This window comes from Eleutherodactylus coqui, chromosome 6 (assembly GCF_035609145.1).
Source record: "Eleutherodactylus coqui strain aEleCoq1 chromosome 6, aEleCoq1.hap1, whole genome shotgun sequence".
NCBI classification, from domain to species: domain Eukaryota; kingdom Metazoa; phylum Chordata; class Amphibia; order Anura; family Eleutherodactylidae; genus Eleutherodactylus; species Eleutherodactylus coqui.
In genome coordinates this window covers 65,743,122-65,866,049 of record NC_089842.1, presented here as the reverse complement: position 1 = coordinate 65,866,049, position 122,928 = coordinate 65,743,122, and the positions used below count along the sequence as shown (strand labels likewise).

General features: G+C 44.4%; 1 protein-coding gene across 1 annotated transcript; it reads right to left on the bottom strand.

The window, feature by feature from the left end:
• Window positions 1–31,405: 31,405 nt before the first annotated feature.
• TMPRSS5 (transmembrane serine protease 5) lies at window positions 31,406–116,571 on the bottom strand. The gene is made up of 11 exons (XM_066609350.1): window positions 116,533–116,571; window positions 114,485–114,581; window positions 58,930–58,988; window positions 53,757–53,896; window positions 51,419–51,462; window positions 49,576–49,738; window positions 38,741–38,925; window positions 35,155–35,253; window positions 33,348–33,490; window positions 31,599–31,751; window positions 31,406–31,515 (listed from the first exon to the last, which is right to left on the bottom strand). The coding sequence occupies exons 1-11, from the start codon at window positions 116,569–116,571 to the stop codon at window positions 31,507–31,509; spliced, it is 1,131 nt and encodes a 376-aa protein (XP_066465447.1). The 3' UTR covers window positions 31,406–31,506.
• Window positions 116,572–122,928: the final 6,357 nt, after the last annotated feature.

The window sequence follows — 122,928 nt, the reverse complement described above, 5'->3', positions numbered from 1 at the left end:
CAGAGGATACATTTTGTCGTAGTTAGTGTGTTCATCGCACACTGATTTACGACCATTCACACAAAATTTTCTTGTTTTTCGGCGTTTTCTGATAGTTTGTTGATAGCAAACGTGGCAAGAACCCACCACAACTTTTCGACCAGTTTGATCTTACTGTGACAGAGTTGTCTAAGGTAGTGAAACCTTGGAAATCGATCGACCAAGAACGCTCTCAACTGCCATTTTGGTTTCATAATTTCTGATAACTTGCTGATTTTCAGAACGATCTTCAATTATTGGTCCTGCAAGCTCTTCACTCAAGAAAAGCCGTCTTTGGTTAGTTTTCTTTGGAATAATTTTATTATTTTCGTAATTAAAGGGGTGGTCTCGCGAAAGCAAGTGGGTCTATACACTTCTGTATGGCCATATTAATGCACTTTGTAATGTACATCGTGCATTAAATATGAGCCATACAGAAGTTATTCACTTACCTGCTCCGTTGCTAGCGTCCCCGTCGCCATGGTTCCGTCTAATTTCGGTGTCTTCTTGCCTTTTTAGACGCGCTTGCGCAGATCCGTCTTCTCCCTTCTCCCTTCGGCTCCGCTCGGCAGCATCGGCATTTTGGCTCCGCCCCCTTGTACGCATCATCGCGTAGCTCCGCCCCATGACGTGTGCCGGTTCCAGCCTCCTGATTGGCTGGAATCGGCACATGACGGGGGCGGAGCTACGCGATGACGCGAAAAAGGGGGCGGAGCCAAAACGCCGATGCTTCCAAGACCAGCCGAAGGGAGAAGATGCATCTGCGCAAGCGCGTCTAAAAAAGCAAGAAGACACCGAAGTTAGACGGAACCATGGCAACGGGGACGCTAGCAACGGAGCAGGTAAGTGAATAACTTCTGTATGGCTCATATTTAATGCACGATGTATATTACAAAGTGCATTAATATGGCCATACAGAAGTGTATAGACCCACTTGCTTTCGCGAGACCACCCCTTTAATGTACGCGGCTAAACTCGCAATGTCGACAATGTTGGGAAAAAAAGGCTAATGGCCATTTATTTGTACGCCGATGCGTGCTATATCTGCCTAACGTTTGGTCCATAGTGGCGACACCAGCTTTATATTCATTATAATCTAAAATGATCTCCGTTTTTTTTTTCTTTGCATAGTCAAACTACTAATCAGAGTGCGCGGTAGAAAGTAAAATTACAGCCTTATTCTTTTTTTGGTACATAAGAACACAAAGTTGTTTTTTCATGGAATCCAAACAATGTTGAAAATTCTACTTTTGTTTTTGAGAGTGCCATCTCTTTGGAAATATACGGTATATTCTTCAATGTTCCAACAATAGTTAAATGCAATGAGAGCAAGAGAGAATTCGGGGGTTACGCATACAATCTGTTTACATGGTCTAGAGCAGCTGTAACGTTGCGTGGGTACTAGGCTACAAAACAATGCTAAGTCCTGGTGCGTACATAAGGGTTTATTAAAGTTTACCCCCAGACTGGAGGTTGCAACCTCTTCTTAGCCTTAAAGGCAAGCGCCATTCACGACGTCCATGGCTGCTTCCTTATGTACTTGACAGCCTTTCAGTATATGTACACAGAGGTGAGGTAGATTCTCCTCAGTATATACAGATAGACGTGAGGTAGATTCTCAGTATATACGCATAGACGTGAGGTAGATTCTCAGTATACAAATCATTTCCCTAAGCTTTGTGGTTTCTGAGAAAGGAACTATCATGGATCACGGATTTGCGCACAGTTTTTCATGCATAGAATTGAATATTGATGTTGTGACCCCTTTACTTTTCCTATTTAGTACATTAAGAATGGTCATAGCTAGAGATGAGCGAGCGTACTCGCTAAGGCAAACTACTCAAGCGAGTAGTGCCTTATGCAAGTACCTGCCCGCTCGTCTCAAAAGATTCGGGTGCCGGCGGGGGAGCGCGGTGAGTGAGCAGGGGGAGCGTATCCCCCCCCTTTCCCCCCCCCCCCCCCCCCCCGTTCCTCCCCGCCCTCCCCTGACTCTCCCCGCTGGCACCCCAATCTTTTGAGAAGAGTGGGAAGGTACTCGCATAAGGCACTACTCGCTCGAGTAGTTTGCCTTAGCGGGTACGCTCGCTCATCTCTAGTCGTAGCCAATTTCACATTTGTGTGGTACAGATGTGTTATTAGTTACATTACATAGAAGGTCACTTACTTCCGAGCATAGAATTGAATAATCAAGTTGTGACCACTTTACTTTTCCTATTTAGGACCTAAAGAGTGGTTGTGCTAAAGTTTCAAGTTTGTATGACACCGGGAAGTTAGAGAATTAGTGGTGATTCAGTGAGGGCTTTTATAAATAATATATATAAATGTATGTGTATTACGGTAAATGCACACGGGCAGAAATTTAGCGGCGGGATCCGACTCGCCCATCTGCATGAGGCCTTAGTCTTGAAAAAACACTTAAGACTTTTACACAGGTTTTTTTGTTGGTGACGTTTTAAAAACTCTGAAACCACCCTCAGGAGGGTGAAAGTATGCCCAGCCTCCCATGGAGAACACAGCATTCGGTCTATTGGGAGATACTTAAAATCCACCGTACAGCTGCAAAAAAGAAAAAGTTCACCTTAAAATCATCATTCAGATGAAAAGTGCACGATGGCAGTGTTTACACAATACGATTATTGCTCATTTTCGGTTGTTTGAATGAATTTTGAGTGATAAATGTTACGTGTAAATGGGCCTTAAGATATACCAACTAATCACAGCTCGGTTTTTATTTTACCTCGCCTGTGTAAGAAATGGTTTCATTTTGATTGTATTTCCTAACCATTTTTTGGTCATCTTTTAATATGCCACACAAGTCAGAGCTAGCGTGAAGCTCTAGCAGATCTCAAGCTGTGAAAATTACTAGAACCCAAAACTCTATCAACAAGCTGCTCTTAGAGCAGTAGAGACCCCTGGAGCAGTCTTAGGCTCGTTGGACTTTAGATTTTGAGTGTCATGTGTCTCTTAGGGCTACAGAGACATTGGAGCAATCTCTGGTCCGCCAAACCCCAGATGCTGACTGTCACGTGTCTCTCAGAGCTAGTGGTATATTGGAGCAATGTCAGCTCCGCAAAACTTTAGATGCTGACTGTCGTGCATCTTTTAGAGCTGGCAAGACATTGGAGCAATCTATCGATTTACATGCCCCTGATGACCGATTAACCGGTGTGGCTGATACACATAAATATTATGACTAGAGATGAGCGAACGTGTTCTTCCGAGCTTGATATTCGTGCGAATATTAGGGTGTTCGGGATGTTCGTTATTCATAACGAACACCATGCGGTGTTCTGGTTACTTTCACTTCCTTCCCTGAGACGTTAGCGCGCTTTTCTGGCCAATTGAAAGACAGGGAAGGCATTACAACTTCCCCCTGTGACGTTCAAGCCCTATACCACCCCCCTGCTGTGAGTGGCTGGGAAGATCAGGTGTCACCCGAACATAAAAGTCGGCCCCTCCCGCGGTTCGGCTCAGATGCGGTGTGAGTTAGATGAGGGACAGTGCTGTTTGTACCGGAGCTGCTGTAGGGAAAGAATTGGTAGTTAGTGTAGGCTTCAAGACCCCCCAAAGGTCCTTATTAGGGCCACTAATAGCTGTGTGTTGGCTGCTGTTAGCAGTGGCAATTTTTTTTTTCTCAAAATCGCCTCTGCAGACCGTTGCACCCGGCATTAGGGACAGAAGTGCTGCATAGGCAGGGAGAGTGTTAGGAGTGAGTGTAGCCTTCAAGAACCTCAACGGTCCTTTCTAGGGCCATATTTAACCGTGTGCAGTACTGTCCAGGCTGCTGTTAGCTGTGCTGCATTTTTTTTTTGCTTCTCAAAATCGCTTCTGCAGAGCATTGCACCCTCCATTGATACTGCAGGGAAAGAATTGTATAGGCAGGGCCACAACACAGTTATTATTCATTGAATATACGCAGTGCTGCCTTTTGCTTGTAAAACAAGTGAAAATAATTCTATTTGTCCGGCCTCTGTCCGTCCTAAGGGCGGTGGACACGTGTCGGCTGCGTGTGACACCTTTAAAAATCAGACGCACCCAGCTACGTTTTACTCCTGGCTTCGCCATTTGCTTTCCTTAATTGGGAAAAAAAATACCTGCTCTGCCACAGTTAATAACTCTGCTACCCTCACGTTCTGTGACACATTAGCAGGGACACAGCACAGTTATTAAACTTCTCATGTTCATAGAATATACGCAGTGCTGCCTTTTGGTGCCAAAAAACGGAAAATAATTCTATTTGTCCGGCCTCTGTCCGTCCTAAGGGCGGTGGACACGTGTCGGCTGCGTCTGCAACCTGTAAAAATCATACGCACCCAGCTACGTTTTACTCCTGGCTTCGCCATTTGCTTTCCTTAATTGGGAAAAAAAATACCTGCTCTGCCACAGTTAATAACTCTGCTACCCTCACGTTCTGTGACACATTAGCAGGAAAACAGCACAGTTATTAAACTTAGATTATTCATTCACTAGAGGCAGTGGGGCCTTTCGTTTTCAAAAAAGGGAAAAAATTATATTTGGCCTGCAGTCTTGCGCCAATTTATTTCCTGCCTGTGAAATCAAATCACTGGTAATACAGCATGCTGAGGGGTAGGGGTAGGCCTAGAGGACGTGGACGCGGCCGAGGACGCGGAGGGCCAAGTCAGGGTGTGGGCACAGGCCGAGCTCCTGATCCAGGTGTGTCGCAGCCGACTGCTGCGCGATTAGGAGAGAGGCACGTTTCTGGCGTCCCCACATTCATCGCCCAATTAATGGGTCCACGCGGGAGACTGTTATTAGAAAATGAGCAGTGTGAGCAGGTCCTGTCCTGGATGGCAGAAAGTGCTTCGAGCAACCTATCGTCTACCCGCAGTTCTGCGCCGTCCACTGCTGCCAATCCGAATCCTCTGTCTGCTGCTCCTCCTTCCTCCCAGCCTCCTCACTCCACTACAATAACACCTGCTCAGGAGCGGGAACACTCCCAGGAACTGTTCTCGGGCCCCTGCTTAGATTGGGCAGCAGCGGTTCCTCTCCCACCAGAGGAGTTTATTGTCACTGATGCCCAACCATTCGAAAGTTCCCGGGGTCCGGGGGAAGAGGCTGGGGACTTCCGCCAACTGTCTCAACAACTTTCTGTGGGTGAGGAGGACGATGACGATCAGACACAGTTGTCTTGCAGTGAGGTAGTAGTAAGGGCAGTAAGTCCGAGGGAGCAGCGCACAGAGGATTCGGAGGAAGAGCAGCAGGACGATGAGGTGACTGACCCCACCTGGTGTGCAACGCTTACTCAGGAGGACAGGTCTTCAGAGGGGGAGTCAAGGGCATCAGCAGGGCAGGTTGCAAGAGGCAGTGCGGTGGCCAGGGGTAGAGGCAGGGCCAGACCGAATAATCCACCAAGTGTTTCCCAAAGGGCCCCCTCGCGCTATGCCACCCTGCAGAGGCCGAGGTGCTCTAAGGTCTGGCAGTTTTTCACAGAGACGCCTGACGACCGACGAACAGTGGTGTGCAACCTTTGTCGCGCAAAGCTCAGCCGGGGAGCCAACACCAACAGCCTCACCACCACCACCATGCGCAGACATATGATGGCCAAGCACCCCGCAAGGTGGGACGAAGGCCGTTCAGCGCCTCCGGTTTGCACCCTTGCCTCTCCCCCTGTGCCCCAACCTGCCACTGAGATGCAACCCCCCTCTCAGGACACAGGCACTACCGTCTCCTGGCCTGCACCCACACCCTCACCTCCGCTGTCTTCGGCCCCATCCAGCAGTGTAGCTCAGCGCACCGTCCAGCCGTCGCTTGCGCAACTGTTGGAGCGCAAGCGCAAGTACGCCGCCACGCACCCGCACGCTCAAACGTTAACCGTCCGCATAGCAAAATTCATCAGCCTTGAGATGCTGCCGTATAGGGTTGTGGAAACGGAGTCCTTCAAAAGTATCATGGAGGCGGCGGCCCCGCGCTACTCAGTTCCCAGTCGCCACTACTTTTCCCGATGTGCCGTCCCAGCCCTGCACGACCACGTCTCCCGCAACATTGTACGCGCCCTCACCAACGCGGTTACTGCCACGGTCCACTTAACTACGGACACGTGGACAAGCACAGGCGGGCAGGGCCACTACATCTCCCTGATGGCACATTGGGTGAATTTAGTGGAGGCTGGGACAGAGTCAGAGCCCGGGACCGCTCACGTCCTACCCACCCCCAGAATTGCGGGCCCCAGCTCTGTGGTGGTATCTGCGGAGGTGTATGCTTCCTCCACTAAAGCACCCTCCTCCTCCTCCTCCTCCTCCTCCTCCTCCTCCTCCTCTGTCTCGCAATCAAGATGTGTTAGCAGCAGCATGTCGCCAGCAGTCGGTGTCGCGCGGTGTGGCAGCACAGCGGTGGGCAAGCGTCAGCAGGCCGTGCTGAAACTACTCAGCTTAGGCGATAAGAGGCACACGGCCCACGAACTGCTGCAGGGTCTGACACAGCAGACCGACCGCTGGCTTGCGCCGCTGAGCCTCCAACCGGGCATGGTCGTGTGTGACAACGGCCGTAACCTGGTGGCGGCTCTGCAGCTCGGCAGCCTCACGCACGTGCCATGCCTGGCCCACGTCTTTAATTTGGTGGTTCAGCGCTTTCTGAAAAGCTACCCACGCTTGTCAGACCTGCTCATAAAGGCGCGCCGGCTCTGCGCACATTTTCGCAAGTCCCACACGGACGCTGCCACCCTGCGCACCCTGCAACATCACTTTAAGCTGCCAGTGCACCGACTGCTGTGCGACGTGCCCACACGGTGGAACTCTACGCTCCACATGTTGGCCAGGCTCTATGAACAACGTAGAGCTATAGTGGAATACCAACTCCAACATGGGCGGCGCAGTGGGAGTCAGCCTCCTCAATTCCTTTCAGAAGAGTGGGCCTGGTTGGCAGACATCTGCCATGTCCTTGGTAATTTTGAGGAGTCTACCCAGGTGGTGAGCGGCGATGCTACAATCATTAGCGTCACCATTCCTCTGCTATGCATCTTGAGAAATTCCCTGCAAACCATAAAGGCAGCTGCTTTGCGCTCGGAAACGGGGGCGGGGGAAGACAGTATGCCGCTGGATAGTCAGGGCACCCTCCTGTCTATTTCTCAGCGCGTACAGGAGGAGGAGGAGGAGCATGAGGAGGATGAGGAGGAGGGGGAAGAGACAGCTTGGCCCGCTGCTGACGGTACACCGGCTGATTGCCTGTCATCCTTTCAGCGTGTATGGCCTGTGGAGGAGGAGGAGGAGGAGGAGGAGGATCCTGAAAGTGATCTTCCTAGTGAAGACAGCCATGTGTTGCGTACAGGTACCCTGGCACACATGGCTGACTTCATGTTAGGATGCCTTTCTCGTGACCCTCGCGTTGCACGCATTCTGGCCACGACGGATTACTGGGTGTACACACTGCTCGATCCACGGTATAAGGAGAACCTGCCCACTCTGATTCCCGAAGAGGAAAGGGGTTCGAGAGTGTTGCTATACCACAGGACCCTTGCGGACAAGCTGATGGTAAAATTCCCAGCCGACAGCGCTAGTGGCAGAAGGCGCAGTACCGAGGGCAAGGTAGCAGGGGATGTGCGTAGATCGAGCAGCATGTACATCCCAGGCAGTGCAACAGTCTTTAAGGGCCTGGCCAGCTTTATGGCTCCCCACCAAGACTGTGTCACCGCTCCCCAGTCACGGCTGAGTCGGCGGGAGCACTGTAAAAGGATGGTGAGGGAGTACGTAGCGGATCGCACGACCATCCTTGGTGACGCCTCTGCCCCCTACAACTACTGGGTGTCGAAGCTGGACACGTGGCCTGAACTAGCGCTGTATGCCCTGGAGGTGCTTGCTTGTCCTGCGGCTAGCGTCTTGTCGGAGAGGGTGTTTAGTGCGGCTGGGGGAATCATCACAGATAAGCGTAGCCGCTTGTCAACCGACAGTGCCGACAGGCTAACACTCATCAAGATGAACAAAGGCTGGATTTCCCCAGACTTCTGTTCTCCACCAGCGGACAGCAGCAATACGTAAGCAATACGTAGGCTGCACCCGCGGATGGAAACTACGTTCTCTCTCACCATCCAAAACGGGGACATTTCTGCTTCATCAATCTGTGTCTAATATTCCTCCTCCTCCTCCTCCTCCTGAAACCTCACGTAATCACGCTGAACGGGCAATTTTTCTTAGGGCCACAAGGCTCACTCAAATAATTTTTCTGAACAATTTTTATAAGTTTCAATGCGCTTAAAAGCGTTGGAACTTTAACTTGAACCTATTTTTCGTTACACTGGGCTGCCTCCAGGCCTAGTTACCACTTAAGCCACATTAACCAAAGCGATTAATGGGTTTCACCTGCCCTCTTGGCTGGCCATGGCCAATTTTTGGGATGTACATTAGTACTGTTGATACAGCAATTTTTGTGGGCCCTCGCCTACAGTATAATCAAATTAATTTTTAGCCCACCTGCATTCCAGCTGACGTTACCTCAGCTGTGTTGGGCAATGCAATGGGATATTTTTGTGTACCGCCGGTGGGTTCCAGGGAGCCACCCATGCTGTAGGTGCACAGGGAGTTTAACCTACATGTGTCCACTTCTAAAGAACCCCAGTCTGACTGGGGCATGCAGTGTGGGCCGAAGCCCACCTGCATTACGCACGACATTACTACCTCAGCTGTGTTGGGCAATGCAATGGGATATTTTTGTGTACCGCCGGTGGGTTCCAGGGAGCCACCCATGCTGTAGGTGCACACGGAGTTTAACCTACATGTGTCCACTTCTAAAGAACCCCAGTCTGACTGGGGCATGCAGTGTGGGCCGAAGCCCACCTGCATTACGCACGACATTACTACCTCAGCTGTGTTGGGCAATGCAATGGGATATTTCTATGTACCGCCGGTGGCTTTCTGGCACCCACCCAGGCAGTGGGTCCACAGGGAGTGTAACCTACATGTGTCCACTTGTAAAGAACCCCGGTCAGACTGGGGCATGCAGTGTGGGCCGAAGCCCACCTGTATTACGCACGACATTACTACCTCAGCTGTGTTGGGCAATGCAATGGGATATTTCTATGTACCGCCGGTGGCTTCCTGGCACCCACCCATGCTGTCGGTCCACAGGGACTTCACAATAGGGAGTTGTACCTGCCTGTGTCTATGAATTAAAAAGCCCGGTCTAACTGGGGCATGCAGACACCTTGACAGAATGAATAGTGTGTGGCACATAGGTTCCCCATTGCTATGCCTACGTGTGCAGCTCCTGATGGCGGTGGCACAGGATTCTATTTCTCATTGCTTCTGTACAGCATTGTGGGCTATCGCCCCGCCCCTTTTAAAGAGGGTCGCTGCCTAGCCGTGCCAACCCTCTGCAGTGTGTGCCTGCAGTTCCTCCTCATGGCAGACGCACTTCTAAATAGACATGAGTGTGGCGTGGCATGAGGGCAGCTGAAGGCTGCGCAGGGACACTTTGGTGTGCGCTGTGGGGGGGAGGGCGGTTGGTCAGCATGTAACCCAGGAGAAGTGGCAGCGGAGTGTCATCCAGGCAGTGATTGTGCTTTGTTGTAGCTAGTGTGGTGCTTAGCAAAGGTATGCCATGCTAATGAGGGCTTTTCAGAAGTAAAAGTTGTTGGGAGGGGGGGGGGCCCCACTCTTGCCGGTATTGTGGCTTAATAGTGGGACCTGTGAACTTGAGATGCAGCCCAACATGTAGCCCCTCGCCTGCCCTATCCGTTTCTGTGTCATTCCCATCACTTTCTTGAATTGCCCAGATTTTCACACATGAAAACTTTAGCGAGCATCGGCGAAATACAAAAATGCTCTGGTCGCCCATTGACTTCAATGGGGTTCGTTGTTCGAAACGAACCCTCGAGCATCGCGGGAAGTTCGTTCCGAATAACGAACACCCGAACATTTTGGTGTTCGCTCATCTCTAATTATGACTCATTACCATATCCACTTATTTTTTGTAAGGGTCAGGAAGGGTATCACTTTGCCAAGTAAAGGCCTGTTGATTTGCGGTATTTCAAACGAAAAGGTATACCATATGTATTTTTATGCCTACAACATGATGATTCAAGAAAACCATTTGAATATGATACTATGATGTAGACAACTGGCCAATCAGCTTTATGTTGATATGTACATTAAAGTACAAAAATGATATGGCAGATGATATATTGCAATGATTGCAAGAACATAATGAAGAGGTTACATACAATGATTTAATTTACAACAAAACACTAACAAACTTATCACCGAAAGGACCACAAAACCTAAAACTTAACTTTTACTAATTTTAAATAATAAAAAGGCGTACTTATATTTTCCAATATGTGTCAAAAGACACACAGCAATTAAAATCAATGGGACTCGAGTGAATTCTTATACATCTACCACTTTCACACTTCCCAGTGTTTTTCTGATCCAATAGTGGTTGGAAGTCTGATGTCAGTGACTAATGCCACCAACGTTTATTCAAAGGTGGTGGGGCTTTTATTGTCAGTGACTATGGGTCAACAATTATTCCTGATGGTTCTATATTCAATGTTATACAACAGTGTCACAAACGTATTTCGGCACCTCTTATTTTTTATCTTAAGATACATCTGGTATTCCCGGTTGTTCTTGATCTCAAGTTAGTCATAATACAATGATATTGATTTTTTAAGGGTCAATAGCCCATTGTCTTTAACATTGTATTTGACACACTCATTTATTTTATTGCCACCTCAAAGTTAACTCAAGTAGTGTGTATTCTTTTTGTGACAAGGTGACTAATTTTGGATAATCATCACCCCAATATATCACCATTAGATGCCTTGACAGAATATCACCTCGATATATCACCTTTAGATGCTAGTTCTGAAGTGTATTCTCTCAAACCTCACGTTCTCTTTATGATGATACTAAGGTGACTGATTCCAAACAGCCATCACCTCAATATATCACCATTAGATGCTGGGTCTGAAGTGTATTCTCTCAAACCTCTTTTTGTGGCAATATTAAGGTGACTAGTTTCTTGACAGAATATCACCTCAATATATCACCTATGGATGCTAGGTCTGAAGTGTATCCTTTCAAACCTCAATATATCAAGCTTATTTCTGCTTGTTGTTCTATGACACTTCCTTATTTTTGTATGACCCGTCGCCACAACTCTTCATTTCCTATAGTTCGTATAGTTAGGAGATGAATGCGGCCGACTAAGACCGTTAGTGGCTAACAGAAATCAGGGTAAGTTGTTCCAAGTACTGGTGTCCCTCCAATATGTTCTCTCTCCTACTTAAACGTAGGCAATATGCGGGAGAGATGTCACTCTCACTTATATAAATGATTATTATAGAGAGAGCATATATAAGCTAGAAAGGAAATAGTGGCTGTGTTTAATAAAGTGGCACACTATTCCTTTTATAAGCTGCTCTTCCCTCACAAGTTAAACAACTGGAATGAAATGTATATGAATATTTTGGTGGTAGCCTGGAACTGATTATAGGCCATCACCAAATGTACAATAGTAGTTTGGTAGTAGCCTCAAACAGATTAGAGGCTATCACTCATATCAATGCCCCATAAGATAAGAGTCTCTGTCTCTGTATACGCGGCCTGTTGTGATAAACTGACAGTTGCCGGCTAGGATGATACTGATAGTCTCTGTTTTCAGTTTTTCTAAATATAAGTAGGTTGTATTATGATGAGCACACAACCGTTATATAGATTGTTTTTTTAACGGAGAGAATCGGCCCATGGAACCTATCCCCCCCCCCCCCATCTCCATCAACGCGTTTCCACAACCTTGGAGACTGTTGTTTCCTCAGGATGGAGCTAACCACCTAGCATGACCAGCCTCTCTGGCTGTCAGAGTATAAAATGAGTATAGGAAATGAAGAGTTGTGGCGACGGGTCATACAAAAATAAGGAAGTGTCATAGAACAACAAGCAGAAATAAGCTTGATATATTGAGGTTTGAAAGGATACATTTCAGACCTAGCATCCATAGGTGATATATTGAGGTGATATTCTGTCAAGAAACTAGTCACCTTAATATTGCCACAAAAAGAGGTCTGAGAGAATACACTTCAGACCCAGCATCTAATGGTGATATATTGAGGTGATGGCTGTTTGGAATCAGTCACCTTAGTATCATCATAAAGAGAACGTGAGGTTTGAGAGAATACACTTCAGAACTAGCATCTAAAGGTGATATATCGAGGTGATATTCTGTCAAGGCATCTAATGGTGATATATTGGGGTGATGATTATCCAAAATTAGTCACCTTGTCACAAAAAGAATACACACTACTTGAGTTAACTTTGAGGTGGCAATAAAATAAATGAGTGTGTCAAATACAATGTTAAAGACAATGGGCTATTGACCCTTAAAAAATCAATATCATTGTATTATGACTAACTTGAGATCAAGAACAACCGGGAATACCAGATGTATCTTAAGATAAAAAATAAGAGGTGCCGAAATACGTTTGTGACACTGTTGTATAACATTGAATGTAGAACCATCAGGAATAATTGTTGACCCATAGTCACTGACAATAAAAGCCCCACCACCTTTGAATAAACGTTGGTGGCATTAGTCACTGACATCAGACTTCCAACCACTATTGGATCAGAAAAACACTGGGAAGTGTGAAAGTGGTAGATGTATAAGAATTCACTCGAGTCCCATTGATTTTAATTGCTGTGTGTCTTTTGACACATATTGGAAAATATAAGTACGCCTTTTTATTATTTAAAATTAGTAAAAGTTAAGTTTTAGGTTTTGTGGTCCTTTCGGTGATAAGTTTCAAAAAATTTAAAAGGATTTTTCTGCTACGGTGATAAAACACTAACAAAGGTGTAAGACCAGCTGATAACGATAACTGGAAACAATATATCAGACTTTGGAATGAGTAGACCATAAAAAACTGGGGCAGTTAGTAGTAATTTTAATACGAGAACTAGATTAGGATACCGCTTCATTGCAACAGTAACTAAAGGCCCATTTACATGCAACGATTATCCCTCAAAATTCGTTCAAACGATGACTTATGAGCGATAATCGTTGCAAATAAACGCTGTAATCGTTCACTCTTTGGCTGAACAATGATTTTAAGGTAAGGTTAAAATCCATTGTTCAGCCAGAGACAGATAACAGGGACCGAACGCTGTGTTCAGCATGGGAGTCGGAGATTACATTGTATTCTGCCGACGTCCTGTGCAAGAACAATAGAGCTGTGTACAGAGTTCAGACCACATGCTGTGCTCTGCAAACAGCTCCCGTAGGCCCTTTTACATGTAGATAAAGTGGCCATTAACCCTTTATGCAAAACAATCGCTAAAACTGTCAATCTTTCAATCATTTGAAAGATTGTCTTAGCGGGTAAATGGGCCTTTACGCAGTATGTTTCATGTTTGAACGCAGAACAAAAAAATGTTTTTGATAATGTTGTGCAACACATTGAAAATTGGGAAGATGCTTTGTTATTTTTGGATGCCCCCGGAGGTACTGCTAAAACTTTCTTTTTTAAATCTGCTCTTATCCCAAATTGGGAAAGATGAAGGAGTTGCTGTTGCAGTAGCCTGCTCTGGAATAGCCGCCACGTTACTTGATGATGGCCGAACAGCGCATTCATTACTTAAGCTGCCAGGGAACTTTGCTCATGAGGAAACACTGTTTGGGACGAATGTACAAATTGAGCAGTTTACATTGCTGCATCATTCGTCCCCCCTCGCTATTTTACTGATGTTGCAATGTCCCAAAAAAGAGCAATCGAAGCACTAAATTGGACCATGAAAGATATTAATGGCAACAAAAGAATTGTGAGAGGGATGGTGGTTTTGATGGCTGGCGATTTTAGACAGACTGTGTCTCTACTTATTACAAGTTCACCGGCAGATAAAAAATAAATGCATGTTTAACCCCTTAATGACACGGCCCTTTTTTCTTTTCCATTTTCATTTTTTCCTCACCCCTTAAAAAAATCATAACTCCTTTATTTATCCATCGACTTCACTGTATGAGGGCTTGTTTTTGGTGCTATTTAATGTACCATATAATGTACTGAAAAACTTTGAAAAATTTTAAGTGGAGTAAAATGAAAAAAAAGACATTCCGCCATCTTTAAGTGTGTCTTGTTTCTACGGCGCACAAACTGCAACAAAAACGACATGATAACTTTATTCTATGGGTCAGTACGATTGCTACGATACCAAATTTGTATAGTTTTTTTTTTTTTCTTACTATACTATTATTTTTTTTTCCAAAGACATTTAATTTTTTTCAATTATTTGCTGTGGCCATTTTGTGCGCGCAATAGCTTTTTATTTTTCCGTCGACGTAGTTCAGCGATGGCCCATTTTTTGTGGGATGTCCTGTAGTTTCCGTTTGTACTAAGTCAGAATACATACGACTTTTTGATCGCTTTTTATTGCGTTTTTTTCTGGGAGACAGGGTGACTAAAAAAGTGCATTTCTGGCTTTCTATTTTTTCTGGACAACGTTCACCATGCGGGGTAAATACTGTGCTACTTTGATAGATCGGACTTTTACGGACACAGCGATACCAAATATGTATTTTTATTTTATTTAGGCTTTTTTAAAATATAGATATGGCAAAAGGGGGGTTATTTAAACTTTTATTACCTTTTTTTTTTTAACAATTAAAAAATTTTTATTGCTCTTTTTTACTTTTAAGCCCCTCTGGAGGACTACAACATGCGATACTTTGATCGCTCCTGCAGTATGGCGTAATGCTATAGCATTACGTCATACTGCATTCTGACAGGCAGCCTATCAAGCCACCCCACGGGGATGCACGGCTTCCCCGATCTCACCGCGGGTGGCCGTACGGGACCCCCAAACAGCGTTCAGGGGCTTTAAATGCCGCTGTCAGAATTGACAGCGGCATTTAAAGGGTTAATAACCGCGATCGTCTGAACGGCCGATCGCGGCTATTGCCCACGGGTGTCAGCTGTAGTAAACCGCTGACGCCCGCGCTGTATGCAGAGAGGCTGCCCTGCGACCCCCCCCCCCCCCCCCTCCTGCATACATACCCTGACGCTCCAGGACGTTATTGTACGTCCTGGAGCGGGAAGAGGTTAAAGGCATCTACGTTATGCAGTAAGTGGAAAATTTTAGCCTAACTACAAATATGTGAGACGAAGATCGTATTGCAACAGATACTAGCGGTATGATATTAAATCGTGAATTCTGTAATGTTCATAGTAGAGAGGTACTGATAACCAAGGTTGGTTCTCAACTGCAACCAACTAATGAAACTGTAGGACAAGGGAATGAATGAAAAAATTATTTCACAAGTTGAAGGAGAAATTTTAGAGCATCTGTCGATAATGTTATGGGCACTGAACAAGTCTCATCATACCCTGCAGAGTTCCTTAAGTTTTTGGAATTGTCAGGAGTACCTTCCCATAAACTGAGGTTAAAAGTTAGTGTTCCGGTCCTATTAATGTGTAATCTTGATGCGCCAAGACTGCAACGGCACATGATTACAAATTACACACCTGGGGCGAAATATTGTAAGAGTCAATATTCTGACTGGAATAGCAAAAGGAAAGTGTTTTAATTCCATGCATTCTGATAATACCGATGGATTTGCGTTTTCAATTCAAAAGGCTACAATTCCCTCCATCAGTAGCACCTGCGATGACGATCAATAAGGGTCAATGGCAAACACTTAAGGTAGCAGGTGTACATTTAGAAAAACATGTTTTTCTCATGGCAACTGTGTCTGGGGTGCTCACATGTGTATATAGCCCACAGAACCTTTATATCCTAGCAAAAGATAAGACCAAAAACGTAGTGTACAGCACTGTGCTATCTTGTAGATATACCTTTTAATGGCTAACAAAAATACATGATGTTATAGCAAGCTTCTATCGATCCTTCATCAGGCTAAAATGAAACTAGTTTGGATGGGACACATATATAATATACAAATGCAGAGAAGACACCCCTTTTGATTGAAATACAAATGTTCACACACAGAAATTTGAGACTGTTTTGCACTTAAAACAGACAAACTGAGCTGAGTCATAAATAATTAATCACTCCACTGAGCTCAGGAATGTGACAGTTTTAGTATGTCTTATCTCTCCTTCAACCTGCACATGGAAGGAGATGCAGCACCACCTATTGGATGGCAACATTATTACAAGTCAAGTTCTAAATTTTTATGAAGTTTAAAAAGAAAAAAAGACAATTATTGGAAAGAGGACATCCCTCTTGCCCTCCTTCAGACCTTTCATATTCTCCACTTGTGCAAGAATTCCGGGCTGAGGTTAATTCCGTTCTTGAGTAAATCAAACATGGCCATAAATTTGTACTCCAAAATTCTTTTGTGATGCTGCGACTTGAGATGGATTGTGGAAAAGACCTAGTTGTTCAAGTGCAGCCAACCCAATGGTGAACAAGGCTTTACGCCGATACGCGTTCTTGTACTTGTAAAACCATGTACCTGTGAAACCATGTACTTGACTATGCAAGCCTGATGTGAAATAAAGCAAAGGAAAAATTTTATCCATGTGTCTGGATTCCCACACCTTTTTTTGCCAACCCAATGATAGTCACACTGGCCGGAGAGATTATTCTGATGGATTAGTGAAGAAAACAATTGATGGGTGGTTGCATCTGACCGAAATATAAAGGGCAGTACAATACAGGAAGTAAGCTCAGCTTCTCACTTTTATTTTAAACCAGCATAATAAGACTTGTTTCAGGGCAATGCCCCTTCCTCAGTTATAATCTGGGGTATACAGCTTGTGTTAGCTGTTAGCAAGTGTATGGTGTACCAGGCAGAGACTCTTCTTTTCATGCTGCTTTAAAATAAAACGGAGAAGCTGAGCTTACTTCCTGTATTGTACTGAACTTTATATTTCGGTCAGTTGCGCCTACACCCATCACATTTTTTTTCTTCACTAACGAATTCTGTTGTATCTCTCGCATGGTGCTGTCGTTGAGGAGGTGAAAGCTATTTACTAGTAAGTTTCACAACAGTTATTCCTTCTTTTTTTTTGCATGAAAAGTAATGACCTTTTTTTCAATCCTTGTCTGTTGGTGTTCATTGGCTGAATATACTCATTGTCAAAAAAAACAAAACCAGCATCTAGAAAGAGTTGTCTGAATCAGGTGTTCTGTTCTTACAATCACTTATGTCAATGTTCCAGTCACACACAGGAAGGATAACTTATTAAGGAAAACTGAACACTTGAAGGGAGGCCACGGCGTATCGGTACACATTTGCTTTAACTGATCCTCTAGATCATGCAAACGCATTCACTAGTCCTAATAGTCTGGTCAGCATAGCCCATCGTCAATATGACCATCCAACATCTCACATTTTAATAAAGTGCCCCCTCTTAACGGTAAAATCTCTTCAATTGCAGAGTAAAGGACTGTTTAGTAGTCAAGAGGCTTTACACATGTGGAAAAAAAGGCACTACACACAAGAATGGAAACACTTTAGGGCCTCTGGGGGCAAGACTGTTCATCTAATCACATCACAACTCTAACATTTGCATGTCTGCCTGAGATGTAACTGCAGCCTGAGTTTTGCAAGATAATGACACCTCCTTCTAGGTGCTTGAATTTAAATTTTTTTTTTAGAAAAAGTGTATTATGTTATGCTTATTATTATACAAAGGTCCTTACGCCGCGGGAAACCTGCAGTGATAAACAAAAAAGTCCGCGCTGGAGACGCCGCAAAAAAAAGTGGTAAATTGAACATGCCGCGATTTTTTTCCCATGGTGTAAATTCGTGGCAGAATCTTGCATGTGAGGACTGAGCTATTAGGTCCAATAGAACCTAATAGCTGCGTTATTTCGCCACAGAATTACGCCACGGGAAACGCCGCATAAATCCTGCTGTGGGCATCAGCCCTTACTTGGGTCTTGCTAATTCAGTGGGGGTGGGAAGAAGTTTTCAATTTATCCAGGTTTCCTGTCCCTAGGTGGCAGGATTCCTCTCTCACAGTGTTGTCATAGAGTCAAATAAGTCAAATTTCCAGTACATATCATTTTTTCTTGGACAATAATGGTGCTGGAACTGGTTGTCTGCTGTAATAACCCATACCTGCTACACGTTAGCTCGAGCACCAGCCTATTTGGCTGAAGTTTGCTTGACTGTGCACTGCCTGATCGGACAATTCTTGAGATCCTCCTCCGACCCCTTTTGTTGATAAGATGTTAGCATCTCCAGGATTCCATTTTGCTGGATGTTTTGCCTTGATCACACCATTCTCAGTATGCTTTTTCACTGCACGAGAAACCCCCACAAGGTTGGTGGTGAAATCCTGGTGCCTACCCGTTCCCCTACTGTCAGCTCTCAAGGCTAGCTCTGAATGCATCCGGTGGACTACATGTGCACGCGCACAGAGTGAGAGGACTAACTCTCTCATTCTAGGTATGTGCACAAATAGTCCACGCAATACATTCCGTGGCGGCTTAGACAGCGGACAGCAAGGGAAAGCTTAACCGAAATATATCTATGGACTCGGCGTGCCAGCCCAGAAGTTTAGCTTATGCAACTCAAAATGGGTCAATTCTTGTAGAAAAATCGCACCAAAATAGCACATACTGTGTTTTTTCTTTTTAATTAGAAAAAAAAGGTTAACTCAGATCAACAATGTATGTGAATATCTAGATTTAACCCCTTCCCGCTCCAGGATGTAAGGGTACATCATGGCAGGGTGGTACTTTCCGCAACTGGACGTACCCTTACGTCATGTGGATAGTGCGGGATCTCTTCTGTCACTATTAGCCGTCTTCCTGCTGCAACAGCGGGAGTGCGACCCTCGCTGTAAACCCCTTTCCTGCCGCGATCTATGTAGATCGCGGCATGGGAAAGGTTCACAGAGGGAGCGCGCTCCCTCTGTGGGGTCATCGGGCTCTCGCGATGTAAACAGGACCCCACCTACAGGAGTCCTGTATTACCATTGCCTGTGATCGCTGTAAGAAGCGACAAGGCATTGCAGGAGAGAAGTCCTGCAATGTTATCATAGCGTTCATAGGTGCTATGATATAAGTCCCCTAAAGAAACACAAATTGTGTATAAAAAAAAAAAATTAAAATCTATGAAAAAAAAAAAGTTGAACGCCTTTTTTTGTGCTTTTTCTCGTATTAGCATAAAAAAATCCCACATATAGTATTGGCGTGTCTGTAACAACAACTGAAATAAGTTTAGCTTTTTTTTTTTTTAGCTTTTTTTTGTTCAATAACATAGGCAAAATCCTAATTTTTGCCTCCCAAAATATGCAATAAAAGTGATCAAAAAAGCAAATGTACCTCAAAATGGTACCAATAAAACTACAGCTCGTCTCGCAAAAAATAACCCCTCACAGAGGGTCCATGGGAAAAATTAAAAAGTTATAGAACTTTGAATGCAGCGATTCACAAAAAAAGATATTTTTTAGGTTTTTCCACTGCAATAAAAAAACCAAGAATTTTGGTATTGTAATCGTACCGTCCCGCAGAAAAAAATGTATTTCCCCTCGTCATCCTGACAGCATACATATGGAGGTTGTCCGCTGGACACCTGTTGGGACAGGAAGCGAAAATACAAAAGGCAACTCCCACCACCGGCTCACCAGTGTCTTCCTGTCCCTACAGGACAGTCCAAGCGGGCCTCCAGGTGTATGCTGGAGGTGAACAAGAGGAAGAAAACTCCCATGCAGCCTGCCTGCCCATGGGGGGACGTCTCTCTGTTCGGGCTGGCAGGGCTTGCGCGGGTGAGACCCTACGTGGGGACCCTCACCCGCAGGAATATACCCAGCACTGTCCCCCTGTGGGAAGATCTTCCCCCGGTACGCTGCCCAGTGGGGTTGTCGTACCGGTAGGAAAACAGCCCCGGTACCTGCAGGGCTCAGACGCTGACAAGATCAGGTATGCCAGCGGGGTAGAGGCGCTCGGCGCGGTCCGGTCGGCGGGAGAGCGGCACCATGTGGGTCGCCTAGGCGGCGGTTCTCGGGTGCGAGTCTGGTCGGCGTGCGCGGCGTCTCCACGTGTATCCTAGACAGAGCGTCCCAGCGTATCCCCCGAGTCCGGCGCGGCGGCGTGACGTCGGCGTGGCCGCGTCACGGGGGGGGGGGGGGCCTCACTTAAAGGGGGCGTGTCGGCGCCAAATTTGAAAATTTAAAAGGAACTGGATTGCCCTGATCTCTCCTGTCTGCACCTTACTAAAGATGTCAGCCATAGAGGACGCTGAAAGCAGCCTGCTGGTAAGTAGACTGCTTTGGATCTTGTACCGGGGGGGAGGGGACGACATCTCCAACTGCCTTCCCCTCCTCCAGCAGGCAACCGGCTTTCTGGCAGATGCCTCGATGGAGTCGGTGAGGTTCGGGGCCCGTTCAGCAGCCCTCTCGAACACGGCCAGGAGGGCGGTCTGGGTTAAGGCCTGGACAGGGGACAACGCTTCCAAGAATAGGCTCTGTTCCCTGCCCTTCCAAGGACACAGAATTTTCGGGCCCTCCCTGGATACTCTCCTAGAGAAGGCATCGGATAAAAGCCAGGGACTACCATCGGAGAAATCCTTTAAACGGCCTTCCTCCTCCTACCCTCCTCCCTTTGTGTCCTCCAGAACATACAAGGGGAAAGGGAAAACCGGACGCTGGTCCTATCCCAAAGGTGGAAAGGGTGAGAATCCACCTTCCAGGATCCTACAAGTAGGGGGTAGACTGAAGGGGTTTGCCCTTAGATGGAGTGAGATGACCTCCAATCCCTGGGCCTTACGCCTAGTCTCGGAGGGTTATAAAATTGAATTTTCCTCCCCTCCTCCCCGGAGGTTCGTGGTCACCCCCTGCCAGTCACCTGCGTCTGCTCAGGCCCTCCAGTTGGGGGTGCAGGAGCTGTTGTCCCTAGGGGCCATCACTCGGGTTCCCGCAGAAGAACTATTCAAGGGATGCTACTCCCCCTTGTTCCTAATTAAAAAACCCAACGGAACCTATAGGACCATAATTAATCTGAAATTCCTGAATAAATCTATCGCATATCATAGATTTAAAATGGAATCGGTACGGTCAGCAATCCCCTTAATTGCGTCGGGTAGCGTCATGGCCACCGTGGACTTAAAAGACGCCTATTACCATGTCCCTATACACACAGATTCCCAGCAGTTTCTGCGGTTTGCCCTGGTGATAGATGGCTCTGTCTCGCACTTTCAATTTACGTGCCTGCTGTTCGGGATTTCCTCCGCACCCCGGGTGTTCTCCAAACTGGTGTTAGAGATGGTGGCGGCACTAAGGACTGACAAAGTGTTGATTGTTCCATATCTCAACGACTTCCTGATTATAGCAGGATCGGCCGCAGAACTCCAGTTCCAGGTCGACTATGTACTCCGTCTGTTCGAGTCGTTGGGCTGGATCATCAACTCCGCCAAATCCAGTCTTCTACCCGAGCAAAGGAAAAAATTTCTGGGAGTGATTCTGGACTCACAACGCCAGTGCTCATCCCTTCCCCTAGAAAGGCAAAAAGCGATCCAAGACGAGTGTCGGGCACTTTCTCTAACCACCAAAGTCTCCCTTAGGAGAGGCATGAGGGTCCTCGGCCTCATGACATCTTGCATCGGGGTAGTCCCTTGGGCCCAGCTACATTGTAGAACTCTCCAAGACTTTATCCTAAGCAACTGGGATAAATCCCCCGCCTCCCTGGATCGAGATGTCATCCTTACCCACAAGATAAAGTCCTCCTTGGAATGGTGGATGTCTATCTCCAACCTTGCCAAAGCCACGGCTTGGTACCCCGCATCCCCAGTATCCATCTTTACTGACGCAAGTGCAACTGGCTGGGGGGCCCACTTAGGCCGTCATTATGTCCAAGGGGGCTGGAACCGGGAGGAAGCTTCTCAATCCTCCAACTACAAAGAACTGTGCGCTGTCTGGAAGGCCATTCAGGGCCTCGAGACAGAGATCAGGGGAAGACACATTAAGATCTTTTCGGATAGCATAACAACTGTGTCCCTCATTCGCCACCAGGGATCCACGCGGAACCCCCGACTCCAAGACCTAGCGGCGAAAGTTCTCGGGTGGATAGAGCAGCGGACACCTTCCGTCACAGCATACCATGTAAGGGGCCCAGAGAACTCCATGGCGGACCATCTCAGCCGCAGGAAGATAGACCCCGGGGAGTGGACTCTGCATCCACACGCATTCCAGTTGATCTTGGAGAGATGGGGGACACCCAAGGTGGACTTGTTTGCCTCTCGGGAGAACGCCAAGTGTCCCTGGTTTTTCTCCAGGGGAGCAGAGGGGGGTTCCCTGGGAATAGATGCACTGTCCCAGGCCTGGGATTGGGACCTTGCATACGCCTTCCCGCCTATCCCCCTGATTCCTCGGGTCCTAAGGAAAATTCAGGGGTCCCCAGGCTCCGTTATCTTGGTGGCCCCATTCTGGCCCAAGAGACCTGGTTTCCGCTCCTGGCCGCTCTCTCGACACAGGAGCCTCTACATCTGCCGCAGAGAGACGACCTCCTTCAACAGGGTTCCCTGATATGCCCCAAGGTCCGACAGTTCAGGCTGGCGGCCTGGAAGCTGAGCGGGTAAAGTACCTGAGCCAGGGCCTATCAGGGAGGGTGACCACTACCTTATGTGAGAGCCTTAAAAGATCCACCAGGAAGATATACTCTAGGGTGTGGGATACCTTCTCTAGGTGGTTGGGGCATAGTATACATAACCTCCAACAGCCCGACATTAACAAAATTTTGGAGTTCCTACAGGATGGATTGGACATGGGGCTAAGACCTGGTACCCTTAAGGACCAGGTGGCCGCCCTTGGGGCCTTCTTTGACTTCCCCTTAGGCGACCATAGGCTAGTTAAGAAATTTCTTAAAGGGGCAGTCAGACTCCATCCCTTTATAAGGGAAACCATGCCCCCATGGGACCTGAACCTTGTTTTGCAGGCCCTCTGTGCACACCCCTTTGAGCCCCTGGAAGATCTATCAGTAAAGATCCTCTCCTACAAAGTTGCCTTTTTAGTGGCCATCACATCCGCCAGACGGATCAGGGAGATCCAATCCCTCTCGATTAAGACCCCATACATGACCACCTTCCCAGATAAAATCGAGTTCAGGCCTGACCCCTTCTTTCAACCAAAAGTTCTCACAGACTTTCACAGAGAACAGCGTATAGTACTTCCCTCCTTCTGCCAGGAACCCCGTAATACCACGGAACAGAGGTTCCATAATTTAGATGTTAGACGAGCAGTCCTGAAGTATTTGGAGGTCACACATTCCTTCAGGAAGTCTAACAACCTCTTCATTTAATTTCAGGGTCCACACAGAGGAGGGGCTGCTACTAAGGACTCCTTAGCGCGTTGGGTCAGGAGGGCCATAGAAGAGGCATACAGATCCCAGGGGATCCCACTCCCGGGCGAAGTTAGAGCCCATTCCACTAGGGCGGTCGCCTGTTCCTGGGCGGAGAGAGCCCAGGTGACAACCGACCAGATCTGCAGAGCCGCCACGTGGTCGAGCACACATACTTTCGTTAAACACTATCGCCTGGATTTGGGGGCCAACCGTGATATGGCCTTTGGGCGGAAGGTGCTACAGGCAGTGGTCCCTCCCTAAAGCCCTTGGTCGTTGGCATTCCTCCATGTGTATGCTGTCAGGATGACGAGGGGAAGACAGGAATTAGGTCCTACCTGTTAATTCCTTTTCTTGAAGTCATCCTGACAGCATAGGGGCTTTTCCCTCCCCTTCGGTTATTTTTTACGTGAAGTAACGTATTGTACTATGATTTCTATATTAAAAATGATTGGTTAAGCAAAGCCAGGTCACTGTAGTTATTTGGTACACACTGGTGAGCCGGTGGTGGGAGTTGCCTTTTGTATTTTCGCTTCCTGTCCCAACAGGTGTCCAGCGGACAACCTCCATGTGTATGCTGTCAGGATGACTTCAAGAAAAGTAATTAACAGGTAGGACCTAATTCCTGTCTGTCATTTATGCTGCATAATTAGCGCTGTAAAAAAAAAAAAAATCTATGGCAAAATTGATGCGTTTTCTCTGCATACGATCATAAAAAAAAAAAAAAGTCTTACAATATAGTTAATGTACCCAAAAATGGCACCAATAAAAACTACAGTTCGCTACGCAAAAAAAAGCCCTTATATGGCCGCATCGACAGAAAAATAAAAAAGTTATGGCTTTTGAAAAATGGAGATGAAAATCCGCCAAAAATCGTTGCGTCCTTAAGTCCAAAATAGCCCATGTCATTAAGGGGTTAAATGGCTGTGCTCTATTTCTGTGCGATCTTGGACTAATTGTTTTTGGTAAGAGAATCGCACAGAAAAATTGTCTGTGTGAATATATCACCCTCAGGGTAGTTTCACACGGACGTTCGTGATATCCCTACGACAAAATTGGGCAATATCGCAATTTTGGTTATGAGATATCTGAGTGTCAGTGCTGTTTTTTTTCTCGCAAAAACTTCCCTGTCGCCTGTGAATTTCGTGAACTCGCTGCCGCCTGTGAATGTGTTTTTTAACATAAAACAAAAACAGCTACTTTTTCTTCAAGTTCACGATTAAATAGACTTGAATGGGTGATTCATGTACTTTAATCGCACCAAAGTAGGACATGCTGCAATCCTTTATTACTTCCGAGTGGAAAAAGCCCATGTGAATATTCACATTCGACTGAATGCAATTTTGGTCTGGTGGTTTTTTTTCCCCTTTTCTGAAAATCACACGGAAAAATTGCCTGTGTGAATTCTACCTTAATACTGACCGATTTCCCAAATGAAATATGCATTTTGCATTTCATAAATAGAACATGTTCCCATGTATGGTACAACGTACAGCTGTGTGCAGGCAGCCATAATGAATGTGCATGTGCTCTGTCTTCAGTACTGCTCTATGTACTGTATATGGGGAATGCATCTCTGCTGTACATATTCATACACTGTGCATATGTGCAAATGACCGTTATTGCAGCAATGGTCACTAGAGGGAGCTGTTTGCTCATGATAAAAATTGCCTTGTTCCTCCGGGAAATAAAGGCTGAAAGACAAAACGAATCGTCGTACAGCTTTTTTATTCTTAATGCAATGTAACTCAAAATGCATAATTCCTCAACTTTATTAGGCTTCCAAGCAGAAACGTCGTCCGCTATTTAACTTATAGTCAGTAAAATCTCTCAACTGTAGCAACTGAAAATGTGCGCTACAGGACCAAAAGGATGTGGGCAGCCCCTGTAATCGAGGGATTTGAATATTTTACCTACATTGAATGCTAAGGCTTTCTTCGCATCTCTGCTGGTCGCTTCTGTAATTCGACTTTGTCGTAGGAGTTGAACAAGGAGAAAACAAAAGTGCCGATCTGGCACAGGAGAGGCACAAATGGTCTCTGATGAACACTATTAATTATAATGCAATCCGTTGGGTTTCTGTCATACCTGACACTTTACTGGGCAGAATAATAGAGCCCGCTGGGCTATTTTGGATGGAATTTTCTGCCGGATCTATGCCAGAGACTCTAAACGGATCCTGCAATGTAAATGTGAAGATAATCGACTGTGGAGGAGCCAAGACAGATTTGAAGCTGCCATCAAAGTGCATCCATCCTCACTAGTTCATCACAATTAATTATATTAATCAGATCAATGGGTGATGGATTTTCTTTTAATTGGTTTATGTCAGTCTCGCGATTTTTTTTTCCCTACTGCTTAAAACCTGATAACAGAGACCATCATCACCCATTGACCTGAATGATGAAGAAAAACCAGAACCCTGGCAGACTGCAAAAATTGTTCAGGAAAAGAAGAAGTTGAGGTGATGACTTGTTATCCACATTCTCCAGATCTCAATGCAAACGAGCATCTATGGGATGTGCTAGAAAAGCAAGTCTGATCCATGGAGGCTGCACCTCACAACTTATAGGGCTTAAAGCATCATCTGCTAATGCCTCAATACAGATACCACAAGCTGCCTTCAGAAATGAATGCCTCAAACCCATTACAGCTATGTATCAGCCCATGCTGCGTCATGCGGCATCGTGGCTGTCACAGAGGGGTAGAGCTACTATACAAAATTTCAAGGCCCCAACAGTTAAATGTTGAAACACATGCCTCAGCACTCATGTATATTTAATATCTGAATAGAACTGCTGTTTATAATAACTGCATAAAAATACAAGGTTCTCAGCTCATATTTTGATCAAAACTTGGGGGCCCATCTGCCACGTCCAGGCAAACCTTATTGGATGGGTTCCTAATAAAAAAAATACACCCCTCTTTGGGCAAAAAAGCTTCTAAATGAAAAAGGGAAAATAGGATACCTGGCTATATACTCTCACTGAAGCACCTGTGACAGATGGGTGGATGGAGTGCATGACAATAGTAAAGGTAGCCACGGCCACACATGTATGGGTCATTGAAAGGTAGGAGTTATGTTACCTAGAGGGGTTGTGCTGGTAGCACAACCCACTTGTGAGCCTGTCAGAAATGAGCAGCAGCTCCCTGAAAACTGAACCGGCAAGGAGCCTCTGTTAGCCAATATAGCACAAGAGAAGATAATGTGGTGGAGGTATGCTATGAGAAGAGACCCAGAATAGTAGGCAAAATTTAATATGGCGATGTGTTTCAGTACTTGTATGGCTAGATGGGAGAATCGATGAGCTAAAAATGAAAAAATATATCCGTCTGTACAGGACAACAATAATATCTGCCTATACAGACAGCCTATGCGAGATCTGAAGTAAAAACTAAAATTAGAAGACTGTCTTAATATATTCATTCAGCCCACTAGGGGCAGGATTGTGCAGATTAACTTTTTCCCGCCACAGGATGCAAGGTTGCCTCATGGCAGTGTGGTACTTAAGGCAACATGACGTAACCTTACATCATGTGGATCTCGCTGGATCTGAAGAGATCCCGCAGCATCCAACAGCAGGAGCCGGTCTCCCGCTGCGACAGCGGAAGTGTATCGAGACAGTGACCCCCGCTGTTAACCCCTTAATTGGGGAGGGCTGACTGGTTGCCATTGCCTATGATCGGTATAGCCAGCGATAAGGCATTGCAGAACATAAGTCCTGCAATGCCTTTGTACCTAAGGCTGAAGTGTCGCAATTAATGGCTATCGTGACGCCACAATGCGCTATAGTGAGCGCTAATTTCATTTTTATTCTTTGTGACTGGCAATTAATCGTGATTTGTTTTGCTCGGACACCAGTGCCCTTGTGCATAATTTGTAGTTGTGAGTGGTGAGGTGTGGAATAATACAGAGTCAGATATTTTGCTTAATTTGTTGTAAAACTGGTATTATTAAATAAGGCAGTGAGATGAGGTCATTTTATTCATCACATTCAGTGCATAATAAGTGATACGCAAATTGCAACAATGTAGCCACCTGTGTCTAACTCATCCATATAGTGGGAGCTTACTCTGCATTTCTTCTCTCTATCCATCTTTGTATTTATATCTCTTTATTTCTTTATCTCCCTCTCCATTTTTATTGATGCGTTTTTCCTCCCTGCTCTCAAAAAAAGCTTTACAATACATTATATGCACCCAAAAAATGGTACCAATAAAAAATATAGCTCTTCACTCAAAAAACAAGCCCTTATACAGCCGCATAGAAGGAAAAAAAAAAATAGCAGGACACTGCTACAGTTGATAATGGTAGAGCATTGAGTCAAAGGCTTCCTGCCCTACAAACCTCTGTCACAGGAACCACATTAAAACCCCATTTAGACACAACGATTATCGCTCAAAATTCGCTCAAAAGCTGTCTTTTGAGTGATAATCTTTGTGTCTAAATGTGCCCATCTTTCAGTTTTCTGCGGAACAACGGTTTTCAGTTCTACTTGAAACCCTCCTTCAGCAGAACAGCTGATGAGCAGGACTGCAGGCTTTGCCTGGGGGAGCGCTGATAACTTTGTTACAGCTGTTCTCAGTTCTCACCCTCCCTGACAGAACAGCTGATTAGCAGGACCGCATGCTGTGTCTGCTGTTTGTGATGCTGAATTCTCAAAGAGGAGCCCGTGGCTGAACAATACAGCTAATTACAGAGCTCAGACCTCCTACTGGGTTCTGTAACAGCTCCCAGAACCTCATTTGCATGCAAATGAAGCTGTTAAGTGTTAATAGCAATAAGTACTTATTTTTCAATCTTTTGAAAGATATCTGTATGTGTAAATGGAGCTTTAGGCCAGGCTCACAAGGCCATATGCAGAATCCACTTATGGAGGCCCACAGCGGATTCCAGTTGTGAGCCGGGCCATAACCCTGCATGCGGCCGCATAATGTACTATGTATGACTGCAGTACATTATGCGGCTGTACATCTTTTTTTTTTTTATTTATATTTCTCATGCCGTTGCTTAGCGATGACGCAGTTACCCGCTGCCCATACGCAATGTAACATGCGGTGTTTATTTTCCTGCAAGCAGATTATACAATTCCGACCCGCTAATGTGAGTGAAACTGCGTCATCCAATGCATTTGATTGATCCGTGTATTACTGCAAAACAAACGCTTGCGGAATCCGCAATTCCTATCCAGTATTGTGAGGCTGGCCTAAATGTGAATAAAAAAAAAAATAAATAAACATTCTACTCGCCTAACCCCCTGATCAGAATGATGTCTCCTTTATTTCATGCACTGTCTCAGCGCAGGCAGCATTTACGTAAGGTTAGCAAAACCGCATGAAGGAAAGGAGACTCCACTGCGGTAAATCATTATTACTTTAAAAAGGGTCTCTCAAATGGGGCGTTATTTCTTTGTAAGGGGCGACTCAAAGGGGGAATTTTTAATGTATAGGGAGCAAAAGTGGACACAATTTTTAGTAAGCACACGGGGTATTATACTTCATTGGAGGACTCCTGTTGGTTTTATTACTATGTGAGTGCAAAAAAAGGGGACATTATTACTATGTGGGAGCACAAAGGAGGCATTATTGTATGATGCACTAATAATCACTATAGCACAATATGAGGCACTGTCTGTTAGACAGTAACCCAAAAAGCAATAATGCCAATGTGGCACTATTTTCTGGGGTTGATTCAGGCTTGACGCCTGAAAAGCAAGTAACTAAAGATGTCCATGTTACAAACATGTAGAAATAAGTTGTAGCTGGAAGAAGACTTCATGGTGCTCTGGGCTGGATAGAAGAGAGGAAAAGTGAATAACTCCAGTCATAATGGACATCGCCTGTGATCACTGGATATAATGGCATTGTAATCACTTACACAATCTGCAAAGCATCTGTGTAGAACCGATATCTACCATCTGGATGGTGCAAGGACGTCATTATCGTATCACCTTTGTGCTTTCCGTGGCCCAGCAGACAGGAAGAGGACATATTCAATTGTCATTGGCACAGAGTTAGGCAAGTTTCAATTTTCATTGGCACAAAGAAGCCCTATTATAAGGTTGCACAAAGAATACTACCACTGTGTTGGGGCACAAAGGGGACCTTTGCTGCTGTTTGGGGGCATAAAGGGGGGTGTTACTATATTGTGGGCGCTATAACTTTGTGAGGCACTAGGAGAAGCACTATTACCTTTACTGTGTGGGGCATGGAAGGGGGTACTTATTACTGAGCAGAACACCAAGTGGAGCATTTTTAATGTCAAGGGCACTGAGGAGCTCAGTTTGGGTAAAGGTGAATTCTAGAAAAGCAAGGAGACAAAGATGGCTGTGCGGCAAATGCTGCAGAGATGATTCATGGCTGGAAAAAGTGTAAATGCAAAGACGAGGAAAGGCCTTATAAAACGGAGAAGCAAAAGTGTTATGTGAGATAGAAACTATGTCCCCTGCTCCAATCTGTAGGAAAATATATCAACTTTATTCTTCAGCTTCAGAGCTTCTATTTGTTTTCAGCAGCGATTAAGCATCTTTTTATAGTACAAAAAAGAAACTCCAGCGAGGATAAAGCTGTCAAAACGAGTTAAATAAGATTTATTATACCACTTCAATAAGACAGAGCAAAAAACAGCAATGTGTGACTGAGAGTAATAACCGGAGCAATCAGTTGTACTAATTACATGAAATTCCACCACACAAATCATTGTAGAAATGGATGTGAAATGTAATTTACTTTATCTATGAATCCCATTTCTACAACATGCTAGCAAAAACGTTTTTTTAATTCTTCGTCGTACAGGATACTAACGAAGTAAGCTTATCCTGGCTGATTCTATTGGGACCTGCACCAGGGAGAGCTGTGTTCTAGCTACAGGGTTTACCCCAATTCGGTCACCTGCACAGCAGGCATCCAGCATTATGGAGCGGGCGGCAGGCCAAAGGTTATTTATTATTATGCTTCATGTGCAAATAGTATTCTGCACTCACAACCTAAGCAGGTGAGCAAGTCAGATTCGCTTCCTGACTATATTGTCCTGAGAATCTTCACGTGAAGAGCCTTTTCTTCTCTCCTCTTTCTATATATAATTTACACAAGACAATTTTTTTCCGCATGTGGATTTTAAATCTGCGCCGTGGAAAGCAAACAAAAGTGAAATGTCACTTTCAACTTTAAGAAATCCACATAGGGATTTGCTCCATTGAAAAAGGCTAAATCCATGTGCGGATCCACTGTAAAATGAAGTTCAAATGTGCCGCAGAAATCTACAGCTCGGCCACGTATTTAAGCTACACATTTTGAGGCGGACACAACATGTTCAAAAATAGCGTAAATGCAACAGATTTTCCAAATGGTACAAGCTAAGTGGATGAAGTTTTAACAAATCTCATCCACATGGTGCAGCAAAATCTGTATGGAATTGATGCATGCAATGGATTTTAAATCTTCAGCATGTGAATTGATGCTGTTGATTATTAGCTGGGAAGTCACATCTTGAAATGAGAAGATTAAATGCATAAGTGGATTTTGGTGAGGATCCACCCCACCATCTGCAGCAAATTTTCCGCTGCAGTAAACCTATTACGTGTGAATGGAGCTTAAATCTCTGGCAGCCAATGGCTGCTTCTCAAAAACTCTTGAATATCATGATATATATATAGCAGAGCCATGGTTGTCATTTGGCATAATATCATGACATACTTTTTCCTAACAAAGCTCCATTTACAGTGTAAAGCCAGGATACAGGTTCAGGTACAGCTACAGGTCCAGGTCCATTACCAGCTTCTAACTTGGCCAAGTAGTGTCCATTATGTAGGTAAATATATTACGGATCCATATTTAAGTCACAAGTAAAGAGTACTTTGTTTCAAGATGATAGCAGAATGCAATAAGTCAATGCCACTTCTTTTCCGTATATCATATCCTTTATAGGAAGTAACTGAGGTTCGGGGTTCTTCAGTGATGTTAATGACTAGTCTGACTTTTTGTTGTGTGACTGGCAGAGAATATTTTTGGATAGAGTCCCATATATCCTAGAGCACTGAACATGTAGACAAGTGAATCAATGGCTTTGTATAGTATCCACCTAGATGTTTCCATTTCATAAAAAGTCTATGGATTGTCTTATGTACGGTGGCTGGACAATCACCAAAACCATATACTGCCATGAGCTGGATAGACTAGCAGTCATTGCATGCCACCATTATAGGTGCCCAGTGGTTCGGATATGATATTGTGTCTAGTTCTCCTGTAATAAAAAATAATATTCCAATTAGTCCTTTAGGTTTTGAAAGCTCTAGAGAAACAGAGGATCTCTCCACAGAATATCACCTCAATACTCTTATGTATCCAGTCTAGGAAGGATTCGATCTTCGTATATACACCTGGGCGGTTGGGCTCAGCACATCCCATTCCCCAGCTCACCACTCCAACCAGGCGCCAGGTGTAGTCAGTCTGACAAACCAGGGGCCCACCGCTGTCACCCTACAGGAACATAGTCAGAAAAAGTCAGGTGAAAGAAGCCCCTTTATACAATGCTAGATTTTACAGATGGGCAAAGGAACTCTATTGGGTATGTCACTATCAAAGAGAAAGAATCTAAAAAAATAACTTTTATTGGTTCTATTAAAATATATAAACTAGGACGACTGATAAACACACAACATAAAAATACAAAAACACAGCCGGATCCCCACTTGTGTGTTGACGGTGTGGAGATGCCAGTTATTCTCCCCAAGGTCCATTATTGAACCTCTTGTATTTACAGTATGGCAGGGAGGGCAGTCTTCTGTTCCTTCACTTAGTGCACACGGTCACAAGAGGTGAAGACAATTCAGTGTGTACCAAAGCATCACACAAATAAGGCAGATAGAATAATACCTCCACAGTGCCACCTATTGGAAGGCAGCATTCTTTCAAGCCAAAGTCACACTTTTTATACAAGCCTTGTAACAATGACCGGGAATTAAAAGCAAAGCCAAACGCCATGTACATACAGCTGTTTCAGGGTTTTTGCCATTCATCAGTGTACAGTAGGAGTCTGGCTTCGAAGGGCAAAAACCTTGAAACAGCTGTATGTACATGGAGTCTGGCTTTGCTTTTAATTCCCGGTCATTGTTACAAGGCTTGTATAAAAAGTCTGACTTTGTCTTGAAGGAATGCTGCCTTCCAATAGGTGGCACTGTGGAGGTTTTATTCCATCTCCCTTATTTTCATATTACCCAGAGGAGCGTGCATGGCCATTTGAGTCTCCTCACTCTCTCCCAAAGCATCACACAAGGACACCTTTATAATGGCCAGTAATAAATGATAAACAACGTGTAGGGATAATTGACTGAGAAGGTCTCTGGCCATATAACATCTGGCTCATTTTAGCAAACATAGGCATACATGATTGATGCTATATGTTAGATGCAACACCCCCACTAGAACGAATAGCTGGGTGTGGAGCAACCCCATAAACTTAGATTTGCGTCTGCTGAGTAACAACGGTCTGGATTATAACTGTACTCCAGTCTATCAGAGAACCACATCAGTGTGACCGTACACCAGTACTGTTAAAGATTTGCCTATAGAGCCATACAGTATACTCAGAAGACACCCCTCAATAATGACCCAATCGCTCAGCAAGCCAGACTCAAGTCATATCTTGACTTCAGCGTTTGTACTTGTGATTGCCTAATTCTGAGCCATAACACTCTGACACCTGTAGTCCTAGTGAATGCATTGTCAGAGGAAGGTCTTCTGAATTAAAGGTAGTCCATACACGCTACCACTAGGGTAATATAATACTGCTCACTAACCACTAGAGGGAGCTCTGGCATGGGGAAGATGGCACCTGAAAGAAAAGTCTATCCATGACTAATACAGCCCAAGTGACCACTTAAAATAAGTTCAGTGGCTGCAAATTTTGGCACCTCAAATTCCGCAGCAAAATTACACATTGTGTTATATGTATCACATTGCTACAACTCATGTAAGTGTGCTTCTAATGACTGGTTAAAAAAAATAAAAATAAAAATTAGGAGGTTGTAGATATGTAAGCAGGACTGTTGTAAATGGAAACAATTCATTTCCTACCTGACAAGCATCAACTTTTCCATCAAGGTAACCAGCACAAAGCATTCTGGGAGTAATGTCACCATCATATATGCAGGAACTATTGCATTTCTTAGTACTGATGAGGGGCACCCTGGCTTCCTTCAGACTTTGAGGCATGTGGGCTAAAGAGATGAGAGACATATGAATCTGTCCTGTATCTTGTTCATGCCTCAGGCCTTAATGTAAGAATGTTTGCCACAACATAAGAACTTGTAATATGGAGGCTGTGATGTAGCCTTCTTCTATACCATTACCAACACTGTATTGCCATTTTCACATGGCGCAGATTTGGTCAAGAGTGCAGCGAAAAGGGAGAAATAGACAGTACATTTTTCCATAAAGTGTGCATAACGCTGACCAAACTCCATGCAGTTCTACTTACCAAGACTTACATTATTGTATGGTTTTATGTTCACCTAAATCTGGTACAGACAAACTATGTAGGCACCAGGTATGGCAGCCATAATATGGACGCTAAAATGCGACCCTTATACAGCCGTGTGAAATTGTATTCAAAACTTACTCAAACTCTACTCAAGACTTAAAAATTCAGCTACTTGGCTGGGTTCCCAAGTGGCAGACCCTAGGTGGTCAACTATTGATGACCTATGTTGTGAGGGTGACCTGTTGACAGTGAGGGTGATCAATGAGTGGAACAGGTTACCACAGGAGGAGGTGAGTTCTCCTTCAATGGAAGTGTTCAAACAAAGGCTGGACAAATATCTGTCTGGGATGATTTAGTGAATCCTGCACTGAGCAGGGGGTTGGACCCGATGACCCTGGAGGCCCCTTCCAACTCTACCATTCTATGATTCTATATTAAGGAGAGGTCATCAATATTTTTTGTGCATGGAAAACCCCTTTAATGTACAACATTGTGCCTGGCATACAACAAAGAGGGCATGTTGCTTACGACCCTTCAAACTGCTGATCAGTGAGGATGCTGGGCGTCAGATCCCCACTAATCTGACATTATTGACATTTCCTAAAGATACATCTTCAATGTAAAAGTCCTGAAAAATCCCTTTAACCTACAAAATTTTTGATGGCAAGATGTAGGGTGCAGACTGCACAAGGTTTATTTGTAGTCTGTAACCATGGAGACACACAGATCTGCATAGGAGCTGTAGGCACACCGTGGTAGGATATTTCAGTTCAAAACTATTTGAGTTGTTTTTGTACCTTTGATGCCTAGAAGCAATAATGGTTAGGAGGATAAGCATGGCCTTTAGATAAAATGTGATGTTTAAACATCCTGGATTTATTACAGTGGAGTATATGCATTCTCTTTTACACCTTGCTTTATTTATTGATGCAGTTGTGTGGTTTATTTAAAAGGGTTTTCTGGCTGTAAACTATTGATGGCCTATCCTCAGGATAAGTCATCAATAGTAGATTGGTTAGGTTCTGTTGCCCATCAGCTGTTCAGCAGGCTGGTGCAACAATTTTCTTGAATTCTGCAGGAAGCAGATAGCTCCATTCTTACTGCTTTGGCCAAACTTGGTATTTCAAGGATTGAATTGAATGGGAACTTTGCCTGCAATGCTAAGCCTGTCTACTGCAGTAGGAATGGAGATATCTGCTTCCTGCAGAACTCAGCTTAGTGCACAAACAATTCTGTTGGAGGTCCTGGACAACAGACCCCAACCAATTTACTATTGATGAATTATCCTGAGGATAGTTTATAATCGGAAAACTTCTTTAAGGAATTTTTTACACTCTGTGGTATTTTAATTGTAGTTTTTCCCGGCTAAGGTAAAAAATGTTCCACATTAGCAATACTTACTATTGTCAGCATGAGTATGTCCCCAGCCGGAAACCCAACACTCAGAACCCGAAGGAAGATCTTGTTCATATTGTGGTAGACACACAGGGCGAATGCTATCTAAGGGAAATCATGTTAATCAAATTACAGGAGCCATACATAGAAGGGGTTAGAAGCATGAACGATAATATACTGAAAAACAGAGGATATACAATATTATAATATATAAGTACAAAAAAAATGCGTAAGGAAATGCTAAGCTCTTAGATCATTACTAATTAATTAATACCTGGCCACTGTGGTAGGTAAGCACTTAGTGTTACAAAATAGATTTGCCTCCTCTACACAAATAAAGCAATGCAGAGAGTGCCGATACACATATTTAAGGTTTTTTTAATCAGGTATTCAGAGATTAGGAAAAAATAGGGTACGTTACAGGGCAACATAATCAATGTGTTATGTCAGATTACAAGATATCATGAGTCTGTAAGAACGTGACCAGGTGGGTAGACTATCGAGCACAAGAAAGTAGACTGGGACCTGGTAACTTCCAATACGGTCTTTAATGGCAGTGGAAACTGGCCGGTTGACCACAGTTACAAATAACTGTCTCTGAACTGGCCACATGGCCTAACTGTGGTATCTACTCTGGGGCGATTTACTATCCAGCTTAATAGGCTGATAGGGATAGGGCTGATGTTAAGTGAAAACCAAAGAAGTCTCCGTCTCACATATTACACCTTGTGGTTCTATCCCTGTTTCTGCCCCATGCAGGTTTCTGCACAGAAGACGGAAGCCTAGACAGAACTAGCGCTAGAATGAAAAACGTCATGTAAAGAGTCTCTAATCCCCGTATCTACAGTTCACCATACTAATTGCTGTGAAGATGTGGTCATTGCAACACACTGTGGGTTTTGTTTTTCTTTTTGTGTTCAATCTACTGCTCTACCCTATAGGAAGCAATAGGTTAGTACCAAAGGAGCATGCAGAGTTAATCACTCAGGTTATAAGGAATTTAAGCTGCCCTCCTGTGAGTACCAAGTTTGACACATACTTTATGACTTACAGATCTGGAACACCTGAGCAATGAGGACAAAGAATTCACATACATACTACACATGTAGTTTATATACTAGAGCAATAAAAAATGTCTTCCTCCTCACTGTTGGCTCACTTCACCTGCAATAAGGAGGAGACTTAATGGAGCAATAGCTGCGCATGTGCGGTGATGTGCTATTCATTTTAAATGGAACTGCTGGAGATAACCAAGCACAATTGCTTAGCTATTTCCATCAGCCCCACTGAAAGTAATTAAATTAGTGCTTATGGCCATTGTCTTGTTGGAAGTTGAACCTTCTGCCCAGTCTGAGGTCCCTTGAGATTTGGATCAGGTTTTCATTAGAAATCTCTGTACTTTGGTCAGGATTGATGAAAAGCTGAATGGAGCAGTCTCCTTGTCCCAGCCACTGAAAAACACCCCACAGCATGATGCTGCCACTACCATGCTTCACTGTAGGGATGGTATTGGTGGGTAATGATCAATGCATGGTTTCCTCCAGACATAACACATAGAATTTAGGCCAAAAAGTTCCATCTTCGTGCTATCAGACCAGAGAATCTTGTTTCTCACAGTCTGAGAGTCCTTTAGGTTCTTTTTGACAAACTCCAGGAGGGCTTTCATGCATTTTTTTTACTGAGCAGAGGCTTCTTTCTGGCCATTCAGCCATATAGCCCAGATTGGTTGAGGGCTTCAGTGATGGCTGATCTTCTGGAGGTTTCTCCTGTCTGCACGCAGAATCTTTAAAGCTCAGCCGGAGTGACCATTGTGTTCTTGGTCACCTCTCTTTCAAGGCCCTTCTCCCCCAATTACTAAGTTTGGTGGTTCAGCCATCTCTAGAAAGAATCCTGGTTGTTCCAAACTTCTGTTTAAGAATTATAGAGGCTACTGTGCTCTTGGGAACCTTTTGTCCCCTTCTCCCCAACAAAGGGGGTGAAAGTGGCTGAACGAGATGTACATTGTCTTCATTCAGCCTAACATACTATGTTACTATGTTTTCTCCAGATCGGTGCCTCCAGACAATCCTGTCTCTGAGCTCTACAGGCAGTGCTTTCCTCTTCATGGCTTGGTTTTGGCTCTGATATGCATTGTGAGCTGAGAGACTTTATATAGACTGGACATAATTTTAAAAGACCCTATCAACTGAATTTACCTCAAGTGACTCCAATCAAGGTGTAGAAACATCTCAAAGATAATCTATGGAAATTGGAGAGCATAGAGCTCAATTTCAAGTGTGCTACCAAAGGATCTGAATACTTATGTCAATGCAAAATGTAAGTTTTCCATTTTTTGTAAATTACAAAAAATTCTAACACTGTTTTTACTTTGTCATTATGGGGTATTGAGTGCAGAATGAAGGGGGAAAGCCTATTTTTTTTTTGAATTTGCACAAGTCCTTAACATAACAAAATGTGAAAAAGCAAAAGGGTCTGAAGATCCACAGACCCACTGTATATGCAGTGCTGACAGGAATAAAGGGCAAGAACAGGTAGTCAGTAGTCCCCCTAAGCCTCTACCCACAGTGGAAGCAATCCAACCCAAAAAATAACAATATAAAAGAGAACTTAACTGGTAACTATGTAGGATGCATAACTAAACGTGAACCCTTATCAAATAAAACTAGTGAAGCGAGAAATAAAATTATATGCCCTTTTTCAATCTGATGGATGATTTATAAATCTGTGTGATTTTTTTTTTTAACACATCAACCTTGTATATCTGCCCCACGTATGTTTTACTGGTGTTTTAAAATGTTAATCTATGCTTTACTGTATAATCATGCTGAGCACTTTAAGGGGAAGGAGTAGTACTGCGGGTGCCAGACAGAAGTAAGAACACGTCATCTTGTTAGAGTGAGCTGAAGTTGCAGCTAAGTATGGATGTGTGTGACCAACTCCTACGGAGGATCCAGTCTGAGTGCAGTGGCATCGGTCACTAAAAGAAGGACGAGTGTTCTTTTACATCGCATTGCCCACCAGCCATCAGCTACAGAAACATACTACTGGTATCCATGCCCAAGACATTTCTGGCACGTGCCCTCACAGCTTGATAATAGCAGCATCTGCTCCTCTCCCTCAGACTACACAAGGTAAAACTGTTTTACACTACAGTCCCTTGGTATACGGGATGAACAGCATCAGAGACTGTTAGGCAGGTGATCCGGTGAAGAACAACCATCTACAGGACTGACCTTTTTTTTTCTTCATTTTTTATTGTTAGCATAAAATTGGTTATATGCTGTGCCCTGGGTTACCTGGAGATCAAGAAACTATTTTTTCAATTGAAATAAAAATTCTGTTTTAAGCATGGAGGCTGTGCCTCCAAGTGATGTCTCTGACAACTTAGGGCAGGAATTAGATGCACAATCCAGGGGCTTCCCATGGCCAGGCATTACTACTCACTCTTATCCTAGATAGGGCTCACCAACTCCACTGCCAACTGCAGAGGGTCGTATTCACAGGGAACCGGTGAAGGAATTTCTCCTGCAAGACCCACCACCGCTGGTCATTTCAAATCTATGCTGCGAAAATAATATGATAAAAATTCAACCTGAATAATTTAGAGACTTCTCCAGTTTCATCAATGCAATGTCATAATCATGGGTCCTGTCATCGTACTGCCGGTGATAAATGATTTTCTCCACTGCTGACGAAGATGCTTGTTGTCTTACTACGGGGGAGTGACTGACGATGCCCGAGAGGACAGACCAGCTGGACAGCTGAGGAGACCTGTAACTTAATAGGATCACTCATCAGTGACATGTGAAATAGTTAAATGATTACTTAGTTTTAAACAAACTTTGCATAAATCAACATTTCAGGCAAATTTAAGAAATTTTGTAATGCTATATATTACTCCACATATCAAGTTCTTTCTTCTTCCTTTCTAAACTGTTGACATCTGTCTTGATGGACTAACAGCTCACTGACAGATCAGATTACATGCTGTCCATAGAAATCTATGGAGGGAGATAAAGTTAGAGAGATACACAGAGATGCTGTTGCAGCTTATAGTAAGGGTATGTTCACAAGGGCTGTAATCACTGTAGATTTGCTGCAACAGAAATGTTTGTGGATAAGATTTAATAAAACCTCATCCTTACGGTATTACTGTACAAGCTGCAGATTTTCTACAAACTGTGAAAAAAACTGCAGCATAAACTGCCTGCAGAGTGAATTTCAAATGCACAGCATATCAATTTATACTGCAGATTTCCCTGTGGATTGCACTTGCAGTGCATAGGATGAGTTCCACAGCAAAATCCGTAACAGTTTTTGCCACATATTTGTTCCAAATTTTGCCATAGAATCTCAACAACAACTAAAGCGGAATTATTACATGTATAGGAATTGTGAGGAATTGGGCTAAGCAGTGTGAAAAAGACTTGGGTATACGAATAGATCACAGACTGAACATGAGTCAACAGTGTGATGCCACATCAAAAAAAGGCAAACACCATTCTGGGATGTATTAAAATAAGGACAGAGTGTAAATCACATGAGGTAATTATTAGAGATGAGCGAGCACCAAAATGCTCGGGTGCTCGTTACTCGAGACAAATTTTTCGCGATGCTCGAGGGTTCGTTTCGAGTAACGAACCCCATTGAAGTCAATGGGCGACTCGAGCATTTTTGTATATCGCCGATGCTCGCTAAGGTTTTCATTTGTGAAAATCGGGGCAATTCAAGAAAGTGATGGGAACGACACAGAAACGGATAGGGCAGGCGAGGGGCTACATGTTGGGCTGCATCTCAAGTTCCCAGGTCCCACAATTAAGCCACAATAGCAGCAAGAGTGGGCCCCCCCCCAACAACTTTAACATCTGAAAAGCCCTCATTAGCAATGCATACCTTAGCTAAGCACCACACTACCTCCAACAAAGCACAATCACTGCCTGCATGACACTCCGCTGCCACTTCTCCTGGGTTACATGCTGCCAATTCGCCCCCCCCCCACGACCCAGTGTCCACAGCGCACACCAAACTGTCCCTGCCCAGCCTTCAGCTGCCCTCATGCCACGCCACCCTCATGTCTATTTATAAGTGCGTCTGCCACAGGAAAAGCAGGCACACACTGCAGAGGTTTGGCACGGCTAGGCAGCGACCCTCTTTAAAAGGGGCGGGGCGATAGCCCACAATGCTGTACAGAAGCAATGAGAAATCCAATCCTGTGCCACCTCCATCTGGAGCTGCACACGTGGGCATAGCAATGGGGAACCTATGTGCCACACACTATTCATTCTGTCAAGGTGTCTGCACGCCCCAGTCAGACCGCGGTTTTTTATAAATAGTCACAGGCAGGTACAACTCCGCAATGGGAATTCCGTGTGCACCCACAGCATGGGTGGCTCCCTGGAACCCACCGGCGGTACATAAAAATATCCCATTGCAGTGCCCATCACAGCTGAGGTAGTAATGTCATGTTTAATGCAGGTGGGCTTCGGCCCACACTGCATGCCCCAGTCAGACTGGGGTTCTTTAGAAGTGAAAACAGATGCATTTACAACTCCCTGTGGACCCACAGCATGGGTGGGTGCCAGGAAGCCACCGGCGGTACATAAATATATCCCATTGCATTGCCCAACACAGCTGAGGTAGTAATGTCATGTTTAATGCAGGTGGGCTTCGGCCCACACTGCATGCCCCAGTCAGACTGGGGTTCTTTAGAAGTGGAAACAGATGTATTTACAACTCCCTGTGGACCCACAGCATGGGTGGGTGCCAGGAAGCCACCGGCGGTACATAAATATATCCCATTGCATTGCCCAACACAGCTGAGGTAGTAATGTCATGTTTAATGCAGGTGGGCTTCGGCCCACACTGCATGCCCCAGTCAGACTGGGGTTCTTTACAAGTGGAAACAGATGCATTTACAACTCCCTGTGGACCCACAGCATGGGTGGCTCCCTGGAACCCACCGGCGGTACATAAATATATCCCATTGCAGTGCCCATCACAGCTGAGGTAGTAATGCCATGTTTAATGCAGGTGGGCTTCGGCCCACACTGCATGCCCCAGTCAGACTGGGGTTCTTTAGAAGTGGAAACAGATGCATTTACAACTCCCTGTGAACCCACAGCATGGGTGGCTCCCTGGAACCCACCGGCGGTACATAAAAATATCCCATTGCATTGCCCATCACAGCTGAGGTAGTAATGTCATGTTTAATGCAGGTGGGCTTCGGCCCACACTGCATGCCCCAGTCAGACTGGGGTTCTTTAGAAGTGGAAACAGATGCATTTACAACTCCCTGTGGACCCACAGCATGGGTGGCTCCCTGGAACCCACCGGCGGTACATAAAAATATCCCATTGCATTGCCCAACACAGCGGATGTAACGTCAGCTGTAATGCAGGTGGGCTAAAAATTCATTTGATTACACTGTAGGCGAGGGCCCACAAAAATTGCTGTATCAACAGTACTAATGTACATCAGAAAAATTGGCCATGGCCAACCAAGAGGGCAGGTGAAACCCATTAATCGCTTTGGTTAATGTGGCTTAATTGGTAACTAGGCCAGGAGGCAGCCCAGTTAAAATAAAAATTGGTGGAGGTGAAAGTTTCAACGCTTTAATGAGCATTGAAACGTATAAAAATTGTTTAGAAAAATTATATGACTGAGCCTTGTGGGCCTAAGAAAAATTGCCCGTTCGGCGCGATTATGTGAGGTTTCAGGAGGAGGAGGAGGAATATTATACACAGATTGATGAAGCGAAAAGGTCCCCGTTTTTGATGGTGATACAGAACGATGCTTCCATTCGCGGGTGCAGCCTACCTATTGCTTAGGTATCGCTGCTGTCCGCTGGTGGAGAAGAGAAGTCTGGGGAAATCCAGGCTTTGCTCATCTTGATGAGTGTTAGCCTGTCGGCACTGTCGGTTGACAGGCGGGTACGCTTATCTGTGATGATTCCCCCAGCCGCACTAAACACCCTCTCTGACAAGACGCTAGCCGCAGGACAAGCAAGCACCTCCAGGGCATACAGCGCGAGTTCAGGCCACGTGTCCAGCTTCGACACCCAGTAGTTGTAGGGGGCAGAGGCGTCACGGAGGACGGTCGTGCGATCGGCTACGAACTCCCTCACCATCCTTTTACAGTGCTCCCGCCGACTCAGCCGTGACTGGGGAGCGGTGACACAGTCTTGCTGGGGAGCCATAAAGCTGTCAAGGGCCTTAAAGAGTGTTGGCCTGCCTGTGCTGTACATGCTGCCTGATCTCCGCGCCTCCCCTGCTACCTGGCCCTCGGAACTGCGCCTTCTGCCACTAGCGCTGTCGGATGGGAAGTTTACCATCAGTTTGTCCACCAGCGCCCTGTGGTATAGCATCATTCTCGAACCCCTTTCCTCTTCGGGTATGAGAGTGGAAAGGTTCTCCTTATACCGTGGGTCGAGCAGTGTGTACACCCAGTAATCCGTAGTGGCCAGAATGCGTGTAACGCGAGGGTCACGAGGAGGCCTGCCTGTCACTCTGCTCAGTGTTCTGGGTCCGTGTCTGCTGGGGGTAGTATTTCTCTAAATAAATACGCAGCCAGCTAAGTGTTACAGCAGGCATGCGCCAAATTATTTCCTGGCTCTGAAATCACCGGTCTGTTGCAGTTAATAACAGTGCAACACTGCAGTTCCGTCACACAGTCCAGGGACAGAATTGTGGAGGCAGGGCCAGAAGACATATATTATAGATTGAATATACGCAGTGGTCCTTTTGAAAAAAATATGTCTTCTGGCCCTGCCTGCACGATTCTGTCCCTGATGTGTATTTGTCACGGAACTGCAGTGTTGCACTGTTATTAACTGCAACAGACCGGTGATTTCAGAGCCAGGAAATAATTTGGCGCAAGCCTGCTGTAACACTTAGCTGGCTGCGTATTTATTTGGAGAACTACTACCCCCAGCAGACACGGACCCAGAACACTGAGCAGAGTGACAGGCAGGCCAAATAGATTTTTTCCAAATATTTTTTTCTAAAGGACCACTGCGTATATTCAATCTATAATATATGTCTTCTGGCCCTGCCTACACAATTCTGTCCCTGATGTGTGTGTCACGGAACTGCAGTGTTGCACTGTTATTAACTGCAACAGACCGGTGATTTCAGAGCCAGGAAATAATTTGGCGCAAGCCTGCTGTAACACTTAGCTGGCTGCGTATTTATTTGGAGAACTACTACCCCCAGCAGACACAGACCCAGAACACTGAGCAGAGTGACAGGCAGGCCAAATAGATTTTTTTCAAATATTTTTTTCTAAAGGACCACTGCCTATATTCAATCTATAATATATGTCTTCTGGCCCTGCCTACACAATTCTATCCCTGGAGTATTACTGCAGGGCGCAATGCTCTGCACGGCCGATATACCAAAAAAAAAAAAAAGTGCAACACTGCTAAAAGCAGCCTCCACACTACTGCACACGGTTAGATGTGGCCCTAAGAAGGACCGTTGGGGTTCTTGAAGCCTACAATAACTCCTAACGCTCTCCCTGCCTCCACACTTCTGTCCCTGGACTATTACTGCAGGGTGCAATGCTCTGCACGGCCGATATACCAAAAAAAAAAAAAGTGCAACACTGCAAAAAGCAGCCTCCACACTACTGCACACGGTTAGATGTGGCCCTAAGAAGGACCGTTGGGGTTCTTGAAGCCTACACTAACTCCTAACACTCTCCCTACAGCAGCTCCAACACGATACCACTGTCCCTCAGCTATCTCACAACGCATCTGTGGCGAGCCGCGGGAGGGGCCGATTTTTATACTCGGGTGACACCTGATCTCGCCAGCCACTCACTGCAGGGGGGTGGTATAGGGCTTGAACGTCGCAGGGGGAAGTTGTAATGCCTTCCCTGTCTTTCAATTGGCCAGAAAAGCGCGCTAACGTCTCAGAGAGGAAAGTGAAAGTAACCCGAACATCGCGTGGTACTCGTTACGAGTAACGAGCATCTCGAACACGCTAATACTCGAACGAGTATCAAGCTCGGACGAGTACGTTCGCTCATCTCTAGTAATTATCCTCCTCTACTCTTCCCTAGTCAGACCTCATCTGGAATACTGTGTCTAGATCTGGGCACCGCAATTTAAAAAAGCATAGACAAACTGGAGCAAGTTCAAAGAAGAGCTACCAGGATGATGAGCGATCTGAAAATTGTATTCCATGAGGAAGGGGTAAAGGATCTGGGAATGTTAAGCTTGCAAAAAAAGAAGTCTGAGAGGAGACTTAATAGCTGTCTACAAATATCTGAAGGGCTGTCACAGTGCAGAGGGATCAGCCCTATTCTCATTTGTAAAAGGAAAGACTAGAAGCAATGAGATGAAACTGAAAAGGAGGAGACACAGATGAGAAAAAAAAACTTTCTGACAGTGAGAGTAATCAATGAGTGGAACAGGTTGCCGCAGGTGGTGGTCAGTTGAGCAGGGGGTTGGGCCCGAAGACCCTGGAAGTTCCTTCCAACTCTACCATTCTATGATTCTATATTTAACTGTATTTGTCTATCTAGAGTTCTGTGGGTTTTGTTGTATTTCTTTGTTTTTTAGTGCATTTGTTTACCTTCATGGAGGAATTCATTGATGGCTGTATGGCTTCAATTATTGAGCACTGTAGGGTACAATCGTTGAGCAGATCTAGAGATGCCCTCCTTACTGAGGCTCAGTTTGTGTGTACAGGTTGCTTGCAGTGCATAATCATTCTTGCAGTGATAGAAGTCAGTTTTTACAGCACTGATCTGTTGAGTTGTCAGACTCGTGCTTTTACAAAGCAACTAATTTGAACAGTGATGTAAAAATATAACTGGAATGTATGCAGAGGACCCCAACGGTGGCCGTGGAGGAACGTTAAATAATTCCAAAGGTAAGAATGTAGAGAATTTATTATTTTAACATCTTGGCTTATTATTATTGCCTTATCCTCAGAACACCCCCGCTGTTTCTACAATCATGCTGTAAATATACTTCTACACTTTTATTACAATGTGCAGGGTTTTATTGTTGGTATTTCCCAGGTAAGCCATTATGGTTAATCGTATTATCTGCCTACTGTCATTATTGTCTTCAAAAGGTAAAATAAGGTACAAGAAATTAAGTTATATTTGTTTTAGTAATGTTTATAGAACAACTGTTCCCAAGATGAGCAGGATCTTAGAACTATAATAATATTGTGAACTTGAATGAGATTTCATCATAAGTTAAGGAAGAGTATGTGATGTGGATAGGTTTCCAAATATGCCCCTGTATACAAGTATATTTCCAGATGCAACACAATGCATAAAATCAACTTTTTTTAAATAATGCTCTTAGGCCAAAGTCACACGGGCGTTTTTTCCCGCTATTTGCGGATCGCATAACGGATGCGCATCCGCAAATTGCGTGACCGGGATCGACGATTTGCTGAAAAATCTGCACCTAGCACAGCTGTGGCAGAGGAGAACGATGTTCGCCCATTGAATTCAATGGAGCCGGCAATACAGCCGGCTCCATTGAAAGCAATGGGCTGCCGGCAAGTGCTGGATGAATTTTCGGGGAAGGGCTTAAAATATAAGCCCTTCCCTGAAAACCATCCTGAAAATGTGTAAAAATAAAAAAAGTATACTCACCTTTTTCCTGCAGCCGGAGTTCAGCCGCGTCCGGCCGGCAGTTCTCCTGAACTGCTCTCTGTAGTATTCAGCAGGCGGGCATTTAAAATCCCCGCCTGCTGAATGGGCTGCCTCTGATTGGTCACAGCCCTCACCAATCAGAGGCAGCTCTCACTCACCCATTCATAAATTCATGAATGGGTGAGTGAGTGCTGCCTCTGATTGGTCCCTGCGCTCAGCCAATCAGGGGCAGCACTCACTTACCCATTCATGAATTCATGAATGGGTGAGTGAGAGCTGCCTCTGATTGGTGAGGGCTGTGACCAATCAGAGGCAGCCCATTCAGCAGGCGGGGATTTTATATCCCTGCCTGCTGAATACTACAGAGAGCAGTTCAGGAGAACTGCCGGCCGGACGCGGCTGAACTCCAGCTGCAGGAAAAAGGTGAGTATACTTTTTTTTTTTATTTTTACACATTTTCAGGATGGTTTTCAGGGAAAGGCTTATATTTTAAGCCCTTCCCCGAAAATTCATCCAGCGCTTGCCGGCAGCCCATTGCTTTCAATGGAGCCAGCTGTATTGCCGACTCCGTTGAATTCAATGGGCGAACATCATTCTTCTCTGCCACAGCTGTTACAGCTGTGACAGAGGAGAACGATCTTTAGTATATGCTCTCAATGGGGTCGGCGCTGCTGCCACCAGCCCCATTGAGGGCATATATAGAACACAACGATTCGCAGAACGCGGATAGGCGCATTCTCCGAATCGTTGTGTCCTATAATTTATCGCACATCCGCATAAAAAACGGACATGTGCCTGCTCCCATTGGGATGCATTGGGTCTATAGATCTGCAGATCGCAAGCGCGTCTGCAGATCGGACCAAAAAATGCCCGTGTGACCGAGCCCCTAGTGTGCAGATTACCAATCAGTAGTCATATGGGCGTTGCTGCTATCAGAGTCAAATAGTCTGGAACTTAAACACACCCTCCAAGCTTCATTAATGTCCCTCAGGCCATGCATGTTTTGTGACCTCCAGATACCTTCTATATTCTAGGAGTACAGCCGAGAGTACACGCGCAATGAAGTGAGGTGTATTGTCTTTGGCTTCATCTATGTAACACATGCACTATTTGGTTGAGCCTCCATCACATACGAATGAGCAGGAGTTGACAGAGCATGGCTTGAGGAATGTTACACAAGTCTGGAGGGCAAATTGGCACTGCTGCTTCAGGAAGAATCAGGTAGTCCAGTTCCTGGACTACCTAGTTAGACTGTGGAACTCTCTACCGGAGGAAGTGGTGATGGCAAAATCCATAGAGGAGTTTAAAAGGGGACTTGATGTCTTTCTGGAGAAGAAGGATATTACAGGATATAAATATTAGGTTAAGTGTCAATCCTGGTATATAGGCAGGTAGGAACTATTAGGGGTTGATCCAGGGAACAGTCTGATTGCCATTAGGGAGTCGGGAAGGAATTTTTCCCCCAAAAGGGCTAATTGGCTTCTGGCATTGGGTTTTTTTGCCTTCCTCTGGATCAACACAGTAGGATAGACAGGCTGGACTAGATGGACATTGTCTTAATTCGGCCTTACATACTATGTTACTATGACTCCTGACTGGTAATTTCCATGCTGAGCATAGCATTTAAAGGAGTTGTCCTGCTACCAGACAACCCACCGTCAATAGGGCTTCCTGGGGAAAAATAATAAAATGAGCTATACTTGCTTCTCCAGCTTCAGGATCCAGCGCTGTAGCCCCGCTATAGTCCTAGCTATTGTCAAAACAGTGGCCAAAACAAGAAGTCAGGTGACTACTGCATCCGCTCAAAGGTTGCAGCATCATTGCTTGTTCTACTGGCATCGGTGCTCACATCCTGTGCACCATGATGCTAGGACTTTAAGAACATGATTTTAGAACCCTTTGATTGGCTGCAGCAAACACCCTACTTCCTGTGATGGTCACTGTCACAATAAACGCTGAAACACAGGGCTGCAGCAATGGATCCCGGCAGCAGAGGGGTAAGTATATCTCAGCTTATTATTTTATCACAAGCAGCCCTATTGAAGGGGGGTGGTCCGATAACACTACAACCCCTTTAAAAATTGTTTAATAGGTTGTGCTTCAACTGCAAATGTACATAGGGGTCTCCTTGGAAAACATAGCTATGTTGTGCATTATGGTACGCTGTTGGTCTAGAGTAGCGCTAAGAGAACCAAAACAGCTGGATCCCTGTTTTTTCTTCCTTTTCTGCTACTCCTGCTTAATAAATGTATGTGCCATATAAATAAAGGTGATTATTATTATGAAAAAGAAACCCAAACAAACACAGAAAGCATACAAACTCCATGGTGATGGTGATCTTGGTCAGATTTGAACCTATGGAAGAGGAGGAAGAAGTTTCACGGCTTTTAGATGGTGTTTTACACCAGGTTTAGGGTTACTAGTATAGTTGTGTTTCAAATTAATTTGGATCAAATTAAACTTTTTGTCAAAGTTTGGTCAACTTGCCGTACCAAACTTTTCAAAAGTTTGCTCAACACTAGTCTAGGGGGTTGAAAAAACTTGACTTGCTCCCTTTACACCATCTTTCTATTATATGTGTAAAATTCACAGCATATGAAAATTAGGAATTATGTTCAAGTATGGATCATATGGGCTGGGTCACCTGTGCTCAGAGTGAAGTTGGCTATATGTTAGGGATTTCAGAAAGCCATGACCATGCTATATCACTGATTGATCTGTGCCATGATCTTTGGCCTAGTCTAGGCTATCGTTGATGGGATTCAGATCTGTTATTTACACAAACAACTTCTCAACTACTGCGTTCAACAAGGATCTAATAAAACCAATACGGCAAATCAGCATTTCAACATAAATCTGTTTCATAATTTTCCAATGTAGCCAAGCTTAATATGACTTTCAACAAATGATAACATTATGTTTCACAGGTTATTTGCCATTCCAACTGCTTTACAATGGCTTTGTTGCGTTAAGATAACAATAGCTTTTTAATGGTTTAAAATATAGTAAGTTAACTTGCTACAGAAAGTTACCACATTCGGATTAGATTTGGCTACATCATTATCGCTCTCATGTGTGTTATAAAAAGGTGCTGATAGTAAGCAGAAGCACTTTTGGCCATCCAAAATCTCTAGTCTATGGCCAATTTAAAGCATAGATACCAGCTTATTCTGAGAAGACAGCTGAAAAGTTATGTGGCTACTTGAGGAATAACCATATACCTGGTCATTATATGACTTGTATCCTGATTTTTTTAAAATCATTTTTCCTTCAGCAGGGAGTACATGGGAGGTGCCTGGCTGCTGTGCTGTGTTCTATACATTGTGTACTACGAACTTCAGGTTTTGTTTTCTAGCTCTCTATAACACACACAGAGACATATCATCATATAGGACAGTGTACAGCAATATTGAGCAGTGAATGAATCACCCACCATTAGCTCTAACAGCACATCTGGGTGTCTGCTTTTGCTCCCCTCCCCACTGCCCTATGCTCTCATAGACATCAATGAACAGGATGACTTATCACCCTCTGCCACTTCCTGTTCTGCTATTGCATCGTGCTGTCTTCAGTAACAGAGATAACATCACTTGACAGCAGGCAGTGGACAGCAAGTTAGAAGTTAGAAGGAAGGGAGAGCCCTAGTGGCCAGCACTTTAGATGGATTTTTCCAGACAAAAACAATTTCAGGTAAATTCAGTAAATGGCATATTTGCTAGTTATCAAACTGGCTATCATATGAATGCAAGTAGCTTGAAAAGTAAGTGACTATATAAGCCATATTCAGATAAGTGTTTTATCAAGACCTACTTGTGTACACAGTGTGCTGCAGTTATGATCCATTGTTGTGCTATGATGGAGCCACCACAAACATGCTTGTTGTTTAGATATAGACTGACTTGCCATGGCCAACGACCCAAGGCCACATCACGTCCTCCAATTATTCTAGTAGATTTGGAACGGGATCCACATTCTGTAGAGGGAAAGATAAAATTGTTTTCTGCTTTCACCCCTTAAGGACCAAGTGCGGTAAAAATACAGCGCTATGTACTAAAGAGTGAAAGCGGAAGTGTTAGTTCTACTATGCGACCTGGTGATCACATGACTGCTGGATGCCCTCTGTCGCAGCAGACCCAGATCAGCTCTCCCAGTGACTACTGTCACACTAGGGGAGTGTTTTCCTCTGTAACTGGGTCTGCTATGGATGCGGCTTCTATGGATGCTCCAGCTACAATGGAAAAGTGTGGGGAAAAATGACAATATGAATGAACCCCAGAGGTCTTATATGACGGCATGAGAAACAGATGTTAAAAAATAGTTACAAAAATAAGTAGAAAACATTTAAAATAGAAAATGACTCTAAACCGTCACCCTATAATCCCAAACTATACAAATTATATATAAATTAAAATATATATATATATACAGTAAGATATCCCAATCCATGCAAAAAAAAAACATTGTTCATTACACAAATACACATATGCTGGTGTGAAGGGAGCTTTAGTGATAAAGGGACAGCTGTTCTTCATAGCTCCTCTCTGCTCCATCTAGTAAATGATGAAACTCCTCTATTATCTCAGCATTCCTTAACAGAATGTTTGAAAATCACTTTTCTAAACTACCGTAAACAAACTCGTCTTACATTTTAAAGCGAATTGTGCCAAGATTTAAAGTTATACCCTTTCTACAAGGTAGAGCATAACTATCTGATTGGTGGGGGTTTGACTACTGGGGGCCCTCATTAGTCATGAGAACAGGGAACCTGTATCTTCCTATGTAAATGGAGTGGTGCTGAAGCATGTGCACTGCTACGCCATTCATTTCAATGGGACTGCCAGAAATAGCCAAGCTCTGGAACTTGGTAATCTCCAGCCGCTCCATTAAAGTCAATGGTGTGGCAGAGCACATGCTTGACCATCACTTAATTAATTTGGGGACTTTTGAGACCTCTGTTCTTGTGATATCTGTTGGCCCCAGTAGTCAGGTCCCCACCAAACAGATGTATTCTCTATCTTGTGGATAGGGTATGGCATAAAATCTTGTCACAAGACCTTTTAATCAGGAATGTTTTAGGGCTCCCACCCACTTGTGAGGGCAATAGTGCGTTTATAAAATCGCTGCAATATCGCAGTGAACAATTTGCGATTTTTGTGCGATTGCGCTGCGATTTTTTCCCCCCACTAAACTCGCATCGCAAAGCTCTATGTAATATGACTGTCCTGCGATTTTTTATCGCAGCGTTTTTGACACTTTAAACTCAATTATAGAAAAAAGAATCGCAACGCATTCACGCATCCGATTCTGCGATGTGCGATGCGTTTTTATGGCACCCATTTACTTGCATGGGCGAGGGAAAAATCGGACATCGCACAAATATAGGGCAGTCGCAATCGATAAAAAAAATCACACCTGCGCTGCGCAAAAAAAACGCAAATGCGCATAGCCACATTACAACTCATTTGTTTCAAACTAGAAATTTTTAGCGCTCTATCGCAGCACTAAAAAAAATCGCAAAGCGCTAACGCAAGTGGGTGGGAGCCCTTACTGTGTTGAACTCTAATCCAAGAGAAACAGTCTATGCTGCAGAAATTTAGCTGCAACTCGAATACGCCTAAAGTAGCTCTAAAAATATTTCACATTTACAACTCACCTGAACATTTCAGTGCAACAATACGTCCAGAAAGACAGCCTCGTCTGCAAAGGGAAATGTGGAAATTGAAGCATAACGCATATAATACCACCATTGTGATAAAAAAGGCAATACAATAAAATAAATATCAAGCCTAATGGAGGCAATAACAGGAGGCCTGCAGACTGAAGTTCTCTTATCAATCAATATACATGATTGGCTATTGAAAGTCCCAACTATGATAAAGCCTTTGAAATGGTATAAGGATATTTTATTTATTAGTGTGTTATATTATATTGCTTTTACTTTGCGTTATACACAGTCACCAGGATTGCAAACCTAAATTTCTCTTTTTCTGGGCAACTTATGCAAAAATCATAATGAATGCTAAAGATTATCAAAGATGCATATAGAAGTGGGTTATTTACTGTAAGAACAGTGAGGCTATGAAACTCTTTGCCTGAGGACGTGGTGATGGTGAACTCACATGTGTAGTAACTCAGAACTGTCACTGCATTGGAGAATTGATGTCATTGAAGGACTGCGTGTATGTGCCCTTAAATGTATTTATTTTTTGCTATTTTGCCTTGAAGGTGGTGGCTTAAGTGCAGAACAACTCAGAGAGGGATAAAACAGTTCACACAGTTTTTATAAACTCGGCTCCTGATGCGGCTTAGATAAATTCCCGTAGTGATCTAGAAATTTCAGTATAGAGGAGAGCAGTGTAGTGTAAACAAGCTGGTTTAGGGATTTGTGACTCACAGACAATTATAATCTTCAGGACATTCATGAATAGATGGTTTATAGAGGAGGCTGCAAACTCTAGGTTCATCATATAAATAAAAACCACAACAGGCAAAACAGAGGTACAAAAAGCCCTCAGACTCCAGGGACGTAGTGAAAAACCACAACAAGGCAGCACAGAGCTACAAAAGGGCTACAGACTCTAGGGCTGTGGTGAGAAGCCCATAACAGGCTGTCCGGAGCAGCACTGTAGTGAGCGCTATAGCCACCACCATCAGGACTGGACTTTAAGTGGATTGGATTGTAAGAAATTGTGTCTTCATCAGCTGGATGTTATACACTAATGCTTTTCGAACAAGTGAAAGAAAATTAGTTGAAATATTTTCCCCATCCTGACTCTCTGGAATGTCTTTCATTTGAGTTTGCAGTATACTATACGACCATGCCAGGGAGTAGAGACCAACCCTTTTACTATCACCCCAATATTTCACTGTGGAAGGGCCATTTGGGTAGTGTCTCACATAGTACCCACTACTGTGAGACAGGGAATCAGACTCCCCAAAACATTGCCCCCATTCCAGTTTACTACAACTATAATGACTAATTTACTTCAGAAAGCACTGCGGAATAAATTAGTGCCATACAAATAAAGGTTAGTATAATTATTATTAGAAAGGTTGTTGATATAAGGAGATATTCTGTCTGACAGATTTGCAGTTGGAAATGAATCTTTTCCCTAAAATTAGGAAAATTGGCTTCCACCTTATTGAAGTTTTTTGCCTTCCTCTTGATCAACATTGCAAGATAATAAGTTGAACTAGATGGACACAAAGTCTTTTTTCAGCCTAAGGCTGGATTCACACGGGCATATATCGGCCGGATTTTCACGCCCAGCCGATATACGCTGCCCGTCTGATGCATTGGTTTACAATGCATCAGTGCACATGGGCATATTTCCATGGCGTAAAAGCAGCAAGCTGGGCAGGATAGTGCATTTCAGCCAGGAGGTTTTACGCTGGCGGCGGCTGCATAGACTCCTATGGTAGCCTATGACAGCTGCTGGACAAGGGAGGTGAGAGGGAGTTTAGCAGCATGACTGCTAAACTCCCTCCCTCTTTTCTCCTCCTCTCCACCCCTTGCCAGCTGTTAGCTCTGCCCCCTCCCATTGCAAAGCTCCGCCCCATCCTGCCCCCTCCTAGTGCTGGCTGCCGACAAGGGGTGGAGAGAGGGCAGGAGCTTACCACACTAGCTCCTGCTTCCTCCGCTTGCAGAGAGATGGGAAGGAGGAGAACAGCTTAGCAGAGCTAAACTGTCTCCACCCCCGCCCAATGGCATTGTGGACTCGGGATGTTTGACCGGGCACACAAACATTAGATTGCACGTTTTTATGGCGGGCACATGTTAAAAAAAGGCCTATGGCTTATGGCGTGGATGCACCCTTACATAGTATGTTACTAGGTCAGATGCTTATATAAGCCCATTACTAACATTTTACTGCTCAATAGTCCAGCCTCAAAAAAATCCCCAACACATTTATTTTTTTCCCCACAGATACTGGAAAGTGTGTTTTATTTTTAAACTGTCCAAGAACTTTTAGACAGATGGCAACCCCAACAGCTTTTCTTTTCTCTCCTGAAATACCTGGTTTGCCAAACATGCTCCGGTGCAGTAGTTTGACCATGTGGGACCTGAACAAATTCTTGGCTGTGATTTAGCCTGGTCGATGTCAAATTTACAGCCTTGTGATGCATCAGCCTACAAACAACAAAACAGTGAGTAACATTATAACTTGGTAATTAACTTTATGGTAAGCTTTAGCAGGGGTGTCACAAACATCTCAGCTGCTTGAGGTGAAGAGAGAAATAGTGCCCCCGACTTGCAGTAGGGGCCACAGTAGTAACAGTGCCCTGTTAGTGGGCCCTATAGTAATAATAACCCCCATAGTGGTCCCAGTAGAAATGGTGACCCCCCCCCCCCCTTATCAACCCTAATAGTAATGGTGACCCTGTTAGTGATCCTAGTAGTAATAGTGGCCCTTTTAGTGGCCCCAGTACTAACAGTGGTCCTAGTAGTATTAAAAGGACCTCCCTTAGTAGATGTCTAACATTATCAATTATGCATATAACTCACTCCCTCTGGAGCTCTGATCCGGTGGCCACCGCTGCTGTGATTAGACTGTGACTCCGGCATCTACACTGCATACAGGATGGTGTCTGTGTAAAGAAACCCAGATTTCGGGGTGAAAAGTCAGGAGTCAAAGTCTGATAACAGCAGCAGCATCTGCCAGACCAGAGCTGAGCATTTGCCAAAGATTCTTTTATTACAGCACATATTGCAGTCATACTTTGTAAATGTTAGGTTTAAATCTTCCCATGCTCTATATTAATGAATCCGAGTGATCCAGTGGGACAGTCTGCTGTCCATAGTGCCCTCCAATCTTCAACCAGTCTCTCTCTGATTGAGAAGAGACATTCTCATTTTCCATGTTAGCCACAGACCCATCCAAATCTCATGCATGTGCAGAAGAGTGAATTGAATGTGATCAGAGTAGGACTAGATGAACTGTATATGTATCAGTCAGTAGTTCCATGAGATTTGGACTGGTTTGTGGATAATGTAGGAGACGTCATCCACATCACCTCTCAATCATGCAAAGACTGGTTAGACATTGGAGGGCACTGTGGGCAGCAGAGACAGTCCCACCAGACCGCTCAGGGTTTATATACATAGAGCACTGGAAGCATTAGTCCTAAATTTTACAAGTGATGACTACAATATGAGCTATAATAAAATAAGCTTGGCATACACTCTGATTTATTTTTCCCTAGATGGCATTGCTTTCACGAGCTCCAAGATGGTGACAGGTTCCCTTTAAATAGTAGAATGTATGTTCTGTGCAGAACACCAAAAACACATCTTATGACCTGACATAATTTGTATATTTCATTCAGATGACCCATGAGACACTTGAAACAGACTTTCACAATATAAAAACTAGCCTGACCTGTTTGCAGTATGAGCACACTTACTAGACAAGTAAATCCTGATACAAATACTGTAGAGCACATGCCAGACACACAGCCCGTGGGCTGAATCTGGCCTGTCACCTCACTTAATGTGGCCCACTGGCCGTGCAACAACCTAATAGCCACTCCACTCACCCAGCCTGCAGCTCTAATGTGGCAGCAGTGCAGAGTCCAACAAGGGGAACGCTATTACTACTGGGACTAAGAAGGCGGTCATTTATTACTACTGGCCCAATATAAGGGACACTATTACTACTCGAGCCACAATGGGGGGCACTATCTCTACTGGAGCTACTATCATTACTGTCACTTCTATTACTGGAGCCACTATTACTACTAGGGTCACTATTATTACTGGAGTCACTGTGGGGGTCACTATTATTACTGTGGCCACTATGGGGGATCCTATTACTACTGGGGTGACTATTACTACTACGACCACTATGCAGGTCACTCTTACTATACAGGCTTACAATTACAATTGGCCCTTTGAAGGCAACCATAAGGCTGATGTGGCCCTTGGTGAAAATTAGTTTGACACCCCTGCTGTAGAGGCTATTTTGCTACATATGATGTGAAGTTCCTACCATGTCTCTTTATAATTTCTCTATTTTATAAATATATCAGCAGTATGACATATAAAGGGGTTTTCTAAGATTCAAGAGTTGTTGATTGGCGGTACTGTGATTGATGACACATCACAGTCGGGCAGAGCGGGACATGAAAGTAAAGGTGTCAGTTTGTGAAACAAGTATATTTGGAGTATAGGGTGATTCAAAAGTCAGGGCAACTATATCTCTTTCTGTTCAGAAAATATTCCCAAACAGGAAACTTTGTGGAACAGTTAGATGGATGGAGAAAAACTTTTTGGCACTATGGTGGTACCTGTCAACGATCTTGGATTCAGCCCAAGAAATTACTGCACGTCTCAATTTCTGATTACATCCTACCCTTAAATTATATATTCAATGACCTCCTTTCCTTCGAGGTTTCTTGGGCTGAATCCAAGATGGCTGGCACCAATATGTCTGACAGGCACCATCATAGTGACAAAAAAATGTTTCCCATCCATCAAAGCATTTCACAAAGTTTCTCACTTGTATCTCCTTTTGTTCAGAAGATATTCTGGTGCGCATAAAGTTTTAATCATCCTGTATATTTGTTGTCCTAACATGGGCACAGTGAAGGGGATTTCACCCAAATCTTGGAAAAGCCCTTTATTAGTATTGGCTGTCAGATGCGTAACTTGAAGCTTTTTTGCCCCTGTGCAAAAGCTGTAACCAGGCCCCCACCTGCCAAGTGTCATTTACTAGACTGGTGTGTTCCTATGTGGCAGAGGAGCCTTTGGATAACTGCTACACCTGCACAATCATTTCACTTCATTCCTCGTTAAACCAAATGCTTTAATTAAAATTAAAAAAAATTAGTATGAAGATTTCTACCTGATGTATCCCAGGTGTCTACATATACGGGTTCCCCAATTAGCATTCCACCTCTCATGACAAGTGAGGAGCCATTCTTGTCTGTACTCCACCTGCACTTCCAACAAGAAGTTTTCTGTGTTTATTCTGAAAGATACTGAAACCATTTTTATGAAAGAATGATTTCTTATGGTGAAAGATTTTCATTAATTAACTGACACCCAGATGCTTCTATTATAATCAAACTAACCTATAAGTACACATTTACCTTACCCATACTATACTACCAGTGGTTAGCACTGTGGTTTAGCACCGTTGGGATCCAGTTTATTATATTATAAGGTGGTTAAATGTTGAAAAAGTTCTAATGTGACACTGAGGGGCAGGGGCGCATCTAAAGGCTCCTAGGCCTGGGAGCAGAAAACAGGCAGAAGCTGGAAAAGGATAGCAGCTAGAGATGAGCGAGCACCCAAATGCTCCGGTCCGCGTTATTCGAGTCGAGTTTTTCGTAAAATTCGAGAGCTCTACTCAAGTAACGAACCCTTATTGACTACAATGAGAGACTCGAGCATTTTTGTATGTGGGACGCCGGGTGCTTAGCTTAGACACTCAGAAGTCAAATGGGACAAAACCAATACTGAGTACATCCATGTAGGAGCTGATATACTCTTGGACCATCGTGGATAAGAGCTGCCTGTGACTGTGAGTCCTACCCTGTGCTGTTGTTGCAGGCTATCATGAGCTGAAAAAACCATGCTACGCCTCTGTTAGATTTCCCTTGTCACCGGTACTTGTGGTGCTGCAGTAGCTTCTTGCTCGTCTGCCATGGGCTATAGAGCTACAATCCATTATGAATGCATCCATGAGGCCATGGGGAAATGCCCTGCTCAAGCTGCTTAACAGACTGTCCTGAAACTGATGCATTTTAAGGTCCCTCTCCACTGCCGGAATGAGATTTGTCCTTTTGGCATTGAAGCAGGGATCAAGGATGGTGGCCACCCAGTAATGATCTGCTGTGGGCTATGCGACAGTCTTTCTGTAAGCACTGTAGCATATAAACACTCATATGCCTCAAAGTACGCAAGGGTGATGGCCCATATTCTTTGGGGTCAGGCCTAAGATTGTTAGTCCCACCATCTATGTAGAATAGCTGGGGAAAGAGTGATGGATGGAATAAATGTTGCAAAGCCCCCTACCCTGTCTCTGAATCTATGTTATCCCTCTCCTCTATACTTCTCCCATTGGTTGAGAAATGCATCATAGAATACTCCTCTATTTTTGCCCAAAGCCACCCTCCATGGGTAATGGTTGAGTAATGGCGGACTGGCCAGACAGTTGGAAGATTGGTATCCCTTCCTCATCCTGTGAAAACTATATGTCAATGTCCCTGAGGCCCTGTACCATCTTTTCAAGTAGGCAGAAAACAGGGTTTGTCATACTGATTAGTACATCATCATGACTGACCATTTTGGTCGCTTCTTGAAAGCAGGCTAAAGCGGCACAAACATGTTTGATCTGCAGCTACTCCACAGACATCAAGGGACTAACTTCCATACAGTGCCTGCAGGAGGGAGCTCAGGAGCCTGTTTTTGACAACTGAGAGCCACCAGCAACTCCTGTGATCGTAGTTAGCTCCGATGTTGAAGAGTTACCATGGCAGCCTGGAGTCTAATGAAGGCTACCAGGGCCACCATACTAAATTAGTATATACTAATCCTAAAGATAGGTTATCAATATCTGATTGGTGGGGATCCACCACTGAAGACTCTGCCGATCAGCTGATTGAAGTAGCCACAGTGTTCTGGTGAGCACCGCTTCAGTTCAAAGCAGACACAGTACCATACATTGTATAGTGGCTATGTCTGGAATAGCAGCTCAATCCCATTCAGGCCATGAATCCGATGAAATGATGTTACATGCTTGACAAGAGGCTGTAGCGCCCACAAGACTGCCACTGCCTCTTCATACAGCTGATCTGTAGGGTTGCTAGATTTCCAGCGATCTGATATTGATGAGCTATCCTGAGGCTAGGTTATCAATATTTTAGTGATGGAAACCCCTTTAAGGATTTAAAGAGAGCTGCTCTGTTGGCTGTTTTCGATGGCCCCATATAGCGCTGAAGATGGCCCCATATAGCACTATATAGGCACTATATGGGGCTGTCTTTAGCTGCCATAAGGAGCTGAAAACAGCCGACGAAGCAGGAGTGCCCTGAAGAGGAAAGTCAAGGTACTCCTATGTATCATAGCTCAAGAATCAAATGAAAGTAGAAAAATCCCAAACCTTTTCTCCGTGGCACAGCAGTGACTTCATTATCAGTGTCATTACATCGAGAGGTCACCTCAGCATCTTGTAACGGTACAGAGCCTTGATAAACAAGAGGCTTCATGAAGTACTGCACTGGAATAGTCAAAAACCAAAATTATGAAAATCCTTTCTTTCGTAAAATTGTATTGTCATACTTAAAGGGATGGTCTACCTTAAAAAATCTTCCGATATATGATCTCCACTGCTCCTCGCTGCTGTGCTCCTTTGTTTTCTGATGTAGGAAATTTCCCATTTACTGCATTAGTACTGCAGTTAGTTGCACATTAGAGTCCATTGCAGTGAATGGTAGATTTCCAACTACAGGATGAAAAATCTGAACATCTTCAAGTTCAATAATTAGGAAAGAAGCACACAAGGAGCTTTTGATCCTTTTGTTCCAGTGATAGGTAGGCATTAGAGATGAGCAAGCACCCAAATGTTCGGGTCCGCGTTATTCGAGTTGAGCTTTTCGTAAAATTCGAGAGCTTTACTCAAGTAACAAACCCCATTGACTACATTGGGAGACTCGAGCATTTTTGTATGTGGGACGCCGGGTCCCAAGCTTTTTTCTTTGGTTCGTGTTCTCTTTCTCTCTCTCTCTCACCTGCCTGCCTGCCAAAAAATTTGGCATTAAAGCGCGCTGCGTCATGGCAGGGAGGGGCCAAAACAGGCACGTCACAGCAGGGAGGAGCCAAAAACTGGGGCGGGGTCGAACACGGCTTGATGCTCATTCGAGTAACGAGCACCATCGAGTATGCTAATACTCGAAGGAGCATCAAGCTTGGCAGAGTATGTTTGCTCAACCCTAGTAGGCATCTCAGGGGACCTTACCTCTGACGAAAATGCCACCTTTGTAATTGAAGTCTACTGTACATAAAATTTTCCAAAACTTTGTAAATACTTTTATTTACTTGACCAGCTTTGAAACAATAAAACATAATTTTGGGATACTTTGTAGGGAGATGTTTATACTAGAGGAGGAGGGAGAGCACGAACCAAGAAAAAAAAAAAGCTCGGGACCCGGCGTCCCACATACAAAAATGCTCGAGTCTCCCGTTGTAGTCAATGGGGTTCGTTACTGGAGTAGAGCTCTTGAATTTTACGAAAAGCTCGACTCGAATAACGTGGACCCGAGCATTTGGGCGCTTGCTCATCTCTAGTTTATACTATAGTGGTCTATTTGTGGCCACCCAGTGGTTGTGAGGTGCTTTGCAGCCTGCCAAGAGTTATGCCATGTCACAATAATGTGTTGAATTTGTATCATGAAAACTTGAAGTACTGGGCCTAGAGAAACAAAGATAGTCAAACCGCTTCTCTGACTACTTGATGAACACTACGCACTGCTATTTATCAGTAGTCCAAGACATTACATGCTGATCTGACTAGCCAGAACTGCTTATGAGAACAACACTGATTAAACAAAGCAGGCATAGTTTCTTAGACTAATGATGCATACTAATGCACAGTGTACATCAGGTAGTCAGAGAAGCTGGTGCGGCCATCTTTGTTTCTCCAAGCCCGGAGAGTCACTTTAAATTAGCGAACAGGTAAAGTTATGTTTCCACATTGTGGTAAACTTGCTAATTGAAACCCCACCCTCCCATGGCAGCCAATGGCCACATCATCTAACTGGCATTACTGGCAAGATTGTGCAACTATTGGCTACTACAAGTGGGCAGGGTTTCCATCATATGCGGTAATGGCAATGTGCATACATAGCCTGAAAGGTCAACACACCTGTGCATTATATTTACTGATTTTGAGTATTATATTTACTTATTTCATGTTTAATGAGACTAGTGAATTGTGGGGGCTCTGATTATGCTAAGAGCTGGTTCACATCTGCACCAGAGGTTCTGTTTTGAGCCCATTAAAATACAGGGTAAAATCGAGCTGCATGCAGCACTATTTTGTCCAGTAAAATGCCAGAAGGTACAAAGAAAGTGAGACTGACCTCATTACAGCCAATGGGGTCTGTTTGGTGCCATTTGGTTCTTTATAAGACAAATATGTTTCAGCCAGGAATTCCATTTTCCTTCTGCCATAACAGAGCAAGGAAACATATTCCCCGAACAGCGATGTGAATGACCCCTTATAGAGACCTTTCATATGGAACGGAATATTCTGCGTGGAATACGGCATTCCAGAATTCCACACCAAACTTCGCACAACTAACCGTGGATTTTGATGTGGAATGCTGACAGCATTCTGCTGTTTTCAATTCTGCACCAAAATCCACGTTAGCAGTGCGGATTTTGATGGTGAATATTCCGCAGGAGAACGCTACGGAATATTCTGTCCCGTGTGAAAGGTCCCATACAGTAGAGCTGAGCTCTGGGATACATTGGACAGTGGAGCAGTTATATCCTTTTTTTAGGGGTAATTAGCAGAGTTTTGAGGTTTTAATCATTTACCAATAAGGTATTCTGAATCCTTTGTCTTTTTGCTATATGAATACATTTTCCAATGTACTTTCTTTGACAAGTCCTCGTGACTTTCGAGATCTGTACTTTTTGTCATTCAGTAAGTGAACTTAATTATTTATTTCTAGTGGATGAAAAATCTGCTCAGGCTTGAGATTGGAGATAACTTTAGAATGTCTTGCCATTTTGCAAGAAATCTATGTAGTCATATATAGCCTCCTTGGCAGGAAACAAATCATTTCCCTTTCATTGATTTTCAACCATAAAATATGATTTATTAAAGATTTTCTAACTCATTGTAATACAAGCACAGTTTCTGGAGCCATTTTATGCTATAATTAAGGAATTCCAATAAATATCATGTCACAGAGGTCAGAACTTATGGGAAGTACAAATACAATATATGTGCGGTCATGAACTCATACAATAATTCTCAATGATAGTAAATACTTTAATAAGAGTAGAAACTGCATTAATGCAGGCAATTTATTACTTCAGTGAACACCACAATGTCATGGTCTTCCCTGACTGGTATTGCTGATTATGAATGAAAGTGTTGTTTGTATAACATGCTTACATTTGCTTTTATACTACCACTACCAATGAGTCGGGTGCCTACATTATTTTCTTGCCTGTCTGGCTGTAATCTGGTTGGCTGATATAAACAAACTGTTTTCTAAAAAAAAAATAGGTTTATTGCAATATAAAGTATATGAAATGGTACTTCTGTTTATACACTGAAAGATCACTGCATTAGGAACATCTACTCAATAATGGGTTAGTCCATCTTTTTGGACTATCACAACTTTCAAACCTCAAGGAACAGATTTCACAAAGTGTCAAGCATCCTCCATTCTCCACTTGACCTATGCCCATTGCAGCAGCTCCGTCAGTTGGTGCCCAATTTTTCGGGAAAGTGGGAAAGATCTCGCAGCTCTTTACAGCATATCCCAAACATGTTCAATGGGGTTACAGTCCGGTGACTTTGGGAGCCAAGGCAGCATAGTTAATTCATTGATGTGTTCCTCCAACCACTCCTTAGTGATCCGAGCTCAATGGCACGGAGCTCTGTCCTATTGTAAGATAGCACTGTGGTCGGGGAAGACTTCCTGAAGATATGAGTGTAAATGGACACCTAACAGGTCCCTAGTGTTTACTATTCATTGTGGTACGATGACCAATGGTCATAGACCATGCCAGGAAAACACATTCCAGACCATGACACCACTACCACTGACTAGTTGAACCCCAGTGGTGCACCCATGAGATACAGCTTAATGCTGTTTAAGCCAGATGCAGACCTGGCTATCCATATGGCTCAGAAGGAAATGAGACTCGTCACTCCAGACGACCATCTACTATGTGTCCATGGTCCAATGACATGATTCCAGGGCTTACATGAGGTTTTGTTGGTGACGAAACAGGGTCATTGGGGGCACTCTTTTTAGTCTCTGGCTATTGAAGCCTTAGTCAACACAAGGTAGGCCACATGATCATTGTGGAAATGTATGTAACTTTTCACTATTGTATTGTTGAGTCAGTTACGTTAATGTGTTAAATGTCAAGTTAACGTTTGCAATGTCTGCGGCAGTTTTTATTGCATTAGAATCGCCCTCTAACTTTTCTAAAAACTAGAAATTAGGCAAATTTCACAAAGCCACATTTATGACAATTTAAGCGCATTTTATAATGCTAGTATAACACTGTATTACTGTACAATCCAATGCAAATAAAACACTATCTTTCCGCTTGTTCACAGTTAGTACTGTTTGCCTAAGTAATACATCACATCACTTTATCTGTAAGTGAGACCCTAATGAAGTTTATCTTGCAGATATTAAAATGCTTATAAATGATGCATAATATTAGCCATAAATCATTTACTAAAGCAATAATTAGATATACACTCATTCTCCTGGCAGAGAGCTGTGGACAACCCAGAATGTAGGACTGTGGGATTCTTGTAGGATGTTTTGCTAAATTCACTGCTGAAGAACAGTAATTAAAAAATGAATGATGCATTTTCCAGGCCGCTCAGCATACTGTAGGCAAATTACTTCATGATGTCAAATCAATACTGTGTATTAGGCCGTATCGGTGAAGATTTTTTAGACTGCCAGAGGTAGGATAAGGGTGTCTATTTTATTATACTAACTTAACATCCACTATCACAATTTATGGGATACCACTGACATTCCCAAGTGATGGTAGAGAAGTATATAAGAAGTAATATGAAGCAGTTGTGTAAACTTAATCAATGTTGATTGATCTTTCCCTCACTAAACTCTCCCCTCTCCAATCTATCCTGAATGAAACAGAGTGGCTCATCCTTCTGTTCAATGGCTACACGGATGCCTCCACCCTGTTCCAGTCACTGCACCGATGCCTCCACCCTGTTCCAGTTACTGCACCGATGTCTCCACCCTGTTCCAGTCAATGCACCGATGCCTCCACCCTGTTCCAGTCACTGCGCCGATGCCTCCACCTTGTTCCAGTCACTGCACCGATGCCTCCACCCTGTACCAGTCACTGCACCGATGCCTCCACCCTGTACCAGTCACTGCGCCGATGCCTCCACCCTGTTCCAGTCACTGCACCGATGCCTCCACCCTGTTCCAGTCACTGCACCGATGCCTCCACCCTGCTCCAGTCATTGCACCGATGCCTCCACCCTGCTCCAGTCAATGCACCGATGCCTCCACCCTGTTCCAGTCAATGCACCGATACCTCCACCCTGTTCCAGTCACTGCACCGATGCCTCCACCCTGTTTTAGTCACTGCACCGATGCCTCCACCCTGTTTTAGTCACTGCACCGATGCCTCCACCCTGTTTTAGTCACTGCACCGATGCCTCCACCCTGTTTTAGTCACTGCACCGATGCCTCCACCCTGCTCCAGTCATTGCACCGATGCCTCCACCCTGCTCCAGTCAATGCACCGATGCCTCCACCCTGTTCCAGTCAATGCACCGATACCTCCACCCTGTTCCAGTCACTGCACTGATACCTCCACCCTGTTTTAGTCACTGCACCGATGCCTCCACCCTGTTTTAGTCACTGCACCGATGCCTCCACCCTGTTCCAGTCACTGCACCGATGCCTCCACCCTGTTCCAGTCACTGCACCGATGCCTCCACCCTGTTCCAGTCACTGCACCAATGCCTCCACCCTGTTCCAGTCACTGCACCGATGCCTCCACCCTGTTCCAGTCACTGCACCGATGCCTCCACCCTGTTCCAGTCACTGCACTGGTTGCCCATCCACTATAGAATACAATCTAAAATCATCACACTCATCTATAATGCTCTCCACAGTGTTGCACCATCCTATCTCCTCCCATATCTCTGTTTACTGCGCTACTCATGCTCTCTGTTCTGCTAATATTCTCAGAAAAATATCCTCCATTATCCCTTTGCAATCCAATTTTGGATTCAGGATTTCCTAGGGGATTTCTCTTTCTGCTATTATATAATGGCGCCATCTGCTGGCTAGAGCCAGTACTGAGGTATGTGACATGCTGGAGAGGCCACGGACAACAGAGCGGCCAGTAATCTACAGTAAGAATGCCCTGTCGGACATCTTCCGACATCGGAGCTGTACAGCCTTCAATCAGAATGTCTTTAGACGTCAGACAGTGGATTGGAAAGGGTTAACTAAACTTCCCATCTCCAAGACTTTTCCCGAGATGCACCAGTTCTCTGGAATATGATACACCGGCTGGTCAGGTTAATCCCCAACACTCATAGTTTTAAGTTAACCCTAAAAGTGCATGTCTTTAGGGAGGCCTGTCACATCCCCTAATCTAACCCTTGTCCGTTAACCCCTTTTCTACATTTACCTTCAGAACCTGACTCATTCATCCCACTGTCTCCTTCACATTCCATGCACTCAAAAGGAACTTCATACCGTATGGCTTCCTGCACACGGGCGGAAATTCCGCGGCAGGATTTCCCACAGAATTTCCGCCTGTGCACGCTGCCATAGGATTGCATTAGATAATGCAATCCTATGCAGACAGATGCGATTTGACCACGTAAAAACTCGCACAGTAAACAAATCGCGTCATGTACTATTTCTGTGCGAGCCTCGCAGAGACCGGCACAGAAACGTTATGGTTGATGCGCCGGCTCTGTTCTGCGCATGTGCTGAGTGGGCGGCAGCTGGAATATAGCAGAGCGGAAAAGACGCCGGTAGCAGGTGAGCCACGGTGGTCACTGCAGGGGCACGGCTCACATCACACAGCGAGAATTCTCGCAGCAGGATCCGACCCGGCAGTCTGCCGGAGGCCTATCACTAAATGCACAGATACTGGCTGGTGGCATTGATGTGCATTTCCCATTTATGTACAATATGGCTGGACCATTGTACAGAACAAGCACTGCTACCTTTTAAGTCACCCCTATTTCCTCATAGATTGTAAGCGCTTTTGAGTAGGGCTCTCACCCCTATTGTTAACTTGTTCATTAGTGTAATACTTTATGTAATTTCTGATTTTGTCTGTCCATATTCCCTCTAATTTGTAAAGTACTGCAGAATATATTGCCACTATATAACTAAAGATGATTAAAAAAAAAAACTAGTCTGCCAACAATATATACTATATATCAACACTTAAAGGCATTGACCGCTTTCAGACAATTTTTGGGTTCTGAGCTATCTCTGATCCTGGCCATTAAAGTAGTGTAAGGGGGGAGCATTGCTATGCTCCCCCATCCATACCCAGAGCAGGGCACTGCCATTATGTGAGGGTGGACCATTGCCCTAATGTTAAGCCCTGCCCCCAAGTGCAGGGACTCCTGCCAGAGGAAAAGGTCCCCTTCTGCAGGCCTAACACTACTGTCTGGGAGGAGGAAGAGAGATCAATAGTAAGATGTATGGAGGTGACCGTTCAATCCCCTGCCAGGTGCAGCGTCAGGGAACCGAGGTTAATGGGCGCTTCATATACAAATAAAATACACTGTTACAAGATATATGGAGTCATTTTCCACCAATTTACATGCTGTGGCTACAGATAAATTCGATCCCAAGTTGTTCATAGCATATTTAGAGCTCATACACATGGGCATAATTTTGGTCTGTGTGACATCCGCCTATTTCATGAATGTCACACAATCCATTGTAGCCAATTCGGCTATACCCATGGGCATTTTTTCACATGAACTGGTGGTTCGCAAAAAAAAAAAAATTTGCAGCATGTTCTATTCTAGTCCATGAAATGCAAAATTAAAAGCCCCACACTAGGCGCACAAGGATGAGTGTGCTATAGTATCATGTATAGTACCCACCAGGCGTTTGGCAACAGGTAGTGTCACACTAGTGTCCATATAAGCCTTAAATAATGATCAATGCCCGCATCCTCCACAGATTTTAGTTAGCCGCCGTCTCAAACAGAGGCACGATTGCCAGGAGTGCCCTGAGCAAGAGCTGAAAAGACATAGCCTCGGTAGCTCAGCAGGTCGAGTGGAGGACTGGAGTAGAAAGTAAGCTAATCTGTAGGTCACTGGTTCGAAGGACAGCTTGACATTCCACCATCTTGAATGTAAATAAATCATGGGACATTCATTCCTTCATGACTTGTGTCTTCTTCCAGCAATGGGAGGTGATGACTTGCTTTACCCCCTCAGATATAAGTACAATTTATTTGGGAATTTTGGAGGTGTATCTACAACAATGCTGATTGAGCGCTACCCTCACATTGCTTTTTAATGCTGTATTCAGACCCGTATCATGGTCCGGAATTGGACAAGCAATGTCCACGGGTCTCACACAGCATATGGACATGTGTCTATGCGTTGTGCGATGCATCTGAAAATGTTGGGCACAACTTGCATATGCTTGTGTGTATGAGCTCTTCTTGAAATAAGTGACCATTATTAACAGACCAGCAATTATTAGGAAATTATAGTACCAGTGTTTCTGGTGGCACAGTGTGTCACACAGCTCTGACACATGGTACATCCATTATGATCCCCACACATGACACACACAGCTCTACTACATGCATCCTGATTTACACACACACAGCTGTAGTACATCCATGCTGATTTCCTGGCATCACCAGCTCAGCAGACTCCTGGATACAGGGATCAGCCATTGGTCATGTGATTCCTGACTCCACCCACACAGGTGGTGACATTATCACAGGTCCTGGTGGCTGCTGTCGCCTTATCCAGTATACAGTACTTTCTTCCAAACTGCACAATGGCTCCTCCAACAGCAGTGATATCACCACACGTCCTTCAGCCTACTGGATCTCTTTCATCAAACTGCACAATGGCTCCTTCTACAGCAGTGACGTCACCGCAGGTCCTTCAGCCTACCAGATTTCTTTTACCAAACTGCACAGTGGCTCCCCCCCACAGCAGTGATGTCACCACAGGTCCTTCAGCCCACCGGATCTCTGTGGTGGTGGTAGGTTGGTGTCTTCTGTCAGGACCATTGAGATAATAACCACTTAGTTGTTTTCTCATTTTGTTAATTTTGTTCTCTCCTTCCAAGAGCCCTAACTTTGTTGTTGTTCTGTTGGTCAGGCTCTGTGTTTTATATATGTTGTAGAACCTGAAATTAGGTCGTCAAGGGTGGAGCGATGATGTCACCAGGGGCAGAGCATCAGAAGCACCCACACACATACATACTCATGTTCAAGTGGTCGTTAGTTGTTTGATTAACAATAGGCCTCATATGAGGTCAATGACGATCTCATTTCTGGATGTTGAGTGCTTCATTCTCTACTGATATGTGCCAATCTTTGAAGTGGTGGTACCACTCCTTTATCTGTGTGGTACCCATTGTTTTTTCCCCAAAGTTCATTTCAATCTTGCGGATCATTTCCACTTGGGAATCGCTAAGCTTTACACAAAATTTAATGCAGTAGCGTTGTTCATGTTTCTCTGTCATTTTGCCAAAAAAGAAAATCAGATGGCGCTCACTTACACTTCCTAATGCATCAGCTGTCTACCAGCTTCTGCAGGCAGGAAAAAAATCCAAGCATGCGCCTTAGGGTCGCCAAAATATGTGCACCAAACCATGCTGGTTGGATAAGGTTGGATACTTTTTGAACACACCTCGTATATATATGGCTATATTATAATTTGTGTTATGAGGACACTAGACGATATACCTTGGCGTTGCACGGCGATTTTATGACTGGCAGTCCCAGAATATACAAAGTGAGCCACAACAATGAGCGCAGCACCGCACGGTTATGGAAGCTGTCCAAAATAAAAAGCTGTTGCCCATAGCAACCAATCACAGCACCGCTTTTATTTTAACTCAGAAGTATAAGAAACGAATGCGGAACTGTGATTAGTTGCTGTTGGCAATAAAAATTACAAGGAAAATCCATGAGTTTTTGATTTTTTATTCCATCAGTATTCGTCTCCTAGAGCTGAAGAACACTCATGCAAAATGTCACTCAAATCAGACAAGAACTGTGGGTTTGTATATGACACAAACAAACAGATTGTGCATTTTTATATATATATATATATATATATATATATATATATATATATATATATATATATATATATATATATATATATATATATATATATATATATATATATATAGCCCGGGTACCCGATACAGAACATGTGCAATACAAAACGGGACATTTTAAATAAGAGAGGATATCAGAACGTAAGCATAAATATGTGGAAGCACCAGTGCTGATTAATGCTATGTTATTGTATTAGCCATATATTATACTGCTGAGGTAAAATAAAAGCTGCATTGTGATTGGTTGCTATATATTATACTGCTGAGGTAACATAAAAACTGTGCTGTGATTGGTTGCTATAGGCAACAGCTTTTAGTCCTCTCAGTGCTGAGGTAAAATGAAAACTGCTCTGTGATTGGTTGCTATATATTATACTGCTGAAGTAAAATAAAGGCTGTGCTGTGATTGGTTGCTATGGGCAACTGTTTTGAATCCTCGATTGCTCTATGCATTCCAGTCAGGGCACATATCATTTCCTGAAACACAAATGTCCAACGCTCAGTCTGACTCTTCTAGTGGGAATTACTTGTTGGAAATAACCAGAGATACTAAATTGAGTGCATATAATCCATTGGTGAAAGCAAACTTGGGGGTTGCTGCATTAGAATTCAAGAAAAAGCAAAAATATGCAAATAAGTTTTTCTGAGACATTAAAATTTCAGATTTTTTAGCCTATAACCTTCTCAGGGTCGAGATTATACTGCGTGCAAAATGTCATGTCAATCGGTCGTACTGTTTGTGCGTGATGCTCCAACAAACAAGCAGATATTGACAAATACATAGACTAACTGATTATCCAGCATTGCCAGTGTATTTTATTTTTATATTACGGTAGTATATGAGGAGGAAGAGGTCATCTGTGTAATATATTAGTATAGGAGGAGGATGTCATCTGTGTAATATCTTACTGCTGAGAATGAGGTCGTCTGTGTAATATCTTACTGCATGAGGGGGAGGTCGTCTGTGTGATATATCTTACTGCATGAGGGGGAGGTCGTCTGTGTGATATATCTTACTGCATGAGGAGGAGGTCGTCTGTGTAATATCTTACTGCAGGAGAAGGAGATAGTCTGTTTAATATCTTACTGCATGAGGAGGATGTTGTCTGTGTAATATCCGACTACATAAGGAGGAGGTTGTCTGTTTAATATCTTACTGCATGCGGAGGAGGTTGTTTGTGTAATATCTTACTGCATGAGGAGAAGGTCATCTGTGTAATATCTTACTGCATGAGGAGGAGGTCGTCTGTGTAATATCTTACTGCATGAGGAGGAGGTTGTCTGTGTAATATCTTACTGCATGAGAAGGAGGTCGTCTGTGTAAAATCTTACTGCATGAGGAGGAGGTTGTCTGTGTAATATATTAGTATACGAGGAGAAGGTCATCTCTGTAATATCTTACTGCATGAGGAGGAGGTAGTTTATGTAATATCTTACTGCATGCGGAGGAGGTCGTCTGTGTAATATCTTACTGCAGGAGAAGGAGATATTCTGTGTAATATCTTACTGCATGAGAAGGAGGTCGTCTGTGTGATATCCGACTTCATGAGGAGGAGGTTGTCTGTGTAATATCTTACTGCATGAGGAGGAGGTTGCATAAGGAGGAGGTTGTCTGTTTAATATCTTACTGCATGCGGAGGAGGTTGTCTGTTTAATATCTTATTGCATGAGGAGGAGGTCGTCTGTGTAATATCTTACTGCATGAGGAGGAGGTCGTCTGTGTGATATATTAGTATAGGAGGAGGATGTCGTCTGTGTAATATCTTACTGCATGAGAAGGAGGTCTGTGTAATATCTTACTGCATGAGGAGGAGGTCATCTGTATAATATCTTACTGCATGGGGAGGAGGTCGTCTGTGTAATATATTGTTACACAGATGACCTTCTCCTCGTATACTATCTTACTGCATGAGGAGGAGATCGTTTGTGTAATATCTTACTGCATGCAGAGGAGGTCGTTTGTGTTATATCTTACTGCAGGAGAAGGAGGTCATCTGTGTAATATCCGACTTCATGAGGAGGAGGTTGTCTGTGTAATATCTTACTGCATGAGGAGGAGTTTGTTTGTGTAATATCTTACTGCATGAGGAGGAGATCGTCTGTGTAGTATTTTACTGCATGAGGAGAAGGTCGTCTGTGTAATATCTTACTGTATGAGGGGGGGGGGGGAGGGGCGTCTGTGTAATATCTTACTGCAGGAGGAGGAGGTAATCTGTGTAATATCGTACTGCATGAGGAGGAGGTCGTCTGTGTAATATCTTACTGCATGAGGAGGAGGTCTTCTGTGTAATATATTGGTATATGAGGAGGAGGTCATCTGTGTAATCTTAGTATTTGAGGAGGAGGAAGTTGTCTGTGTAACATCTTATTATCTGAGGAGCAGGAGGTCTGTGTGATACTGGCATAATTAAAAATCAAAAACTTACCGACTTCCCCTGTAATTTTTGTTGCCTATAGCAACCAATTACAGCTTAGCTATCACTTGTTATACTGCTGAGGTAAAATGAAAGCTGCTCTGTGATTGGTTGCTATGGGCAACACAGATTTCCTTTTGGACAGCTTTCATAAGAGTGGGTGCTGGGCTCATTTCTGTGTGGTATATACTGGCTCAGTGCTAGTGGGAAGCTGTGTGGTAGTTGGAGCAGAGGAGGAGGTTGTCTGTGCTAGATATTATCTGAGGAGCAGGAGGTCTGTGTAATATTTTTGTATTTGAGGAGGAGGTCGTCTGTGTAATAGATGAGTGTTAGATAAGACTGTGAAATAAAAAGCATCTGCTCAAGTAGGGGTAGTGGGGCTGTCTTATCCCCCCCTCAAAAAAAATTTGTCCCCATGGGATGTTATATATTTACCAAGTTTGGTTGAAATAGATCCAGGCGTTCATGAGTTATGGTGGCACATATATACATACATACTATATGTATATTTTTTACATATAGATTGGGGGTGCTTGATGTTTTCAGATATCAAGTAGCTTCACTGCTTTTCGAGCTACGTACATGTTTGATGTCTATTAGAGATGAGCGAACGTACTCGTCCGAGCTTGATGCTCGGGCGAATATTAGGGTGTTCGGGATGTTCGTTATTCGTAACGAACACCACACGATGTTTGGATGTTCAGGTTCTTTAACTTTCTTCCCTGAGAAATCTTTTCTATATGCGCTCAATGGGGCCGGCGGCAGCAGCGCCAACCCCATTGAGAACATATAGAAGACAAATCCTTCTTCTCTGCCACAGAGAAATCCCCGGCTGCTGAATACTACTCACAGCTGTTCAGAGCAGTTCAGGAGAACTGCAGCCTGCCGCGCTGAACTCCCTCTGCCGGCACCAGGTGAGTATATATATATTTTTTATTTTTACACATTTCTGGATGAATTGCAGGGAAGGGCTTATATATTTAAGTTACAGCTGTGGCAGAGAAGAACGATGTTTGCCCATTGAATTCAATGGAACCGGCAATACAGCCGACTCCACTGAATGCAATGGGCTGCCGGCGATCGCGGGATGAATTGTCGGAAAGGGCTTAAATCCCCGGCTGCTGAATACTACTCACAGCTGTTCAGAGCAGTTCAGGAGAACTGCAGCCTGCCGCGCTGAACTCCCTCTGCCGGCACCAGGTGAGTATATATATATTTTTTATTTTTACACATTTCTGGATGAATTGCAGGGAAGGGCTTATATATTTAAGTTACAGCTGTGGCAGAGAAGAACGATGTTTGCCCATTGAATTCAATGGAACCGGCAATACAGCCGACTCCACTGAATGCAATGGGCTGCCGGCGATCGCGGGATGAATTGTCGGAAAGGGCTTAAATATATAAGCCCTTCCCTGCAATTCATCCAGAAATGTGTAAAAATAAAAAATATATATATACTCACCTGGTGCCGGCAGACGGAGTTCAGCGCTGCAGTTCTCCTGAACTGCTCTGAACAGCTGTGAGTAGTATTCAGCAGCCGGGGATTTAAAATCCCCGCCTGCTGAATAAGATGCCTCTGATTGGTCACAGCCTGACCAATCAGAGGCCAGCCCTCACTCACACCCATTCATGAATGGGTGAGTGAGGGCTGCCTCTGATTGGCTCAGGGGCAGGAGAGCTGCCCCTGAGCCAATCAGAGGCAGCCCTCACTCACCCATTCATGAATTCATGAATGGGTGTGAGTGAGGGCTGGCCTCTGATTGGTCAGGCTGTGACCAATCAGAGGCATCTTATTCAGCAGGCGGGGATTTTAAATCCCCGGCTGCTGAATACTACTCACAGCTGTTCAGAGCAGTTCAGGAGAACTGCAGCCTGCCGCGCTGAACTCCCTCTGCCGGCACCAGGTGAGTATATATATATTTTTTATTTTTACACATTTCTGGATGAATTGCAGGGAAGGGCTTATATATTTAAGCCCTTTCCGACAATTCATCCCGCGATCGCCGGCAGCCCATTGCATTCAGTGGAGTCGGCTGTATTGACGGCTCCATTGAATTCAATGGGCTAACATCGTTCTTCTCTGCCACAGCTGTTACAGCTGTGGCAGAGGAGAACGATCGTTATGCTGACAGTGGGGGGGGGGGAGGGGGGGGTCTCACTCTTGCCGCTATTGTGGCTTAATAGTGGGACCTGTGAACTTGAGATGCAGCCCAACATGTAGCCCCTCGCCTGCCCTATCCGTTGCTGTGTCGTTCCCATCATTTTCTTGAATTGCCAAGATTTTCACACATGAAAACCTTAGCGAGCATCGGCGAAATACAAAAATGTTCCGGTCGCCCATTGACTTCAATGGGGTTCGTTATTCGAAACGAACACCCGAACATCGCGGGAAGTTCGTTTCGAATAACGCGAACCCGAACATTTTGGTGTTCGCTCATATTTAATGTCTATGTTTGCTCCTTTATTTAACTTCTCTCATCTATTTTTCACATGCAAGCTTAGCAGAGTTGCACATTTTAGTTGCGTGCATTAACTGCAGTACATCAAGCGGACAGCTGGGGATTAGTAGGAGGCTGTTCATGTCTTTAAATGAAATATATGGATATTGGCAAAAATAGATGATTCTGTATAATTAGCTATCATGAGACCTAGGACGCATAAAGGTTACATTTTCATTTTGAGAGACCATTTAACTGCTTTATTAAGAGCCATTTTGGTGAATTTGTAAAGAGATCAGCAGTTTAATTGCACAGATTTCACTACATTCGTATGTTGCAAAGGGGGATATTAGCAGTAAAATGGTCCTTCTCATTATTGTCATTGCAGTGGTTAGGTCCTTACTTCAAACTATCATCATAGTTTGGTCTGAATGGAATATATGCCATCTGTCCAGAAATGAACAGTCTACATTAGGAATCCAGACTGCTTGCTGGAAATGGCAGCTCCTTGAAGATATTTTACTGGCACTGTTTATGGTAAGCCGTACTATTAAAAAAGTCTTCCAGCACTTTAATGTAGATAGTCGTTCCTTAAGATTGGCCATCAATATTAGATTGGTTAGGGTCTGACTCCCAGCACCCCAACCTGATGCTTGGTCGATTGCTGCGTCCTCTTCATTGTTTCCCAGGCACAGCTCTGTACATTTCGTAGTGGCTATACCTAGTACTGCAGCTCAGTCACATCGCTGTGAAAAATGCACATTGGCAAGCGTTTGCCCGTGTGAATGTAGCTTTAGAATGCAATTTATACTCATCAGTCTTATTCATAAAGCTCTCTCCACAGTGCTGCACCACCTTATACCTCCTCTCTCATACTACTTGAGCTCTCCTTTCTGTTACTGATCTCATATTAACATTCTCTATAATCTGAACATCTCAATCCTGTCTTTCAGACTTTTCTGGAACTGCACCAGCTCTCTGGAATGCTCTACCCCAGACAGTCAGACTATTTACCAATATGCACCATTTTAAAAAGTGCCTTTAAAACATATCTTTAGGAAGGTTTTCTACATTCCTTAATCTACCTCTTTGCCATTTATCCCTTTTCTATAATCGCCTTAAAAACCTGACGCTTTATTCCAGCAGTTTTCCCCCACTTCACGCACTTAAATGCACTTCATATCTGTACATACTGCATATACCAATACTGTCTGGTGACCAGTTTGTGCAGGTTTATGTGCACTACCATGGTTAGAAAAAGATGTCTGGACCATTGTACAAGCCTTTTTAACTTTTGTATCACCTCTGTTTTTTTGTAGATTGTACATTATTGAGCCCTCAATCTTATTTAAATCATTTAGTAGTTTAATACTGTATGTAATGTCCTATTCTATCTGTACGTGTACCCTCTAAGTTGTAGAATTTATAGAATATGTTGGCGCTATATAAAAAGTTTATTATTACTACCCTAAGTATAGTCAATTAATGTTGAAGTCCCAGAAAACCTTCCTAATGAGGACACACTGTTGGTGCTATTAATGGAGACACATTCGTTTTTTTTTTAAATGTAAAAACCTGCTCACAAATACAGACCAAATCCTAATAAAACAGCCAAACTAAAAATTATTCTTCTCATCAGGCAAGTATGCTTTACTGTTACTGTGTTTTTTTGAAGAAATTGCAACTTTTTTCAGCACCACATTCAATGAGAGCTGTGCATACAGTACCAAACTGGGCTGCTGCAATATGGACAGTGCTATCTGGTTCCGTACTGCCAGGAATCAGACGACTGGTGGGGATTCAGAGTGGTGGACCCGCACCAATCAACTATTGATTTCCAATGCTAAAATAGGTCATCAACATAAAGTCACAAATTTTTAAGACAACCCCATTAACCAAATTAAAGATGGTGAAGGGTGAATACATCTGTTGATAACTATCAATGAAAGCTTCTATATGAGAGGACAGGCTTAGTGTTAAGTCAGAATGTTAAGGTAGCAGAAATGCAGTCCTAAGCTCTCACTCACGACCTGAAGGTTGCGAGTTCAATTCCCCGGCATGGTTCAGGTAGCTGGCTCAAGGCTAACTCAGCCTTCCATCCTTCCGAGGTTGGTAAAATGAGTACCCAGCTTGGTGGGCGGTAATGATAAAATTACATGAAAGCGCTGCGGAACAAGTTGACGCTATACAAATAACTAGCTTTATTTATTTTAATCAGAATGACTAGTACACTATCCAGCCAAAAGTAATTGGATATTTATTTATATATGTTGATACTTAGTGGGGCCTCCTTTGGCTCTAATCACATCAGATACTCTCCGTGGCATACTTTCTACTACTGTCTGATAAACTCCATCTGGTATTTCCCTCTATTCATCCTGTGAACAACTGGTGAGTTCTCTCAAAAAGATGCATGGGTCTATCTACAATGGTGCAACAAGCATAGTGATTGGACAGTTGTGCAATGGAAGAACATTCTATGAAGCGATAAATAATGCTACTCCATCTTCAAATCAGATGGACGTACCTCGGTGGGGAGGATGCCTGGGGAACATCTTGTTCTTGAGTGTGTTGTGCTAATAGTTAAGTACTGTGGAGGTTCCATGATTAGACTGGGCTGCACAGAGTCCCGACCTGAACCTAATTGAACATCTTTGGAAAAGAACGGGAAAGTCGTATCAGGACATATGAACAGCGTCCATCTTCTTTGAGAGAACTCGATAGACGTTTGCAGGATGAATGGAAAAAAATACCAGTTGAAATGTATCAGACGTTAGTAGAATGTATGCCACGGAGAGTGTCCTATATCAGTACAGCCAAAGGCCCCACTGAGTATTAACATACAGTATGTAAATAAATTCTACTTTTGATTCTTGCTCAGGTGTCCAATTACTATTGGTAGGATAGTGTACTTTATGTTACATATCTAAAGTTCTGAGAAGTCTCAGAAACATTTACACAAGTTTATAGCATTGCTATAAGTCAGATATAGGATTAATATTCCATTAATGTAAAGTTAGGCAAGTCAAAAGGAATATATAGAAATCTCTGTACAATACCTAAGATGTAAACCCCTACCGCCATCCCGATAAGGAATCCAAGAGTGATGAGACAGATATATATCTTCTGGATGCCACATTTGTTGTCTTTGAACTTTTCTAGAGAAGGCATGCAAAATAATTGGTATACATTGTTACAAGGAATTCTGCAGAAAACTTTGCTGGTTTAGACCTTAGAACATTATTATAACGTTTACAGAATCAAAAGGGTTGCCCAGAGTTAGAAAAGCATAGCAAATAACAGAAGAAAGTTTTTATAATGCTTTACAACTTCTTTTACATCCAATGTAGTAACTTTGTTGATCTTATTGTGTACTGGGGCTGATTTATATTATAGTCCAGAGCTGTGTTCACTATGCTGGTACTTCAGAGCTCAAGTCTCTAAACATTCTTTGCTGGCTGAGGCTACGTTAACATTGTGTTTTAGGCCTCTGTATTCACTGGGAAAAGCTTCCAAGATATGTTAAATGGAGGCTGTGATAGATGCCTGACAGTGGTATTTGTCACCCATAGTCTATAACGGCATCTGCTTAATGTATATGTCATGGGCTATTCAATAGCTTTTACAAGGGTTGTACAGTTGCAAATCCAGTTTTTTTTTAATTTGATTACCAATAGTTTTGTTTTAACTGATTTAACTTATCCATCCTCAACCCGTAGAACGAATACCACATGACCATTGCAGCCAATCAGAGACTGCAACGATCAGGTGCCCTTCTTTAGTGGATATGTCATGAGAATGGCACATGACTGCTATGACCTTTGATTGGCTGCAATGGTCATATGGTGTCCATTCCACAACAAAGACTGAAAGGCTGCAGCGCTGGATTTCCGGGGCTGAAGATGGGTATGTAAATAGAAAGCACTAATGGTTTTATTGTTGTACCTGATTTGGACGGAATTTTAGAAACTCATTTTGCAAATGGACAACCCTTTTAATGATACATCCATTAAGTGGATGCATTATAGCCTATAGGCAAGGGATGCCACTGTTAAATATCTGCTTAACACATCCGTCAACTACAGACTATAAAGACGTCTGTTTGACAGATACTCCATAAAGAACTAAGATCGAGGTGTGTACATTTTGTGGATGACTGTGAGGGGTGTCATATGGTGGCATCCATCACCCTTAGGCTGCCATGTTAAAAGATGCATAGGTTTAATGTACAATTTATTTCCGGAAATCCATGGGGTGGAATAGCTGAGTCTAATATGCTATTCCATCCTCCAGCTAGGTAAAGGTCAAAATGACATTCTTGGACATTTTGGCTGACATCTGGCAATAAAAGTCTATGGACATATTCAACATATATGTCAAGAGATTATCTGATATACAAGCTAAATGTAGGCAAAAAACGCAATGTGAACCCACCCTGAGATTGCAATGTGGTCTTTACATCAGGCATCGTGCAATAATCTGCAGTACAGGAGGCTAAACTAAATGTCCCACTGCATTATAGGAGCTCTGCTAGGTGTTAAGAATATGTCTGGCGACAAGGTTGACAACTGTCCAATACTAATCAGCTGGATTGTGAATGCAGCTCTAGGCAGTAAACCAGGCTGTAACTCAAAATGTGCAAGATAAGTAGAGCAATGTATTTACAAAGTTACTTTTCTTTATATATGGGTTTTATACCGCTTACTTATAAATTGTAACTTGGCATTCAAGGATGTACGCACTGTAAAAACCCTGATTTACTGCATACATCTAAAGTAACCATTACAAATCTTCAGTTCTAGTAATAGGAAGCTGTGATACTCTAGAAGTAATCATTAGATGTCTATTATGAGTGCATCAGAAAGTGCATTGGAAATTGACCTATTGTTTAAATTTGGTTATGTAAAACATATTTTGGCGATATTGTTTCTAAATGTTCGATGTCACAATCTATATTTAAAAAAAAATTCCTAATATCATGAAGATTTCTCTCTGGCCACTAAGCCAGGATTACAATGAAAGGTGGCAGACAGACAGACGCAGGGTCCACCATTCACAATGGATGATGGTCACAGCTCACCACCTCCCCCTACCTGCACAATGAGCTCTGCATATGTTACAGAGCATGCTTGAAACACTCTCCCATAGAAGTCAATGAACATTCCCAAACTACTGGTTCCTATAGTTTAGGTGGCAACTGTACAGAACAAGAAGTACCAAACTATTATCAGGCTTAGTGGCCAGAGTGCAAACTGCAAAATACTAGGATTTTTTTAGAACTATACATAATGGCATGGAAAATTAGTAAAAACCATCAAAAGTCTTAAAAATATATATTTAACATAACATGATTTAAACTCTGGGTCATCTTCTGATGGCGCATTCCCTTTAATTTTTACTAAAATCATCTTGGAACAGGCAGACATTTTTAAAATTATTTTTGTATGTACTGTGTATACAAAATAAAATATTCGAAAGGGCAAAAAGTAAAAATCAAACCTTAAAGGGGTGGTCTCGCGAAACCAAGTGGGGTTATACACTTCCGTATGGCCATATTAATGCACTTTGTAATGTACATCGTGCATTAAATATGAGCCATACAGAAGTTATTCCACTTACCTGCTCCGTTGCTAGCGTCCTCGTCTCCATGGTTCCGTCTAAATTCGCTGGCAGCTTGCTTTTTTAGACGTGCTTGCGCAGTCCGGTCTTCTGCTCAGCGCGAGCCGCTTCAGTGTGTTAGACGCTACAGCTCTTCTGCGCATGCGCAGACGAGCTGTAACCTCTCGGGAGCGCGCTGGAGCAGAAAGGTGCAGAAAGTTCAGCAGCCCAGCCGAGCGGAGACGAGAAGCCCAGCCGAGAAGCCGCCCATGTAAGTCGCCTGCCCCCGGACCCCACCGCCTGCCCCACCGCCTGCCCCCGGAGCCCACCGCCTGCCTGCCCCCGGAGCTCACCGCCTGCCCCCGGAGCCCACCGCCTGCCCCCGGAGCCCACCGCCTGCCCCCGGAGCCCACCGCCTGCCCCCGGAGCCCACCGCCTGCCCCCGGAGCCCACCGCCTGCCCCCGGAGCTCACCGCCTGCCCCCGAAGGTCACCGCCTGCCCCCGAGCCCGCCGCCGTGCTGCCCGAGCCCGCCGCCGTGCTGCCCGAGCCCGCCGCCGTGCTGCCCGAGCCCGCCGCCGTGCTGCCCGAGCCTGCCGCCGTGCCCCCGATGCTGCCCGAGCCTCCCGCCGCCGTGCCCCCGATGCTGCCCCCGATGCTGCCCGAGCCTCCCGCCCCCGGAGCTCACCGCCTGCCCCCGGAGCTCACCGCCTGCCCCCGGAGCTCACCGCCTGCCCCCGGAGCTCACCGCCTGCCCCCGAAGGTCACCGCCTGCCCCCGAGCCCGCCGCCGTGCTGCCCGAGCCTGCCGCCATGCCCCCGATGCTGCCCGAGCCTCCCGATGCTGCCCGAGCCTCCCGCCGCCGTGCCCCCGATGCTGCCCGAGCCTCCCGCCGCCGTGCCCCCGATGCTGCCCGAGCCTCCCGCCGCCGGGACACACACACAGACAGACACACACACACAGACATATATATATAGACAGACAGACAGACAGATATATATATATATACACACACAGACAGACAGACAGATAGATATAGATATATATATATATATATATATATATATATATATATATATATATATATACACAGACAGATAGAGATATATATATATATATATATACCGACAGATAGAGATATATATATATACACAGACAGATACACAGACAGACACACACATATATATATATATATATATATACACAGACAGACACACACATATATATATATATATATATATATATATATATATATATATATATATATATATATATATATATATATATATATACACACAGACAGACACACATATATATATGTGTGTATATATATATATATATATATATAATGTGTGTGTATATATACACTCACGAATACGCGTATGCGTATACTCGTACACACGTATACTATATATATATCTCTCTATATATAGATATATAGAGATATATATATAAAAGATGTGTACACGCATATATACACACACACATTTTATATATAAATATATATATATATATACACATACACATATATACACACGCATATAAAAAACACGTGTGGGTATGTGTGTGTATATATATATATATATATGTGTGTGTGTATATACACTCACGAATACGCGTATGCGTATACTCATACACATGTATACTATATATATCTATCTATATATATATAGATATATATATATATATAAAATGTGTACACGCATATATACACACACATATATATTTAGGTGAAAAAACTATTTCATCTAAAACAGTGGCAAGTGAATTGCAGGGAGGCATTACAGTACCTTCTGCTGAGAATTCAGCACTGGACAGCTCCCTGCTATTACGAAGCCTGGGTTACTTCTGCAGGGGGAAAGGATCAGCACTGGACAGCTCCCTGCTAATACGAAGCGTGACCGGCGTCTCGGGAGCGAGCACGTCGGGCTGAAGCAAGCGCAGGGAGAAGAAGCGGCGGCCATCTTTGGGAAACTTTTTATAAGTTCATGAAACGCCAGAACTGTAAGTAGGAACCGGCTTTAAAAGCCATTTACATTGGTACTTAGTAATGTATGCTGAAGAAGGGGGACTGGGCAAAAAAAATATTTCACTGCTGCCTCGAGACATCTCCTTTAAGTAAAAAAATTTACATGTTGGTTAAATGGCTTTAAAGTAAGTCACAAAGGAGTACCTAGAAATATATGCATATATAAGATGAAAAATGCAGCAAAATGTCACGTAACGGCCACATTTTTGAGAAACAACACTCAACTTGTATTCAGATTTGCAAAATCAGCCTGGAAGTAGTTTATTTAGATAATTATAAGAAATATGTAGCAGAGAATGTCCACAGCCTAAAAGAAGTAGGGGTGCTTTTAGACGAGCCAATTCTCGTTCAAATGTGCAAACTAGCAAGTGACGTCATCGCTAACTCGTTTGCTCTTGTACAGCCTGTAGACTTTCACTGTATAAGAAATGAGAAGGACTGAACAAGCGTTGTTTAAACCTAATAATAAGTAAATGAGCTAACAATGATTTTTATGACTGCATAAAATGAACAATGAACAAAAAGGCCAATATTGGCTCGTGTTTAGACTTTACCCAAAATTCATAAAGATCTGCAAAATCTCCCAGGCTGACCAATTGTCTCGGGGTGTGACTCGTTGTTTAGCAATGGAGCCAAATTTCCTGACAAGGTCTTACGGCCCTTGGCTGATGACACTTTATCTTATGTTCGTGATACAAGTGACTTTTTATTAAGATTTTGAGATTTCTAATACTATGCTATTAGCCTCATTTGATGCTGTATCCTTGTATACTTCAGTTGATCACCATAAAGGTTTGGAGGCCGTGGATTATTACATCACAAAGTCTGGTTTGTCAACCAAATGTTTCAAATTTGCCCTGTCGCTGCTCGAGTTCATACTCACTCACCAAGAACTACTTTGTTTTTGGGGTGGTGTACTATGGGCAGCGACATGGTACTGCAATGGGCTCAAATGTCGCCCCGACATATGCTAATATACATATGTGGAGATTCGAGGAACAACATGTATATCTATCAATGTATTGATAAAAAGTCAAGTTAGGCTTACGTTACATATATGACGTGTTCCTGATTTGGGATGGCACAGCCATGGAATTGTTGGAGTTTCAAAATCCACTGAATTACGTTAACCCTAAATTACAATTTAATCTGACTTTCTCTACTGAGAAGGTACAATTCCTTGATGTAGTGATATGTAAGAAATCAGGGAGATTAATGACGGATCTATTCATGAAAAAAAAACTGATAGGAATAGCATTCTACAAGATGATAGCAACCACCCGAAAAACATGATTCAATCCTTGCCACGGAGTCAATTGTTACATGTCCGAAGGATCACGGATGACGTCAATTTGGACAAGAGATTAGAATAAATGAGTTTGAAATTTATACCCTGAGGATACCCAAGGGCACTGATTGAGAGAACAGCAGTGAAGGTGCGTGGTGTAAATCACGTTGAACTATTGGCACCTGAAATTAAGCAGTCTACAAATAAGAGAGTTTCTTTTGTCTCCACATATGGTTCTCATGTGGCAAGATTTTCAGCATTATGAACAAATATTGGCCACTGCTGACAATGGGGTGTGAGAATGTTGCAGAATTTAGAGAGAGACCTGTTATGGCGTATAGGAGAGCATCAAATCTCAAAGACAGAATGGTGATACCACTATTTGTCCCTGAGGTAAAAGATACACAAAGAGTTTTTGCCCTGCTGAAAAAAGTAACTATCTGTGTTGTAATTGCTCATGTTGCGGCAATTTGGCTAGAGATGACACATTCTGTCATTCCTTTACTGGTGAGAGATTTGAGATTAAGCACAGATACTCTTGTACCTCCTCCTTCATCATCTACCTCATCACCTGCTCCTGGGTTGGGTTTTGTTGGGGAGACAACGATGGAGGTGGGATCTCGCATTATAAAACATAAGAGTACCATTCGTACAAATGTGGACGAGGAGAAAAAAGAAGGGTGGAGCAAAACCCGTACAGTTATGCTTGTTGTGAACAATGATACTATAAAAGCCGTGAAGAGAGTGAAGTGGTGACTTCAATAGTGGAGGTACTGCCTGACCAGATGACGCCCCACCTGGGTGGGCGTGATAGAGTAAGAGAATAGAACTATAAAACTGGCAGTGGAGAAGGCGCAACACTCCAGGTTAAAGCAAATAGGAAGTGACCAAAGTTTGGGAAACTTCTTCTTTTATTTAATAAAGTACGTGAGCAGCTTATGAAAACGCGTTTCGGGGATAACTTCTCCTGCTTCTGCCCTGGCTGACCCGCACTCTACAGGCAAACTGATCTAATGATTAACCCTTTTGGGACCCACCAATTGCTTGTATTGCTTGTATGTTTTAAACACCAGCTGAACTGACAAAGGGGTTATCACCGAAAGGTGTTTTCATAAGCTGATCACGTAATTTATTAAATAAAAGGAGAAGTTTCCCAAACTTTGGTCACTTCCTATTTGCTTTAACCTGGAGTGTTGCTCCTTCTCCACTGCCAGTTTTTTAGTTCTATTCTCTTATTCGTACAAATAACACTGAGCACCCCATACCAAAACATTTATTAGAACAGAAGCATACGATTAGTCAATTAAGATATCAGGTTATTGACAATGTTCCTCCCCTTACTAGAGGTTCTGACCGTTTAGCCTTGCTAAAGAAAGAGAAGCTTAAACGAATTTTCACCTTGGATACCTTGACTCCAAAAGGCCAGAATGTCAACTATCATTATATGCCATATATTTGATCTTGTCCTGTAAGTCGTCGTCTTCAGTATATTGTTTTAGTGCAGTCGGTACTTATGCTATTGGCTCATTTTTTAGTCAAATTTATTCTTGTGTTTTAGGTGGTGTTGGACTCTATGTTCCAAATATGCCTTCTTTACCTGCGTCTCCCCTGCCACTGGATTTATTTTTATCGTCTCCACTTTCCCCTCCCCTCATTATCCCATTCCCTTTGATGACTTCAAATCACTTCAAATCAATTAAATTTTGAAAAAAGCTCTAAGTGTAAACATACTCTGTTGTGTGATAATTTATACTTGGATTTATTGGTCTGTTTTTTATGGGAAGTTTTTTGTGGAATCTTACCAAGAATTTTGGTAAGATTTTTTTATAGGGACTTTCTATACATTTCTTGGGGACCCATTGAGTATTTAGGTGGATCTGCACATAAATTTATTAAATTATTGATGTGGCGATATTGTTTTGATTTCTACTGCCTAGTTTGACATTTAGGTGCCTTTTTTATTAGTGTAAGGGTTTTATAAGACTCTATGAAATGATATTTGAGTATTTATGAGATTATACAACTCCTATTCAGCTGAATATCTTTGGACGTTTAATTACTATGAAGGGTAGGTCTATGCCATTTAAAGCTGTAGGTCTATGCATATTGGTGGACATATTGAGGTCTTTGTGGGATTGTTACACTTAAATAGCATATTACTTATTTGCTGCAGATGGGCAACATTTATTACCTATATACATCATTTAACATATTGATAATCGAACTATACACTCCTTAAGTTGGGATAGAAGGCTGTATGTTTTCAGACGTGTATGGTAATTGTATTGCTTCACATATTCTACATATGATAAATGTTCTCATTATATGTTCTTTTATAGGTGGGATGCTACAGATTTCATATATTTCTCTGTGGATATATGTCTGTATATACTACTCCAGGAATGATGAGGGGGGTGATATAACAGTCCGGAGGATATTGCGATATTTAAATACTGGTGCATGTATAGTATCGTGAGACCACACATGCTTAATAGACAGCCCTAGTATGTGCCTCTGAACGATGTACTTATGTTATTGCAAGAACGCGGGGTGTCCACGCATGCACAATGTCTCCTTTGTGATGTGAGACACTTGAAACTACACGCTACGTCAGAGAATGTTCTTGAGGCACTTACAGGATCTCGCGCATGCGCACTTAGTGGGGAGGACGCTGGTGGACTCTATGATGTTTATGAAGGCATCCGGAGTATAGACTCATAATTGTGACACACATATAGTTGTATGTACTGTATCAGATTCATTCTTATGTATTATTTGTGTGTATAATGATTGTTATATTCGCGATGTGGGTGTGTTCCTAATCTTGATTGGTGGCTTGTTATATGTTATTTAAATGCCAGTGTGTCTATGGCATTTTAGGCTGGACGAAGACCTGGAAAGGTTGAAACGTTGCCTGTCTGTGAATCATGGAACAATACAGATTTGGTAATTTTTTTACCTCACAATTTATGCTGACACATTCTTTATGCATCTCCAAGAAAGTATAGCCAGCAGCACTCTCTTGTTTTCAAAGCAAATCCTGCTGAGGCTAATTTAGTATATATGGAATAAACCACTAGGGAGCCAAAACCAATACTCCCAGAAACTATATCCCAACATGCTGCCACTCTTCCTTGGAATCAAAGTGATGCAAAAATATAAATAGACTTTATTCCTCCAATATGCACGACATTTCGACCTGTTTGGTCTGTGTCGAGCTTGATTCCAACTCTTCCTTGGAATCAGTTTGCTACATTCTTTATGGACTTTACTTGAAGTACAGTATATCCACATGACTCCTAGAGCAAAAGAGAGGGATCCCGATAATGCCATTATAGTACAGAATGCTTGATTATCTCGGTGCTGGCAGGGTATGGCAATGGGGAAAGAGGCAAGCAAGTTACTCTAACATGGCCAAGTAATGTAAATTCAGGGCATTGGCCTCAAACTCAAGCTTTGCCCTTGGTGAAGAGAAGCCTGGCTACTACTTGTCATCATTAATTTCCCTACTACGGCCTTTACATTTGCTCTCATGTAAAAATTCACTTTAAGTAGAGAGTCCCTGCCCGTATAACATGGGGGCAACATAGTGGGTACCAACACTTTTAGTAAATGCTATTCTATAAATTACCTCTCTGTGCAACCTATTATTAACTAAGCATGACCATTTATTACATGTATAAGCACATAAAGAAACAATCTATTTATACAGAATGATACACGTGCTTCAAGTTCAGGAATCGATGCAAGGAGGAATGAATACCAGGCCGGTTCCCAGGCCTGTTATGGTAGACTCCAGCACCTCTTCATGAACATTGTGCCTCATACCTCATAATAACTTGTTTACGAATATTGGGGGAAATTTATTAGGACCAGCATTTCCCACTCTAGTTTTATTATGATTTTTTCCTTGACACACAGTACTGTGTGCTAGGTCTGACCTGTCGTAGATTTACGGTATCATTTATTGTGTAAATTATAAATAAATCTATTGGTCCAAGAAGGCCACTGCCCTCCCGACAAGCCCTGCCCATTTTTTTTACAAAAGTGGTAAGGCCAGTGCAAAAAGCTGAAACTGGCATAAAAGGCTTTAGGAATGTTTCCCATTCAAGGGATAAAACTAAACCACATATCGCTTAAAACAGTAGCCTTTACAGACGACATTCTTTTTATCTTGACAAACCCATAGCAGAGCCTTCCCAAAATTAAAAACCTTTTGCAAACATATTGCACCATCTTAAATTTTAAAGTAAATGTGTCCAAATCAGCTGTCCTAAATATAACACTCTGTCCAGCGATTGTTAAAGACTTATAAATATCCTACCAATTTAAATGGGTCGAAACCCATATTGAATACTTGGGGATTCAAATCGCGAAAAATCTTGTGAACCTATATGTAAATTTTGCCCCCCTCTTAAAAGAAATTACATCCCTATTACATACATGATTTACCTTTACTCTCCTGGTTTGGAAGGAAAAACGTACTGAAAACCTATATAGCCCCAAAAATTTTATACAAGTTGCAAATGATCCCAATTTACCTTCCAAATTCCTTTTTTACACTTATTAAAACTAGCTTCTCTTGGTTTATTTGGAATCACAGAAGACCTCGACCAGCTTATAGGCTCCTGATGCAGAAGAAGGAGAGGGGTGGAATCAGCCTCCCAGACGTGTCTCAATACTATAGAGCAATACAATTAAACAGATGGCTGGAACCAGTTAACCCATCAAAAAAAATTGAATAGTAAGCCTCTTAGCACATGCTACTTGTAGAACTACCCTCTCTAGAGACTTGTAGCTTCCCTCAAGGAACATCTATAAAAAGGCCACATATGACCCTCTCTTGAGAGGTGCCTGCAAAGTTTGAGACTCTCTACGGAACGGTCTGGCTCCCAATCCATCTTCTATAGCTCCCTTGCATCTCATTCCTGACTACCTGGAAAGAAATCTTGACAGCCACACAAGACCGATATGGTTACTCCTTAACAACCTCACTCCAGCGAATCTCTGGTCTCAACAAGCTCTCAAGAGTTCATCACTCACTGATAGTCTACTCTCTCAGATAACAAGCCTCCCTCTAAACCAATTACATAGAATCCATTTAACTAAAACGTTAGATAAATTTAATAAAACCTGTCCATCTTCACGCCCGTTAACAGAATTGGAGCGTATTGTTGCTGCCCAGTGTAGCCAGGAATGGAAAATATCTGTATTAAAAAAAAAAGTTCTTAACTACACAGGTTGTTGAGTGACCTGTAGAGATGAGCGAACGTACTCGTCCGAGCTTGATACTCGTTCGAGTAGTAGCGTGTTCGAGATGCTCGTTACTCATAACGAGCACGACGCGATGTTCGGGTTACTTTCACTTTCATCTCTGAGACGTTAGCGCGCTTTTCTGGCCAATTGAAAGACAGGGAAGGCATTACAACTTCCCCCTGCGACGTTCAAGCCCTATACCACCCCCCTGCAGTGAGTGGCTGGGGCGATCAGATGTCACCCGAGTATATAAATCGGCCCCTCCCGCGGCTCGCCTCAGATGCGTTGTGACTTAGCTGAGGGAAAGTGCTATCGTGTTGGAGCTGCTGTAGGGAGAGTGTTAGGAGTCAGTGTAGGCTTCAAGAACCCCAACGGTCCTTCTTAGGGCCACATCTAACCGTGTGCAGTACTGTGGAGGCTGCTGTTAGCAGTGTTGCACTTTTTTTTTTTTTGGTATATCAGCCGTGCAGAGCATTGCGCCCTGCAGTAATACTCCAGGGACAGAATTGTGTAGGCAGGGCCAGAAGACATATATTATTGACTGAATATACGCAGTGGGCCTTTTCAAAAAAATATTGGGCAAAAAATCTATTTGGCCTGCCTGTCACTGTGCTCAGTGTTCTGGGTCCGTGTGTGCTGGGTGTAGTAGTTCTACAAATAAATACGCAGGCAGCTAAGTGTTACAGCAGGCATGCGCCAAATTATTTCCTGGCTCAGAAATCACCGCTCTGTTGCAGTTAATAACAGTGCAACACTCTGCAGTTCTGTCACACAGTCCAGGGACAGAATTGTGTAGGCAAGGCCAGAAGACATATATTATAGATTGAATATACGCAGTGGTCCTATGTCAAAAAAATATTGGGCAAAAAATCTATTTGGCCTGCCTGTCACTGTGCTCAGTGTTCTGGGTCCGTGTGTGCTGGGTGTAGTAGTTCTACAAATAAATACGCAGGCAGCTAAGTGTTACAGCAGGCGTGCGCCAAATTATTTCCTGGCGTTCCGTAAGCGAAGTCAGCCTCCAACCACAGGCCAATAAGCGGCACATTTAATTACAGCGTTCTGTTTCTGCATTACTGGTAATACAGCATGCAGAGGGGAAGGGGTAGGCCTAGAGGACGTGGGCGCGGCCGAGGACGCGCAGGCCCTAGTCCGGGTGTGGGCACAGGCCGATCTCCTGATCCAGGTGTATCGCAGCCGACTGCTGCGGGATTAGGAGAGAGGCACGTTTCTGGCGTCCCCACATTCATAGCACATTTAATGGGTCCACGCGGTAGACCTTTATTAGAAAATGAGCAGTGTGAGCAGGTCCTGTCGTGGATGGCAGAAAGTGCTTCCAGCAACCTATCGTCCACCCACAGTTCTGCGCCGTCCACTGCTGCAACTCAGAATCCTCTGGCTGCTGCTCCTCCTTCCTCCCAGCCTCCTCACTCCATGAAAATGAGACATTCTGAGGAGCGGGCAGACTCCCAGGAACTGTTCTCGGGCCCCTGCTCAGATTGGGCAGCAGTGGTTCCTCTCCCACCAGAGGAGTTTATCCTGACTGATGCCCAACCATTGGAAAGTTCCCGGGGTCCAGGGGATGAGGCTGGGGACTTCCGGCAACTGTCTCAAGACCTTTCAGTGGGTGAGGAGGCCGATGACGATGAGACACAGTTGTCTATCGGTGAGGTAGTAGTAAGGGCATTAAGTCCGAGGGAGGAGCGCACTGAGGATTCTGAGGAAGAGCAGCAGGACAATGAGGTGACTGACCCCACCTGGTTTGCTACGCCTACTGAGGACAGGTCTTCAGAGGGGGAGGCAAGGGCAGCAGCAGGGCAGGTTGCTAGAGGCAGTGCGGTGTCCAGCGGTAGAGGCAGGGCCAGACCGAATAATCCACCAACTGTTTCCCAAAGCGCCCCCTCGCGCCATGCCACCCTGCAGAGGCCGAGGTGCTCAAAGGTCTGGCAGTTTTTCACTGAGAGTGCAGACGACCGACGAACAGTGGTGTGCAATCTTTGTCGCGCCAAGATCAGCTGGGGAGCCACCACCAGCATGCGCAGACATATGATGGCCAAGCACCCCACAAGGTGGGACGAAGGCTGTTCACCGCCTCCGGTTTGCACCGCTGCCTCTCCCCCTGTGCCCCAACCTGCCACTGAGATCCAACCCCGCTCTGAGGACACAGGCACTACCGTCTCCTGGCCTGCACCCACACCCTCACGTCCGCTGTCCTCGGCCCCATCCACCAATGTCTCTCAGCGCACCGTCCAGCCGTCGCTAGCGCAAGTGTTTGAGCGCAAGCGCAAGTACGCCGCCACGCACCCGCACGCTCAAGCGTTAAACGTGCACGTAGCCAAATTTATCAGCCTGGAGATGCTGCCGTATAGGGTTGTGGAAACGGAGTCCTTCAAAAGTATGATGGTGGCGGCGGCCCCGCGCTACTCAGTTCCCAGTCGCCACTATTTTTCCCGATGTGCCGTCCCAGCCCTGCACGACCACGTCTCCCGCAACATTGTACGCGCCCTCACCAACGCGGTTACTGCCAAGGTCCACTTAACAACGGACACATGGACAAGCACAGGCGGGCAGGGCCACTATATCTCCCTGACGGCACATTGGGTGAATTTAGTGGAGGCTGGGACAGAGTCAGAGCCTGGGACCGCTCACGTCCTACCCACCCCCAGAATTGCGGGCCCCAGCTCGGTGGTGGTATCTACGGCGGTGTATGCTTCCTCCAGTAAACCACCCTCCTCCTCCTCCAACGCAACCTCTGTCTCGCAATCAAGATGTGTCAGCAGCAGCACGACGCCAGCAGTCGGTGTTGCGCGTCGTGGCAGCACAGCGGTGGGCAAGCGTCAGCAGGCCATGCTGAAACTACTCAGCTTAGGAGATAAGAGGCACACGGCCCGCGAACTGCTGCAGGGTCTGACAGAGCAGACCGACCGCTGGCTTGCGCCGCTGAGCCTCCAACCGGGCATGGTCGTGTGTGACAACGGCCGTAACCTGGTGGCGGCTCTGCAGCTCGGCAGCCTCACGCACGTGCCATGCCTGGCCCACGTCTTTAATTTGCTGGTTCAGCGCTTTCTGAAAAGCTACCCACACTTGTCAGACCTGCTCGGAAAGGTGCGCCGGCTCTGCGCACATTTCCGCAAGTCCCACACGGACGCTGCCACCCTGCGCACCCTGCAACATCGGTTTAATCTGCCAGTGCACCGACTGCTGTGCGACGTGCCCACACGGTGGAACTCTACGCTCCACATGTTGGCCAGGCTCTATGAGCAGCGTAGAGCTATAGTGGAATACCAACTCCAACATGGGCGGCGCAGTGGGAGTCAGCCTCCTCAATTATTTTCAGAAGAGTGGGCCTGGTTGGCAGACATCTGCCAGGTCCTTGGAAAGTTTGAGGAGTCTACCCAGGTGGTGAGCGGGGATGCTGCAATCATTAGCGTCACCATTCCTCTGCTATGCCTGTTGAGAAGTTCCCTGCAAAGCATAAAGGCAGACGCTTTGCGCTCGGAAACAGAGCCGGGGGAAGACAGTATGTCGCTGGATAGTCAGAGCACCCTCCTGTCTATATCTCAGCGCGATGAGGAGGAGGAGGAGGAAGATGAGGAGGAGGGGGAAGAGACAGCTTGGCCCACTGGTGAGGGTACACATGCTGCTGGCCTGTCATCCTTTCAGCGTGTATGGCCTGAGGAGGAGGAGGAGGAGGAGGATCCTGAAAGTGATCTTCCTAGTGAGGACAGTCATGTGTTGCGTAGAGGTACCCTGGCACACATGGCTGACTTCATGTTAGGATGCCTTTCTCGTGACCCTCGCGTTGCACGCATTCTGGCCACTACGGATTACTGGGTGTACACACTGCTCGACCCACGGTATAAGGAGAACCTTTCCACTCTCATACCCAAAGAGGAAAGGGGTTCGAGAGTGTTGCTATACCACAGGACCCTGGCGGACAAACTGATGGTAAAATTCCCATACGACAGCGCTAGTGGCCGAAGGCGCAGTTCCGAGGGCCAGGTAGCAGGGGAGGCGCGGAGATCAGGCAGCATGTACAGCACAGGCAGGGCAACACTCTTTAAGGCCCTTGACTGCTTCATGGCTCCCCAGCAAGACTGTGTCACCGCTCCCCAGTCACGGCTGAGTCGGTGGGAGCACTGTAAAAGGATGGTGAGGGAGTACGTAGCCGATCGCACGACCGTCCTCCGTGACGCCTCTGCCCCCTACAACTACTGGGTGTCGAAGCTGGACACGTGGCCTGAACTTGCGCTGTATGCCCTGGAGGTGCTTGCTTGTCCTGCGGCTAGCGTCTTGTCAGAGAGGGTGTTTAGTGCGGCTGGGGGAATCATCACAGATAAGCGTACCCGCCTGTAAACCGACAGTGCCGACAGCCTAACACTCATTAAGATGAACAAAGCCTGGATTTCCCCAGACTTCTCTTCTCCACCAGCGGACAGCAGCGATACCTAAGCAATACGTAGGCTGCACCCGCGGATGGAAGCATCGTTCTGTATCACCATAAAAAACGTGGACCTTTTCGCTTCATCAATCTGTGTATAATATTCCTCCTCCTCCTCCTCCTGCTCCTCCTCCTGAAACCTGACATAATCACGCCGAACGGGCAATTTTTCTTAGGCCCACAAGGCTCAGTCATATAATTTTTCTAAACAATTTTTATACGTTTCAATGCTCATTAAAGCATTGAAACTTTCACCTCAACCAATTTTTATTTTAACTGGGCTGCCTCCTGGCCTAGTTACCAATTAAGCCACATTAACCAAAGCGATTAATGGGTTTCACCTGCCCTCTTGGTTGGGCATGGGCAATTTTTCTAAAGAACATTAGTACTGTTGATACAGCAATTTTTGTGGGCCCTCGCCTACAGTGTAATCAAATTAATTTTTAGCTCACCTGCATTACAGCTGACGTTACATCAGCTGTGTTGGGTACTGCAACGGGATATTTTTATGTACCGCCAGGGAGCCACCCATGCTGTGGGTCCACAGGGAGTTGTAAATGCATCTGTTTCCACTTCTAAAGAACCCCAGTCTGACTGGGGCATGCAGTGTGGGCCAAAGCCCACCTGCAATAAACATGACATTACTACCTCAGCTGTGATGGGCAATGCAATGGGATATATTTATGTACTGCCGGTGGCTTCCTGGCACCCACCCATGCTGTGGGTCCACAGGGAGTTGTAAATGCATCTGTTTCCACTTCTAAAGAACTCCAGTCTGACTGGGGTATGCAGTGTGGGCCGAAGCCCACCTGCATTAAGCACGACATTACATCAGCTGTGATGGGCAATGCAATGGGATATTTTTATGTACCGCCGGTGGCTTCCTGGCACCCACCCATGCCGTGGGTCCACAGGGAGTTGTAAATGCATCTGTTTCCACTTCTAAAGAACCCCAGTCTGACTGGGGCATGCAGTGTGGGACGAAGCCCACCTGCATTAAACATGACATTAGTACCTCAGCTGTGTTGGGCACTGCAATGGGATATTTTTATGTACCGCCGGTGGGTTCCAGGGAGCCACCCATGCTGTGGGTCCACAGGGAGTTGTAAATGCATCTGTTTCCACTTCTAAAGAACCCCAGTCTGACTGGGGCATGCAGTGTGGGCCGAAGCCCACCTGCATTAAACATGACATTACTACCTCAGCTGTGATGGGCAATGCAATGGGATATTTTTATGTACCGCCGGTGGCTTCCTGGCACCCACCCATGCCGTGGGTCCACAGGGAATTCCCATTGCGGAGTTGTACCTGCCTGTGACTATATATAAAAAACCGCGGTCTGACTGGGGCATGCAGACACCTTGACAGAATGAATAGTGTGTGGCACATAGGTTCTCCATTGCTATGCCCACGTGTGCAGCTCCAGATGGAGGTGGCACAGGATTGGATTTCTCATTGCTTCTGTACAGCATTGTGGGCTATCGCCCCGCCCCTTTTAAAGAGGGTCGCTGCCTAGCCGTGCCAACCCTCTGCAGTGTGTGCCTGCTTTTCCTGTGGCAGACGCACTTATAAATAGACATGAGGATGGCGTGGCATGAGGGCAGCTGAAGGCTGGGCAGGGAAAGTTTGGTGTGCGCTGTGGACACTGGGTCGTGGAGGGGGGGGGGGATTTGGCAGCATGTAACCCAGGAGAATTGGCCGCGGAGTGTCATGCAGGCAGTGATTGTGCTTTGTTGGAGGTAGTGTGGTGCTTAGCTAAGGTATGCATTGCTAATGAGGGCTTTTCAGATGTAAAAGTTGTTGGGGGGGGCCCACTCTTGCTGCTATTGTGGCTCAATAGTGGGACCTAGGAACTTCATATGCAGCCCAACATGTAGCCCCTCGCCTGCCCTATCCGTTTCTGTGTCGTTCCCATCACTTTCTTGAATTGCCCCGATTTTCACAAATGAAAACCTTAGCGAGCATCGGTGATATACAAAAATGCTCGAGTCGCCCATTGACTTCAATGGGGTTCGTTACTCAAAACGAACCCTCGAGCATCGGGAAAAATTTGTCTCGAGTAACGAGCACCCGAGCATTTTGGTGCTCGCTCATCTCTAGTGACCTGCATGCATTCAATCCTGGGAAAAGGCGCTCAATCTTAAATTGACGGACAGGGAAGCAAAGACTATTTTGGGTAGCGTACTATGGTCACCCCAGATGCGTCAGGTTACAAGAAAATCATTACAAACTCCTGACACGCTGGTATAAGTCACCTGAGTGGCTTTATGCTTACAAATTATAAACCTCAAATTAATGCTTACAAACATGTGGGCTCCCTAACACATATCTGGTGGTCTTGGTCGTTATTAAGTTCCTACTGGAGCCAGATTGAATCTATAATTAAAGATGTTGCTGATAGCTCATTTTGCCTTCTTCCAGATCACATGTTCCTATCTAGACCTTCGGCAAATTACAGACCCTCCAAATCCAATCTGATCGCGCACCTTATCATCTCAGCAGCAAAATCCTTAATTCCACTAATGTGGTGCCAACCTCTAGCACCTACAATTGCTCAGTGGCTGTCTAAGGTTAATGAGATTCATAGATTTGACGAGTTGGTTGAATAGCTTTCATGGGAAGTTTAATAGTATATGGGGACCATGGATGAATAGTTCCCACTCTTTTGCCGAATTTACACGAGTTGGGAATGGACAATAGCAATCTATGTATGCATGTCTGACTGTACGACATGTCCTCCCTAGCATATGATTTTCCTCTTTCTTTAAGTAAAAGATTTTGTATGTGTTTATGATATCAAAAATGCTACTGGCACAGATCACAGGTTTTTTATGAAAATCTCCTTATCCGCCCTCCTCCTAATACCCCTCCTCCTTTTCCTCCATACCTTCTTCCTCTCCTGTCCTCCTACCCCCAACTCCGTAAGTTAAACGTCTGGATGTTTAGTATAGTATTTTTCACTCTATAAGACGCACTTTTTCCCTCTAAAAGTGTGGGGAAAAAGTCTGTGCATCTAATGAAGCGAAAGTGTCGAAATTCAAGCTAGACAGCTCATTTGTACATTTGCACATCCGCTCCATAGCAGGGGAGGAGAGCAGTTCTTTCTCCTCTGCACTACGACCCATACATACCGCTGATTGGTGGAGGAGTGGAAGGAGCAGTTCCCACCGGCCCACACCACCAGTCAGCTTCCTTCCTTTTCCCGCCGTGCCACGAGCACAGCTGTTACAGAGCTTCGCTGATCTGCTGTGGAAGAAAAAGGAAAAAGTCCCTGGGTAAGTTCAAAATATTTTTTTTTCAACTTTCCTCCTCTTAAATCAAGGTGTGTCTAATCATCCAGTGTGCCTTATAGAGTGAAAAATATGACACTTTCTATGTAGTAATTCTTCCTTTTTGCTGCCATATTTCGACCACCATAACTTTTTTATTTTTCCATTGATGGGGTTGTGTGAGGGCTGTGTGAGCAACCTTTAATTTATCTTGGTATCATTTGGGGGTACATACAACTTTTTATTAGCTTCATATTCAATTATTGGCTTGGATATTATCCAAAAACTACAACCCTTTTAAAGACAGGCCCAAACCTCTTTTTTGTAGCATTACACTAAGCTGTAGAGCAATCTGCTGTGGTTTTTGTGACGTACAGTACAACCCATTTAGAAGATTTTTTAAATATTTTTTGCAGTCTGTATACAATATGACTGCTATCCATTCATTTCACACACCAAAAAGATAAAAAGGCAATTAAATATTAATGTGTTGAGCCCTAAGTAATAAACCTCTTCAGTCTTTGCTCTTTAAAACCTATTCAGAATGTTATCAATTTACACTGTTCATTTTGCCATGGCATTTTCTAATATCCTTACACAAGAGGATTTCTTGTAAATGTCCATTATTATTATATTTCTCTTTGATCGAACATTGTTACATTTAATGAGTACTGTAGGGATAAGATTGTATCTCTATTACACAATCCCGGGCTCAGAAAAATATTCAGTCATACTAGTGCTTTGAAAAGGTGATCTAAAATCTTGGACATAACACATTGCTTGCTGTATATTGTATTTGGCGGGATGAAATCCTCCTTGTGCTTTTAATATAAGTGACCATTTATTGATGGTTAGATAAACATCCCGAAGGATTGCCCGGCAGATTAAATATTCTCAATTTACATTAGATACTACAATAAATCACACTACGTGCGTTGGAGCATAGGGACGTAATAAATAAATACAGGAACGCTGAACAAAACTATGGGATTGAACACCACTCAGCCGTAACCACAGGAAGTGGAAAAGCTATTATTACAGTCATACATTCCACCTTTACTCCGTCTCTTACATCTTTATATCCCCTTCATAGCCTTGCAGTATTCTGCATTCAGTTTCCTATTGCTTTTTCCTTAGATCTGCAGGCGAATAATTTTTTTCTTGTTTTTCCCCATCCCCATTGGCAGTACCAATAGTAACCATTCACTGCTCTTCACCCCCAATACTACACTAACGAGAAAAATGACAATCAAACATATTGTAAGGTAGCTTTAAAGGGGTTGTCTCGCGGCGAAAGCGGAAAATTTTTTTTTTCACTTACCCCCGCATTCTGCCCTGTTAAAAAGAAAGCATAGGTTAGTTTTTAAAAAGCACATTGCGCTTACCTGCATCAGCGTTCTGCAGCTTCTTCTATTCTTCTTTTAAAGATGGCGCCGCTGGTCTTCTCCCACGGTGCACCGCGGGTCTTCTCCCATGGTGCACCATGGATTTTCTTCTCCTTCCTTGCGTTCCATTGCCGATTCCAGCCTCCTGATTGGCTGGAATCAGCACACGTGACGGAGGCGGAGCTACGATGACGACACGGTGAGCAGCTCTCCGGCACGAGCGGCCCCATTCACCAGCAGAAGACCGGACTGCGCAAGCGCGTCTAAAAACGCCAGAAGACATCAGAATTAGACGGATCCATGGCGACGGGGACGCCTGCAACGGAGCAGGTAAGTGAATAACTTCTGTATGGCTCATAATTAATGCACAATGTACATTACAAAGTGCATTAATATGGCCATACAGAAGTGTATAACCCCACTTGCTGCTGTGAGACAACCCCTTTAAGGATTTCGCAGCTTGGACTTTCACCAACTGGTCCTCTTGGTTGACCCTCGTTGATGATAAGTCTATTTTGTGCCTTAAGAACCAAGTGATTTTCATCATTGCATTGCAATCTATAACTTATTGGCATAGCTGTATGAGGACTTGTTTATGTTAATGGCACCCCTCTGAGGTACATATAATGTGTTGTATCATTTTTATTACTTTTTCAGGGGTGAGGGGTAGATTTTAAAAAATGCCCAGATATTACGCCATTGTTTTGGTGTTTTATTTTCATGGCGTTCATAATAAATAACAATTTAATATTTTCATTGTTTGCATCCTTACAAATGTGGTAATATCTTTGATGCATGGCTTTTTAAAATAGTTTTTTTATGCTTTAACCATTTAAAAAGGGTTTTTTTAGGGAAAATGTGTATTTAATTGGATTTTTTTTTTTCAATTGAACTTTATTGAACACTATTGTGCTAGGATACTACTCTGCATTACTTAGGCTTAGCAGGATGCACTACATATCACAGGAGCCTATAAGACTCAGTTGGAGGCGGGGCCTAATAGGCTGACTTATATGACATACATGGAGGCCTTTGTCAGGTGTTTGGCTACCATGGGAAACCATCTGTATCTTGTGATCGCATTTCAGGATACCGATAGATGACAGGAGGAGCTCACTCCCCCTCTGGTTTGCTTTCATGCTTCAGTGACTATTAGTTGATTGAATATAAGGGGTTAAACTGATAGGATCTAAGGTTCTCAATTCCTGGCGGTTAGCAGTCAGTCATGTCACCACCTTAAAAAGATGTATGTTCAGGTTTAAAGCCATTTGCATGGTCAGTAAAAAGTCGTATTGCAATCACGAAGAGGTTGATATGCCTTCCAAGTTATTCTTCTTTATAATACCCCTTTAACAGAGGAGGAACCCTCTCCCAGATCTGCTAAGTTGGATAGTATCTTCTGTTCCTGCCATCTCAGAAGTTCTGATTTGGGGTTAGATATTTGAACTTACACTATCCTACAAAGAGCATTTGGATACCTCTATCAGTAAAATGGATTGTTACTAAAGATGAGCAAGCACCCAAATGTTCGGATCCGCGTTATTGGAGTCCAATTGAGGATATGAATGTTCCACGATTTGACTGTCTGCACAGAGTTCAGACCTGAACCCTACTGAACATCTTTGGGTTGAACTGGAACATCAGATCAGGAAATATGAACAGCATCTATCTTCTATGAGAGAACTCACTAGACATTTGCAGGATGAATGCAGGGAAATACCAGACGTTAATAGAAAGTATGCCACGGACAGTATCTGATGTCATCAAGGCCCACTAAGTATTAACATTAGAGATGAGCGAACGTACTCGGTAAGGCCGATTTCGCAATCGAGCACCGCGATTTTCGAGTACTTCACTACTCGCGTGAAAAGATTCGGGGGTTGCCGGGGGGCGGGGCATGGTGGAGCGGGGGGGGTAGAAGCGCGGAACAGGTGGGAGCTCTCCCCCCCACTCCCCTCTGCAACCCCCCGCTCACCCACGGCGCCCCCCGAATCTTTTCACCCGAGTAGTGAAGTACTCGAAAATCGCGGTGCTCGATTGCGAAATCGGCCTTACCGAGTACGTTCGCTCATCTCTAATTAACATATGTAAATAAATGCTACTTTTGATTCTTACTCAGGTGTCCAATTACTTTTGTTAGGAAAGTATATTTACATATGTCACATTAAGTCAGTATTCTGTGCAATGTGAGTTGCACCCAAGAATGTCGGGTGTGACTCATGCTTCCCCTTGTGAATGCACCCTAAGTCAGAAATGCTATCTTTTCTCCTTAGGGAGAGCAACAATAAACGGTGAGTGAGGAGACTCAAATGGCCATGCATGCTCCTCTGGGTAATATACAAATAAGGGAGATGAAATAAATCCTCCACAGTGCCACCTATTGACAGGCAGCATTCCGTCAAGCCAAAGTCAGACTTTTCATACAAGCCTTGTTACAATGACTGGGAATTAAAAGCAAAGCCAGACTCCATGTACATACAGCTGTTTCAGGGTTTTCGCCCTTCATCAGTGTACTGTAGGAGTCTGGCTTTGCTAGTGAGAGGTCTGGGACGGGGGTCAGAAACACTATCTTTTCTCCTTAGGGAGAGCAACTATATACGGTGAGTGAGGAGACTCAAATGGCCATGCATGCTCCTCTGGCTTAAAGGAATGCTACCTTTCAATAGGTGGCACTGTGGAGGATTTATTCCATCTCCCTTATTTGCATATCACCCAGAGGAGCGTGCGTGGCCATTCGAGTCTCCTCACTCACCGTATATAGATATCTTATGAGTGTGATCAGATTAAGAGCACGAGGCATGTTGAGGTCATAAGTATTACCAGTTGTATGATAAGGTATACCATAGACCTTGTATACCAGAATCCCAACTGTTTCTCTGCAGTTCATTCCAAGATAGAGACAGCAGCTCTCTGCCATAAGAGGTTATGACAGTGAATTTGCTGAAATAATAATAATTAATCTGTTCCAGATGATAGAAATGGGTCATAGGAATCTTTGCCTTCCACCAGAATAACATGAAAGTATATGTTGAATTTCATGGACTTACATCTTATTTCAGGCTTAATAACTACACTGAACCGCCACTTTATTAGAGACAGCTGCTCTTTCACGATTGGTGTTTCCATGAAGGAAATTAGACTCATGACCCCGGAGTGCAGCATAAAATCAAATGGGTAAGTTTTTTGTGGATCAGTTTCAGTGTGAATCCACTCTAGAATGGGAAAATCCAGGGATCTGAGCAACTCCCAAGGAGGCCTGGACATCGGTGCTCGACCTGCCTGAGACCAGGATTTCATACACTGCCGACCTTGTCGGGTTTCTCATGCAAGAGTGTCCAGAGTATATTGAGAATAGTGTGATCAAGGAAAAACATCCACTGAAAGAGCATCCTGTGGTCACAGACCTCTTGTTGACAAAAGTGGTCACGGGAGGATGTTAAGAATCATACTGATGAACAGGCGGAGCACAGTCAAGCAAATAACAGCCAACTACAACTCTGGTGCTGCAACTCATGCTTCTGAAAGTACAACTCATCGTTCTTCAGCAAGGATGGGTATGACAGCTGACTACCTCAGCGCTGAGCCAATCAGGGGGCAGGTCTGACTCACACCCCCTTCACACCCACTGCAGGCCGGTCGCACGGAACTCCGGCTGCCGGGAGCAGGTGAGTATATATATATTTTTTATTTTAACACTTTTCTGGGTGAATTGCAGGGAAGGGCTTATATATTTAAGCCCTTCCCGACAATTCATCCCGCGTACGCCGGCAACCCATTGCTTTCAATGGAGTCGGCTGTATTGCCGGCTCCATTGAATTCAATGGGCAAACATCGTTTTTCTCTGCCACAGCTGTTACAGCTGTGGCAGAGAAGAAGGATTTGTCTACTATATGTTCTCAATGGGGTCGGCGCTGCTGCCGCCGGCCCCATTGAGCGCATATAGAGAAGAGAACAGGAATCGCAGATCGGTGCGATCTGCGATTTCTGTTCTATAATTTATCGGACGAGCGCATAAAAAGCGCTCGTGTCCGATACCATTGCAAAGCAATGGTTTTATAAAATCGCCGGACGCATGCGCATGCGCCAATCGCGGCAAAAAACGCCCGTCTGACTAAGGCCTTAGTGCCATTGCTGTCTAAGAGAAATGAAAAGACAATGCTCCAGTTGGCAAAAGAGGGCAAAATTGGATCATGATGGTGGCAGGTTCATAATGCAGTGCAAGAAGCATGAACCCTTTCTGTTAGCTGTTCAGAGCACAAAAATAAAAAAATGTCTACAGCACTCTTGAAGTTTCACAAACCCTGGTTTATAATCAAATGCAACCCGTCGCCCACATCAGCGCTTGACAATGACCTTTATATGGTCAAAATGTTGCATACTTTTGTAGTGTAATGGAGAAATAGATTATTTTGGATACTTCATGGATGCTGTCATATATTTGTGAGTTTTTTTAGAGTATGTCAGGACCTCCATCTAATTTGCAGGAGGCTATCCTGTCCGGATGGGGCTGCATAAGAATTTCAACACCCAGTGGAATCCATGCCATGACAAATTGCTACGTTTATGTAAATCAAAGGAGGGCCAACATGCTACTAGATGGGTCTCTAATAAATTGATCATTCAATATATGTTACTATGTCTAACCAAATAAGGAAGATGGAAAAAATAACTCTGCAGTGTCATCTATTGGATGGCAGCATTCCTTCAAGTCAATGTGACTTTTTAACAAGTCTTAACAATAATTGGGAATAGTAAACCAAGCCAGAAAACCATACTCCATGTGTGCTTCTCATCAGTGTGTAGTAGGTTTCTGGCTTAGGTAGTTAGTGTCCCCACACCCCTTTTGGGGGCCCTCCTTGGGGAGAGACTATACCATCCCTCGACCTTCTCAACCCCTAGGTGTTTCCACACACTTTTTGGGTGCTCTCCTTAAAGACACATAACACCCCTCCTAACCACAACCACAAACTTGTACTACGAGTAGGCAGTTTTCTTACTTGCATAGAAGCCAGAAATGGATTAACCTGGTGACCTAACATCAGGATTTATTGACCCCGGTTCTAAGGTCTACTGGTGGTTTCCAATCCACAGTCCACCTCTAGGTTTAGAACAAGTCATTCGAAATTGTGTTGCCTCAACTTACCAACAAGACAAAACATCTTAGAGAAATTTAGTTGGATATTACTTTAACCGAAATGTTATAATACTTTGTATTAGTTTGGAGAACACAAAACTGAATTCTTCTAAATTATTTACTTTTACAATAAACATACTTTTAATGAAAATGAATGGTAAACTATTCGCTAAGTGAACCTGCATTTGTTTTTCTGAGTACCAAGCACAATGGTTATTAAATGTTTTATGTATTCAAATTTGGTTTGCAAGGAAAGAGATAAATTATTTATTTGGTCGTGAATATCCTCAGTCAAAGTACGGTACTTGTAATTTCTTATTTTTTGAATTAAGAGCCTAACTACAGTGGCAATCCATCAATTCAGTAAATATATATGTATGCTTATAGATATTATGGTATATGCATACAAATGTTTTTTACCTTTTCATTTCATGCACTGCTAGTGTCATTTCTAGTTCTTTGGCTTCCTAAAACAATTCCATCTTATTCTTTGGGGAACATCAAATTCCTTCCCGAGCAAGATACGAAGGCAGAGAATAGTGGCCATCATTAAAGTTATTCTCTGGCACAATAGGGTGTTCCAGGGCATAGAAAAAACTTTGGCCTGTTAGTAGTAAAAAGTCACTATTTTGTTAGATGATGAAGTTAAAGCATATGTGTGTCCATGGATGAGGTGGTAGATCTCCTTAGTTGGCCTGCTTTGTCTGAAGACATCCATACACATAGTCTTTAGTTGACCAAATCCATCGATGACTGTGGGGCTGGATGACTCTGTGATGTCTATGGGGGTTGCTCAAATTTTCCCCGACAGATTATGATAGGGAAAAGAAGAATCAGCGACATTGAATTCCTAATGTCCAATCCTTTTGTTCCACAGGCAATAAGCAGATGCCACACCTTATTCCCTAAATCATATGAACAAACAGCTGTTGGACAAACAATTCTTCATCTGACAGTTGTTGAAGGTCTATCTGCACCTTAACATGATGATGATGATTGTCCGTTCACTTGCATCCGACCTTCGGTCACTCTATGGATCAATGTTCTCCACGCATTCCTGTCTTTCACAGCTTCTTTCAGTTCTGTGATTGACATGTTCGTGGTGGCCTTGATTGTATCTAGCCATCATGTTCTTTGTCATCCTGATCTTCTCTTTCCACTGAATTTTCCAAGTATCAGTACTGTTTCCAGTGAGTCAGTGCGCATCACGAGGTCAAAAGTAAAAAAAAGTTTTTTTAGTCACTTTTTTTTTTACTTTTGGTGTTTATTTTCACTGTTATTATCTATATTTCTTTAAATTACATCTTGCTGTTTTCTTGCAGTAGTCTCCTATAGCAATTGTGTTAAAATTCTCATGAAGTGCAACATCATATATAGCAGTATTTTACAGAGGAGTTATGGGTAAGAATCGGTCTATAAATGTTTTAACAGTCATCTAGAAAGTTCAAAGTAGTGTTGATAAAATCAGGGACAATTAGGCTGGTTTAGAAGTCAGTTACCCACAGCAACCCCTGCTTTGATTCCTAGACAAAGCGAAGCAGGTTCTTTGAGGCGCACTATGGAGTGGTTTAATTCCTAGACAAAGCGAAGCAGGTTCTTTGAGGCACACTATGGAGTGGTTTAATTGGAATAGTTATCTTGCATTTGTGTTTCTTCATGGAGAATCACAGAAAACTCAGTGTTTTAGTACTGATGGCTAAGCAGTATATAGAGAAAGCTGCAGACTTTAGAGTCATGGTAAAAAATAAAACCCTACATTAGTCAGTATGGAGCAGAAGGGTAGCAAGACCTTTATAGCTACCACCATCGGGACTGGACATTGATTGAATTGTAAAGAATGTGTCTTTATCTTTCCAGATGTTGTACTACCAAGCTTTGGAGCGAGTAAACATGAGTTTTAACTGTTTCCTTTCCTGTCTCTTTGGGCTTTCTTTTATTGTGGTTCACATTGCCCTATAACATCCTACCAGAGGGAGGACCAGTGCACTATACCATCACTCCATATTTCACTGTGTGAGTAGCTGATTGAGGAGTGACTTCCATGGTAATGGCCACTATGGGACAGGAAACCAACCACCTAAACATCATCTTCATCTTGGATTAATACACTAGTTCTATCCTCTCTTACTGCCAAGGATGCATACAAACCATTATCGCTTTATCAGCTTGTCTTTGCTAGAATATAAAGGCTAAAGCTTACATCCTGCTATCATATTAAAGGAGATATGCATCTCTTAACTATTGATGAGCCTGACTTCTATATCAGGAAAGATCTTTGAACAAATTAAACAGCATGTATGCAAATACTTGGATGAGAATGGAGTAATTAACCAGAGCGAGCAAAAGTTTGTAACAAACAAGTCATGCCAGACAAATCTAATTTTCTATTATGGCAGAATCACTGACTGGGTTGATCAGAGAAATGTAGTAGATATAGTATTTCTTGACTTTAGTAAATTATTTGACAAAGTATCTTATAACATAGTTATTGAAAAAAAAGACAAAATATGGGATTGACGAGGCAACTGTTAAGTGAATTCACAACTGGCCGAGTGATCGTACTCAAAGAGTAGTCGTAAATGTAGAGGAGGGAATTGAGGGGAAACTGATCAAGTTAGCCGGAAACACAAAGCTAGGAGGGATAGCCAACACTAGAGGAGGGAGAGAAAGAATTCATAAAAGATCAGGACAAACTTGAACAGTGGGTGGCGATTAACAGAATGAATTTTTCCCTGTTAAATACCAAAGTCCTACATCTGGGCAAGAAAAATGAAAAAAAGCACATACAGAATGGAAATAATAAAGCTCAGCAGCACATGTGAAAAAGACTTGGGTATATTAATAGATCACAGACTGAACATTAGTCTACAGTGTGCTGCAGCAGCAAAAAAGGCAATAAGAGGAAAATTAGAGTTAAAAAAAAGGAAATTAAGAGAAGTATAGAGTCTAGATCACGTGAGGTCATTGTCCACCTCTACTCTTCCTTAGTCAGATCTCTTCTGGAATACTGTGTCCAGTTCTGGGCACAGCACTTTAAAAAAGACATCAACAAACTGGAGCAAGTTCAGAGAAGAGTTACGAGGATGGTGAGCGGTCTGCAAATCATGTCCTATGAGGAATGGTTAAAGGATCTGGGAATGTTTATCTTGTAAAAAAAGAAGGCTGAGAGGAGACTTAATAGCTGTCTACAAATATCTGAAGGGCTGTCACAGTGCAGAGGGATCAGCCCTATTCTCATTTGCACAAGGAAAAACTAGAAGCAATGGGATGAAACTGAAAGGCAGGAGACACAGATTAGATATTAGAAAAAACTTTCTGACAGTGAGGATGATCAATGAGTGGAACAGGTTACCACGGGAGGTGGTGAGTTCTCCTTTAATGGAAGTGTTCAAACAAAAAGGCTGGACAGACATCTTTCTGGGATGATTTAGTGAATCCTACATGGAGCAGGGGTTTGGACCTGATGACCTAGGAGGACTCTTCCAACTCTATGATTCTATCACCAATACTCAGGATGTCATTAATAGTTGATAATCAGGGGTCCAGCACTTTGGTAATAGAGGTACAGTGCTCACTGAACTCCATGAGCTCTATCTGGACAACTATAATGTGTATGGAACTGTCAGCTTCCTGCTCTGTACAAACTGACAGTTGCCTGGAGAACAACTAATAAGTGGGAGTCCTGAGTAATGGGCCACTATCAATCAACTATTAATGACCTATCCCTGAGGTAAGTTCACTAATAGTTAAGAGTAGGGATGAGCGAGTATACTCGCTAAAGCACTACTCGCTCGAGTAATGTGCTTTAGCCGAGTATCTCCCTGCTCGTCCCTGAAGATTCGGGGACCGCCGCAGCTTACAGGTGAGTTGCGGCAGGGAGCAGGGGAGAGCGGGCGGTAGAGAAGGAGAGAGAAATCTCCCCTCCATTCCTCCCCGCTCTGCCCCGCAGCTCCCCGCCCCGCGCCGGCCCCCGAATCTTCAGGGACGAGCAGGGAGATACTCGGCTAAAGCACATTACTCGCGCGAGTAGTACTTTAGCGAGTACACTCGCTCATCCCTAATTAAGAGGTGAAAGTTTAAAGCCAAGAAAAGTTTTAGTTCCTGGTATTGTATGTGTGAAAGCGAGAAGTGGGAGCTGGAAAGCTGCAGGTGTTTGTATGTACAGTTTCCAGTGAGACCAAGAGAGAGATACCGGGTCTTTATCACCCCAACTACCCTTTACCAATCAAGCAGTAGATGTCAATACATTCAGGGGGCAGGGGCAATTCTTTTTTACTATAGAGTGAGAAGTTGAGCACATTATCACCCCTGCCGCTAATTAGGACTATGTGTTGCCTTGGGGACTGAAATGTCTACTGGCATATCACAGAAATTTTTGGTCTCTTTAGTTTTGATTATTATGTTAAGATTAGAGATGAGCGAGCACCAAAATGCTCGGGTGCTCGTTACTCGGGACGAAATTATCGCGATGCTCGAGGGTTCGTTTCGAGTAACGAACCCCATTGAAGTCAATGGGCGACCCGAGCATTTTTGTATATCGCCGATGCTCGCTAAGGTTTTCATTTGTGAAAATCTGGGCAATTCAAGAAAGTGATGGGAACAACACAGCAACGGATAGGGCAGGCGAGGGGCTACATGTTGGGCTGCATCTCCAGTTCCCAGGTCCCACTATTAAGCCACAATAGCGGCAAGAGTGGGCCCCCCCCTCCCAACAACTTTTACTTCTGAAAAGCCCTCATTAGCAATGCATACCTTAGCTAAGCACCACACTACCTCCAACAAAGCACAATGACTGCCTGCATGACACTCCGCTGCCACCTCTCCTGGGTTACATGCTGCCCCCCCCCCCCCCCCGCAGCTGCACTCATGCCACACCACCTTCATGTCTATTTATAAGTGCGTCTGCCATGAGTAGGAACTGCAGGCACACACTGCAGAGGATTGGCACGGCTAGGCAGCGACCCTCTTTAAAAGGGGCGGGGCGATAGCCCACAATGCTGTACAGAAGCAATGAGAAATCCAATCCTGTGCCACCTCCATCAGGAGCTGCACACGTGGGCATAGCAATGGGGCACCTATGTGCCACACACTATTCATTCTGTCAAGGTGTCTGCATGCCCCAGTCAGACCGCGTTTTTTTATAAATAGTCACAGGCAGGTACAACTCCGCAATGGGAATTCCGTGTGCACCCACAGCATGGGTGGCTCCCTGGAACCCACCGGCTGTACATAAATGTATCCCATTGCAGTGCCCATCACAGCTGAGGTAACGTCCGATTAAATGCAGGTGGGCTTCGGCCCACACTGCATGCCCCAGTCAGACTGGGGTTCTTTAGAAGTAGACACATGCAGTTACAGCTCCGTGTGGACCGACAGCATGGGTGGGTGCCAGGAAGCCACCGGCGGTACATAAATATATCCCATTGCATTGCCCAGCACAGCTGAGGTAATGTCATGTTTAATGCAGGTGGGCTTCGGCCCACACTGCATGCCCCAGTCAGACTAGGGTTCTTTAGAAGTAGACACATGCAGTTACAACTCCCTGTGGACCCACAGCATGGGTGGCTCCCTGGAACCCACCGGCGGTACATAAATATATCCCATTGCAGTGCCTAACACAGCTGATGTAACGTCAGCTTTAATGCAGGTGGGCAAAAAATTAATTGGATTACACTGTAGGCGAGGGCCCCAAAAAATTGGTGTACCAACAGTACTAATGTACGTCAGAAAAATTGCCCATGCCCAACCAAGAGGGCAGGTGAAACCCATTAATCGCTTTGATTAATGTGGCTTAATTTGTAACTAGGCCTGGAGGCAGCCCAGTTAAAATAAAAATTGGTTGAGGTGAAAGTTTCAACGCTTTAATGAGCATTGAAACGTATAAAAATTGTTTACAAAAATTATATGACTGAGCCTTGTGGGCCTAAGAAAAATTGCCCGTTCGGCGTGATTACGTCAGGTTTCAGGAGGAGGAGGAGCAGGAGGAGGAGGATGAATATTATACACAGATTGATGAAGCTAAAAGGTCCACGTTTTTGATGGTGATAGAGAACAATGCTTCCATCCGTGGGTGCAGCCTACGTATTGTTTAGGTATCGCTGCTGTCCGCTGGTGGAGAAGAGAAGTCTGGGGAAATCCAGGCTTTGTTCATCTTGATGAGTGTAAGCCTGTCGGCACTGTCGGTTGACAGGCGGGTACGCTTATCCGTGATGATTCCCCCAGCCGCACTAAACACCCTCTCTGACAAGACGCTAGCCGCAGGACAAGCAAGCACCTCCAGGGCATACAGCGCGAGTTCAGGGCACGTGTCCAGCTTCGACACCCAGTAGTTGTAGGGGGCAGAGGCGTCACGGAGGATGGTCGTGCGATCGGCTACGTACTCCCTCACCATCCTTTTACACTGCTCCCACCGACTCAGCCTTGACTGGGGAGCGGTGACACAGTCTTGCTGGGGAGCCAGAAAGCTGTCAAAGGCCTTAGAGAGTGTTCCCCTGCCTGTGCTGTACATGCTGCCTGATCTCTGCGCCTCCCCTGCTACCTGGCCCTCGGAACTGCGCCTTCGGCCACTAGCGCTGTCGAATGGGAATTTTACCATCAGTTTGTCCGCCAGGGTCCTGTGGTATAGCATCACTCTCGAACCTCTTTCCTCTTCGGGTATGAGAGTAGAAAGGTTCTCCTTATACCGTGGGTCGAGCAGTGTGTACACCCAGTAATCCGTAGTGGCCAGAGCGCAAAGTGTCTGCCTTTATGCTTTGCAGGGAACTTCTCAAGAGGCATAGCAGAGGAATGGTGACGCTAATGATTGCAGCATCGCCGCTCACCATCTGGGTAGACTCCTCAAAGTTTCCAAGGACCTGGCAGATGTCTGCCAACCAGGCCCACTCTTCTGTAAAGAATTGAGGAGGCTGACTCCCACTGCGCCGCCCATGTTGGAGTTGGTATTCCACTATAGCTCTACGCTGCTCATAGAGCCTGGCCAACATGTGGAGCGTAGAGTTCCACCGTGTGGGCACGTCGCACAGCAGTCGGTGCACTGGCAGATGAAACCGATGTTGCAGGGTGCGCAGGGTGGCAGCGTCCGTGTGGGACTTGCGGAAAGGTGCGCAGAGCCGGCGCACCTTTCCGAGCAGGTCTGACAAGCGTGGGTAGCTTTTCAGAAAGCGCTGAACCACCAAATTAAAGACGTGGGCCAGGCATGGCACGTGCGTGAGGCTGCCGAGCTGCAGAGCCGCTACCAGGTTACGGCCGTTGTCACACACGACCATGCCCGGTTGGAGGCTCAGCGGCGCAAGCCAGCGGTCGGTCTGCTCTGTCTGACCCTGCAGCAGTTCGTGGGCCGTGTGCCTCTTCTCTCCTAAGCTGAGTAGTTTCAGCACGGCCTGCTGACGCTTGCCCACCGCCGTGCTGCCACGCCGCGCGACACCGACTGCTGCCGACGTGCTGCTGCTGACACATCTTGATTGCGAGACAGAGGTTGCGTAGGAGGAGGAGGGTGGTTTAGTGGAGGAAGCATACACCGCCGCAGATACCACCACCGAACTGGGGCCCGCAATTCTGGGGGTGGGTAGGACGTGAGCGGTCCCAGGCTCTGACTCTGTCCCAGCCTCCACTAAATTCACCCAATGTGCCGTCAGGGAGATATAGTGGCCCTGCCCGCCTGTGCTTGTCCACGTGTCCGTTGTTAAGTGGACCTTGGCAGTAACCGCGTTGGTGAGGGCGCGTACAATGTTGCGGGAGACGTAGTCGTGCAGGGCTGGGACGGCACATTGGGAAAAGTAGTGGCGACTGGGAACTGAGTAGCGCGGGGCCGCTGCCACCATCATACCTTTGAAAACCTCCGTTTCCACAACCCTATACGGCAGCATCTCCAGGCTGATAAATTTGGCTATGTGCACGTTTAACGCTTGAGCGTGCGGGTGCGTGGCGGCGTACTTGTGCTTGCGCTCCAACACTTGCGCTAGCGACGGCTGGACACTGCGCTGAGAGACATTGGTGGATGGGGCCGAGCACATCGGAGGTGAGGGTGTGGGTGCAGGCCAGGAGACGGTAGTGCCTGTGTCCTGAGAGGGGGGTTGGATCTCAGTGGCAGGTTGGGGCACAGGGGGAGAGACAGCGGTGCAAACCGGAGGCGGTGAATGGCCTTCGTCCCACCTTGTGGGGTGCTTGGCCATCATATGTCTGCGCATGCTGGTGGTGGTGAGGCTGGTGGTGGTGGCTCCCCGGCTGATCTTGGCGCGACAAAGGTTGCACACCACTGTTTGTCGGTCGTCTGCACTCTCAGTGAAAAACTGCCAGACCTTTGAGCACCTCGGCCTCTGCAGGGTGGCATGGCGCGAGGGGGCGCTTTGGGAAACAGTTGGTGGATTATTCGGTCTGGCCCTGCCTCTACCCCTGGCCACCGCACTGCCTCTTCCAACCTGCCCTGCTGCTGCACTTGCCTCCCCCTCTGAAGACCTGTCCTCAGTAGGCGTAGCAAACCAGGTGGGGTCAGTCACCTCATCGTCCTGCTGCTCTTCCTCCGAATCCTCTGTGCGCTCCTCCCTCGGACTTACTCCAATTACTACTACCTGAGTGATAGACAACTGTGTCTCATCGTCATCGTCCTCCTCACCCACTGAAAGCTCTTAAGACAGTTGCCGGAGGTCCCCAGCCTCATCCCCCGGGAACTTTCCGAAGGTTGGGCATCGGTCACGACAAACTCCTCCGGTGGTAGAGGAACCATTGCTGGCCATTCTGGGCAGGGGCCCGGGAACAGTTCCTGGGAGTCTGCCTGCTCCTCAGAATGTGTCATTGTAATGGAGTGAGGAGGCTGGGAGGAAGGAGGAGCAGCAGCCAGAGGATTCAGAGTTGCAGCAGTGGATGGCGCAGAACTCTGGGTGGTCGATAGATTGCTGGATGCACTTTCTGCCATCCATGACAGGACCTGCTCACACTGCTCATTTTCTAATAAAGGTCTACCGCGTGGACCCATTAATTGTGAGATGAATGTGGGGACGCCAGAAACGTGCCTCTCTCCTAATCCCGCAGCAGTCGGCTGCGATACACCTGGATCAGGAGCTCGGCCTGTGCCCACACCCTGACTTGGGCCTCCGCGTCCTCGGCCACGTCCACGTCCTCTAGGCCTACCCCTACCCCTCAGCATGGTGTATTACCAGTAGTGCAGAAACAGAACGCTGTAATTAAATGTGCAGCTTATTGGCCTGTGGTTGGAGGCTGACTTCGCTTACGGAACGCACAGCAGAGGCAGGAAAGAATTTTGCGCAAGCCTGCTGTAACGCTTAGCTGGCTGCGTATGAATTAGGACAACTACCCCCAGCAGAGACCCAGTACACTTGTGGACAGGAATACAGCGGTGATGTAAGAGGCAACACAGAGGCAGGAAAGCATTTTGCGCAAGCCTGCTGTAACACTTAGCTGGCTGCGTATGAATTAGGACAACTACCCCCAGCAGAGACCCAGTACACTTGTGGACAGGAATACAGCGGTGATGTAAGAGGCAACACAGAGGCAGGAAAGAATTTTGCGCAAGCCTGCTGTAACACTTAGCTGGCTGCGTATGAATTAGGACAACTACCCCCAGCAGAGACCCAGTACACTTGTGGACAGGAATACAGCGGTGATGTAAGAGGCAACACAGAGGCAGGAAAGCATTTTGCGCAAGCCTGCTGTAACACTTAGCTGGCTGCGTATGAATTAGGACAACTACCCCAGCAGAGACCCAGTACACTTGTGGACAGGAATACAGCGGTGATGTAAGAGGCAACACAGAGGCAGGAAAGAATTTTGCGCAAGCCTGCTGTAACACTTAGCTGGCTGCGTATGAATTAGGACAACTACCCCCAGCAGAGACCCAGTACACTGAGGACGGTCACAGGCAGCCCAAATGGATTTTTTTCCCCAAATGTTTTTGGAAAGGCCCACTGCCCATATACACTAAATATGTCTTCTGTCCCTGCCACACCACTACTGGCCCTGGACAATGTAAGATTACTGCAGGACGCAATGCTCTGCATGGCCGATATACAAAAAAAAAAAAAATGTGCAACACTGCAAAAAGCAGCCTCCACACTACTGCACACGGTTAGATGTGGCCCTAAGAAGGACCGTTGGTGTTCTTGAAGCCTAAAATAACTCCTAACGCTCTCCCTATAGCAGCTCCGGCACCAGCAGCACTATCCCTGATCTCTGTCAGAATGCACCTGTGGCGAGCCGTGGGAGGGGCCGATTTTTATACTCGGGTGACACCTGATCTCGCCAGCCACTCACTGCAGGGGGGTGGTATAGGGCTTGAACGTCGCAGGGGGAAGTTGTAATGCCTTCCCTGTCTTTCAATTGGCCAGAAAAGCGCGCTAACGTCTCAGAGAGGAAACTGAAAGTAACCAGAACACCGCGTGGTACTCGTCTCGAGTAACGAGCATCTCGAACACACTAATACTCGAACGAGTATCAAGCTCGGACGAGTACGTTCGCTCATCTCTAGTTAAGATATGTGCATGCAGACCTAGGGGTAAGTGACAAGTATAAATTCTGCACACTCTGAACCTGTGTTTTAGGAGATCATGGGTCAGGTTTTAGCGACAAAAATACATTTTTTATGCAGTATTAACAAAACTTTACTCTTTGATGCAAAATCACACAAAGGTTTATATGATTATAAATTGCTAGTTAGCATTTTCATGATGTGCCAGGTGTCAATGTTCAGAAAATATGTGGGTACAGGGATATAATAGGATTTTTACTGCATAATTCAGCTTTATTCGTGTTTGCCAAAAGTGTGAAAATTGTCCTGGGCAGCAAAAGGGTTATATCTAAAGCAATGCATAATTGCCTGCCTGGACCAGTAAATAAAAGTGGAAAGTAACAGCATGAGCAGTAAAAGCAGCTGTCAAACATCAGATGCCATAGTAAACAAATAAACAAATGCATGTAGATGCCAACTACAGAGCAAAGATAAGATCAGGTGCTGCAAGTTGGCACTGCCACTTGATGATTATTACATGTGTAGCTTTGCCACCAATTTGTTATTGATCCAATATATCCAAAAGTGAAGCAACATTGAAAATAGCCATGTTTAAAGCTAACCTATCAAACAGTTACGTATGATTCCTTCACATCTGATACCAACTTCTTCTTGTTAGGATGAGGGAATGGGTGTTGTAAACAGAAGGGTATTTTTGAAGGGGTTTTGTCATTAAAAAAAAACGTGTCCACCTTCTGGACCCGGAGTAAAATAAAAAAATAGCACACTCTCACCTCTCTTCAGCCCTTCAATACACAACTGACAGTCTCCAATGAGCCTGGCCCCGCTTTTGGGTAGACGGCCAGTTGGAAGTCAGCTGACCCCTGTGGCTAATCAGAGGCTGCATCATCACCATTCTAACTCCTGGCATCAGCACTCAGATCCTGGGTATAGGGTTGACCTGCCCAACTGGTATTTCTATCAAAAAGTCAGCGACACTTATTAATTTCTACCGGCCCCATTAGAGACCATTAACTGATGGAAAGTATATACTGCACAAATGTACTTAGACAGAGACTCACTGGAGACTGCTGAGGTTGCATACAAGCGGCAGTCGTAGGAGGTACTGGAGGCTGTCTCGAGCTCAAGAAGAGGTGGCTTCTCTTCCTGGCTGGATCTCTTCATACAAGTAGTCACAATGCTACAGGTAGACTGCTGTAAGCTGCCAGTCAAACAGTGCACTAAAGCAGCTGCTGAGACAGAGAAAGAGTGAGTCTGGTAACGGTGCGTGTTCACACCAGGGCCCCTGAAAACCATGCCTCTAGCTGTTACCGAAGCTGCTGTGCCTTAGCCTTTCTACAGACAGGACAAAATTTAAACTTTGGGTTAAGCTACTCCTCAAGCCATGCACCTTTTTATTTTTACCATAGTCATTATTTTTATCTGAGAAATGTGGCAACCCTACCTGGGCGTAATGATGTCAGTAGTTAGTGACAGTGACATGGTGGCCTCTGATTGGCCACAGCCGTTGCCTAGCTTCCGCTAAGCCATCCACCGGCACTGTGGTTGGGTAATGCAAGTTACGAGGTACTGCAGTCAGAATCTTCTTGGTTTTCAACTGACTACTAGAGATGAGCGAGCGTACTCGGAAAAGCACTACTCGCTCGAGTAATTTGCTTTATCCGAGTATCGCTGTGCTCGGGTCTGAAGATTCAGGTGCCGGCACGGAGCGGGAAGCTGCAGGGGAGAGCGGGGAGGAACGGAGGTAAGATCTTTCTCTCCCTCTCTCCCGCCCGCTCTCCCCTGCTCCCCGCTGCGACTCACCTGTCAGCTACAGCGGCACCCGAATCTTCAGGGACGAGCACAGCGATACTCGGATAAAGCAAATTACTCGAGCAAGTAGTGCTTTTCCGAGTACGCTCATCTCTACTGACTACTCATTTGCAAACTCCCTTCTTACCTGTTTCAAGGGACTGTATCACTTCAAACCGATCCCCTTTGGTTTTCATTGTAGTTTTGTGCTCGTAGGCATTGCAATGTGTTGTCATCTTTTGATCCTATGTGGAAATTCACAAGATATGAATTAAACTACATAAAAACAATGGACAGGATATCAATTCTTGCATATTAATATATGGATAAAAATATACATGTCTCGACCCTTAAAGGGGTTGTCCCGCGCCGAAACGGGTTTTTTTTTTTTCAACAGCCCCCCGTTCGGCGCGAGACAAACCCGATGCAGGGACCTAAAAAAAAATCCGCACAGCGCTTACCTGAATCCCCGCGCTCCGGTGACTTCTTACTTACCGGTTGAAGATGGCCGCCGGGATCTTCTCCCTCGGTGGACCGCAGCTCTTCTGTGCGGTCCATTGCCGATTCCAGCCTCCTGATTGGCTGGAATCGGCACGCGACGGGGCGGAGCTACACGGAGCCGCTCTCTGGCACGAGCGGCCCCATTGAGAAAAGAAGAAGACCGGACTGCGCAAGCGCGTATAATCCGGCGATTAGACGCTGAAAATTAGACGGCACCATGGAGACGAGGACGCTAGCAACGGAACAGGTAAGTGACTAATTTCTGATAACTTCTGTATGGCTCATAATTAATGCACAATGTACATTACAAAGTGCATTAATATGGCCATACAGAAGTGTATACCCCCACTTGCTTTCGCGGGACAACCCCTTTAACTTTCCAAAAGTTTGTTAAGGACTCCAATTTATCAAAATGGAATACATTGTCGAAATATGATGGCAAAATCCTTAACAAGCTGTAATCCACATCACAACCATCCAGTGATCACAATAGTAATATATAGCATACTCATCTCTTGACTGGGTATTGCAAAATCTGTTTTTTTTTAAGCTGGTCATATTTTGGGGTTTAAATAATGCATTGTATATGTTTTAGTAATTTTTTGGGTAACAAGGTAAAAGAAAACCACATCAATTCCACCATTCTTTTTTGGGTTTTATTTTTACAGCGTTCACATGATAAGTCTTTTCTGCAGATCAGTGTGATTATGAAGAAAACCAAAATGATATATTTTTAATGCTTTATTTTAAGAAAAAAATTACTGTTCATTATTAGTCATGGCAACCCATCGGCCCTCTGCAATTGCACTACAATACCTCAGTAAACCACTTAGTTGTTGAGGTTGCTTTTGATCATGGTATCTAAGATGCACTAACGTCTAGAATCGGCGATATCTCTTATCCCAACTGTTAGTACATAGTGTTGGCTATATGATACAGCTGGTACTCACAAGGGATAACAGAATCACAGCTTCAGAGTCCACGCCGTCACTGCACCATACTTTTATGGTGCTTCACAGGAAATACCTGCATTGATGTATCAGTATGGTACTGGCTGGGAAGTGGATATAGTATAATTCCAGTCTAAGGCATTTATCAACTATCCACTGGGTAATAAATACTAAATTACTGGGAGTCTGACCTCTAGGACTCCATTATCTTCAGAAAAGTGGTGGGGAGCTGATTTCCCATTTCTCCCCCGCTGCAAGACAGAGGTTAGGACGAGTTTGATCGGAGAGGCAGTTGAGCATGCGTCATGCCACTCCATTAAAAGTCTATGGCACTGATGAACATAGCCAAGCACATTCCACAAGTTGTTCCTTATACATTTCTGCGCTGAATACTTACTTTAGCACACTACAGCCCTTTCAAGTCCTTCTTCTCTGCTATTCTCTTGTCCTCACATCATCAGCCCCGAAATTAATCCTGCACATCCCCATACTCCGACAGTAGCATCTAATCAGCTTCGACCATCACCTATTCTTTCCACTTTTCTTGTAGATTATAAACCCTCGTGGGCAGGATCCTCTGCCCTTCTGTACCAGTATAGTATTTATGACACTTAAACCCCTCTGTAATTTACATACTACAACATAAGAAACAAATGATCAATATATCTAATATCTCCATAGCCAATGTTATTGGGTACATTCTGGGGTATATAATCACAGAAATATAACAAAAGCAACAACGTACCTGATGTCCTGTGTTTGTCTCAGTGTATGTGGGGCACATTCTGCGTTCTTGCCGAAGATACAAACATGAAAAGATTTCTTTCAATCCCTAATTTTGATTAGAATCCACGTTCATTAACAAAAATCATCCCTATAATTATTAGATTGGAGAATCGTGGCATCACAATGCATTTTTCTGTTCCTAGTTGCTGAGTGTTGGAGGCCTCTCAATGGCGACCTCTTGTTATATAGTCAGCTAGAACAGACTGTTATTTGGTCAAACGAGAGAGCCAAATCAGCAGAGCTCATTTCAATAGATTTGTTGTTTGAACCCGGGTCAGGGCTGAGTTGAACCAGCTGCAGATCCTGTTATGTTTATTCTGTGTCAGTTATTATCCTGGCAGGCAGCATCATGTAAGCTGTCAGCTTCCAAAATACAAGCTGTAAACATACAGTATAGGGTGATCCGTATTTATTTTACACCAAAGCTTAAATAAAAGTGCTGCAGATGAGTGATGTATGCATTAAACACTTGCAAAATAATTCCAAAGCACAAGAGTTCTTAAACTGTAATTTAGAAATGTGACAAACAGCAACATAATTCTATGCATATTCCATTGTCTTTGAAATGCCTACTGAAGAAACTTGTGAAAACTTTAAAGTCTTAACTACTGTATATTATAATTACAGGTGATGACTTAACCCTTTCCAATCCAGTGTCTGACGTCTGAAGACATTTTGATTGAAGGCTGTACAGCTTCGATGTCGGAATACATCCGGCAGGGTAATCTTACTGTATATTGCTGTCCGATTCAATGTTGGGGGCCTCTCCAGCATGTCCCATACAGCAGTACTGACTCTAGCCAGCAGATGGCGCTATTGTTTAATGGCAGAAAGAGAAAACCCACTAGGAAACCCTGAATCCAAAATTGGATTGCAAACGGTTAATCAACACAGTAATAGGTGTATACACAGAGCCAATGGGTGTTTATCTAGTGAGTGGAGCTTGGGTTACATAAAGTCAAGCATACAGCTGGTTTGTTGATTTGTAGCTGGTGAACTCATTAAAAGGGGTTGTACCAGAATATCAAGTTATCCCCAATCCACGGGATAGGGAATAACTTGCTGATCAGTGGGTTTAATTGCTAAGACCCCCACCGATCTGAAGAATGGAACTCCTGTGTCCTGCTCTCCTGTCACTGGGAGGATCTCTTCTGCCCCGGCAGTGTCATCACTCTGAATGGAATGCTGGCTGAGCATGGGTGGTCAGCGCTTCATTGATTTCAATGGGAGTGATGGGAATACCGAAGCTTGTGCGCTGCTCTGGTATCTCGACAGTCACATTGAAAGTGAACGGAGAACTGGGGCTATTTTGCAACCAGCATCCCATTCAGTATTCCCTTCACTGCAGGGAAGGTGCAGTAACTCTGCAGTGAGGAGAACAGGGAACACAAGACCCCTGTTCGTGAGATCGGTGGTGGTCTCAGCTGTGAGATCCCCATCAATCAGCAAGTTATCCCCTATTGTATGGATAAGAGATGACTTGATATTCTGGTGGAACCCCTTTAAGGAAACTACTTGTTTTTTTCCCAGCTGAGGAGAAGCAGATGTGGAGGCCTACTTTTGAGTAGAAAAATTGGCTTGCTATCAGGGATGTTAAGTATTGACTGAAGACTTTTAATGTGCCTCTGGTAAACAGGCTTATATTCTGTTGTTGGAGAGATTTGCTTGTCGGGCATCAGAGGCTCCCCAGCAGTTGAGGTCCCAGTAGCTCTCTTTCTAGTGCAATATGTAAGGGATCATCTTTTATTCTAGCCAGCTGTAGCCATCTGTTCAGGTGTATCGCCCTATAACAAAGTGAGAGGTTCGGAAGGCCTATACCACCGTGTCTGGGTTTTTGAATCAGTAATCTGTGGGGTAGTCGTGGTTTACTTCTCTCCCATGGAAAATGTGTAAAACATTGTTTGATTTTTAGTAAAGATGGCTTGTAGGATGTCCATGGGGATTGTCTGTAATACATACAGTATTTTAGGCATTACATAAGCCTTCAGGTAATTCTGTCTGCCCATCCACAATACAAAGGGGATTTTGGTTGTCTCCAGTTGGCCACGGATCTTAATGAGTAGTGGTTCGAAGTTGGCAGTGTACAGGTCCTGCAGGAATCTTGGTAGCATAATGCCCAGATATTTTAAATATTTATTTGGCCACTTATTGGGGGCTAGTTTTGGGAGGTCCACCAACTCCGACCTCGGGGCGAAAATGTTCAGGATCTCAGATTTAGTATGGTTTATTTTAAAATTTAAGGCAATACCAAATTGGTTGAATATTCCAAGTATCTAGGACAGAGCCAATTTTGGATTAGAAATGATTAGAAAAGGTCATCGGCGAATAGTGCAGTCTTATGCATATAGCCACCTGCCTCTAAACCTCTAATCTCCTTGGTCTGTCTTATTTTTTGTATTAATGTTTCTATAACAAGGATGAAAAGGGAGGGGGAGAGCGGGCATCCCTGTCTTGTTCCATTAAAAATACGGAAAGTTGTGCAGAGGGTAATTTGTATAGAGTAAGTATGGCTTGGATGAAGGGGGATTGGAAACCGAATCTGGTGAGTATAGCCTTCATTCGTTTAGCAGTTTTCTCAAGTGGGTTATACGGGATGTTTCGGGTCTGAAGTCAGTAAATCACTACTTGGAAGATTTTTTGTGTGTGGGTCCTGGCGATTCCGAGGTTTGCTCCTCACTTTTAGCCACGATGCAATGGGTGGCCGAATGTTTTGGTGTCCCAATGACCGCTGAAAAAATGGAGAATCCAGTGATGAGCATTAGTTTTCTGGGGATTACTAAAGATTCCTAGAGAAGGTAATGCTGGCTTCCGGGGAGTAAGCTAGAATCATTGCAGCAGGATTTGACCACGGTTTGGTGGTCCAGAAATTCCCTTGAGAACTTTACAGTTCTTGCTCGGAAAATTGAATTTTGCTTATAGGGTATTGCCGATGGGGTGAGTTTTTTCTTGACCGCTCTCTCAAGTGTGACTTTGGGTGTTAAAGTGCTGCGTCATTTTGTGTGGTTATCTGGGGGATTGAAGGATGATTTGGATGTTTGGCTGAAAGTATAATGGGCAGTCTTTGTTCATGTTGGAAGCAATTGATAATTTTGATTGTTCACAGACGCGGCTGGAGGGGCTGGGTTTGAGGCCTTCTTTAAAGGATATTGGTGTATAGGGTATCGGCTAGTTCAGTGGGTAAATGCTGGATTGGTGATGATGAACTTGGTGTTGTTCCTTATTGTGGTGGTAGTGACGGTGTGGGGAGAGTGGTTCAGGAATAAAAAAGTCAGATTTTATTGTGACAATTTGAGGGTGGTGCAGGCCATTAATTAAGTCATGGCGCATTTGCTGCCGGTGGGCAATTTGCAGCGACTCTTGGTTTTGCCTTGCTTTTTGTTAAATGCCTGGGTTTTGGTGGTGCACGCGCCAGGTATTGAAAATTCAATAGCTGATTCTTTTTCTCGTTTCCAGTGGGATCAGTTCCTCTCGCTGGTGTTGGACATGGATAAGGAAGGTTGTCAGTGCCCTCCTCAATTATGGAACATGGTCAGCTTGTGGCAGGGCACTTGATTCAGGTGGTGTTAGCAGGAGGGATGAGGACAGGATACGAGGTGAGTGGGAGTTATGGGTGCGCAGAATTGGCTATGTGTGATCCGAAAAAGATAAAGTGGGTGCTTTGTTATGATTGTTAGAGTATGCTTGATAAAGATCTGACATAGGATCAAAACATCGCAATGACTTTTTATTAAGGAATAAAGATGTCTTTTCTAAAGAAAACCCTGCAGTGCTGATCTAATCGCGTATTTGTGGACTTATCGTTTTGGATCCTTGGGTCCAGATCCTCTATTGGGATCATGCACTGGTAGCCAAGGTGTGCCTGGGAAAGTGGTTGGAAGTGCTGCTACTCATTTAACTTTCTTTTCGGTGTTAGAGTATAAGGGTCAGTGTTGGGATGGTCGGTGTCCAAGGTTAGTCATCTCATGGCAGCTTTGTCTGTTCCAGTGTGCATTTACTCTGGCAATTTTGGGGGCATTTCAGTTGAGTGAACTAGTTTTTCCCAGTAAGACGAAGGAAGGGGGGTTGTTCCTATCAGACATAAAACTCACAGATGTGAGGGTGGAAATATGGTTCTGTCAGTCAAAAACAGATCAGGTGGGAAAAGGGTGGAAGATGAATTTGTGCAGGGTGCCTGGGGCAAATATGTGCCTAGTGAAATGTGTTATGGCTTACTGGACTCATATTGCATGGAAGGGAGGTTTTTTTGCAGCACTTGGAGGGGTCATTTCTGTTGAAATTTCACTTTAAAGCGGTATTTGGAAAAGTACTGGCTGATTTGGATTTATGAGGGGGGGGGGGGGGGCGGGTTTTTCATCCCATTCTTTTTGCAATGGTGTGGCTATGGAGGCCACGGAGTGGGATTTGAGTTCAGAGTTCAGAGATTGTGAGGGTGTTGACCGATATCGATCTTATGTTTGGACGGAGAGAGGGTTTGATGGGATGGAATAGGTGGTGTGAAAATGGGGGTGGCAATGGTAGTTTTAGTTGCTGTATTTTAATTAGGCCGATTATGGGGGGAGGGGTGTGAGGACACATTGGTAATGTGAGGTTTTTTTTACACAGGAAGGGATTCTGCACCTCTGGTTTGGATTCTAAGTCATTCCTTCATTGTTTGAGCAGCAGAAAGAGCGAGGATGCAGAGTAACAGAAGGCAGCTCAGATTTCCGGAAGAAGCTGCAGTCATTCATTGGTTGGGGTTTCGGAGAATGAAATGGTGCAGAGTACTACCGGACGTGAATGGCTTTGTTGCGAGGGATAGAGTGTGTGTGTGTATGGGAGGAAGGGGGAATGACCACGACAGCTGCCTGGCTAGGGAGCTGCGGAGGGACATTCAATACGATTTTCTTATGTTTGTGCGTCCTGTATTCGAGTATGATAGTGGTGTGGTCAGAGATTGTTCTTGGAAGTCCTGGAGGATGGCTTGGTTTGTTGACAAGCTCAACAAGGCCAGGATAAAATTGAATAGACACATTTCAGCATTTGTGGTGAAGAATAGGGATGTGAGCGTGTGGCTGAGAGGGGGCGGAGAGGAGGCAGAGAGGGGGCGGGAGCTCAGTTCCTGCTCCTGGCTCTTCCATCCTCCCCCCCCCTGCAGATGAGGACGATGTATATCGGCTAGGCGTGAAAACCGAGCCGGTATACGTTCGTGGGAATGCACCCTAAGGCAGCTGCTGCCAAGGCAAATAGAATCATGAGGTGCATCAAAATAGGTTTAGAGGCACATAACGAGAACATTATTCTTGCTCTTTACAAGTCACTGGTAAGACCACACATGGAATATTGTGTACAGTTTTGGGCACCGGTAATCAAGAATGACATATCAGAGCTTGAGCGGATACATAGGTGGGCAGCTAAAGTAATAAATGGAATAAGCGGACTACAATACCCATAGAGGTTATCAAAATTGGGATTATTTAGTTTAGAAAAAAAGACAGCTGAGGGCAACCTAATACCTATGTACAGATATATCAGTGGACAATACAGAGATCTCTCCCATGATCTGTTTATACCCAGGACTGCAACTCAGGAAAGGTTTCTGCACCAACAAAGAAGGGTGTTCTTTATTGTAAGAGTAGTGAGACTATGGAAGTGAGACTATGGAACTCTCTGCCTGAGGACGAGGTAATGACAAATTTAATAAAAGAGTTCAAGAGGGGCCTGGATGTCTTTTTTGAGTAATACAGTATCATGTTATAATCATTAATACCTTCAAAAGGATCGGTAATCCTGGGATTATTCCAATTGCCAGAATGGAGTCAGGAAGGAAGTTTTTTCCCTTTAATGGGGAAGATTGGCTTCTACCTCATTGGGTTTTTTTTTGCCTTCCTCTACATCAACATTGGAGGGTACTAGGCTGAACTGAATGGATACATGTATTTTTTTGGCCTTCGATACTATGTTGATTCAAGTTTCCAAGTCCGGATAAATTACATCTTAGTATTAGGGCAGTAAATATGAATCCATTTTGTATACATCTTCCATCTTGTATACCTCTGCCTTTAACAAGAATTTTGCAGAATTTCACTAACAGTTCAAAAGACCTCAATCAAACAGAATGTCCTATGCTGGGGAGATAAAGAAGAATACTGAAGGAAACAACAGGGATAATTTCTGAACCACTTGCTGTAATCATTGAAAGTTTCTGGAGAACAAGAGAAGTCCCAGAAGATTGGAAAAGGGAAAATATTGTTTCAATCTTCAAAAAAGGGAAGAAGGTGAACCAAGGAAACCACAGGTCCGTGAGCCTGACTTCTATACTGGTTAAGATCTTTGAACAAATTATTAAACAGCATGTATGCAAGTACTTGGATGAGAA

Bases quoted from the DNA above. Each gene is read 5' to 3' on its own strand.
- TMPRSS5 (XM_066609350.1), bottom strand. From the start codon at position 116,571: ATGTGCCCCACATACACTGAGACAAACACAGGACATCAG. The intron at 38,926-49,575 runs GTAGGTCTTGAT...GATCCTATTAAG, and splicing joins GCAGCACACTGTGTACACAA to TTACAGGTCTCCTCAGCTGT. The intron at 35,254-38,740 runs GTTGAATTTTTA...GATTTCCCTTAG, and splicing joins GAAGTCTCTAAATTATTCAG to ATAGCATTCGCCCTGTGTGT.